At 39.6% G+C, this 113407-nt stretch overlaps 3 protein-coding genes across 28 annotated transcripts; 1 reads left to right on the top strand and 2 right to left on the bottom strand.

Annotated features, from left to right (window-relative positions):
- Nucleotides 1–24704: 24704 nt before the first annotated feature.
- On the top strand, nucleotides 24705–35271 carry si:dkey-125i10.3 (calphotin). 25 transcript variants are annotated; one of them, XM_049476649.1, is made up of 9 exons: nucleotides 27556–28237; nucleotides 28358–28392; nucleotides 28612–28720; nucleotides 28947–29312; nucleotides 30222–30625; nucleotides 30656–30700; nucleotides 30941–32513; nucleotides 33005–33101; nucleotides 34894–35271. In XM_049476649.1, exons 1-9 carry the CDS (start codon nucleotides 28182–28184, stop codon nucleotides 34996–34998), a joined length of 2790 nt encoding a protein of 929 aa, XP_049332606.1. In that variant the 5' UTR covers nucleotides 27556–28181; the 3' UTR covers nucleotides 34999–35271. The 25 variants fall into 25 exon arrangements, with proteins under 25 accessions (XP_049332574.1, XP_049332571.1, XP_049332579.1 ...); XM_049476677.1 differs by lacking the exon at nucleotides 30656–30700 and adding an exon at nucleotides 30896–30925 and having other exon boundaries at nucleotides 27557–28237; nucleotides 30222–30565; nucleotides 31016–32513; XM_049476703.1 differs by lacking the exon at nucleotides 30656–30700 and having other exon boundaries at nucleotides 27558–28237; nucleotides 30222–30520; nucleotides 30551–30565; nucleotides 31046–32513.
- A 7232-nt stretch (nucleotides 35272–42503) lies between these two features.
- plp1b (proteolipid protein 1b) lies at nucleotides 42504–67050 on the bottom strand. Of its 2 annotated transcripts, none has more exons than XM_007235844.4 (7): nucleotides 66924–67050; nucleotides 60651–60837; nucleotides 59346–59502; nucleotides 57473–57650; nucleotides 57317–57390; nucleotides 46179–46244; nucleotides 42504–45827 (listed from the first exon to the last, which is right to left on the bottom strand). In XM_007235844.4, exons 1-7 carry the CDS (start codon nucleotides 66949–66951, stop codon nucleotides 45753–45755), a joined length of 765 nt encoding a protein of 254 aa, XP_007235906.1. In that variant the 5' UTR covers nucleotides 66952–67050; the 3' UTR covers nucleotides 42504–45752. The 2 variants fall into 2 exon arrangements, with proteins under 2 accessions (XP_007235906.1, XP_007235905.1); XM_007235843.4 differs by lacking the exon at nucleotides 66924–67050 and adding an exon at nucleotides 61561–62048.
- Nucleotides 67051–71443: 4393 nt separating this feature from the next.
- Nucleotides 71444–112864, bottom strand: nlgn3b (neuroligin 3b). The gene is made up of 8 exons (XM_007235842.4): nucleotides 112388–112864; nucleotides 91164–91941; nucleotides 89121–89156; nucleotides 87882–88037; nucleotides 84209–84394; nucleotides 81324–81448; nucleotides 79815–80482; nucleotides 71444–76525 (listed from the first exon to the last, which is right to left on the bottom strand). The coding sequence occupies exons 2-8, from the start codon at nucleotides 91630–91632 to the stop codon at nucleotides 75655–75657; spliced, it is 2511 nt and encodes an 836-aa protein (XP_007235904.1). The 5' UTR covers nucleotides 91633–91941; nucleotides 112388–112864; the 3' UTR covers nucleotides 71444–75654.
- Between the last annotated feature and the right edge of the window lie 543 nt (nucleotides 112865–113407).

Here is a 113407-nt window from a genome sequence, read left to right on the forward strand (position 1 = left end):
CACTGTGTCACAGACATGATGCAGTTACTGCAAGCAAAGGATTTGCAACTAAATAATAAATCTTATTCACTTTAATTTACTTTAAGTTTCAATATTTTTCCTCACAAGAAAAATGGGTGGGTTCAGCCAGAAGGTAGGCTACTATCTTTTGAACTGTGTATCAGATCCAGTTATAAATACTCGGATATAAAAACTGAAATGTTCATCTTTTATTTTATATTCATCCTTTAATGTCAAACCCAAATGTTTTTAGTCTACAGCAGAAATAAAGGGATTGGCCTCACTGTTCCAATACTTTTGGAGGGGACTGTACTATACAGTATATATATATATGGATATAGTATTTATGTATGTATAATATAGGTATGTGTAGTATAGATATGTTGTGTGGATATAGTATATATGTGTAGTACACTGTAGGTATGGTGTAATACAGATGGGTACGGATACACAGTAGTATGTGTGTGTCTGTGTGTGATATACTGTTGGTATGTGTAGTAGAGTGAGTGTAAAATCCAGTGTGTGTATGTGTGTGTGTATATGTTGTACTGCACAACTGGCACATAGCTGTAATATTTTCTCTATAATCCCATTGTTTTATACCACATGAAAACACACACACACACTTACAAACACTAAAGTGAAGATGTGACGCAGATCCTGTAGCTCTTGTTTATCTGAGAAAACAAACACTGTTTATTTTGTATCACCTTCCTTAGTTTACCTAAACAGTTTGTCTGTCTATGTGTGTGTGTGTGTGTGTGTGTGTGAGAGAGAGAGAGAGAGAGAGAGAGAGAGAGAGAGAGAGAGAGAGAGAGATCATGTGTCCTAAATTCCTCAGATCAGTGGTAAGTGGTGATAGGAAAGATAATTGAGAATGTTTGGAGAAGCACTTATAAAGCTCTTTGTACAGTGTGGAACAAAACACCCAATTAAAACAACGCTGCTCTGGATTTTGTTTTTAGAGCTTTATTCTGGATATTAATGTTATTAGAGCTTCTGGATAATAATGTTATTAGAGCTTCATTCTGGATATTAATGGTATTAAAGCTTCTGGATATTAATGTTATTAGTGCTTCATTCTGGATATTAATGTTATTAGTGCTTCATTCTAGATAGTAATGGTATTAAAGCTTCTGGATAATAATAATATTAGCACTTCATTCTGGACATTAATGGTATTAAAGCTTCTGGATATTAATGTTATTAGTGCTTCATTCTGGATAATAAGGTTATTATAGCTTCATTCTGGATATTAATGTTATTAGAGCTTCATTCTGGATATTAATGTTATTAGTGCTTCATTCTGGATAATAAGGTTATTAGAGCTTCATTCTGGATATTAATGTTATTAGAGCTTCATTCTGGATATTAATGTTATTAGTGCTTCATTCTGGATAATAAGGTTATTAGAGCTTCATTCTGGATATTAATGTTATTAGAGCTTCATTCTGGATATTAATGTTATTAGTTCTTCTGAATATTAATGTTATTAGAGCTCCTTTATGGATATTAATGTTATTAGAATTTCATTCTGGATATTTTTGTTATTAGTGCTCCATTATGGATATTAATGTTATTACAGCTTAATATTGGATATTAATGTTATTAAAACTTCATTTTAGATAATAATGTTAGAAATTGTACTGGCTGTTGAAGTAATTAAAATTTCATACTTTATTTGGGATATTAATGTTATTAAAGCTTCATTCTGAATGTAAATGTTATTAGAACTTCATCCTGGATAAAACTTTTATTTAATAGTGGGGGGCTTTAATAGTGGGGGGCACCTGACTTTAGACATGGTGTTAACATTTGGAAATATAGTGTATTTCATTGACCCTTTCTTTAGTTTTTATCCTCATTCTTTCATGTGAGAAGACAGACAAGCATTTCATTATTATTTGTGCCATGTATAATTATGTTTGTGACAAATACACTATGAACTTGATTAGAAGGTATGTAATTACTGTGTTTGAGTGTGTAAGAGTGAGAGTGAGTGTGTGTGTGTGTGTGTAAGAAAGAGAGAGAGAGAGAAAGAGAGAGAGTGAAATAGGTGGTGGGTACAGTGTTAGGAAGGGAGTGTGTGATTTCTGAGTTCCTGTGTGTGTTCAAATGTGTGTTTGGGTATTTGAGGGGGCGTCGGCTAAAACATGGGAAACAGAAGAGGGGAAATGTACTGTGTGTGTGTGTGTGTGTGTGTGTGTGTGTGCGCGTTTCCGTGTGCTAGACTGCTCTGAGTGCCCTCTGAACATGTTGATGCAGCCTGGTACAAACTATTTGGGCATATTTGCCATTACATCTATATTTTGCAACAGCCTTTTTTATTTGTGGCTCAAATGATTTCAGTTCAACTGTAGAGGTTTATTTACCCATTTTTTTGACAAAAGGTTTTTAGTAGATATTTTTTGCTCTTTAAGGCTTTAAGGCAGTATTCTTCAGTCCTGGTCCTGGTGCCCCCATACCCAAAACATTTTAGAGCATTCCCTGTTTTATCACACCACTACAGTTCTAATAGGACTTGTTAATGAACTGATTAGTTGAATCAGTTGTGCTGGGAGAAGGGAAAGCCATATTGCAGGGTAGGGGTCACCAGGACGAAAACTAAAGAACCCTGCTTTCAGGGTGACAATGTTGATATATATAAAAGCAAATATAAAAGCAAACTTTAGTTAAAAAATAGCAAAGTGAAATAAATAATTGCTGCTCTCTCTTTTTATTTTCAAAACTGCAGGATGTTAAAGAGAATGAGTGAGAATAAGCATCTGTCAGATTCTCAAACAGCAGAATGCTGTTTTTTTTCCAGGTCAGAGGAGAGGTTGTTGTTTTAATATAAAAACAGGCTTTGAAATTTTATTTAACTGTACATGAGCTTTGAACCATTCAAACTACTGCACAAAGCTGTTTATGCTGATTCTGATTTATGTTTATGTGATTTGTGCTGTTTTGGCGCCACCCTGTGGGAGAACTGCACAAGCAGTAGTTGACCACATGAAACTACACTTATGCAGTGCAACATATTGTAATGTTCAGAAAATGTTTCAGTATAAAGATAGTAATATAGCAAAACCTCTGCCAGGAAAACCTGATTCATTATGATTGTGATTTAATTCAAATGTATTTACAGGTCAATATTTCATCTGGGGTTAAGCTCTGGATCTTCACACAGTCTAAAAATGTGTCTTATTATAAATACGAAATACATTTACTGTTATTTTCAATATAGAGTCATTTCTAGGTTACACATAGAAGCAAAATGATAGAACATTTAAAATGTTTTTAGGTGTATTTTATTGAAGACAGTGTTTCTATAAAAACAGAAATATTTAATATTCATAAGGCCCAAATATAAAGGTCACAAACAGTATGAGGTAGATTTAGTATTAAACTGCAGATTTAATGAATTAATAAATGTGGAGTGATGCTGAAACTGTAATCAGTAGTTTAACGTGGAATTTAATTTCTGATTAGTTCATAATCAAGTTTAGTTGTTAGAGGGTGAAAAAATGAGTGTAAGGAAGTGTAAGAGTCTCTAAAGAGTTTTTAGGGGGCTAAGGAGCTCCACTGGGAGAAGGAGAACGAGGATCATGGGCGTGGTAGTGGGGGGAAAAGTGGACCTGACTACCCAGGGCCCAAGTAGGGAGAGGGGCCCATAAAAATCCTGATTTATTCATTTATTTTTAAGTGGTATTTTTATTATTGAATTGGGCCCTCTAATTAACTATTTATTAATTAATCTATCAAAAATTATTGATAACATCTACTGAGAGAATTAACTTTAGTTACAGTCCTCTCAAGTAAGTTATTATTTTGGTTCAGTGCGTGTGCTATAGCCTATTGTCTACTAACACAGCAGAGCTGAAAGAGAAACAGTGCTGAGACTTAATAAATGATCCACCTAGCAATATTTCTGCTGCATATATCAACATGTAAGTAGCCTACCAATATCTCTGTAGGTGCGAGTACACACTAGTAATATATTAAGCAATAAAGCAATTGATTATTTTTGTCTGGTAAAAAGCCTTAGCATTGCAGTGCAGTGCTTAAAAAGCTATTATCAACGCTCAATAAATTCATGATGTTACCAAAGCCAATTAATAATCATGTTAAATAACTGTGATCTCAATATTAATCAAAAATAATTGTGATCATGATTTTTGCCATATATTTTTGCCAGAGATTGTAGCTTAAAACTTTATTAATGCTTTTTATTTTAGATAAATACCGCTTTTTTGCTCACGTTCTTCATGTACTTGATAGGGGCCCACTGACATTGCGAGTGTACAGGGCCCAGAATTTGCTGCTACGCCCCTGACGAGGATCAGACGTTTCTTAGCTCTCCTCGACTGCACTCAGATGCTGCTGGACTGAGGAGCTCAACTCTCCTCAGCACCATGGACAGCAGGCCAGTCACATGACCTGTCCTGCTTTAAGGCCTTAGAGACCATAGTGAACACCTGATCAACTGACTAGTGGCACTAGCTAACTAGCCTGGCTAGTTAGCTAGTGTGAAAGGTGTATTATGGTAAAGAAATTAATTTTACTTGCAGTGTTTGGTTACGCTGCCCCTTTGTTTCAGCCTATATCATCAAACATCATATCAACTAAATTGCAAATGTTATTTTTAATATTATAGTGATTGGTGTTAACCTGTGTTGCAGAGACTTTCATTAACACCAACAGCTTGGCTGTTGCTAATCATCCCAATGGTCTGTCCATGGAGCGACGTGGCCTCTAGCGCCGCCACAACACTGTTGAACAGGACAGTTCAAATCCAGCCAAACGAGCTCGACCAGAGCCGCCTGTCCTTCCGTTCAAGGGTACATTATACAACTCTCTGCTCACTGATCTCAGCATTCATTGCTGAAAAGAAAAAGTAAAAAAAAAAAAAAAAAAAAAAACTAGAAAGCCTTTTCAGCTTTTCTTATGTCTCTTTTCTTTTGTTTGTGTTCAGACTGTGTGAGAAGTTTTCCCAGGAAGGTTGCTGATGAACTGTATGATGTTTTCACACCCAGGATGAGTATTAAAAAAAGGACTGCAATAGGTTGTAGTTAAAAGAAGTTAAATCAGTTTAAGGGCCATTCCACCAAATGGGTGCCATTTCTTTCCCCAGGAAATTATTACTTTAAAATACATTTGATTATTAATCATATTGTCTTGTACATTGACCTAATTGCAAAAGTAAGATGTGTAATAAAAATCTGTGTAGAGCACAGAAACAATAGCATTTGTTACCTGTCCCCACTCTCTAACTATAAACTTTACCATGAAATATAATTATTAAAATCCTTCAGAGATGCATTGTTGTGTGATTCCAAATCCCATTTGTGCTTTAAAAATATTTTGGTTTATAATAAATCCATAATATTTAAGTTAAAATACACATTTTAGATGCATCCCTGGGTTTCCCTCAGTCCTGTTACCGTAACATTACTCCATCTGAAACATCTGAAACATTCTACAACAGGAAGTTACATCAGTTGGTTCTTCTGAAGATCATGGGAAGATCCACATTAAGTTCCCTTGTTTATTGTTCTGTATATTTGATCTTATTGTAACTATGACTGAGAAGGTCAATCTCAACAGTCATTCCTGTTACCAAAATTGATTCTTAGGTGTTATTTGTTTATTTTTTAAATACACATTTTAGGAACTTTTTCACTAGATTGTGCTCAGTGTCCTCAAGCAATTAGAATACCTGCCATAGCCGAACCGGATAAGAAGAATTAAAACACTTCTGAAGATAAAAAAGAGGGTATTTCAAGATGAACAGATGAGATAGACAAGGAAAGAATAAGTCAGGAGAGGAAGAGCAGGGACTGCAGGGACATGAAGTCTCTAGAGTACTGGGTGGAGTGTAGTAGATAATAGAGATTCAAGATGAGCAGGGAAAGAGACAGAGAAGGTAAAACCCTAATGCAGAACAAATGCACCGAGGATGATGACCTGGGGCGCTGGCAGTGAATTTAATTCTTCATTACTTTATATTTCAGAGTTTTGAGAGTCAACAGGAAGAGCATGTTTCTAAAAATACAGGATAGTAAAACAGCCCACCAATCATTTCTGATCAGTTCATTAAAGCATTCCATAGTTAAGTCCATAGTGAACAGGGCTGCTTTTTTCTATATGGAACAATTATGCCCTTGCAATTAAATAACATGCTGCTACTTTCAAACTATTTGTTTTACTTTAATGTATTAAAATATATTGTTAATGTTTTAAGACACCAATATCATATTACTGCTGATTTAAAAAGGCACAGACCTATACGTAATCGCTCACATAAGCCATCATTTTTTTTATTCCAATACCAGATTTCTACAGGACAGTGAACTACATCCATCTCTCAGGTTATCTGTGTCCACCTGGTTAAGCATTGTTAACTTACTACCGCTGCAACGAGAATATGAAGGCTGTATTAAAATAATACTGTAGTGTCTCACAAAACATTAAAGAAGCCCTGAAGGGTAAGATGAAGAAAAATAATATGCATTCTTAGTCTAAGCTAAGATAAGTCTAAGCTCCACATCTTTTTTTCTGAATGTTTAACCAAAAACTGGTTTTATATACAAATATTTCTGCAATCACTTTTAGCCTTAGAAAAACAACTAACATTTTTGTACTACTAAGGTGCACCAGAAGGATAATGTATGAAAAAATAAATTGGCTAACGCGTAGCATGGTACACAGGTTTGACCAGCAGGTGGCAGAAGTTTTGTTTTTGGGTTTACTCTTCCAGGCACGTAATGATAAAACAAAAATCAGCGGAGCTAAATGCTAAGAATTAGCTTGCTGTACCAGCACTGAACACAATATTTTTTTGGCCCTTCCAGACACCTTGAAAAAAATTGTAAATAAAAAACAGGGGGGCTAAATGCTTAGGAAAAGCTGAATTTATGTGCAACCCATCTCATCTACTTACACTGTGTATAAATCGAATTCATTTTCTTGATTAAAATAATTGAATAAATAAACGAGATCCACTATAACAAATGATTGATATCTTATATTTATATGAAATCGAGTAAAATTTATTTTTATTTTATATTTTTATTTATTTTTATTTTATTTAGCAGTGAACATTCAAACTGAGAACTAGCTCCACACAAAACAGAAATCCACTACAAAATGAGTAATTCCCTGATGTTCCACTGCAGGTATTTTTAAATTAAGATTTGCCTTTGAAATAAATGTTTTGTTTCATGCTCGATCCTTAGCAGCTTCATGGACTGGTAAACCACTGTTTACTAATATAGATTATAATAACATCGTTTTTGTGTAATATTGCGGATCAAAAAGTGGACTTGTTGATCAATGTTTTGCTTATTTTGGCCAATTTTTTTATCCATAAGTTTAAATTTTATAAATCCCCTTCCATGTTTACATGCTACTATAGAATTTAACTGTATATCAATTCCCTAAAATGAAGGAAATCTAGAAGTGCTAAAGATTTTAATCAATTACTAGGAAATGACCCCACTAATGAAGTGACCTAATTATTTTTGTATTATTGCCAGTTTGTAATTGTGTAAAGCATAACACATTGCTGTCTCAAACACTACAGTTTTTAATTTTAAGTGTTCCATTTTTAAGCAGCTTTTTTTTGGTAGGTGCCTTGGAGTAAGACTTAAAGGGTAAATAGCCAAAAATAATTTCCCCACATCTACTGCACAGTTCTTACTTTCCTGTATAATTACTTTTGTCAAACTAGCTCAACAGAAAAAAATGAATTTACTTACACATCAGTTTATTCTGTCACATATTAAATTGATAATGTATTGTTAGTATATTAACAAGTCTTAGCCTGATTAACAAGTCTGTTTATTGTCAAAAGCAAAATGAACAAATGTCAGTAAGAAACAAACATGTAAAATGCCCTTCTATGGGGAATGTTGTATACAAATCTTTTTATATAACATTACATAACTTCAAAAGCCTATTTACATAAAATTGTGTTCAGTATTTAAAAAAAATGCTTAATACATACAGCCTCTTTTTAGTCACTAATAATCCTTCTACACAGCTAGAAAATTTCTAGAAACAAAACATTGGTCTGTGGTGGACAAAATATACAAGTCACACACTTAAATTAAAGAATAGAGCATACACAAGAAAAAATATATTCAGTTAAAACTTTAAGTCTTACACACTTAAATGTTATGTGAATACATGACGATTCAGTTCAAGAAAGAAAAAAAAGTCAGTACTGTTAACGTTACTCCATATTCAGTGTTTGCGTATTCATTAATAAACTAACCTAGAAAACTGATCCATTTTTTAATTTCTCTGGATTCCATTTGCTCCTGCTAAATACTCTGGTAAAAAAAAGTGGTCTAAAGCCTTAGCCTTATAAACATTTTCACACACACAACCCATCAGAAATGCCTGAATTTAGCTTTTACTTAGTTCAAACTTGGACACTAAGCATTCAAAACCATTCACTTACAGCAGCTGGGGGTTGACTCACAAACAGAGTCAACTTCTTCTTCTTCTTGTAAGTAATGGCGGTTCACAATATAGCTTGTATATCGCCACCTACTGCACAGGAGTGTGTGATATGATCATGGTAAATCATGGCGTGGCAAAAAAAAAAAAAAAAAAAAAAGTGAAACAGTCTATATTCTGCTCATCAGGTCTGTGTCATTTAAGTACTTCATAAGGCCTTTAATTCTAATGCTCTGCATTCCCTCTTCCTTCAAGATGTTTCGAAAATTATCATCTCCTCCCTGTTCTCTCCAGTATGCTCTGTGATCAGTGTATTTCCTGCAGTGAAAAAGAATGTGCTCTATATCTTCCTTGACTTGGCATTCAGTGCAAAGCCCATCAGTTTTGCCCAACATATGTAACGAGGCATTTATGCCAGCGTGCCCAAGTCTCAATCTTGTGTATGCAACTTCCTCCCTTCTTCCAAGCCCCACTGATGTTATTCTTTTTCCCCCCCACCTGCTGTTGCACATTAAAGTATTTCCTGCCCTTCGTGTCTGACTCCCATTCATCCTGCCACATCTTCATAACTCCTGTCTGAATATAAGATTTAGCTTCCCCTTTACCTAATGGAACATGGATTTGTACATATTGGTGGCCTAATGCATCCTTGGCAGCTCTATCTGCAATTTCGTTACCCTTGAGGCCCTTATGAGCTGGCACCCAGCACAATTGGGCAATGAGCCCCAGATTACAGAGTCTCGTTTCAATAACCAAGTCATCTCTTACTGCATTTCCAGAGATAAAGCTTTGCAATACTGAGAGTGAATCTGTACATACGACTGATTTAAAAGGCTTGACTTCTTCAATCCATCTCAATGCAGTAATTATAGCAGTTAGTTCTACTGAATATATGGATAGGAAATTATTCAGTCGGTATCCATACGTCCTTTGGAATTCAGGTATATAGATTCCAATGCTACACTGGCCAGTTTGAGGGTTTTTTGAGCCATCTGTAAATATCTGTAGGTACCCATAAAAAACAGAATTCAAATAAGTTTTACAATGTATTGCAAATCCATTATCACTAGGGTGGTCTTCCTTCACTTTCAGAAGCTCTGTGTTAACATCTGGGGCAGGAAGGATCCATGGGGGTACATTACAGGGTTAAATTTAAGGCTTTTTAAACCAAACACGCTAGCAGCCTCTTCAATGATCCATCCAAATCCCTTTCCTTCTTTATAATATTCCCAACAATCTTTGAGCACTGACATGGCTGGGCTGTCAGAGCTACACTGTAGTCTGACCCAGTAGGTCAGTGCCAATTTTGTAAAACGCAGCTGAATAGGAGTTTCCTCTGCCTCCACTTGCAGGGCACTAATAGGGGTTGTCTTAATGGCACCCAGGGCTATTCTCAGGGCCCTTGATTGTACTCTTTCGAGTTTCATGAGGGATGTTTTACAGGCAGTCCCATAAATTATGCAGCCATAATCAATATTTGACCTTATCAAAGCTTTATAAATATTGAGTAAAGATTGTCTATCTGCACCCCAGCAAAGACCAGAGACCATACACATTAGGTTCAAAACCTTTTTGCATTTTGTTTCTACATACTCAATATGTCATTTCCAAGTGAGTTTACTGTCCAGCCAAAGACCCAGGTACTTGAAACCGTCTCCTCTTTTGAGTGACTGGCCATAAAGCAAAATTCCAAAGACGTCTGACACTTTCTTCCTTGTGAAGTAGGTCACTTGGGATTTTTTCCACAGAAAACTTAAAACCCCACTCCATTCCCCACTGTTCTAAAGTATGCAATTCCTTCTGTATCGTTTTAGTGATGTGCGTGATATTATTCCCCCTCCTGCAGATGACAGCATCATCCGCATACAGTAAGCCATTATTCATATTGTTCAGTTTCTCAAAAATATCATTAATCATAATATTGAACAAAATTGGGCTAATCACACTACTGTAAGGGGCCGCCCGCAACGTGGTCTTCCCACCACTAGAGGGAGGCCACGCTCTAAGCCAGGTGGTAATCAGCGTGATTAACAGCAGCTGGTGTCACTACCTTATAAGGGCTTCCTTCCGGTTCCTCGGCGCAGAGTCTTGAGTATTCCCGTCAGAAAGCAAGACCACGCCGGTTTTCCTTACGATCTCTTCAGAGTTGCCAAGTGGCTCTCTATCTTTGACCTCTATGGGAACAGTGTATACTTTGTTAAAAAGTTTAAGGATAATTTCTAAAACATCATCAGGGAGTTGTCTAAACATGGCATAGCAAAGGCCATCACTGCCAGGTGCAGAGTATCCTGTATTCTTTAGGGCCATTTTAAGCTCAATCATACTAAAATCAAGATCTATGCTAGAATGGTATGCCTTTTATGTTACGAAGAGTGTTACTGACCAAAATAAACGCTTTTTAGGAGAGATATAAGTTCTGTGTAAATATTTATAAGACAATAGCTGACAAAATCTGTTTTAATGATTTTAATGAACATCACTGTGTCAGCGCTATTCAGTTTCACCGCAGCGGAGGACGAAGACGTGAATCACTTATCTAACCAGCCTGTACTGATTTCTGCCCCCAATAACCCTTTCAATAACCTCCAATAGCCTTTTATAGTCTTCAGTAGCCTTCAACAGTCTAACCCTGCAGCCGTGGTGTGTGCACTAAACTCCGTAGTTATAAACATTCTGAGGTTAGCAGCGCGCTAACTGACCTGTTTATAATGTAACGTTAATCCGAGCAGTGGCTCCGTGACGCTGCTCTGAACTGCTGCTGTTAGCTGCTTGTGCTGAAAGATGAGCTGTAGAGAGCTGTATTATCCGGTTAGTGGGGTTAAAACCTTTATTTCCTACACAGAAGAACTTTTTTTAAAATTTTTTAAAAACGCTCCAGACTGGCTGAGCTGAACCCTGTAGCCCGTGGCTGGGCTGTAGCTCTGACTCAGTGAAGACAGCGGGGGCTTGTGCTGCTGCTGCAGCTCCCACTAGTGGTTGGATGAGGAACTGCTAAATCTGAGGAAATGCTAAATCTATCACATATTCTTAACAGCTCACAATTTTTGATTTTATATTTATTAAGCCTTATTTCAGTATCAAACGTTTTGATCAAAGTTAATATAACTTGTATTTTATGTCATTTCTATTCACTTGAATAGTTTGGTTCTTGATTGATGGAGTTTTTGGATTTCATAACATGACAAATTAAAAGGATTTATGTTAATAGAGCAACAAGCAAACATTTTTTCCATTTAGAGTTATTTAACATTAAAGAGTAATTACATTCATTTTATATTATATTTGGTTACATTTTATTACATTTATAAGTTACATCTGGCCCTCAGAGGACAGCCAATATGCCAATGTGGCCCTCGGCCAAAATGAGTTTGACACCCCTGCTATAGATGAACAAAAGTCTCTCCAGGATTCTCGTTTCGCTTTTTTAATAACACGTCTAGCTAATGCCTTCTTGTTTTGATAGTCCAGTAAGGTATCAGAGGTTAAAGTGTTACGTAATAGCTTTAAAGCCTTGTTTCGATCTGTTATTGCTTTGGTACATTTATCATCCCACCAAGGGACATTCTTCATATTACGTTTCCCTTCACTCATTGGTATAGACTGTCTTGCTATAAAAAAGAGAAATGAGCTGATACGATCATTCATGTCATTCACACTCTGCTCAGAATCTGGTACATAGTCAGCCAATTCTGTAGACATGTTCTGGAATTCCTCCCATTTAGTCTTCCAAAAAAGCCACTTATGGTGGACATAATTTGGATCGGTCCTGATTTCCACATCCACTTTACACCATATGGGGTAATGATCACTGCCAATAGTAGTTGTTTGGTCAGTGCACCATTGACACCTGTATGCTAATCTTCTGTCCACTAAGGTTAAGTCAATACATGAGGTTTCATTCTTAAGGATATTGAGTCTAATGCCAGAGCCATCATTTACACACACTAGCATTCGGTCCATAATTACTTCTTCAACTGCCATGCCATTCATATCCGTATGTTTACTACCCCACAAACTATTGTGGGCATTAAAATCGCCACACCAGATCTCTGCGTGGTTCCTCTTAGTAATACCATTTAGGAGATTACTTGTTATGGCTTGGCATGGGTTATAATAGTTGATGATGGTATAAGATTCCTTAGACCCATTAAAAATCTCTGTGACAATACATTCATGTTCCCCGTTTACTTTACTACACTTGTATGGAATGCCTTCTTTAATAAAGGTTATGCATCCACCACCTCTTTCATTACTCCTGTCACACCTAATCGCACTGTAGCGCTTAATAACAAATTGCAGATGTGGTTTCAGCCAGGTCTCCTGAATACAAATCACCTCAGGTTTATCTGTTAGTTCATGAATATATCTTTTGAGTTCCTGCCCATTAGCTATTAAGCTTCGTGCGTTCCATTGTAAAATGAAAAACACCATAATCCATTCAAGTACTATCTTGACTCTGTCCATATTTGCGATTTATCATTAGATGGATCTCATCCATTGTAGTGCTAGACCCCAAGAAACCATTGGCAATTTCCACAATTGAACTAATCCTATCACGTTTCCTCTTGATTTTCAAGGTTGTATTCATTACTGTACACAAGAATGCAATAAAGTCATTTTTCTTCACTAATAGTGTGTCTTTTGTTATGTAGGCGTCGCATGCACACTTCCTAGATTCTGACATCGGCCTAGTCAAGTGCTGGCTTCCATTCAATAGCCCCTGCTCAGTCATTTGACTTGCTCTGTTATATTGGTTCCCTGCAGTGTTAGGTCGAGGTAAGGATGTAGGGGCGTTAGTAGCCCTGTCTTGCTGAAACATCTTAAGGGCATTCGCATATAGGGCTGTCCCTAACGATTATTTTTTAAACGATTATTCTAACGATTATTTTTTTCGATTAGTCGACTAATCTATTTATTGAGAAACATATTTAAATAATTATTATTTTAAGTTTTAAAGCAAACGATAAAATACTATATTTATATATAATAACAACAACAGCAACACAAGCCTACTAAACCAAACCCCACACTTATAATCACTTACATGTACAGCACGTTGTTTAGATCTATAACGCTAAAAATGGATAAGCTCCCATACACCACAACCGTGTGTTGTTTTCTGTGACCGCTAGATTTTGTGACCACTGGCAAGTAGTTCTCAGCAGACCGGCGCACTGGCCGATTCGAAACGTGTTCGTTTCTAATGTTTACCCCGACTGGCCAAAACGGTTCAGTTTAGGGCTGAGGGTAAGGTGTAGGTATAGAAAGCTTCCGTTTTGCCAATGAACGCTCATAACCGTGAGCACTGGTCACAAAATTCCGACGGTGACAGAAAACGGTGTGACACCGCAGCGCCGACGGCGCTAGCTAAAATAACTTAAGGCAGCTAGCTTAGCTAAACACCTGAACTTATGAATAATGCTACTGTTTCTGGAAACTGTGAAATGCCATGCACAAATATAAACCAAAAATGTATAATTTCTGCCTGTGGCAGGTTTAAAACCTTTGGTAGACAGCCTTAAGTCTTTTTAAGGACACCCGCGGAGACCCTGATGTAAACGGTAACTTACTGTGTGACCCTGTTGACATAGTGCTCCTGGATGTTTGCGCTTCAAGTGCTCCTTTTGCACATATGGCAGAGGACCACATTGTTGCCCTTTTGCGTGAAATGCTCCCAAACTTTAGATGCCCGCTGGCGTTTTTTTGTAGCTGTTTTCACTACCGCAGTTCTACAGCGGGGGTGTTGTGCCGATTCTGTCCGCGAAGCGGGAGTCAGATTCAGCAGAGAGTCTCTCTCTCTCTCTGTGTCTCTCTCTCTCTCTCTCTCTCTCTCTCTCTCTCTCTCTCTCTCTCTCTCTCTCTCTCTCTCTCGCACGTGAACTCCTCCGCGTTTGACTTGCAGAACTGTGTTTAGCTGTTCTTAAAAATCATTTTAATTAAATAATAGTTCTATGCTTCTATGTTACCGTGTTAATTAACATATTTACGACGCGCCGACGCACGTTATGCAAATCGATGTATTTTCGTAATCGATGACGTCGATTATGTCGACGCGTCGCCCCAGCCCTATTCGCATAAGACATTTTACACATAACCCTGCATTTCTGTACTTCCTTTGCCTCTTTCTGTTTGTCACAGCCACCATACGCAGCACTATGTGGGCCGCCACAATTACAACATTTGAATACATCTGCTTTGCATTGATCATATCCATGGTCACCACCACATTTCGCACACCTTATTTTCAACAGAGTCAACGTTTCCAATCAGCCCAGTTATAGAGGAGTTTCCCGCCTTTAGGAGTGGAATATACCATTACTGAAGTCTGGCCAGGGGGTATTATAGTGTAGCCTTATGTTTCTGCCCTGTTTTTGATAGAAACCTTTATGTGTTTATGCTTCATTGTTAATCATATGCTTCAATTTAAGTACTATTTGGGTTTAAACCCTTGAAGTTCAGTTTTTATGTTTGATAATTTAGTTAATTAAATCTTTTTCAGTTGGATTGGCCTGGAGGGAGGGGCTAAGACTTCATAAAGAGGATGCAATCTAGCGCAAGACATGAGAAACTACCTGCTATGAAGCAATGAAGCAGGTTTGTTTCTGTTTGTTTGAGTCTTAATATTCACACAAACCATCCTGTTGCTCAAAACGTTTGTTGTTTCAGCTGTTTGTGACTTTCTTGGCTGTTTTACAACAGTATTAGCATAGGAATAATCACTGCCTAAGACACAAATAAAAACACTTTAATTTCATTGTGTGATTCATTCATCATGTGGGTAATGGTAATACAGATCTATTAATGTCTAGAAACTTGTGAATATGATTTTTTGAAAATAAACCCAACAGGACATGTTACTGTTAAAACTGTTGCAGTGTTTTCCAAAGATGGGTCCATGATGGTGAATTGTCCCAACACCCATTGGCGTAGGAACCGGGGGGGATGGGTGTTAGAAAATATTAGAAAAAGGTGGATTTGTCCCCCCCCCCCAAAAAATAAAATGGTTTCGCTCAGATCAGCTGTACTATTAATGAGGAGATAGGTGACCGCTGAGTAAATGGGAAATCTCTTAACGCCAATCACGGAGCCGGTTCAGGAATTAGGTTCCGCCTCTCAATAGAAACAGCCAATCAGCTTGCTTGTTTTGTGGCGTGCGCAGGAGAGTGTGGGCGAGAGTGGTGGCCGGGGGGCAGCATCTGATTTTACAGTTTTTCTCCATTGGTTTGGCTCATTTCTTGAAACTGAGATGACATTCTCAAAATAACATGGACAAATTCCCAAACTAACTTGCAGTTTCTCATAACAGAATGGCATTTCTCATTGCTTTCATCACATTTCAAATGCTTTGTACATGTCTCAAGCACTTAGTACATCTTTGCAAATGGTTTTGTACAAGTAGCCTACACTTAACACAATCATCCTACATTTAGTACATTTTCCAAAAGAATGCATCTTGTTGATCTATCTTAATTGGTTAGTTCTCAGTGTAATGGTTGTTCTCTTCAAAACATGTCAGCACAATTTCATCATATAAGTCATCATCTGCAGAATAGTCTGCTCAATTCTCAAAATGAATGAAGAAATTGTAATACAATACAGAACACATATTTTGGAACATTTCATAAATTCATTACAATCAGGTGAGTAGGTAACAGGTGAAAGCAGGTTTTGACGAAAATGAGTGTCCCACATTACTGGTGACCAATCCATCAGTTTGTTGTCTATTATTTTGAATGCTGGCATTGCTCTATATACAGTGGATATAAAAAGTCTACACACCCCTGTTCAAATGCCAGGTTTTTGTGTTGTAAAAAAATTAAAGCAAGACAAATAATTTCATAACTTTTTTCACATTTAATGTGACCTATAACCTGTACAATGCAATTGAAAAACAAACATAAATCTTTACAGCGAAAAAATATAAAACAAAAAACTTAAAATCACCTGGTTAAATACATATAACTAATACTTTGTTGCAACATCTTTTGCATTTATTACAGCACTCAGTCTTTTTGGGTAGGAACCTATCAGCGTGACACATCTTGATGTGGCAAAATTTGCCCACTCTTCTTTGCATAACTGCTCAAAATCTGACAAAATGTGAGGGCATCTTCTGTGCACAGCCCTCTTCAGATTACCCCACAGATGTTCAATGGGATTCAGGTCTGGATTCAGGCTGGGCCATTCCAAAGCCTTAATCTTATACCGCTGAAGCCATTCTTTTGTTGATTTAGATGTGTCCTTTGTGTCATTGTTGTGCTGAAAGATGAAGTTCCTTTTCATCTTCAGTTTTCTACCAGAGGCCGAAGGTTTTTGCCAATACTGACTGGTATTTGGAACTGTTCAAAATTCCGTCCACCCTGAATAAAGCCCCAGTTCCAGCTGAAGAAAAACAGCCCCAAAGTATGATGCTGCCACCACCATGCTTCACTGTAGGTATGCTGTTCTTTTGGTGACGAGCAGTGTTGCTTTTGCGCCTAATATACCTTTTGGAATTATGTCCAAAACGTTTAACCTTGGTTTCATTAAACCATAACACATTTTCCCACATGCGTTTGGTAGATATCAGATGAATTTTTGGAAAATTAAGTAGAGCTTAGATGTTTTCTGGATGTTAGTTTTGCACAGACATATGAAGAAGTCGGCAGATTGTTGTCACATGTACTACACAGCCAGTACTTGCCAGAAATTCTTGCAGCTCCTTCAGTGCTGCTGTCGGCCTCTTGGCAGCCTCCTTGACCAATTTTCCTCTTGTCTTATCATCAATTTTTGTCAAATGTCTTGTTCTTGGTAATGTCTTGTTGTGCCATGTTTTCTCCACTTGATGATGACAGTCTTCAAAGTGTTCCATGGTATATTTAATGACTTTTGTAGCCTTCACTTGACTGATATCTATGAATAATGAGATACCTCTGATGCTCTGGCATCTCTTTGTGGACCATGGCTTGTGCTGAAAGATGTGGCTACAAAAATATCAGGACAAGCCTACTAGAACAGTTAAACTTTATTTGGAGTTGATCAGAGGCACTTTAATTGTTGACAGGTGTGTGCTGACTCCAATTTAAAGTGAGTTTGAAGGTTATTGGTTAAATTTGAACACAGCAACACCCCTAGTTATAAAAGGGTGTGCACACTTATGCAACCTCAATATCTCAGTTGTTTATTTTTACTTCACCTCCCTGAAAGATTTCTGTTTGTTTTTCAATTGCATTGTACAGGTTATAGGTCACATTATAGGTAGAAATTATTTGTCTTATTGTAATTTTTTTTACATCACAAAAACCTACCATTTGAACAGGGGTGTGTAGACTTTTTCTATCCACTGTATACATCTTGGCCTGGTGCTAGTTCTTTGATGCTAGTCCTGTGATTATATAACGATGATATAGTCCTGTGATGATATAATGATTATATAGTCCTGTGGCGATCAGTGTAGAGGATGGCTCAGGCATTCTTCCCACAGTGCATTGCTAAAGAACATATCAGATGCAATGTTGATGGCCAAACAGACTGCAGCGGATGGATGGCCAGGAAGGTGATGGAGAGAGGGGAGTGACACAGAGTAGTCAGAATGTTACTGTATTGCATTTGTGATGCTTGACTATTTTTTTACCTACTGTAATGTATTTTGTTTTGTTTTTGCAGGTTTTTGTAATTTGTATACATAGTATATTTGATACATTTTCCTTCATACATTTTCTTTCTACCTACAGTAATGTGTAAAAATGTACTTGTAAATAAAAATAGTTACAATTTCCTCAGCAGAAAGAGTGCAGTGTGTGTGGTGTGAACATTGTATTCCTTTAGTTAGACCTCTGCCATAAAGACAAAACATCTAAGCATTTTGACTTGCAGTACTTACACAATGCCAAAGGGACAATGCATTTTGGGGGCACTGATGATTTGTGTGAGAAAGGAAATCAGTTTTGACACGTGGGTAAACTGTTTTTGGAGCGATATGAGCAGTGATGAGGATCCATGTAGTTTTGCTGCACCGTCCAGTTTATTTTGACAGATGGACAAAATTAATGAAAATGTGCCAAAGCAATTAAGAAGGATCTATGCCATTTTTATGGTACTGACTATTTATATGGGAGAAAGACTTCATTTTGAAGCAAGAATGAACGTTTTGGGAGACATATGACATTTTGCTGGTTATCTGAAGTGTTGTGAAGAACTGTAAGTCTGTTTGGCCAATTTACCTTTTAGTTATAGGAATGTCATCTCAGTTTCAAGAAATGAGCCAAACCAATTGAGAAAAACTGTAAACCAGGTATGAATATACAGCGATTTTTCTAACAAAAAGGTAATGGTAGGCTAACTATAAACTGCTATGTTTCTGATAGCTGGTTAAAAATGCACTAATCAAAACATACCAACTCTGCGCTTAAAAAAATACAGCCTGTTACAGTCAGCTTAATTTTGGAATTAGCTTAGTTTAAGAAAAACAAAACTATATAATGTTCAGCCTACCCTGTACCTGACTAGCTAATAACTATTTAATTTTCATTTATTTAGATAACTGTCAGCTAGAAGCTGGATGAAGATAATAGCTAGAATGTAGTACAACACTGGGTAATGTTGATAGTTTAAAGCAGTTTCTTAACCCTGATCACTGCCCTTAAAATTGTTTTCCACCAGATCCAACTGATCAGCTAATAAACAGTCCTTTACTGAGTGTACCTGTTAAAATCACTTAGCCCCCTATGGATCATAAATCAATCATTATTTATGTCCAGCAGTGTATTAGACACATCATACCACCAATTACTTTATTATGTGCACTTAAAGCAGAGAAAGCTCTACAATATGCAGAACAGTGGGAGTATGCAATAGAATAGGTAAGAACAGGTTAAGAAACTGATCTAATCTGATTTCTGTTTATTTGTAGTTTACAGTAAGAACACATGTCCTGACATCTAACGTTTATATTAACTTCTGACAAAAATCCCTATGAAACGTCAAGTTACATTCTTTTTCATAAAAGGACACCATCATAAGAAGTGCTTTCAGTAGAAACAATTAAAAGTGTGGGACACAATGCTAGTCAGTTTGGAGAAAATGTAAATATACAACATACAATACATAATTAATAATAATAATAATCAAATCTGTTATATTATTTTAAATATTAGGTGATAACTGATCAGTTTTTGTCATATGTATATAATTCAGACCTTTCACATATATTTTTTTCTAGCAACAGTAAATGTAATGTGGAGTAACATGTTTAGGTTGTAAAATTACCTTTATTTGGATGTAACTAATAATAATTACAGAATACAGAAAAAAGGGTTATTTAGGATTAAAAGTAATTCCGCAAATGAAACTATAGGGTGGGCTTTGGTTCATATTAGCAAATGTGTCCCCCCCCCAATATCAAACCCGCTCCTACGCCCTTGCCAACACCAACCACTTTCTGAACTAGTTAGCCTTTAGGTGTCATTAGAGGTGGCTGATATGGCCCTAAAATAATGTCATGATATTTCAGGGTATTTTTGTGATACTGATATTCTTGGTTATATAACAAAAGACAGATTTAAGAAAGAAATAGTTTTAGGAATATACTACTGCAACATTATTTTTTTATTTGGTAAAAAATACACACTATTTCTAAAAGTATTGTTTCAAGTTGTTTCTAATAGCAAATGTTTTCTCCATTTGTGACAAAATGTCTCTCCCTGTGGTCCACTGGAATCCCAAAGCAATGACTTTGTAACCTTTTCTAGAGTGAACTTTATTTATCTGTTCTTTATATTTTTTTAGATCAGGGCATAATGTGTTGCTTTTGATTTAAATGATCTCAGGTATAATTTAAATTGCAGGCCTGTCAGCAATCAGGCTGGTAGTGAAACTGAACTTAGCTTTCCAAAAAATGTGGGTAATCAAATAATTAATGGGGGAGTTTTTTTTTATTTACACAGGTTATCTTTGTGTAAATGTTTATATTAAAAAAATGTAAGACAAAAAAGCAAAAACTCAAAAGCATTCTTACTGAAATGCTCCAAAACGACATAAGAAAATAGTTCATAGATTTCCCCTGGAAAAAAACACAAATTTGTAATATGAAAATAAGAGTAAGAAAGTTCTGAATAAGATGCTGAAAAAGAGAGAAAGAGGGTGACAGAGCAGGAGAATGTGTGAGAAGGGGAATGTTTCTTTGGATGTTTAGCAGTTTTCTTTGTTACAGATTTATCAGTGTATGAAAAGTTAGATACATCTAAATGTAAATCTTTTTGTTTAAATATTACTGCCCTCTGGTGGATGTTCAACAGAATCAGATGTTATGCTGAGCATTCTGAATAGCTTTATTGATAAATTGTCCTAAATGCTGGAATTATTGGCTGTGTCTGAAATAGAAGATAGGTTGTCTTTATCCATTGCTTACTGTGCTGCCTTATAAGAGCTACCTGTTTCATAAGTAAATACTTAAAAAAAATTTTGGTTGAGCTTGTCAGAGGAAGTGTTACATATGTGCTCTTTAGATATCTATCTATATAAGCTCAGTAAATGCACTTTTTACTATTCGTTTCATTATCTAAATGTTTTTAAAGAAAATCATGATACTGCAATTATTCAAAGTGTAGTGCAAAACGTTTTAATCTTTGCCACAGGCAATAGAAATTTGACACAAACGACATATCTTGTCAGTGAAAACTGCTTCAGGTTTAGTGGTCAGTTAAGGCCAAAATACAAGTCCTTTTCTACTGCCTTTAGGAGTCCGTTCAGCAGAGATTATAGATACAAAATGTTTTTGACAAGTGCACCTCCTTTCATAAAGCCACCTGATTTAAACTACCATATTTTTCGGACTATAAGGCGCACTTAAAAACTTTTAATTTTCACAAAAATTGACAGTGCGTCTTATAATACGGTGCGCCTTTTGTATGGATTTTACTCGTCAGGTTGTAAGGAGCAGTAAACACACACTCCGTGCAGCGTTATAGAGAGTTTCAGTGCTATACAGAGTCCAGAGCCGTGCAGCTCCGAGGCTGGAGCAGCAAATAGCATTAGCTAGCTTATTCACTGTTCAGAGATCAGTATTATCTAAATTTTACCCGTCAGGTGTAAGGAGCAGTAAACACACACTCCGTGCAGAGCCGTGCCGCTCCGTGGCTGGAGCAGCAATAAATAGCATTAGCTAGATGCTAACCGCTTAGCTAGCTAGCTTTTTCACTGTTCAGAGATCAGTATTTTCTAAATTTAGCACTTTTAATACTGCTGGAGCAGTATTATTAGAGTTAGATGCTAATCGCTAAGCGTTCACCGTTCAGAGGTGAGTTATCGGCCTGTAAGTCTGTGCTGCTTTGCCTGGCTAGCATTAGCTAGATGCTAAGCGCTAACTCTCTCAGAGGTGAGTTTTATCAGCCTGTAATCTGCTTGTTTACCGTGTTAAAACAAGCTACGGGGGACGAATCGCTAGCTAATATCTCACTGTCTTACCAGAACACGCAGGATTACTCAGTGTAACGCTGTCGTTTAAGTTTGGGTTAACTTTACTAGTTTAGGTGACTAGCTAGCGTGCTAGCGGATAGCTATGCTAACGCTGGTGCAGCAAGCCTTAGTGGACATCTGGAAATCTAAGCTTACTGTAAATAAACTGAAGCACGTTACTCACCCAAATAAACAGTTTTCAGGAGAGGAATCTGTGTAGATTAATATCCAGCACTCGTTTGACTTTGAAAGAGCTATATTTTGTATACTGAGACGCTCCACCGGCAAGCGACCACCCCCGGTGGGGGAAGGGAAACATGGCGCCACCCCTGTTCACTTTAATATAGGCACCCTTTCTAGTGTCACTTAACGCGCCTTATAATGCGATGCGCCCTATGTATGGAAAAATAGCAGAAAATAGGCGTTCTTTGATAGTGCGTCTTATAATATGGTGCGCCTTATAGTCCGAAAAATACGGTAACCAGGACTGGATGTCCCAAAAGTATCGTATTGCAAAGATGATTCTTAAATGGTTATAAAGAGAACATCCCACTCACACTGCTAGTTTAGATGATCTTGACACTGAGATGTGTTTAGGAAACTAGGCCCAGTTCATGTCTAGGTGCAGCAGCTTGGTGTATTTGAGAAGAGAAATCAACTAACTTTATTAAACTCAGTGAAGTCAAAGGACTATACTGTGCAGCAGACTATTCCTGTCTCACTGCTTCTGCATGTAATTTCTACCTGCAACCGTAAGACTGTACAACTCTGGATTTTAATATAAAATATATTCATCCATCCATATACCATCACCTGTACCATAATTCGCACCGGACACTTTTACCACAGTTGCTTTATCAGACATCCCACCTCATATATCTACTAAGAATAATAGTCAAATCAACTTTCTCTCTCATTCTTTGTCACTTTTGCGAGATCTCTCTCTCTCTCTAACTTGCTCAGACCCCTCTAAAAAGATTTTCAGTACATTGTATATAATTTGCTGGCATCAAGGAGTCCCTATTAAAGTAGACTCATGTAGACTCATTGAACTTCTATGAAAGGTGGGATTCTATATTACTATATTACAGACTTCAACTGCATCTACCTTATTTGTGTCTGTCTTTAGATATCTTATAGTTTCTCTGTTTTATATTGTATATATTATATCCTAATATGAATGCATAAAATTTCTATTGGATTATATTTTGTATTTTATTTTATTTGTTACATACTTGTATATGTGTGTATCTGTATGTAAGGTGCTGGAACCATATTAGAGAGCTAGATTTCCAGTGCTGGTGAACTCTTTAAAGAATCCATGAGGGAATAAAACAGATGTGTACTAAATTATTATTCAGATTGTGATTATATATGTATTCATACAAATTATTCCAAGCTTCTCATGTACAACACAGTAAGATTTCCAAAAGACAAGTTGTAAAATGTTTTGCAGCCTTTTTTGGAGCACATGAACGCTTTTTTGAGACAAAGTACATGCTTTTGCAAAAGTCAATGACCCCATGCGATTGCATTTAAGCAGCCTAAACAAAACAAACTACAAGGCAAAGGAAACCAACTCATTCACAAAATTCGCAAAATGTTCTGAAATTCTGACATTGTTTTTAGTAGGACTGTAGCACATGGGCAGTTCAAAGAAGAGATAAATGTTAAGATTGATATCAGTAAAACAAAAGAAGTGATTTTATCGACAGAGCATTTATGTGCTTCATAAGTTTTTCTTTTCACTTGAGTTAGTGGCTTTAAATAGACAAGTAACAGAAAGTAATTAGATCCTTTAGATAACATTACTATTATATTTTTAACTGGCAATTAGTAACAGAATACATTTTTAAAGTAAACCCTGCATGTTGTTCATGTGTGTATAATATGTTTTGTTTTGCATTTCTTACTATTTAAAATGCAACAGAGAGAGAAAGAGAAATTCAAGAGTTTCTGCTCTGTCATTTTAATTTTCCACTCTATGATGACACAAACACAAAAGCATTCCACACAGGTCAATACTGGAAATACACAGATGTACTGATGTGTGTGTGTGTGTGCGTGTGTGTCCGTGTGCATGCACACATGCTCTGATTATTTATGTCAGTCATAGGCACTTAGTCATGTGTAAAGCTTTAGGAATGGGACAAAGTGAACTACTGTAATGTTAAAATGTTAAAAATGTTACACACATCTCTCTGTCTCTCTCTCTCTCTCTCTCTCTCTCTCTCTCTCTCTCTCTCTCTCTCTCTCTCTCACACACACACACACACACCTGCTTCAATATAGCTCTGATGGCCCCTAACAAGTATCTAAGAAAAACTATTTAAAACCACTCATGCTATCTTTTAATAAAACCAGGTGGATAATCTGATCAAATATGCAAAAATAAATAATATAAATAATAATTTTGCTTCTCTCTGTCCAGTGATGTGCCCCCTCTCAAAGTTTGGCAAAAAGTGGGGGAAGCATTTGTATGATCGTTTGAGCTTAGACCCAGTCTCTAATCAGAAAACACCTGGAATCATTTACATATCTGTCTAAGGCAAAACTGCATCCTAGATTGCATATTTTTTGTCAGTGAGTGGAATATGTTTCAATGCATTATGTGTATTAGACATAGTTATCAAATAGCTGAGCATGTAAATGCTTTCTTATAAAGAAAAAAAGTGCAGTTGTGTGCGGCAATAGTTCAGGGCCAGAGGATGCTGAAAAAAAGAACATTCATAAACATAGAACAGGCATATTTTCTGTGTGGGTATGTGTGGGAGTGGATATGCAGGTTCAGTGGTGTGTGTGTGTGTGTGTGTGTGTGTGTGTAAGAGAGGAAGGAATGAACTGATCAGACTGGCTTATCTCTTTCTGATAGTGCTTCCTCACTTTCACATAAACACGTACAGCAGACATCACAGCACAGACACTCTCACAGGTAAGACTCTCTCTTACTCTGACACACAGCTGCTCACACACACACACTCACACAGTAGTACACTACACAGAAGCATAGTGTGTATCTTAGTGTATCTCTAATCTGTGTGTGAAGGCTGGGGGTAGTGTAGAGGTTTGATTAGCTTAATGCAGATTGTGAGTGTGTGTGAGAAAAGGACGAGTGTATGAACATGAAATATGTTTCCAGATGTTGGTAACCTGAACATTTAAAAAAAAAAATGTTGCAATATTTCTTTGCTCTGCGTTTTTTGGTTTATTTTTAATGTACTGCATAATTTGAACACTGATCAGTATAAACCCTGCATGTTGTTCATGTGTGTATAATATGTTTTGTTTTGCATTTCTTACTATTTAAAATGCAACAGAGAGAGAAAGAGAAATTCAAGAGTTTCTGCTCTGTCATTTTAATTTTCCACTCTATGATGACACAAACACAAAAGCATTCAGTGAGTGGAATATGTTTCAATGCATTATGTGTATTAGACATAGTTATCAAATAGCTGAGCATGTAAATGCTTTATTATAAAGAAAAAAAGTGCAGTTGTGTGCGGCAATAGTTCAGGGCCAGAGGATGCTGAAAAAAAGAACATTCATAAACATAGAACAGGCATATTTTCTGTGTGGGTATGTGTGGGAGTGGATATGCAGGTTCAGTGGTGTGTGTGTGTGTGTGTGTAAGAGAGGAAGGAATGAACTGATCAGACTGGCTTATCTCTTTCTGATAGTGCTTCCTCACTTTCACATAAACACGTACAGCAGACATCACAGCACAGACACTCTCACAGGTAAGACTCTCTCTTACTCTGACACACAGCTGCTCACACACACACACTCACACAGTAGTACACTACACAGAAGCATAGTGTGTATCTTAGTGTATCTCTAATCTGTGTGTGAAGGCTGGGGGTAGTGTAGAGGTTTGATTAGCTTAATGCAGATTGTGAGTGTGTGTGAGAAAAGGACGAGTGTATGAACATGAAATATGTTTCCAGATGTTGGTAACCTGAACATTTAAAAAAAAAATGTTGCAATATTTCTTTGCTCTGCGTTTTTTGGTTTATTTTTAGTGTACTGCATAATTTGAACACTGAAACTGTCTCAAACTCTGTAAAAAAAAATCTTGATGAAGGGATCAATAGAAATTCTACCAGATGACCTGAAATAATATCTTGTAACATTGGCTTCCATTGAAATTAAGAAGGTTTTAACTCTCTTGTAAAGTTACTGTGTATTGGAGGTATATATTTAATGTATAATGAGCAGGAAATCAAAATGCAAAATCACAGTGGTCTTGTGCAAGTTTCATTTCCAGTTCTGACTGGCAGAAATCTTGCAGTTTGGTGTTTTCCGACTTAAAAAACCTGATCCAGCTCATAATATTTAGGGTGTTTAATCAGCATGTCACCAAAAGACGTCAGAAGAGGGCTGGTATAGTTTTTATAATGTGCCATGGATTCCAATTGAGAGTTTGTATAGTGTTCCTCAAATCTTATAGCATCTTAATGGAGTCTCATTGAATGTTCTTTATGAAGTGTCACTGAATCCTCATAGAGTCTGACAGTCATTAATGAGCTATAGTTTCTAACAGAGTGTTCTGGTTCTAGTTTTCTACAGGTTTAACTGTGCATTTGTGTGTATGTGTGTTTGTGTGAGTTAGTGTGTGTTGGCTAGAGTACTTGAATTCTGACCGTTTGTTGACTGACCTGCTGTTCATTCACCGACTGCAGCCTGATCACACACACTGATTAGACAACCATCTGACACACACACACACACACACACACACACACACACACACACACACACACACACACACACACATATACACATACACATACACATGCGCAAACTCTCTGGGGGGGTTGCAAAGAATGCAGCAGTGCTGGTTGTTGGTTAGGTGCTGTAGAGTGGAATGCAGTCAAATTTCCTAAAGGCCACATTCTCTCATTCCTCTCATTCTTTCATTTCTCTCCCTGTTATTCTTTCATTATATCTTCACATCATTCTTTTGTTCTGTCATTTTTATCAGGTCATCTTTTGCATGCTTTAACAATCACTTCACTATTCTCTTGTGTGACCAAGTTTTACTTTCTTTAATTTCATCATTCTCTTGTTTTGCCATTCTCATGTCCTATCATTCTCTTGTCCTGTCATTCTTGTGTTCTGTCATTCTTGTGTTCTGACATTTTCTTTTTCTCTTATTTTTTCAACAATTAATTCTCTCATTTGTTTCCTCTTCCTATTACTCTTTTGTTTTCAGGGGAAGGTGAGGGAGGGGTGTGGTTTAATAAGGGTATAGCAGGTTTGATGTGGGTGTGGTTTTATATGGGTATGTAAAATAGGGATGTGGTTTGGTTGGTCCAGGTAGTTTATTAGGGGTAGGTGAGGTAGGGTGTGATTTAATAGAAGTGGGTGAGGTAGGAGTGTGGCTTGCTGGTGTAGGTGTGGTATTACAGGGGTAGGTGAGGTAAATGTGTAGTTTATTAGGGGTTGGTGAGGTAAAGGTGTGTTTTAATTGTGGTAGGTTAGGTAGGGTATGGTTTGTTAAGGGTACATGGGGTAGGGAGTTGTTTGGTAGGAGAAGGTTAGGTTTGATGTGATATGGTTATACAGGGGGGTAGGTGAGGTAAGAGTGTGGTTTGATTGGGTGCGTGAGGTAGGGCTGTGTTTTAATATGGGTAGGCAAGGTTGACGGAGTGGGGTAGGGTTGGGTCGACCGAGATTTCCCACCATTTTCCTCAGGCCGGGTTGGGTTGGGCTTAAGAAAATAATCTGTGACATTGCCTGTTTTTAATGCTATTTTTATTTTATATAAAGCTATGGCGTGATAATCACAATATGTAATATTTTAATATGTATTAAAAGTAACTTTTTAAAAAGTTGCACAAGTATGCAGTGCACACTCCACTTGTCTGTATTACACACTTGACTTGCAGCGCTGTACAATGCAGTGCATAGCCTTCTTACTGTTTTTTGTGGTGTTTTTGCACATATAGACTATAATCTCAATATATAAAATTGGTTTGTTTACAAATTATTTTCTATTTTTAAACCATGTTGAATTATATTAGATTAGAGGAAAGTCATTTAGGCATCATTTTTGTAGCCTAATTTACCTAGGTTTTGGTCTGTAGATAATTGTTTGCATTGTTCATGTTTTAATCTTGCTGAGATCTGTTCTTAATAAACATTTTTTTTATAATAATAGGTCTATGCTTCTTCAGTGTTGCAATGTTAATTAATATCATTCTGAACAGATTTCGATCATTTAAACAGCCTGAAATTTTTAAAAAAAAAAAGCTAAGTTTTAACGCTCTACAATTCGATTTTAATTCGGGCTTGGGCTCAAAATGGCAGTGTACGGGGCGGGGCGGACTCCGGCTGAACATGCACGGCTGTGGATGAGGTAGGGGTGTGGTTTGAAAGATGTGGGGCCCTCTATGCCTCTCAGTCTTGACTCTGTCTCTATCATTCTCTCTTTTATTATTTTAATCTCAGTCTTGATTTGTTTTTCTCACCCTCACAGGTTACAACTTCAGAGAACCCACAGCATGTCGAGTGGTATGTTCACTGCCATGTTACACACACAAAAAAACCTCAGTAGACCAGAACTTGATAACTTACTTAAAATATAAATGAAACCTGAAAAACATCTACAGTCTATGGAAAACACAACTTAACAAAAAATATAAAGTAAACAAATGAACAGAACAAAGTATTCTAGGTCCTGAAATTTGTTACAGGTGAAGAAGTACAAAAGTGTGCGTTTCTGTGTTTCAGGTGTGAACAGGAAGGCGGTTCTCCGCACCACCAAAGTTAGAACAGCACTGAAGAAGGATGGCAGCTGGATCCGCCGGAGTACTGACCAAGAAGACCCCCCTCCACCACTGTAATTGCAAAAAAAGCTCACATGATATCATCTAACAGTATATACAGTCATACAGCCCAACATAATCTTATGTAATGACATCATGACATCGATTAATGTAATGATTCTAGTTTAACATTTACATTTCCTCCAATTTCTCTTGCTGCCTTTATTTGTATTTTCTTTTATTAATTCATACATCTCTCTCTCTCTCTCTCTCTCTTTCACTCTTTCACTCTCTTTCCAGTAAGCCTGTAGTTTTGGCTAAGCCTCTTTCACCCACAGTGAAGTCCAGCACCACGTCCACCCCAGAGACACTACAAATCCCTGCCCCTCAGACTTCCTCCCCTTTAAGCCCCGCCCCACAGACCACTTCGACTTTAAGCCCCGCCTCACAGACTACTTCCCCTTCAAGCCCCACCCCACAGACCACTTCCCCATCAAACGCTGCCCCTCAGATAATTTCCCCCTCAAACTCCTCCCCTCAGATGACTTCCCCTCCAAACGCCACCCCTCAGACAAGTCCCACCTCTGGTGCCAGCCCCAATCCTCCTACAGAAGCAAAAGGCAGGGTGGGTGGCTCATACGTGCTTTCTGCAATGAGGAAGTTTGAGTAAGTATTAAATGCACACAGGCATTTAGAGGGAAAGTTACATTGTGTTTTGTATTAGCATGTCACATAAACATTAGCACAAATAAATGCAAGCATATCTCCTATACATTTAAATGAAACTAGAAGACATTTGAGGAGATAAGATTGGTGACAGTCCAAATTCTGTGTTTGTTGGTACCGTTATTTTAGAATTTCCGTCAGTAAAGAAGCAAACATGTCTTGATCAGCTATAGCTCGAAAACATACTTTCTGTTAACTTGGTGCATGCATGATGGCTGCACTATGTATTCTGCACCCGTTTGGTGCATTGGTTGATGTAAAGTTTGAAGAATGGCATCCTACATTTGTTTGGTGTGTTCTTGCTGTCATGGCAAAAGGAAGCCTCTAGTGGAAGCCTCCAGTAACACATGTAGCACATAGGCAACTAGGTAAACAGATATATTCACAAATGCAAATGCATGACCAAACAACAAGTATAGTCTAGTCTAGGCTAATTCAAACATGTTGATTATATTTTTTTAACCTAGTATTAAGTATCCTTACATCAACAATTCCCTGAAGTTACCATCAAAATAAGGCCTCCTATATTCTGCAGTGTCTTTTTTGCATCTTCAGACAGTTATGTTTGGTTTGTTTATTTGTTCAGTTTTTTTTCACATAGATGCTATTCTGAATAATATATTGTGGGCATTTATTAATTATTTTCTCATTGTTATTTAAAGATAATATTAGAGCAATTTGTTTGCCCCATCATAGGCTCAGGGCCCAGATTCCTTATTCTAGCTTCCTATGAGTTCTCATTGCATGTAATTTTGTAAATTAACCCTAATAACTGATGTATGTGTATAAAGCCAAAATGCAAAACTGATAATGCTAGTAAACTTTACACTGTGTTTGTGTGCATCACAGATCTGACCCCAATACCACTGCTGCACCTGCAGAGCCAAAGAAAGCACCTGTAAAAAAAGCTATTGTAGAATCACCTGTGCCACAGACACCTGCAGCAGAGACACCTGTGGCAAAGGCACCTGCAGCAGAAACCCCTGTGGCAAAGCCACCTGCAGCAGAAACCCCTGTGGCAAAGCCACCTGCAGCAGAAACTTCTGCAGCAAAGCCACCTGCAGCTGAAACCCCTGTGGTAATAGCACCTGCAGCAGAGACACCTGTGGCAAAGGCACCTCCAGCGGAAACCCCTGTGGTAAAAGCACCTGCAGCGGAAACCCCTGTGGTAAAAGCACCTGCAGTAGAAACACCTGTGGCAAAGGCACCTGCAGTGGAAACACCTGTGGTAAAAGCACCTGCAGCAGAAACCCCTGTGGTAAAAGCACCTGCAGCAGAGACACCTGTGGTAAAAGCACCTGCAGCAGAGACACCTGTGGCAAAGGCACCTGCAGTGGAAACCCCTTTGGTAAAAGCACCTGCAGCAGAGACACCTGTGGCAAAGGCAACTCCAGCGGAAACCCCTGTGGTAAAAGCACCTGCAGTAGAGACACCTGCACCAAAGGCACCTGCAGCAGAGACACCTGTGGCAAAGGCACCTGCAGCAGAAACACCTGTGGCAAAGGCACCTGCAGCAGAGACACCTGTGGCAAAGGCACCTGCAGCGGAGACCCCTGTGGTAAAGGCACCTACAGCAGAAACCCCTGTGGTAAAAGCACCTGCAGTAGAAACCCTAGTGGTAAAAGCACCTGCACCAGAGACACCTGTGGCAAAGGCACCTGCAGCAGAGACACCTGTGGCAAAGGCACCTGCAGCGGAGACCCCTGTGGTAAAGGCACCTACAGCAGAAACCCCTGTGGTAAAAGCACCTGCAGTAGAAACCCTAGTGGTAAAGGCACCTACAGCAGAAACCCCTGTGGTAAAAGCACCTGCAGTAGAAACCCTAGTGGTAAAAGCACCTGCACCAGAGACACCTGTGGCAAAGGCACCTGCAGCAGAGACACCTGTGGCAAAGGCACCTGCAGCGGAGACCCCTGTGGTAAAGGCACCTACAGCAGAAACCCCTGTGGTAAAAGCACCTGCAGTAGAAACCCTAGTGGTAAAAGCACCTGCACCAGAGACACCTGTGGTAAAAGCACCTGCAGCGGAGACCCCTGTGGTAAAAGCACCTGCAGCAAAACCCCCTGTGGTAAAAGCACCTGCAGCAGAGACACCTGTGGCAAAGGCACCTGCAGCAGAGACCTCTGTGGCAAAGGTACCTGCAGTAGAAACACCTGTGGCAAAGGCACCTGCAGCAGAAACCTCTGTGGCAAAGGCACCTCCAACAGAAACCCCTGTGGCAAAGGCACCTCCAACAGAAACCCCTGTGGCAAAGGCACCAGTAGCAGAAACCCCTGTGGCAAAGGCACCTACAGCAGAAACCCCTGTGGCAAAGGCACCAGTAGCAGAAACCCCTGTGGCAAAGGCACCAGTAGCAGAACCCCCTGTGGCAAAGGCACCAGTAGCAGAAACCCCTGTGGCAAAGGCACCTGCAGCAGAAACACCTGTAACAAAGGCACCTGCAGCAGAGGCACCTGTGGCAAAGGCACCAGCAGCAGAAACACCTGTGGCAAAGGTGCCTGCAGCAGAAACCCCTGTGGCAAAGGTACCGGAAGTAAAAACACCTGCAGTAGGAACACCTTTGGTAAAGGCACCTGAAATAAAAACACCCACTGCTGAACCCCCTGTGGCAAAGGCACCTGCAACAGAAACTCCTGTGGCAAAGGCACCTGAAGTGAAAACACCTTTAGTTGAAACACCTGTGGCAAAGAAACTAGTAGTGGAAACACCAGTGATAAAAGCACCTGTTGCACAAACACCTCTTGCAAAGGTACCTGAAGTGAAAATCACTCCACCAGAAATACCTGCTGTGAAAGAACCTAAAGTAGATCCTCCTGTTTCAAAGACGTCTATAACAGAACTATCTAAGGAGAAAGTACCTGTAGCAGGAATAACTGTGGCAAAGTCGCCTGATGTTCAACCACCTGCCACAGAAGTACCTGCAGCAAAGCCATCTATAGTAGAAACCCCTGTGGCAAAGGCACCTGAAGTTAAAGCCCCTGTTATAGAAACACCAGCCAAGACACCTGAAGTAAAACAACCTGAAGTAACACCTGTTGTTGAAAAGGGTAAACCTGTAGTTGTAGCATTTTCACAGCCTGACACAAAACCTGCTGCTGCTGTGGAAAGTCCAGCAGAGGGCTCCAGCAAAACACAAACCTTGTGAGTATATTTTATTTAGTATTCTAAAATAAATGTATACTATAAATTCAGTAGTATGTCCTATGATTTTGAAAACTGTATTAGAAATTATTCAGTATTTACAATAAAATGTTTAATAATTTAAAGGTATTCGAAGAACTATGAGAGAACTATGAATGATGAAAATATATATAATATTATTTTTTAATTAATCTACTGTATATCACTAATTAATCGTTCTATATTGTTCAATTAATGATATACAACAAGTTATCCAGTATCTAAGTCGGTATCTAACTCAGTATCCACTATATTATTATATCTACTATGAGGTTTTCAGCATCTACTGTGAGTTGTTTTGTATCTTTTATTAATTGTTCAGAATCTGCTACAGGTCTTTCAGTATTTACTGTAAAAAACTGTGAGAGAATTAAAAAAAATGAATAAGACCTTATTCAGACGTTATATTCTAATATTCTAATACCCCCATCCCTGACCCTCTTTCTCTCTAGTGCTGAGCTGTGCTCATTCTGTAACAAGCCTGTGGATGGAAATGTGAAAATCTCTTTGAACATTCCTCCGATCTGCTGCCACCCAGAATGCTTTAAGGTACCTCCTCTAATAAACAAGCTCCTGTCTTTCTGTTCTTTTCTGTTTATTTGATGGGTTGAATCTCCTAAATCCATAGACAGTTTACTAATTAGCAAGCTTTGCAGAGCTGACCCTGTAAAACATAAAATACAAACGATACAGACAAGCTAATTACACAGTCAGTGGTGTAGTAGTGTTGGAAATGGTGGGTTTACTGACACCTTTAGGGGGCCAACATCCTCCATTGTGACAACCATTTAGTAAAATCATGCAGTAACCACTGAAGATAGGATAACAAGCATCTAGCAAGACACAAGCAACTACCACTGATACAATAGCAACCATCTAGTAACATACCTATGCTAATCAAACACAAACATTTCTTTACTTTTATCAGTAGTGGTGCAAAACAGAACCATTTTAAAGAGGTATACAAGTGGGTTTTCTTTAAAGAACCATTATACCAGGAAAATGTTTGCTTGAGTTGTCATGGTCTGTGCATAACAAACTAGTAATGTCTTAATAATTTCCCCCAATACTGTGTTTGTATAAATAGTTTGGTTTCAAATTAAGTTTAGATAGTAGTAAAAGTAAAATCACTTTCATTTTTGTAAAGTGTTTATATAATAAGACATTCTGGACTGATTTATTCAGTTTAGTAATGACGTTTCCTAAATAGCAGTTTATATTGTGTGTTTTATGTATTTTAATCCAGTCTGACTGACCTACCAAATCATTCAGTTCCTTTAAGACACTTTAAGACAAGTCACTTAATGTCTTAATGTCTTTTAATGGCACTTTAAGGGCACCAAATGTCACTCTGAACACTATGGTTAAGATAAAGACTCAAAACTGAATTAGATTTGTTTAGGTAAAAAAAAAAGTCCATACCTGATCCATTAAAATATGCCTGGATCAGCGCTGATCCCATGCCAGTCCACAGAATCCGGACATCCCTATAAAAATCCCTTAAGGAATCCTTTTTTTTTTTTTTTTTTTTTTTAAGTTTAGCAACCACCTGGAAAATCTTAGCATCCATGAAACCACTTCCAAAAAAATACATAGTTCGGCAGCACCTAAGCAACCACCAGGGACACCATAGGAACCACCTGGAATAGTTAATGTTTTTTTTTTTTACATTTTATTTTGACTTGGAATATGACAACAAAACGCTATTATTATATAGAATTACATAGAATATACATAAAATGCTCTATAAATTATAAATTATGAGAGGTTTATATAAAAACACTGGCTTTACTAAGGAATCGTTGATGAACCTGTTTAACCAACTTTTACTGTACACCTGCATACATGTATAAACTCCAGTCCACACAGATCAATGTGTATGTGTGGTGGCTAACAAATTGAGAAATAAATGAAATAAATAATTAAACAAACAAACAAACAAAGAGAAAACAGAGAGACAGGAAGCAATGAATTATTCAGAACCCCATGTAGCACATCGACCAGATCAATAATGCTGATTAATAAGGGTCTGATCAGAGCTGTGCTGCAGTGAAGTTGTTCTAGTTTACATGACGTGTGTGTGTGTGTGTGTGTGTGTGTGTGTGTGCGCACGCGTGCTTCATGCTAATTCAGTTTAGCGCAGTCTAATTACAGCACCATTCATTGGCACTTTAACCTGTGTGTAGTGTAGGGCTAATTACTAGCATGGTTATAATCTGTGTCACCACAGTCTAAGTGTGAGTGTGTGTGTGTGTGTTGGGGGAGAGGGAGAGTAAATTAACTGTTGTATATTTATGTATGTATATATAATGTGTGTGTGTGTGTGTGTGTATTGGGACAGTGTGGTACGTGCGGTAAGCCGCTGGGTGACCTGCTCTTCTCCATGTTCCACCATGAGGGGAAGATTTACTGCAATGCCTGTTTCGAAGCCGTCATGCACTTCTGATAATTCGCTCCACAACAACCGATGCATCACACCCAGCAGCCCATGGCCACCTCGGAACTATCATGGCAAACTCACAAGCCACTTAAACCAAACCTATTAACAAGCACATTCAAACTGGCCAATCAGCATTGAGCACTATGCATTGAGTCTTGTCTTTTTTATTCTAACAATAATAATATAATCTGTAAATGACATTAAACATGTTTTATCTTCTGTGTGTAACCTGATTAACATTGTCCTAAAGAGCGACAATAAAATGTCCACTGAACTGCATGTGTGTGTGTTTGTGCACATGATTTTGGCTTGGCCTTTATCAGAACCCAAACTACAGTTTTATTATAGAAACATCATTTCAAAACACCAGAGGGTACCAAAGGAAGTCTTCAGTGAAAAAAACAATGATTTAAGTATCTATATTTATTATAATCATGACCGGGCAGGAAGCAGACACATGCAGACAAAAGTTAGAGGCTTTTTACAAAGGACAAATCCAAAAGAGTTAGCAATAACAGTCCCGGTCAGCAAGGGTAAGCAAAAAAGGCAACATAAAGGAAAAACAGGAAAGGAAAACAGACGAGAATGAGAAAACCAGGATGCAGAAATACTGCAGGGCTATGCAAAAACAAAAAATTATTTTTGATACACTGAATTTATAATGCATTTGTTGCCCATAAAACTTAAACACCTTAGCTAATGGTTGTGTATTGCACAGATTCCTTAACAAATCTAAAAGTAAACTGGAGCCATATCAAACTAGCCAGCTAGCTAGCGTTTAGTAACTAACAGAGCTATGATGTGTACATAACCTGCTTCCAGATATCTGAATAACTTTAGCTTACCTTACCTGAATCTCTTAGTGGTGAGACACATGCCAAGGCAGCAAGGTAATCACCTTTGTTTACTGTGTTGAAAACCCATATGTTAGCTAGCTTGCTAATTAGTTAGTGACTGTAATACCCTAACTACAGTCCTCCTTGCAGACTTCATCTGTCCAGGCAAATGACGTAGGCACAGCATCCTTCTTTAACTTTCTTATTCCAATCAGTGTATTAAAGAAACACTATTATAAAATTATATTACTTTCATAAAGTGTTCTGAACTTAATTTACTGTCCATGTTAATCTGTTATATCAAATCAAACATAAAATATAAGTCAACATGACTGTTAAATACAGACCAAGCTACCCATGGTTAACATCAATGGAAGGTTTGATCTTTATATGATTTCTTTTCTTTTTGAAAAAATACATTTGGGAACACAGTAGTGAGGAGGTATTGCTCGTACCCAGCGGTCCAAAGCTACCTCCGCCCCTACAGCCTCGTTTTGGTAGACGACGGTGACATAGGCGAATAAAGCATATTCATTGAGACAGTCTGAGACAGTGGGGGAGTCAAGTAAGTGTCTGATGGGTTCTGGGTAATATAGTTTTTGTTAGAAAGTCTTTTGGGAAACAGGTGTGGGCAAGACAGGAGGAGTGGAAATTGCAAGTATGACAAGTAAAAAAAACAGGGTGTTTCTTCACATATTAAACATGCTAATTTTAAGCACGGGTTTCTATAAAATCTGCTTTTTTTAGCCTCTGATTTTGCCCACTCGCCATTCCCCAGTCCTATTTCCACACCATGAGTTGCCAGGTATGGAACTCAACAGCGGACAAGCAAAGCGTACTGCAGCCTTAGCTTGCTTCAGAAATAATAAGGTTTTGCGATGCATTGTGGGTGTTTGGTAGTGAACTATATAAGGAATAAAATGTACAGCTGAGATTTGGAACAGCACTACAACACGGCTGACACACCGTATAGTGCACTATTTCTGTAACATGGTGCGATTCTGAACGCAGCTTCAGTGTTGATTGGTTGGCATTACTGCTACTGTGTGTTGATTGGTTGGCATTACTGTTGCTGAGTTATTTTTGTTTGGTTAGCATTACTAAGTGCTAAGTGCTGATTTGTTGTCATTATTTGGCATTACTACTACTGAGTTATTTTTAGCTATTTTGTACTGATTGGCTGGTGAATTGGGTACTGATTGGTTGTAATATAATTTCATAACTGGATGTCATGTCGTTCTGTATAAGCTTAATTTAAAATGAGAAAATTGATTAAAAAAGTATTGTTTTTTTTAATCAATTCGAGCTGGAAAGTTTTATCGAAGATCTTCACTCATCTGTGACATTTTCCACTCTTTCTTGAGTGCCCTCTAGTGTTCAATCCAGCCAGAAGAAAAGTGTTACCATTTTACAATTGTAATTGTAATATATATTGTGGCGTGGAAGAGGAAGGAAGACCCGTGAGACTCATGACGAATGCTCATAAGCTCTTTTATTAAACAGGCTTGCCACTCACTTACAATCTTTAACAAGACTAGGAGAGCTAAACCAACCTATCAAATAAGCTACCCACAGAACCCAGTGACTAAACTCGCTACTCACTTACTTTACAGTGAGTGCCCTAAACAGCACCCATCTGCATGGCCCCTCCCCATACCCTAGGTTACGGGGGAGGTACCAGCTACGTAGGCTGGAGCAACACAGCACAACAAAACACATAAGGCCCCACACACAAAAGAACAGAAACATGCCTACAGGCAGCCACACACACAACCCAGAGCCGCCACATAGCCCCCCTCCCAAGGGTCAGCCGTCCCGGCTACCCCACCAACCCAACACAAACCCCGTGTACAACAGAACATTTTTTTTTTTTTTTTACATTCAGTCGCAAACAAAGTCATCAAGGCGAGCGGGCGGCCTCCGTGCCCGCGGCAGCCTGGAGGGGCCGGGCACGGCACCGCCTGCCAGAGTTCAGATCAGGCATGGGTGCAAGGCCGGCAGGTTCCGCACCGCAGTCCTCAGCGTCCAACAGTCTCGGCCTATAGGGGGCCAGCCTATCACGGTGCACAATCATAGTGCGTCTGCCCCACCGGATCTTATACACCACCTCCCCCAGCCTGGACAGCACCAAGCACGGACCCACCCAGGCCGACTGGAGCTTCGGGCACAGTCCCTTCTTCCACTGAGGGTTATATAGCCAAACCCTCGCCCCCACCGCCAACGGGTCCCCAAAGCAGCGCGTGTCGTACGCACGCTTCTGCTTCTGCCCGGCAGCAGACTGGTTGGAGCGCGCTAGATGGTGTGCTAATTCCAGCGAAGACATAAGGTCCGAGACAAAAGTGGGCGTGTCCGAAGCGCACCCGCCCCCGTCAGGAGGCGCCCCAAAAGCCAGGGAGACCGGCGTCCTCAGTTCATGCCCGAACATAAGCAGAGCCGGCGTGAATCCCGTCGTCTCCTGCACTGCGACAGGCCAGCAGCACTACCGGCAGGTGCCTGTCCCAGTCACGCTGGTTCTTGTCCGACACCATGGCCAACTGCGCCACCAGCGTGCGGTTAAAACGTTCCACCAGTCCGTCACTCTGCGGATGAAGGGGCGTCGTCCTGGTCTTATGGATTCCCAGGATGCGGCAGACCTCCGCCATGACCTCCGACTCGAAATTTCTCCCCTGGTCACTGTGCAGTTCTTCCGGAACCCCGAATCTGCAAAAGAACTCCAGCACCAGGATATCCGCAGTAGTGACCGCCCCTTGGTCCGGCACCGCGTAGGCCTCTGGCCACTTCGTGAAATAGTCCATCGCCACCAGAACAAAGCGATTTCCAGAATCCGTCACCGGAAAGGGGCCCAGCACGTCCACCCGCTCCATTGGGCTGCCGCACTGTTAAGGGTGAAGTGGGGCGCGGGGCGCCCTCGAGGGGCCCTTTTTGGAAGCGCACACGTCACAGCAGTGCACGAAGAGTTCCACGTCGGTTCTACACCCAGGCCAATAGAAGCGTTGCCTCAGGCGCTTCAGAGTCTTGGTGACACCAAAGTGCCCAGCCCCAGGTGACCCATGAACTCCTCGTAGGACCGATCCCCTAAGCGCCCGCGGTACCACCACCTGAAAAACGCGCCGCCCGTTCGCCGGATCCTCCCAGGTATGGCACAGCACGCCGTCGGACAAACTAAAACTAGCCCAGTTGGAGCGCAACGCCTTAGCAATCGGGCCCAGCGGCACCACTTCCCCCATGACTGTGTGACGTTCGCACTGAGCGCGTGTACTGCCCACGATAATTCGCGATCCGCTCATTGCGCATCGCGGAGCTGCTCTACGGACACCTGAGCCACCCCGACAGCGCCAGTAACATCCCCGGAGATTGCAGCGCAGCGTGCAGTCTCAGCTGATTTCTCCTCAGCACGAGCACAATGTTTGCAGTCGGCGGCCGTGTGCGACAAAGCATCCGCGTTACTGTGACCACGACCCGGGCGGTGCACAACCTCAAAACGAAACTCTTGGAGTCTAGATAACCAGCGCGCGAGTTGGCCCTCGGGCTCGCGGAAACGCATGAGCCACTGTAGCGAGGCGTGGTCAGTGCGCAGCAGAAAGGGCACCCCATACACGTATGCTCGGAAATGTTTAAGGCTTTCGACCACCGCGAGCAGTTCCCGGCGCGTTACGCAATTGTTGCGCTCCGCCTTGTCGCATTAGTATCCACAATGAAACTCTCAGACACCTTCGGATACGCTAGAATCGGAGCATTGCACAGGCGGCTTTTTAGCTCCTCGAATGCCCGCTCCGCCTCGTCAGACCAGCGGAATTTCACACTAGGCTTAGTCAGAGCATGAAGCGGCGCTGCCACGTCCGCGAACCCCCTAATAAACCGCCTGTAATACGAGGCGAGCCCCATGAAGCTGCGAACCATTTTAGCGTCTCGCGGCGTGGGCCAGTCACGGACCGCCTCCGTCTTTTTGGGATCGGTTTCCACGCCAGCACCGCTCACTACGTGGCCCAGGAAGCTCACGTGCTGCCTTAGCAGATTACACTTTGCCGGATTGAGCTTCAGGTTAGCCGCCTGAATCGCGCCGAGCACCATTTCAAGGTGAGACAGTGCGGAGTCGAAGTCGGTTCCGTGCGCCAAGACATCATCCAAATAAACGACGCAGCACGACCGCGGAACCCCGCATAAAACACGCTCCATAAGACGCTCAAAAGTAGCCGGCGAGTTACACAATCCGAACGGAAGCACCGTGAAATGCCATAGGGCTGAGCCGAGCGAGAAAGCGGTTTTCTCCCTATCCCCCGCCGCGAGGGGCACCTGCCAATATCCGCTCCTCAGGTCTAACGAGCTGAACCAGGCTGAGCCAGACAGCTGGTCCAGCGTATCGTCAATCCTGGGGAGTCAAGCTTCGTGACAGCCTTAAGTCGCCGATAATCCACGCAAAAGCGCCAATTTCCATCCTTCTTTTTTGCAAGGACCACTGGGGCCGACCACGGGCTGCTCGAAGGCTCAATAATGCCCGTACTCGCCATCTCGCGGACTAACTGCTCCGCCGCTACGCGCTTTGCTAACGCCAGACGGTGCGGCCTCAGTCTGATGGGCTGGGCGTCACCCGTGTTCATTGAATGAACCGCAAGGCTAGTTTTAGTACACTCGCGCTCAGACACAGCGAAACTCGTGCGAAAACGGCCGATCAGTTCGCGCAAACGGAGTTGTTGGGGACCAGATAAACCCACACAACTGTGCTCCAGCATCTCCTCTATCGGATCTACACTCAACCCCACATCCAGCAGACCCTCTACCGTATCACACACCGAATCACACACATTCCCTCCCACCAGTTCACTTACCCCTAACTCGTCGCGTATCTCTACGGGGAGTCCAGTCACCAGCACCGAGCCCCGTGCACAGCACGTTGATGCGTCCTACCCAGAACTGTTGTTGAAAGGGCCCCTTGCCGACATCAATCGTCAACTCCGTTAATCCTAGGAGACCTATAGGATCCCCGGTGACTGAAGAGAGAGCGATGCGCTGGCTGTTGTCAGTCACAAACTCGGCCGCTACCTCCGTCGCTAGCTCGGGCTGTATCAGTGAGACTGACGAGCCCGTGTCCACCAGCGCGTTCTCCGTCAATCCATTCAATGTGCATTTCAGGAAATAGCCGCTGAGTCCGGCAGTTCCGGAATCAGATCCCGAGGGTAAGCATAGCGTTCCTGGGGCCACCGTAACCCTCACTGGGTGGTCCCTGCTCCGTTTCCCGGCCGGCTGCAGTGCGCTCGCTTGTGGCCACGCCCCCCGCAGCGGCAGCACTCCAGTTGGGCATCAGACCGGCTCCGACCGCACCTCTGCGAATCACGGGCAACCGGCGACGCCCCCCACGGTCCAGGATGGCTTGAGAGGATGAGTTCGGACCGCTCCGCCACCTCTACCGCGGACTCTAGGGTCTGCGGGTCGGCCAGCCTCACGTGTTTGCGCAGCTCGCTCGGCTCGAGGGCGCGCAGAAAGTGATCCAACGCGAGCCTCCTCTGGCCCGCTCGCGGAAACGTCGGGTAAGCTTGGCGGGTTAGCAGGGCCATCTCCGATGCCAGCACGCCCAGTGTCTCTCCCTGCTGTCGGCGTCTGTCCGCCACTAGCATTTTGGCGGCCGCCTCCGACGGTTGGCGGCTGAAACGTGTTCTCAGCGCCCACGTCAGTTCAGGCAGCTCGCAGCGGCACTCGGCGGGGAGCTCGATCAGTACCCTCAGCGCGTCGCCCCGCAGCGCCAGGCAGAGGTTGGCTGCCGTCTCGGCGTCCGTCCAGCCTGCACCGCCCGCCACGATCTCAAGCTGAGCTTCGAAGGCTGTCCAGTCAGCGCTGCTGTCGTAGGGGGTAAGGCGGGGTTGAGCCGTCAAGCCGCCATCATCGCGCCGTGCGTTCCGCGAGTCGGCGCCGCTGTCCTTGCGCCATCTGCTCCGTGAGCCAGTGCCGCCGTCCTCGCGCCATCCGCTCTGGGAGTCAGCGCCGCCGTCCTCGCGCCATCCGCTCTGGGAGCCAGCGCCGCCGTGCTCGCGTCGTCCTCTCCCCGGCCACGACCTCCGAACAGCCCGCTGGCGCCGTCAGGTCCTAGTCCACTCCGCTGGAGAGCCTTGCCTCTAGTCCGTTGGTCCGCTGTCTTCCTCCTCAGCCGTTCGATTTCCCCTGCCAGCAGCTCAATATCTTCCAGCAGGGTCACTTCTGACACCATATGTGGCGTGGAAGAGGAAGGAAGACCCGTGAGACTCATGACGAATGCTCATAAGCTCTTTTATTAAACAGGCTTGCCACTCACTTACAATCTTTAACAAGACTAGGAGAGCTAAACTAACCTATCAAATAAGCTACCCACAGAACCCAGTGACTAAACTCGCTACTCACTTACTTTACGGTGAGTGCCCTAAACAGCACCCATCTGCATGGCCCCTCCCCATACCCTAGGTTACGGGGGAGGTACCAGCTACGTAGGCTGGAGCAACACAGCACAACAAAACACATAAGGCCCCACACACAGAAGAACAGAAACATGCCTACAGGCAGCCACACACACAACCCAGAGCCGCCACAATATATATATATATATATATATATATATATATATATATATATATATATATATATATATATATATAGAGATAGATAGATAGATAGATAGATGTAAATAAACCTTAAATGAATGAAATAAAATAATGATCAATGAAGTTTTATTTAGGAAATTAAAGTTTAATACAGGTAATTATAGACAGGCCAGGCCAGCACAAATGCAGCACAACACAAATGCTTATACATTCGAAACACATAATTATGGCACGTGTTACACCATTTATTAAAATGTATATTTATTTATTTTAATGTGTAGAACAGGAAGGAGTTAATGTTTTTTTGTAGCACCATTGTTGAAGAGAATCTCCAAACAGCCAGAACTGATCAGTCATGGTTTGTTACACACACACACACACACACACACACACACACACACACACACACACACACACACACACACACACACACACACACACACACAGGTACAGGTGTCTGTATGTACCTCGGGCTAATACTCAGTAACAAACTGACTCTTTGACACAGTGTAACCTACAGTTTATTTAAAGCTTAATACATTTACCTCAGATCAGCCATATTAAAGCATCAGCAGCACTCTGCACCACAGACTCTCCCAACAGACGCTCTGCAGGAGAACACCTGCTAATGAAGCTACATGCAGCAATGTGTGTGTCAGCGTGTGTCTCAGTGAGAGTGTGTGTGAGTTTGAGTTTAAGAGACTGAGAGAAAATAATGAATAGAGCCCCAGAAAGAAATATGAAGAGAGAAACAGAAAAGGGAGAAACAATATGTAATAGGGAGACAGAGAAAAAAACAACAGAGGGAAAGAGAGAAAAAAAAGAGAGAGAACAAAATAGTACAGAAGGAAAGAGAAAGAAAAAAAAGAGAGCGAGCAGAGGAAAAGTGAAAGAAGGAGAGCAAAAACAATACAGATGGAGGGTGAGAACAGAGGGACAGAGAAGGAACGCAGAAGAAGCAAGATATGGAACAGAGGGAGAGAGAAAAAATACATAAGGAGAAAAAAAACAGAAAATACAGAAGTAAAGAGAAAAGGAGCGTTAAATAGAATAGAGAGAAAAAGGGAAAAGAAAAAGGGATGAGAGAAAGTAAAAAACCAAAAGAGAAAAAAAACGATGTAGATAAAAAGAGAGGGACACAGAGATATAAAAAGAAAGTACAGAGAGGTGTGTTTGTCAGTAGTGTGTTACTCAGCGCTTCAGAGGATGGAATGATAATGAAAGGACGAATGGAGGAGAAAATCACTGATGAAATGATGAAGAGGTAACAGAAGATCAGCTCCACCCCCAAACACTCCCCCCTCTTACACATAGCCACAAACAGACACACACACACATACCCTCAGTGTGAGTCCTCAACACATTCTTCATCTATTACATTACTCAGTCCTCAAACTGTGCTTTTCTTCTCTTTTATGCCTATATTTGTTTATTTATCTGTTCATTTATGTACATAAATATGTGCTTATGTTTACCAATGAGATCTGATTAAAGCTCTACATCATTCAGTAAATGCGTGGCTGTGTCGCTGCTGGATGTGTATAAGTCTAAGTGCTACTGGTGTATCAGTCATGCTGAGGATCAAAGCAAATATAAAAACAAAACAACACTGTAATCTTAAAAATAAGGCAGTCAAAAAGGGTTCTAAATGCTTTGACCTAGAACAAGGACACCAGGATTGGTGCAAGGGTTCTGCTGATCTACCATGCACAATTAAGCTCCACCTTAACACACCTGGTCTAGGTTATAAAGGCCCTCAGTTCTCCAATAGGTACATTTTCCAGGACCAAGATAATGCACTTATGTCATTAGAGAACCCTGAGGAGCCCTCAACCCTAAATGTTCATCAAGCTCACAGATCATAAATGTTTCTCATTCAAATAAACCTTCCATACTCCTTTATGTTTTTTTTTTTTAAGATGATGATGTGAATGCGTATGGGTGTGGCCATAATTAACTCCAGTATCTCCAGCATCTATAAGGTAACATCAATGTTCCCAGTACTGTGAGTGAAATAAATGGACAAAAGGGGTTTCAAAATTACAATTTTAGATTTTTTTAATGCAACACTTTAAATTTAAAAATGAAAAAATACATTAATATTAAAAAAAATATTGTAAGGTGCATTTCTATATCTGCAAGAATCCTTTAAATATGTTTAATATATCATTTTAATCAGGAAAATTAATTTTACCACCCATGTAACCACATTGTACAGGTTATTTCAACAGTATAAACTAGTCTTTAGACTTGGATCTCTTTACAGACTTCTTCTCTGTGATCAAAGTTATAATAATTTTATTAATAAATATTTATTCAGTGCTTTTCCTGGGGTCGAACCAACTGACATTTTTATTTGACTTAAATTAAATCATTTTTTAATTAGTTAAAATCTGCTGACCTTGACTTTGTACTGTGAAGGTCACTTAGGCTGTGTCTGAAATGTAAGAAATACTTTCTACTCAGAGACGACTTTAAGGCAGGAAGGAGTCCAGTGAGCTTCCTCTAGTTTCAGAAACAACCTTAGAGTCTTCTTTCTAATGCAATATTTTGCTCATACTTTCTTAATAGCATGTCAGAATAAAAGTCCTTTTTTGTCAGCTTCAATATTTTTAAAATCTTTCTGACACTTATTATAGATTTCGAACACCAAATCATGCCAATTTCTTTTTTATTACAATTTTGCATCACTAAATGTTCTTATGTTATTTAGCACATGTAGTCAGGGCATAGCACAACTAACTGCCTGACATAAATTTCAATGTTGACACATTTAAACTGTATTTAACATTAAAGAATCAATGTAAAATAATATATTATTTATCACATTTTACTTGTATTTATTTAACTGTATTTGTTGTTAAAAATATTAAAATAAATGCTAATTACATTCCTGATCCGAATGCTTCTGTGACTGTTCTACAGTCCTAGATGATGTTCTTTGATGCTGTTATTTATGTATTAGCCTTTTAGTAGTAAATTCTGGCAATTTGGTGAAATACGTAAATACGTAAACGTTACGCTTTTGCTTTGCGGCCTGTGTTTGTGTTTCTAACGCTGATTCACTCTGTTTAGTAGGTGCTAATCCCTTTCAAATTACACGGCTGTTATGCTTGTTTCCTGGGGGTCATGTGTTTGTTTGTTTGTTTGTTTGTGCGTGTGTAAGTGTGTGTGTGTGAGTGGGGTGTGTGAGCGGGTGTGTCTTCCAGACGGAGGGCTTCATGAGACTCTTCAGCGATTTCCCCACAGGCCTGGTCGTTGTGACAACGCAACAGCAAGCACAGCAGCGCGCATCAGAGAAGAGACGTGTTGCCTGGCAACACTGCGCCTGGCAACGCTGCACCTAGCAACACTGCGCCTAGCAACGGATCCCCTTCCTGCCCAGAAACCTCAGGACAGCATAGTTGTAGGTGGCCGGCACGATATAGAGGACCTGGAGAGACAGAGACAGAGAGGAGAGAGAGAGACAGAGACAGAGACAGAGAGGAGAGAGAGAGAGAGAGAGAGAGAGAGAGAGAGAGAGAGAGAGAGAGAGAGAGAGAGAGAGAGAGAGAGAGAGAAAAGACAGAGAAAAAAGAAGAAAGGAAAATAGATAGATGACAGAGCCACCAATAGAGCAGGGGGAAAGAGACACAAAAGAGAAAAGTGTGTGAAAGCAGGGAAAAGAAAAAAAAGATAGATGAGTGTGGGTTTGCATTAAAATGAAGAGTACAGGTTAGAGTGGCAGAGGGAAAAAAGAAAACTAAAAAGAGAGAGATAGAGAGAGAAAAAGACATTCACTTACCAGGGAGAGAAGTGTGATTCCTGCACCAGCAAAGGCAGTAATGTAGTAGTCATATGTCACATAGAACTGAAGAGAGAGAGAAAGAGAATGCATTAATGCTAAGGGAAACTGCAGCAACTGCTTTTTAAATCCCACTCATGTGCAGTGTACATGACAACACAGCAGAAGATGAATTAGATAACATTTATTAAAACTTAACAAAGCAAATGTGACAGGCAGAGCTGTTACTGGGCTCTGGGTTAACCATTTTGGGCTTGGATGGCCACCGTAGTGGAGGAGCAGCGGCTCCCCCTCCCCTCTGTGTTGTGCTAGAAATGCTAGTTAGCTCAGTATAAAAGCATGGATAGCATGCTGCTGTGTTGAGCTCGTGGTTTCCTTTGTTGCTGGGTCGTGTTACTGCAGGACTTGCTGCTGGGTGGTTTCCTAAGGTACGTGTCTTTTGTGCAGTGGGGTTTTTGTTGATTTTGATCCACTCTAAAATAACACAAACGCCTTGATATACAGGGGTGGCCTGCCGGAAAACGGGTGTGAATGCGGTTAGCGGTTAGCCGTTAGCATCAGCCGGCTCTGAGCATCGTCGCATAAAACTGCAGCTTGGTGTGGATTCGGAGCTGTATTGGATGTAAGGTAGGCATTTGGGGTGCAGCAATGCTTATCTAGGTGGGGTTTTAACCATATTATGGCTGATATTTATGGTAAATGCCTCTTTAGGTGTATGCTCTGGCGTGCCGGAAAACGGGTGTGAACGCGGTTAGCGGTTAGCCGTTAGCATCAGCTAACTCTGGGCATCGTCGCATAAAACTGCAGCTTGGTGTGGATGTGGAGCTGTATTGGATGCAAGGTAGGCATTTGGGGTGCAGCAACGCTTATCTAGGTGGGGTTTTAACCATATGGCTGATATTTATGGTAAATGCCTCTTATTTAGGTGTATGCTCTGGCGTGCCGGAAAACAGGTGTGTTTTGACCGGAACAACGGTAGGAGTTTTATTTAGTATTTTCCGGTTGGAGGGAATTTTAGGCTTTGTTTAAATATATTTGGGATTTCATTTGTAGATTGGAGCAGGAACCCTGGATGTATTCTAGCCCAAGCAAGTGATAATTCAAGCCTACAGGTATTGTTTGCTTGATAGTTATAGAGCTAACTCTCCCAAGCTATCTGTCTAGTGCAATTATTTTAATTAATGTGTTTTTATTAGGTGTTCAGCTGAAGTGTCGCCATCGGAGAAGGCTGAGGTGGCACCAAGCCGAGCAGTCCCTAGTCTTCTGCTGTTTTGCCTATGCTGTTTTGTTGGGGTTGAATTAATTTAAGATTTATTCATTTATTTTGTTCTTTTTATTTCCGGGTGTTTATTATTTGTATTAAAAAGACTGTTTTGTTTTCTTTTCTTTTTTTTCCTTTTTTTGTTTCTGTTGGAAATTGATTTTGTTATTTGTATTTTTGTTAACTTGACCCCACCTTGTGTCAATGGTGGCAGACCTCTTTGGGCCCTCCTATAGGAAGCTGGCTGTTTATTTGTTAGTGATACTGGCCGTAAACTAAATGGAAAATTAATAAGTATAACATTTATTGTTACTAATCTGTTTCTCTTTCTTGTAGAACAACTTGGTGCACGTGGTGTCCCCCTTGGGCCGACTGGTTACCTCCTCCTTGGGAAATCTTTCCTTTTGCACTTGGTTTGCTGTGTTGGACTCACCCTTGGTTTGAGGTGTTGCGACGTGTGTGGGTGTGTGTGAGTACTCTGTGTGTGCTTGCAGAGGTTGTATTTCTCCTTGGGAGGGAGGGCCCGGGCACAAGAATTGTCCAGCACCAGTTAGCTACAGAAAGATGATAATGCTATGTTAAGACTCTAAACAGCCAGTATCTCTAATATCCTTTTTTTTTAAGCGCATTTTGTCCCAAGGCTCAGTGTATACTTTTAAAGTAGTTTTTTAGAAAAAAACTTTAATTGCTTAATAAAGTGTTCTTATGTATTTCATGTATCTACTATTCCGAACTTGAATAAGTAAAGATTTTATGCTGAACCTCATCTCACGTCTCCTGAGTATCTCTGAATGCACCTGTGTGCTTTGGGTATTATTTATATTTATTTCCTGGGGTGAAACTCCCCAGGTGGCGTAGTCTACCTTCATTGAATCATAAGGGTCACATTTGTGGCGTAGTCGGCAGGATCGTGAGAATTTGAGACGTGTTTTGAGGTTCAGATTTTGGTAATAGTGATATAATTGTGTGTTTTAGTATTAAAGGCAAAACAGCAGTTGGCGTGTTGGTCCCCAAATTTTAGTTGGGTGCTCACAGGGAACAGTTTAATTTACCCCTTTTGTTTTCTCTTTTTCTTATTTCCCTTTTATCATGGCCAACGAGCTCCAGGAAATGAGAGACCTGGTGAGACAGCTCCAGGCAGATAATGAGCGTCTTTTACAAGAGCGTGTATCTCAGCCCCAACCAGGCCCTAGTGGTATTGATGGACATCCAGAGGCTGTGAGTTATCGGGCCCCAGTGGACAGGCTCTTGTACATCCCCCGTGAGCGTAAATGCCCAGTGTTCAGAGGTAGGTCTGGGATAAGTATAGAGGAGTGGAGAGAAGAAGTAGAAGCTAGCATCCGGGCACGCCACTTGGCACCCCTTGACCAGGCTTATTTTATGATGGATCATTTGGATGGGGAAGCTAAGGACGAAATACGGTATAGACCTAGAATGCAAAGGGAGGATCCACAGAAAATTTTGTCTATTCTTCAAGAGTTATATGGTTGTTCGAAGTCATATGTTGCTTTGCAGGAGAACTTTTTTTGTCGTAAACAACTTGAAGGAGAGTCATTACAGGAGTACTCACATGCTCTGTTAGCACTTATGGATAAAATAAAGCAGTGTGCCTCACATGTAGTGCCTAATGCTGATGTCTTGGTTCGTGATCAATTTGTAGAGAATGTTCAAGATCCTGCTCTCCGCAGGGAACTGAAGCAGTTGATCCGCCAGACACCAGAGTTGTCCATGTTACAGGTGCGTGCAGCAGCGATTCAATGGGAGCGTGAGAGTAGGCCAGATGATCCCGGTCGAGGTAGGAGTTATTCTGTCCCCTCTGTGTGTGCTATGCACATGTCTAGGGAGCCATATGCAGCTCAATCTTCTGTGGGTAATTCTACATCTCTAGAGATGACAGAACTCAGGGCGATGTTACTTAAACAACAAGAGCAGATTAATCAGCTAACACAGAGCATTGCTAAATTTCATGCTTCACCTCAGACTTTTGGTCCAAGTCGGTCTAACATAATTTGTAGACGGTGCCAAAAACCCGGACACTATGCGAGGGATTGTGAAAATGAAAGGGTCCCTGTACGTCCAGTAGCAGCTGCCCCTCATAGTCGAATGGGTGCTAACACTCAGCCGTCGGAAAACTAGCTCCCACCATTGTGCAGAGCCACGCATTGGACGGGGACAGTATTGGCTCTACCCATAAGAGTTTTGTGAATCCGTCAACTGTTTCATTGTTAGTTGGCCAGTGCCCAAAGGTAGCTATTCGGTTGGGGGGAGTGGTGGTTAATTGCCTGCTTGATACTGGGTCTATGGTTTCGACTATAGCGGAAAGTTTCTTCCGTCAACACATTCAGGGTGACTTGCAATCTTGCCGGTGGCTGCAGCTCCGTGCTGCTAATGGGTTGGCTATACCTTATGTGGGCTATGTTGAACTAACGGTAGAGCTACTTGGCAAGTCGATTCCGAATCGTGGCTGGTTGGTAGTTAAGGACCTTCCGGGGCAAAGTACCTCCACTGTAGTTCCAGGCGTGCTGGGGATGAATGTAATTAGAGAGTGTTATCGGGAGCTGTTTGGCCAACATGGCCCTGCGTTGTTTGATCTTCCTCCAGTGGTACATGCGTCACCACCCTGGCAGCAAGCCCTGCAGTACTGTCACCAGGGTTTAGACGAGCCTTCTAGCTTAACAGGGGTTGCTAAAGTTAGGGGTGGGAGACCTATTCGGATACCTGCTGGTACATTTAAAATGATTGCGGCTACGTGTTCTAGCCAGCTCAGTGAGCATGCTAATGGGGTGCTAATTGAACCTTCTGACACAGTGGGTGTTTTGCCTGACGGACTGTTGGTTGCTGTTTCACTAGTCAAGGTGGTTCGAGGGACTGTATATGTGCCAGTGGTAAATGTGGGTTGTGTTAGTGTTGCTTTACCTCCACATTGTCCCTTAGGAGTATTGACCAGCGTGCAGGTTGTGAGTCTGCCTGATGGAGTTACAGAAGAGGTGAGTCAGCCTTCGGTGGTTGCCCGGGTTCAGACCCAGGTAGCCCAGCCCAGTTCAGTTTTGGAGCAGATTGGGGCATTAGATCTGTCTGTTCTGTCCCAAGTAGACCAAGAGAAGGTTCGGTCCCTGCTTTATAAACATTCTGCTGTATTCTCATCATTTGAGGGAGATATTGGGTGTACAAACTTAATTTCTCATGACATCCCTTTGTTAGATGATGTACCGGTAAGACAGAGGTACAGGCGTATTCCCCCCTCAGACTATGATGCGGTTAAAGCTCATATTCATCAACTCCTGGAGAACCAGGTAATTCAGGAAAGCTGTAGCCCATATGCCTCACCCATTGTTCTGGTGAAAAAGAAAGATGGCACCCTTCGTATGTGCGTCGATTACCGTCAGCTTAATGCCAAGACTAGAAAGGATGCATTCCCACTCCCTAGGATAGAGGAGACCTTGGATGCACTGTCAGGGGCCCAGTGGTTTTCAACAATGGACCTGGCTAGCGGGTACAATCAGATTCCAGTTACAGAGAGTGACCGCCCAAAGACTGCTTTTTGTACTCCCTTCGGTCTATTCCATTTTACTCGTATGCCTTTTGGGTTATGTAACGCCCCTAGTACCTTTCAAAGGCTCATGGAGAGGATGTTTGGGGATCAAAATTGCCAATCATTATTGTTGTACCTTGATGACATCATTGTGTTTTCTTCTGACTTAGATCAGCACTTGAGCCGCTTGGAGTTGGTGCTGAATCGACTAGGACAAGCTGGGCTAAAGGCTAAGTTGGAGAAGTGCTGTTTCTTTCGTCGCCAGGTTCGTTATTTGGGTCATCTTGTATCTGACAAGGGGGTATCCACAGACCCAGAGAAGGTATCTGCTGTCTCTAATTGGCCTCGTCCAACCATAGTTTCTGAGCTACGGTCATTCCTTGGCTTTGCTAGTTACTATCGTCGTTTTATCGAAGGGTTTGCGAAGTTGGCTGCTCCGTTGCATCAGTTGGTAGCTGAGGCAGGTGGGACAAAGGCTCGCAAAGGCCGTGGGCCCCCATTATTAGAATTATGGTCAGAACAGTGTGAAACCAGTTTTCAGGCACTTAAGCATAGGCTTGTGGATGCACCTACACTTGCTTTTGCTAACTTTGCTCTCCCATTTATTTTAGAGGTTGATGCTAGTCACCAAGGCTTGGGAGCTGTACTTTCCCAGGAGCAGGATGGTCGGGTGCGTCCTGTTGCTTACGCAAGCCGTAGTCTCAACCCTAATGAGAAGTTGTATAGCTCCATGAAGCTGGAGTTTCTGGGTTTGAAGTGGGCTATGACAGAAAAATTCCGGGAGTATCTGTGGGGCCAGGAGTGTATTGTCTGGACAGACAACAACCCCTTGAGCCATTTAAGTACCGCTAAATTGGGTGCTACTGAGCAGCGCTGGGTTTCCCAGTTGTCGGCATTCCATTACACCGTCCGCTATCGGTCGGGCCGCACAAATAAAAATGCTGATTCCCTATCACGACAGAGAATGTGCGTTCCCGAAGATTTGCACAATTCTGCTATGGGGGGTGTGACTTTGCCTCTTATTTTGCAGCAGCAAGCCAGGGAAGGCGCCCCTGTACCACCGGTAGCTCAGTGTTCCATCTCTGCTTTTCCTTCCCATAATCATGACGAATTGAGGGCTCTACAGGAAGCTGACCCAGGCATTCAAGGTTTTATTTCTTTCTGGCAGGCAGGCAGACTCCCGGGGCGAAGTGTGAGGGTAGACCTACCCATTCGGACCCAAGGGTTCTTGCGCCAATGGGATAGAATTGTGGTGCATAAGGGGCTACTATACCGTAGAATTCTGAAGCCAGATGGGGGGGAGGAAGTATTGCAGTTATTGCTTCCAGAGTGTTTGCAGGAGGAAGTTTTGCGGCAACTGCATGACCATCACGGCCATCAGGGTATAGAGCGTACCATAGCATTGATAAGGGAACGGTGTTATTGGCCTGGGATGACTAACGATATTGAGCAGTGGTGTCAGCAATGTGTGAGGTGTACCCTGGCTAAACCCCCTCAGCCACGCTTGCGTGCCCCTATGGGGCATCTTTTGGCCTCAAGACCTAATGAGGTAGTGGCTATAGACTTTTCTTTTCTAGAGCCTGCTAGAGATGGCACGGAACAAGTTCTGGTAATAACTGACGTGTTCTCTAAATTCACTCAGGTAATCCCTACTCGAGATCAAAGGGCTTCTACAGTGGCCAAGGCACTAGTTCAGCATTGGTTTTATCGATATGGTGTCCCGGCACGGTTACATTCAGACTGTGGTGCAAGCTTCGAGAGTTCCCTGGTTCGCCAGCTTTGTGACTTGTATGGCATCCAGAAAACACGGACCACCCCATACCACCCTCAAGGTAACGGCCAGTGCGAGAGATTTAATCGAACCATGCATAACCTGCTGCGTACATTGTCTCAGGAACAGAAGAACCATTGGCCAGACTACCTGCCCCAGTTGGTCTTTAATTATAATTCTTCCATCCATCAGTCGACAGGGGAATCGCCACACTTTCTGCTGTTTGGGCAGGAACCTCAACTCCCAGTAGATTTTTTGTTGGGTAGGGTTCAGGAGACTGAGGGCAGAACCGTTTGTGACTGGGTCCAGGAACATCAGCGGCGTCTCCAGGTTGCTTTTAAAGGGGCAAGGGAGAGGTTACAGGTGGCAGCACAACGGCGAAAGGAGCGGCATGATCAGGGTTCTTTAGCTGATCCGTTGCAGATAGGCCAGCTGGTTTACCTTCGTGATCATTCAGTGCGTGGACGCAAGAAAATCCAGGATGCCTGGAGCGCTGTTGTCCACAAGGTGTTAAAGGTACCTGAACCGGGGGGTGTAGTGTACTCTGTGGCTCCAGTGCGAGATTTAGAGCAAGTTCGGCAGGTACACAGGGTAATGATGAAGCTAGTCCCACAAAAGTTGTCAGTAGCGACCCCTCCAGCAGAATGTCCAAGTTTAGAACAGGGGGTAGAACAGAGGGAGGACGAGTTGGGGCGATGGTTGGTCTTGGGGGTTCCTGAAGCCCCACCTCAGGGGTCCTTACCTGTGGCTGCTCCGGAGGTGATCAGTCCTGAGGACACTCATGCCCCCATAAGCACTGAACCAAGTTCTGTTCCGGATGTTGATACTGGGGATAGGGATTTAGTTAGTCTTCGGCGTACAACTAGAGTGACTGCAGGCCGGCATAGAAACCCTCATCGTCTGCCAACACCCATGGTGAGAGTAGCTGATGACCCTGCACCATTGGTATCCGGTTCAAGCAGTATGGCTATAGCGTATTTTAGACCTTGGGACTAGTAAACAGTATTCTGTCGACGGGACGCCGACACAAAATGTGGTGGTATATGTGACAGGCAGAGCTGTTACTGGGCTCTGGGTTAACCATTTTGGGCTTGGATGGCCACCGTAGTGGAGGAGCAGCGGCTCCCCCTCCCCTCTGTGTTGTGCTAGAAATGCTAGTTAGCTCAGTATAAAAGCATGGATAGCATGCTGCTGTGTTGAGCTCGTGGTTTCCTTTGTTGCTGGGTCGTGTTACTGCAGGACTTGCTGCTGGGTGGTTTCCTAAGGTACGTGTCTTTTGTGCAGTGGGGTTTTTGTTGATTTTGATCCACTCTAAAATAACACAAACGCCTTGATATACAGGGGTGGCCTGCCGGAAAACGGGTGTGAATGCGGTTAGCGGTTAGCCGTTAGCATCAGCCGGCTCTGAGCATCGTCGCATAAAACTGCAGCTTGGTGTGGATTCGGAGCTGTATTGGATGTAAGGTAGGCATTTGGGGTGCAGCAATGCTTATCTAGGTGGGGTTTTAACCATATTATGGCTGATATTTATGGTAAATGCCTCTTTAGGTGTATGCTCTGGCGTGCCGGAAAACGGGTGTGAACGCGGTTAGCGGTTAGCCGTTAGCATCAGCTAACTCTGGGCATCGTCGCATAAAACTGCAGCTTGGTGTGGATGTGGAGCTGTATTGGATGCAAGGTAGGCATTTGGGGTGCAGCAACGCTTATCTAGGTGGGGTTTTAACCATATGGCTGATATTTATGGTAAATGCCTCTTATTTAGGTGTATGCTCTGGCGTGCCGGAAAACAGGTGTGTTTTGACCGGAACAACGGTAGGAGTTTTATTTAGTATTTTCCGGTTGGAGGGAATTTTAGGCTTTGTTTAAATATATTTGGGATTTCATTTGTAGATTGGAGCAGGAACCCTGGATGTATTCTAGCCCAAGCAAGTGATAATTCAAGCCTACAGGTATTGTTTGCTTGATAGTTATAGAGCTAACTCTCCCAAGCTATCTGTCTAGTGCAATTATTTTAATTAATGTGTTTTTATTAGGTGTTCAGCTGAAGTGTCGCCATCGGAGAAGGCTGAGGTGGCACCAAGCCGAGCAGTCCCTAGTCTTCTGCTGTTTTGCCTATGCTGTTTTGTTGGGGTTGAATTAATTTAAGATTTATTCATTTATTTTGTTCTTTTTATTTCCGGGTGTTTATTATTTGTATTAAAAAGACTGTTTTGTTTTCTTTTCTTTTTTTTCCTTTTTTTGTTTCTGTTGGAAATTGATTTTGTTATTTGTATTTTTGTTAACTTGACCCCACCTTGTGTCAATGGTGGCAGACCTCTTTGGGCCCTCCTATAGGAAGCTGGCTGTTTATTTGTTAGTGATACTGGCCGTAAACTAAATGGAAAATTAATAAGTATAACATTTATTGTTACTAATCTGTTTCTCTTTCTTGTAGAACAACTTGGTGCACGTGGTGTCCCCCTTGGGCCGACTGGTTACCTCCTCCTTGGGAAATCTTTCCTTTTGCACTTGGTTTGCTGTGTTGGACTCACCCTTGGTTTGAGGTGTTGCGACGTGTGTGGGTGTGTGTGAGTACTCTGTGTGTGCTTGCAGAGGTTGTATTTCTCCTTGGGAGGGAGGGCCCGGGCACAAGAATTGTCCAGCACCAGTTAGCTACAGAAAGATGATAATGCTATGTTAAGACTCTAAACAGCCAGTATCTCTAATATCCTTTTTTTTTAAGCGCATTTTGTCCCAAGGCTCAGTGTATACTTTTAAAGTAGTTTTTTAGAAAAAAACTTTAATTGCTTAATAAAGTGTTCTTATGTATTTCATGTATCTACTATTCCGAACTTGAATAAGTAAAGATTTTATGCTGAACCTCATCTCACGTCTCCTGAGTATCTCTGAATGCACCTGTGTGCTTTGGGTATTATTTATATTTATTTCCTGGGGTGAAACTCCCCAGGTGGCGTAGTCTACCTTCATTGAATCATAAGGGTCACACAAAGTATCTGTGTTCATTACAGGATCATTGGAGACTGGCATCTGAGTTTAAATTTCCAAACTCTCTCATCCACATAAAAGAGTATGTGACTTGAACGACTGTTGCTTCAAATGCCTGTTCTCAATATGAAAAGCATAGAAGTCCAGAAAATTGTCCACCCTTAGCTAGATGCTAGCTAGTGTCACATGGAATTCCTAGTACAAAACTGCCAGAAATGAGCATTAACTTAGCAGTTTATGTAGCAGCTGTAATAATTGTGACTTCTACTGACCACATTCCACAAGAAAAATCTGAACTTCTTTTATTTTAAAACAGGCTTGTGCCTGCTGAACAAAAACAGCCTAGGCAGCTCAAGCTGGTTAATTTGTTTGACCAGCTAAGCTATTAGGACCAGTATAGGCTATGTTTTGTGGTTTAGCTGCTCTACAAGCATGACATGATGATGTTGGTTGCCCGGTATGACCAACATCACCTAGCTGGTCAATCAGCATAACCAAAAAGACCAAGCAGGTTGACCAGCATACCTAAGCTGATTGATCAGCATGACAACCATGAACAAGCATGAGCAGAACTCATATTTGCAAAATACACTATGCTGGTCAAAAGCTGGTTAACTAGCTAATTTATCAGCATAAAATCTGTTTTTTTTTTTTTTTTTTTTTCAAAAAAGTGGCAAAAAAATCTGAATACTGTGTTTAATTTGCAGGGAGCTGCTATCAATGTGCAGGTGAATCCTGAGAGTTGTAGGACAGGTGGGATATCTGTGTAGGTACATATCTAACAGTTTCTGCTGCATCATGGTATTTAACAAAACAGCCAAATGTAAAATATAGAATATAAGAATATGTAGCCCAGATTATTCTGATCAATCTTTAATTAATCTTAAAAAACCTAGACCCTAAAAATTACCCTAAGGATTAAGCACAATTTCTGGACATCAGTGCTAAGAAAGTGTTATATTAACCATGTTTACCTTCATGAGTAAATATAAAAATGCTAAATACAAGAGAATATTTTAACTATGTTAGTTTTTTTATCATTAATATGTAATTTGTGGGATGTATACTTCTGCCACTTCTAGATGTGTAATGACCTAGGTGGCAGTTCATGCTCATGTTAAGGACTGCAAGCTGCAACCAAAACAGTGAGAGCCAATCAGAGCAGGGCATATCAATATACCAGCTTGATCATACTGGTAATCATGCTGGTCTAACAGTTTGGTCAGACTGGTCATCATGCTGGTCTAACAGCTTGGTCATGCTGGCCATGGTAGTCTACCTATTTGGTCATACTGGTTATGCAGGTCCACCAGCTATGGCGTGCTGTTTTTTATTATACTGGTTACGCTGTCTACCAGCTTGGTTTTGTTTCAGCTGGAATATACAGAATAACTCAGTATCTTTCCTTTTGATTCTTAGTTACATTTAAGAGTCAGCACTTTTTGACTTGGAACTAAATATTTTAAACATTTAAAATACAAATACAGAGCTTCCATTACCTCTGCAGGAATAAAAAATAGTATCTGTTTTTCCAATCAAAGGTCAAGCACTATGTGTGTGTGTGTGTGTGTGTGTGTGTGTGGCTGTACCTCTGGAGTTTTGCAGATGTTGGCCATGGTCATTCCACACACTTTGCCTGGCATGGCATTCCAGGGAAGAAGTCCTGCACAAACACAAACACACTCATGAGCCTAAATCTCAACACAAGACTGCAGCTACAGCGTGCGTACCACGGGCAATAGTACCGAACTGGCGAGCGTCCATGCAGACCCAGGCGTGCTGGTTCAGACTGGTGGTCGTCTCAGACAGGATGTTGACAGTGTGGCATGTTGATGCCATGTTGGACAGGAAGTAGACAGGGATCCCAGCGAAGGCAAAAACAACCAGCCAGATCACAGCTAACACGTACGTCACAATGATTAACTGCAGAATAAACATACAGGACACGGCATCACACCAGAGGTCATACAAGGTCGCTTCATCCACACTTTAGATTAATATATAATAATAGTTTCTATGAAAAGAGAGACTGTAACACACATATATAGTATATATCAAAATATACTTTTGGTCAATACAGTAAAAATCTAATATGCAATAGTGTTATGCCCTTTTTTGCTTAGCATAAATGCTGTGAACCGATGGTAGTATTCTGTAATTAACGTCAGTCAGTAACAGATGATGTAAATACTATATATGTCTAAGAACCATATAACCAATTTTTGATAGTTTAATATACCTTTAATTACCAAAAAAATACAAAGTATTTGTAGGAGACAGTCACACATGCCAGATTATTACTATCAGGAGATCCTACCCTAATCAAATATGTCTAAATAGTTATTTGACCAAATTTTGATCAAGTTTACCTAGAAAGCCCAATTAAAATAAAAAACTGGATTTGTTTGATTATTTGTAAGTTATTTTTCTTTTCATTATACAATCTGGTCTAGGAACTCTTATTATGAAGTCTACAATAGTGGATTAGCAACAATCCTAACCGCTGAACTGGTTGAATTGCTGTTTTTATTAATATTATTAATACAATTTTATTATTTTTTTATAATAGTTAAAGACCCTGTATTGGCACTGGTTAGATAGGGTATGCAGTGTAATACAATATGTACAGGGTTCATCAAAAGTCACAGGACTCCCTTTAATTTCAGTAACAAAAGGAAACAAAGCGAAAGTTAAAATGACATCTGAATACCCAGCAAGTAATGGGTGAGGGATCTTTTAGGCTATATCATAGACAAAGTCTAATTGATATGCTCTGGCATGATCTTAAACAGGTCGAGTATGCTTAAAATATTTCAAAGAACCTCCACAGAGATGTAAAAGACTCACTTCCAGTTATCTGAAAAGTTTGATTGCATTTGAACGAAGTTATTCGATTTTGGGCCAAATATTTTTTACACAGGGCTATATTAATTTGAATGTATTCTTTCCCTTATTAAATGAAATTATCCTTTAAAATGATTTTTATATTTGCTCATGTTATCTTTTGTAACTTAAGTTATCTGTATGATTTAGTATGATTTAAAAAAGAGCAAAAACAAAACAAATCTGTATAGAGGTGAATATTTTTTCACAGCACTGTATTTGACCTCTGTTGTCAACAGGGAAACAGAAGTAAATTAATGTTGTTTTCAGCCAAAACCATGTCGTACATATGAGTTCCAAAGTTGTAAGTACAACAGTCCAAGGAAGCTTTGAAGGCAGCATTTGTCTGGAACATGGACGCCATTTTGAAAGCCACATATTTCATTTTTTTGGTAAAGAAGGGTGTCCTGCCACCTCACTCTGTATATTATATCTGTGGTATATTATATCAGTCACGTTCAGTTATGAAGCTCAGAACACTGGCGTGTAGCATGTAGCAGGCTCAGTGTGTCAGAAAAGTGGGTTAGTTACAATGCTAGCAAACAGCCAGTTTAGCTAGCAGGTTTAACCCATAATGCTAACAGACATCATTCATCATTCATGGTTATTGAAGCATTTTCTACTACAGTATATATATTGATATTGAATTATTGCCTACACTTAGCTAAGTTATATTCACATTTGGTACATTCACTCACAAGACCCTACAGACGAAACACACACACACACACTCACGGTAAGGCTGAGGCAGCGGCTGCACTGAGTGCTACGAAACTCTCCGAAGGTCTGCTTTACAGCACTGGTGGTGTAGAAACCCTCGGCCAGCAGCAGGATCCCAAACAGGCAGAAGAAGGAAGCCAGGCCATAGATTACATACTGGAAGTATTTAATACTGCACACACACATGCAGAGAAATAAAAAGAGAGAGAGAGAGAGAGAGAGAGAGAGAGAGAGAGAGAGAGAGAGAGAGAGATTAGAATGTGTTCAAATCAACCCCAAACTGAACAATCCCTGGAAATTTAATATTCAATAGCAATAACACAGGTTCAGGTTTCTGGAAAAAGGATTATGCCTAGCCTTTGATAAAACTGCTGTGTCAGTAGTGAATTTGTAAATAGCATGGGGAATTGGCTACAACTGTGTACATGGGGGTCCAACATACTCATACCTAAAGAATAGTATCATTGTACCACTATAGTGCCCTTAATATAATCATATTATATATCAAATGAAAAGCCTAAATAGAAAAAAAGACATTTAAACGCAACAACTTAATTTATAAATTATTATGTTCAAGAAACCTGCATTTTTACTGTCACTGCTCATTACTAGACCTTTGGTTTTTTAAATTTAAATACATTAATTTAATCACAATTATTCTATTAAGAACCATTATATCCCAAAAATCCATTTAAATGCATTAGTATTTTATTTGCCTGGTTAAAGGGCTCATACCCATCATTTTTCCTACATTTCATTACTAGACCATTACTAGACCCTTGCTTTTTTATTTAAATGTATCTACATTAATTTAATTACAGTAATTCTAATTATTGTACCATTACATGCAAAAATCCATTTAAATGCATAAGTACTTTATTTGTCTCGTTAAAGGGGCCCATATCCATAATTTTCCTTTGATTTAATTATTATTATTAATTATGAATTTGTGTTTACATAACTATTTCAAACTCTTTAAATTCTCTTAGAATTAAACATTCTGTATCTGATACTGAGCCTTTAAGGTTAATACAAGTTCTGAGTGGTTGGCTGCCCTGAATTCTGCCTTATTCAAAAAGCAAGCAGTCTAAGCTAAAACACTCCTAATAATTGCAACTACTAGTGGGCGGGGCTAAACTGTGGTAGGCTGAATGAGCAGAAACATGTAAATGATCTGGTTATAGTGACATCAGAGAAATAGATTGTTAAAAACCTATTTTATACATAAACTCTATTTAGCTACATAGTACAAAACCTTTACTATAAAAGTCTAGGCTTTTCTACCTAGAGGGTATTGGTGTGTACTGGCAACACACTTACAAGTCTGCCAGCACCACGTAGTCCTGCAGCGAGCGAGCGAAGTGCATCTGGACGAGCGTGTCGGTGTGCGTGAGTGCCTGGTGCCCGCCGGCACAGAACAGAGCCACGCCCGCATAGCACAGCAGCGTGGCAGCCAGGCTGGCGTACGGGATGGCGCCAAGGCACCGCACACAGCAGTCATAGCAACCTGTGGGCGAGTAACAGATGAACACACACACTGCACACAATGCACACACTATACACACACACATCTGAAAAACACTAGCACACAGAAATATAGCGGCTACGTGCTATATACAAAATTTACCACACACACACACACAGTGTATGAATGTAGTAGCTAAATGCTACATTACATTTAAGCTACGTTTACAGCCCAATTTAGCTCAGTAAGCTAGCTAGCTTACATATGCTAATGAATACAACAGTATTATTGGAACACAATGCAACAACGCTTAAACAACCTGAAGCATAGTCATATAGCTTCATACACACGCACATGCAAACACTAATCACTAATATCACTAATCGATAACAAACATGGCTTATTCTGCGCATTGCAAACAAACTAACAATATTTTTTTCACAAAGTTTTACAGCTACAATTTTCTGTATAGAAAATTCACTGAATCTGTTAGTACATAAGAGCAAAGCGTCCAGATCAGCAGGAGCCAAGCCAATAATAGCCTATTGTGCCACAGCGCAGCCAATCAAAACTTTTCGCTCCATAAAAACACACATCATCCAGAATCACTAAAACCACACTCCAAAATGAAACCAAAATGCCAGAACTCAGAAAGACTCCAAATCCCACAATGTTGAGCAGCAGAAGTGTGTGTGTGAGTAGGTCAGTGTGTAAGCGCCGGTGCTGATGATGCTGATGTTAAGCTAGGAGAAGCAGATGCTGCACCTAGGGCTTTACACAGCCACGGCTGCTTCACTGGAAACATCTGTGACAATGTCGGGGTCCAAGCACCAAGGAAACTTCAAGAGTCAGCTCAGGTGCTCCACGCACAGAGGGGTTCTAGAGCGGTGTCGACCCACTGTCTGAAAGAGACAGATCGATTTTTGACCAAAGTAAATCTAGACGAAGTGTGTTTCAGGATGCAGGAACTCTAGGAAAAAGAGGAAGGAACAAGTCAGACCCCTCAAAAAACGTCTGTAGAAAAGATGCGCCTTCCGGGTAAGGCACGTTTTAGTTTTACTCAAAACCTTCTGTAAAAAGAGAAAATGTCAGTCTGAAAAAAGTTCTAGAAAAGCGAAATTTTCACAAGCGCCGTTCTTAAAAATGCTGACGCAGAAAACGTGAAACCATCCGAGAGTCTTAAGGTGCTCGTCCACCTCGAGGAGGGGAAAAAAACACTCTTCACATCTGAAATCTCGCCCACTCACTCATCACTCAGCTCTACACCTCCCTCTCCAACCCTTCTTCCCTCCCTCCCTCCCCCTCTTCTGGATGGGCTGAGTGTGTGTAAGTGGGCCTTTTTGCGGTCAGTAAAAAGCCTCAGTGTATGATCTACAATGGCTTTTGTTTTAGCAGCAGAGACAAAGGCCGGCAGTGTCATTCACAAACAAAACCACTAAGAACACCACTACACCACACACTCACAGAGACATGCACACACACACAGTTAGGTCACTGCTTCAGGGCAGCTCACACTGGCACCAGCAGGTCAGGCGAGGTGGGGGTCAAAATGGGTTCAAGGTCATAGCAGGACTGACCACAATGGGGTGACTAATGGAGTCACTGTAGCTCTTTCTCTCTCACACCAAGAGGAAATTGTTGGAATTTAATAAAATTTTATATGTGTGAATGTAGTAATTATATAAGTGACAACTCCTAGCTTGCATAATCTGGCATCCCAGCTGATTGATGATAAATCTAATGATCAGACAGGCTAAAGAAAATGTTGCAATCTGACAAAGACAGAGATTGGGCAAATATAGTTGTGCTGAAAAGATAGTAGGAAGTCCTGCTATGAGAGGCAACACATGTGAACACCAGCATGGCCTGCACATATCACTGAACTGTTAGTGTCTTTTGCAACACTACAAGGGGTGACTGACTATCATATGCAGTGCGTCCCCTGATCATCACACCAGCTGTTGGGACAGTGTGTCGCTCCACAGCAAAGGCATGATTGAAGCTCTCACCACAAGGCCTCCATCCACTAACCCGACTGCCTTCAAATCCTAAACATAACCTGGATTTTCCACTAAAGTCAATACAGTCACAGTCACTCACTGCAAACAAAGGCAGCCATTGCTGGTTGCCAGATGTTTATGGCAATTCTTTAAAATAACCATCCCACATCTGTCAGTCCAATGATGTGCCCTCTCATGTGCCCTCTCAAACTGGTCAAAATGGCTTTGATTGGATCATAGAGGCATGTCTAACAGTGAAGGCTCTCTCACAAAAAGCTACACTACCCAAAACCAGCCTCTCAGTAACCCCTAAGGGCAGCGGAGGACCCATTTTTATGCCCTTTTGTGTCAAAACTCATTATCCAATCAAACCACACCTGTAATCATTTACAATCATTAACACTTAACCTGAGCTGTAAATGTGACCTGTTTATTTTAAGCATTAACTTTGCTTGAGTTAATAATCTGTCTTATTTAGTTATAAAATCAGTATAAAACTGATGTCAGCAGTAATACAGCAGTAACAATTAATATCCTGTAAAAATATTTGTAATAAATAACAAAATCTATAACATTAAAATAGACCCAAATAAACATACAGTTGCAAGAAAAAGTATGTGAACCCTTTGGGATTACTTGTATTTCTGCCTAAATTGGTTATTAAATGCGTTCTGATCTTAATCTAAGTCACAACAATAGACAAACACAGTCTGCTTAAACTAATACCACACCAAAAAATATAAGTTTGCATGGTTTTATTGAACACAACATGTTAACATTCACAGTGTAGGGTGGAAAAAGTATGTAAACCCCTGACTTTTCTAAGAGCTATTTGGAGCCAGAAGTCAGCCAACCTGAAGTCCAATCAATGTGATGAGATTGGATGTGTTGGTTAAAGCTGCCCTGCCCTATAAAAAACACACACCTGTGTTGAGTTTGCTGTTCTTAAAAAGCATTGCTTGATGTAAATCATGCCTCACGCAAAAGAGCTCTTGTTGACTTGCATGTAATAATAATAAGACGTAAATCAACAACCGAATGACATTCACAGAAGAAATTCTGAAGAGCCCTGACCTCAACCCAACTGAGATGTTGTGACATGACATCAAGAGAGCGATTCATACCAGAAATCCCAAGAATAAGCTGAACTGAAACAGTTTAGTGAAGAGGAATGATCCAAAATTTCTCCTGACTGTTGTGCAGGTCTGATCTGCAACTACAGGAAAGGTTTGGTTGAGGTTTTTGCTGCCAAAGGAGGGTCAAACAGTTATTAAATCCAAAGGTTCACATATTTTTCCACCCTATACTGTAAATGTTGACATGTTGTGTTCAATAAAACCATGAAAACATAATGTCTTGTGTAGTATTAGTTTAAGCAGAGTGTGTTTATCTATTGTTGTTATATAGATGAAGATCAGAACACATTTAATTACATATTTATGCAGAAATCTAAGCAATCCCAAAGGATTCACATACTTTTTCGTGCAACTGTAAGTCTGTGAGTGTTTACTGTAAAACTCTATATAACATTAGAATAAACCCAAATAAACATAAAGTCAGTGATCAGTGAGTGTTTACCTGTAATTAACTCTATATAACATTAGAATAAACCCAAATAAACATAAAGTCAGTGATCAGAGTGTTCTGTAAATGTCAGTAAATGTATTAATATGTTGATTAAACATATTAATACTGCCTACATTACTGCCTACATTAAGAACTGCCTACATTAACTAGACATTAGATAGAAAGTGGGTACCCTTGTCACTGAGGATAAGTAAGATAACACACACATTAACTAGTTTGTAAAAAAAATTATATATATATATATAAAAAAGCACATTTACTGTTATTTATTGATTTATCTTACTCTCAATTTTCCTATTTCTATTTTATTTATTTATTCATTTTTTTCTGTCCTCTGTTTTCTCCCAATCTATCTATATAGTTTTTTTATCTTTCTCTCTCTCTCTCTCTCTCTCTCTCTCTCTCTTTCTCTCTGTGTCTAAAATGTTACCTCTACTTCATAAAATTTATATGACCTGATCTGAAAAGGCTCTTACACACGCACGTACACACACACACACACACACACACACACACACGCTGAGAAAAACACTTTAACTGAATAAAGAACTCCATCTCTTTCTTAGAGAAAATGGATCCACAGTGTACATGTAGCAGTCTTTCTCTCTCTCTCTCTCTCTGTGTGTGTTTTTGTTGGATGCAGAATGAAACAGCTACAGGAGTGTGAACAGAATGTTCCATATTGTAAGAAAAATAATGCTTCATGTGTGAATAAAACATCTGTAGAACAACATTATTTACATTTCATACAAAAACGGATGATTTAAAAAAAAATAGTTTTGCTGTAAATTGTATTAAACAACTTTCTATGGAACACATTGTTTTGAAGATTTCTCTATAACAAATTTTAGTTTTTTATTAAAACATTTTGTCGTATCTTGTAATTAGGGCTGCAACTAACAATATTTTGGCAGTCAACTAATCTGGCGATTATTTTTTCGATTAGTCGATTAGTCAGCGATTATTTCTGTCATGCCCTAAATATCTGTTTGTTGTGGGTAAGGCGGCTTTTCCTAGCTTTCTCTGACTTCCCTTCACATCGATAGAAACAACTGAACAAGGGATATAAAGGCCCTTCAAATGTGGAAAGAGCTGATATTTAATGAGGAAATGTGTAATCTGTTGTGCTTGGGCACTTTTAGAGATGCAGGCCAAGTTGAGTGTCCTCAGTACTTTGTGTAGTGCTACTAATTAACAAATAGTCGACAATGAACATTTGTAGTAGAAAAAATTGTTCATGGTATCGACTAATCGTTGTAGCCCTAATTGTAATATGTCTATTTTATGTCATATTTTTGTGATAGAACAGAATAGGATTTCTGTACAACATAATGTTCTATATTAGAGATATATCTATTTCTATATAGCAAAATCTTTTACATTTTAAGATTTTTTATGTGTCTTATTTTTTTACAGAACACAAATCAGATATGATTGATATGGACAATTTTTTTTTTTATATCAGAACAAGTTTATGGAATTATGTTTTATGATATCTGATCAGAGAATGTTTTTATTATTAGCTGTTTTCCAAAAAAAACACAAAAAAATGCAATGAAAATGTGGGATCAATTTTTGAGAGAATGGAATTTTATAAAACAAATTGTTGTAAATTAAAAATATTTCACTAAATACAATGGTCATTATTTGAAGATTTCTGTGTAAGAGAAAGTTCTATATTAGAAAGTTGTTTTGGCTTTTCTGTCAGTATGTTGCTATAGAACCTGTAAATGTATATTAGAGGATTTCTGTAGAACAGAAAGTTTTTAAAGTGGCTGTGTTTCAGAATGTTCTATATAAGAAGAGTTCAGGAGAGCTGAGTTATCGTTATCAGATCAGTTTTATATAAAAGAAGTCACAAAACTGTAAACCCGCTCACCCTCCTCAGATTAATAATTCACGCTCACCAAACTCACATTTCTCACATTCCACCATCATTACACTCGACTCTACTGTACAAATCTATGCAAATCTATGCAAATATTATGTAAATACACCGTACACAGCTGCTACTTGAGATGAGGGGAAAAAGGAAGAGCGAGAGAAGGAGCGAGTGAGCGAGAGAAGGAGAAATGATCGAAAGACCCCAAATGACCCTGAGCTGGAGCTTCTGAGGTGAACCGCACACTCACACATACGTGCACACACTCACACAAACACACACTCATACAAAGACACGAGAAGCTGTGAGGACCTGGAGCAGCAGGTGCATTTATTGCAACAGCTGAACCAATCAAGAGCTAATTAGCAGTAACACTGAATAATTCCTGCACAACCCACTCACCACAACACACCTGTCTATACACACATCCTCACACATCCTTACACACCTGAGTGCCCAATTCAACCTATCAAACACTCCTGAATGAACAGATTTGAACTCCAACTCACAAGTCACCCAGCAGTCTATTGAGCTCTAACAGCACACGCAACACATGCATAATCACACTGCATCATTACCATCATAACTATCATCATCACTCCTGCCACTCACATCAACGCAAGGATAATGTATGTGTTTATGCATTCAGATCAACTTACCCATGTGTGTACGTGCGCGTGATCGCATGTGTGTGTGTGTATGTGGAGCTGGGTTTTGGTCCGAGGGTTTTTCTGCTCGGCTGCCTCTGATGTGGTGATAAAGTTACTCTCACACTTCTCTTTTAACGTTCTCACTCGCGCTTTTGTTTCCAAAACAATAAACAGACCCGCCGTCCACACACTCACACACTCGCGCGCACACACGCCAAACACACACGGTCACTCATTCCACTGGGGCAGATCTTAAAGACACAGCATCTTCCTACATTTCAGGCCTTGGTTGTTTTTGTTTGGTTTTATTTGTCCATTTTAGGATTAAACCCTTAAAAGTTTACTCACTTAAAAGTTATCTCATAACCTGTAAACCCCTTGAAACAGGGGTCGGCAATTAAAAAGTTTGGCCGCGGGCCAGATATTTTCCAGGCCATTGCGTGGGATGGAGTGTTACAGACTAGTGGCTCTCCAACCCACAGGGTTGTTGAACCCGATTGCAGAACAGTTGATCTGAATGCAGGTAAACCCAAGAGGAAAGGAAAAAATGAAAATAAATAAACACACCACTCCTCACGCAGAATCGAACCTGGGTCATTAGGGTCACGGTCCAATACACTACTGCTGCCCCGGTTAGTGAATTGGGACACGGCCAGGAAAAAATGCCCTCATAAGGAGATCGGGAGGAAAAACGCGAACGGGCAGAAACTGAAGTCATGCCAAGCACGACAGGAGAGGAATGTAAACACAAGCTCGCCAGAGAAGCATTATATTATTGTTTTTTTTTTTCATTTTTGTTTATTATAGTTCAAATCACCCTTATATTTCCTGTGTCCCCTAAACCCATGTCCTATACACTATTTTCTCTTACCCATAACCATTTCAAGAAGAAATGTGGTGTGTAATGGATTTGGGTTGTAGTGAATCACAATAGCATTGTCCCTGCAAAAAAAAAAATCGCTATTTCCACACCATTAACAAGCTTAACTTAGCTCACACTTAACTGGTAGATATCTGAGGGCCTTGACATTTAAAACGAGGTCTTGAGAACTTTGAAAGTGCACAGGTAGTTTATTAAAAAACACTGTTTATAAACACAGCACCTTTTAAATACTTACCTGGCTGTCGCTATCTTGAAATTAAAAAACAAAAAGTCGACAGACGAGCACAAATGTATAGGTAAGATAGAGGACTACAGACTGCAAAATATTATATATTATATTATATATTATATTTTGCAGACTGCAAAATATAATATGAATATTATAGAGATGCATTTCCACAGACTTGATTTTGCAATCTGTCCCCTATCCTACCTATTTGTTTGTCAGGCAACATATTATGAATTAATTCCAAATAGTTTCAAATGGTGTTAAAATAGTTATTCCTTACCCTGTTCCTGGTATCCATATTCCTTTGAACCCCAGACCCTACTCTATTTCCGGTACATTTATCCACATAATCCACGTAAGGTTTAGGTTTAGGCAGTTAAGGGACCGTATGAAACACTTAAAGGAGAACTCCCGTGTAAAATTGACAACCCTGTTTACAAATTGTAGTGTAGCCTAATCTCTGGGCACCTCCATCTTAAAGTAAAGTCATGATCAGTACAGTGATGGCGAAGATTAGCCTGGAGATTAGGCTACACTATGGATTGTAAACAATGGTTTTTAATAAGCTTTCTGTGCACTTTTAAAGTTATTAATGCCTCATTTTAAATGTCAGGGCTCTCTGGAATCTAACAATGAGGTGTGGAGCTACTTAGAGCCTGGATAACGGTGAAAAAAGGTATTTATCTGCAGGGGCAAGTGGATGCCCCAAAGTGACTGTTGTAAAGAGTGCTGTGCAAAAAGCACAAAATTACTGGATCTCGGAAAGCTGCAGGAGAGCAGAGGTGGGCTATTCAACTAAGGTTAGTATTATTTTTTATCATGATTTACTACACCCAATTTTACACTAGAGTTCTCCTTTAAGGGATTACTTAAGGGAAACGCAATATATAAGGGAACATTTAAAGGGTTAAGATGATTTACAAGAAAGCTTCTTAATAAAGCATTTTTTCGGCAACACACTTATCTTTAAGGAATATTTCTTTAATCACTGTTCCCTTTCTATTTTATCCTTTACCACATACTCTGTATGCTTATTATGCTCTATTCTATTGGTACTTTAACCCCTGATCAATACAGTTTATTTTCTTTATCTCCTTATCATTACATCATTCCTTTTATCAATGTACCCAATACATTAGGAGGTGGTTTCCCAGCGTAGTCATACACAATATTTTCCTTTCAATTAAAATTTTATATTTAAAAGGCTGTGTTGTCTAAGACTAGGCTTAATCCTTGTTCTATCTATCCTTTAACTGATTAGTCAAACACTATATTGCTGTTATGCCCTGTTAATACCCCTTTTTTTTACCTTTTTACTCAATTCTCTTTATTCTTTAAGCTCATTTGCTGTATCATTTGACTATATATCGCCTCAGACCAATGGAAAAGAAGCATATTTTTATAGATTTTTATAGATTTTTAGTATACTACATGATTGGATGCAGAAACCATACCCGTGACACTGTGTGAAACTTTCTTGATAAATGGACCAATAGAATTTTTTTTAAATGACTTGAAATAAACAATTCATATTGACTTCCTTTAAAAGTTAAGAAGTTGCTGTTTTGTAAAAAAAAAAAATTATTGGACAGCAATGATATGCTTCTTCTTTTGTCCTCTACAATCTACACCCTGTTTCCATAATCTTCTACCCACTATAATCTATTCCCTTTAATATGTATTCCCATACCCTACTCCCTTTATCATCCCTTTTCCCTCAAATTTATTCCTTATTCCCTTTATCATTTAACTCATATATCCTTTTACAGTTATCCTCCAACCCTCCCTGTGTGCTATTTCCTTTTCTCTATATTCTCTATGTTCCCGACTCTCTTCATTATCTAACTCCTATACCCTATTCCCTTTATTCTCCTCACTGTATCGGTTCTGGTGAGGGTATGAATCGGGCCACACAGGCTGAGAAGCTCCAGCTGAAGGTATTTTAAAGTCTCTTTGCTCTGACCCCAAGACAAAAACACTAAATAATGAAAAAGGTGTGCTGCTCCAGACCATGAGAGTGCTGGTAGCAAAGTTAAAATAAATAAATCATACTTCACCTACGAATGTCCACTCAGTAGCCGAGCTAGTGATTTTTTGTGTAGCCCCATGACTACTCAAAGAACTGTCTGGATTCCCTAAATGGTTGGTTGCTTGGTTCTCTCTGATGGAGGTATTACATAAAGAGTCTTTTCTACAAATGGCTCTATAGAGCATCACTTCATTTAACCCTTTTGTGTTGAGAGTGTAGGAAATTCCACTTCTAGTGAAAGTGAGAGCTGTCCTGTTACGAGTGTAAGTGTATGTGTAAGGTTAGTAAAACTATGTTAAGGGTAGTGTTGTAATACTTGAGTCTGGTCTTGGTTTTGATCTAATTTGGTCTTGACTCAGGCTGACATGGACTTTGTCAAGCTTTTTGTCAAGACCAGCCAAGTGTAAAACGTGTCTGAGGTAAAGTTAATTAGAAAAACATGTTTTTTATTGTTATTGAACATATTGTTATTGGACCATGGTAAGACGATGACAAAATGTAAGATTTCATTTGAGAAAACAAAATATGGCTTCTTTACAGGTGAAGGCCATGTTTTGAACAAAGCCTAAAAGATGTCATCTTCCCTTTTGTTTTATTTTCCTTTCATTTGAAATAAAAGTGTGTCCTTCAAGTTTTGACTCACCCTGTTCATAAGTATATATTTTTTTATATAAATGCACAATAATGTATTTAATTTACAAAAATTTTGACTTGGATTCACTAGAACACGTTCCCAGATTAATTCCCAGTGATTAAGGGAATCCTGAACTACAGTGCATTTTGCATTTTTCATTGTAAGGGAAATATAAATGAAGACTTGGCTTAAAACCTTGGAAAATCTTGGAAACGTCCGCTATACCTCCCGATCTTGGTCTTGGTCTTGGACTACACATCATCTTGAAGGGAGATTTCCTATTGAAAACAAAAATGAGTCAAAGACTATGATCATTATTTATAACACATTTTAGATATTTTCTATTACCTACCAGAATGTACCATTTACAGAAACACACACACACACATACACACACTGCAGCAGGAATCTGCAGGACCACTGCTGCAGTGTGTGTGTGTGCGTGTGTGTATGAGATGAGATGTGGAGTGAGATTGAAACAAGGGCACATTGAGCACAAACTAGCACAGCTTGGAGAGGGAGGGGAAAAGACACACAAACACAAACACACACACCACACACACAGAAGCCTCACAGCCACAAACAATAGTGGCAGTGTGTGCGGCCTGTAGTAAACATTTTATGGTTTCGCTAAAAAACATCTCCATCTTCACCTACTCAGACAAAAATAACTCTCCCTCTCACACACACACACTCGCGCACACACACACACACACACACACTCAGTGAAAGAACGAGAAAGAGACAGCAGCAGTAAGCAAACTGAATATTTACTGCAAATCTGAGGATAGACATGTGTACAGCGTATAAAAGGGGACGAGAGAGGGGGATAAAAGCTTATATATATATAGAGAGAGATAGAGAGAATAAAGGAAAAAAGAAAATGTATAATGGAAGAACATGGGAGAGAATAAATAGAAAGGAAGAGAAAAAGTAGAAAGACAAATTAACAAAAGAAAAAAGAGCTGAGAAAAGCAAGGGAGAGGGGGAATAAAGAGAAAAGAAGAAGAGACAAAGTTAGAGAAAGAGAGGTTTCAGATCTAAGAAGTTTAAAGGACAGAATAAAAAGAGAGAGAGAGAAGTGTTATAAAGCAGTAAGTATTTACACACAAAGATAGATAGATAGATAGATAGATAGATAGATAGATAGATAGATAGATAGATAGATAGATAGATAGATAGATAGATAGATAGATAGATAGATAGATAGAGAGAGAGACTGGAACAATTGTTCTGCTGGTTATGAGAAAAGTTGTTTTTATAGAAATTTGGCACAAACGTTAGCGTTCGCCTTGGGTCAGTATTCAAGGGGGAGGTTAGCGCTGGGCTAACTAGCGGCGCAGCTGGATGACATCACTACTGGCATAGCCTACCCTGCGGTCAGCTGTTACTATGGTAACACTCTCCGAGCTCATCGTGCCTGTGATTGGCACCGGCAGTTAGCGATTTCGCACTGTCCCAGTTAGCACACAGTCACACACACACACACACACACACACACACACATTCGCTGCTATAGAAGCCCTATAATCTTCGTATATTCACACATTCATATTTCATTAGAAACAATAGAGCAATTTGTCCCATTTAGCAAAAGCCAGCAAATGGCGAACTACTTAAGAACGTCGTAAACATACAGAAATAGCGACGATAATCCGAAAACACAGAACGTAAACGTACCAAATCAATCAGACGCAGAAACACAGAGCATCTAAAACTGATCAGAACCCAGAACCCATCAGACAGATCAGAATAAAGAGATATATCTGCCAATAGTATGAAGACATTCAGTCTATTCCCATCAGACAGAGGAGAAATAAATCACCTGTTTTTTGTTTCTGGCTGCAGTTTGAGAAGTTTTGAGTAAAAATTCCTTTTAATAAAACTTGACATTTATAGAAAAAAAATAATTTTATGTTTTAGATACATTAAGTCATAACTTTAAGGAGAAAGTCATTATGGTCAAAATCTTTAATAAAATAAGTATTTTTTTGAGATACTGGGCCATATTCATTAAGAGAAAACAGTGAGAAAACAAATTCTATAATATAGATTTAAGGATTAGCAGATTTTGTAAAGTTGCTGTGAGATTTGGACTAATGCTCTTTCACCTCAATTGCACATTGCCTTTAGTAATGTATACTGTCAAATTATTTCACAACATTAAGCCACAGAAGCAAAAATTATTAACCCACACATTTTAAAGCTGACTCTGATCAGTTTGATTTGAGAATCATGATAAACAAAACAGCTGCAGCAGAGAAGGCCTCGACTCTCTTGACAAGGAAATCAGATCATTCATAGAAAACTTTCTGATTAGGATGTAAATACGATTTATATCTGTCTGACTAAAATAAAGAAATAAAAGAAATGCAGAAATAAAACACAGGTGAGAGGTTGGTGAGTTGTTTCTCCTGCACCTGGTGGGAATGAGCTTCTGTATAAAACTCCCTCAGCGAAATTCTACCGAGAGATTCTGTGAAGATTAATCTAAACTGCTGTTCTTCGTAATAAAAGCCCTCGAGCTGAAGATGAATCTATTAGTCCTCCTTGCGGAGAAACGAAGCGAATAAATGAAAAATACAAATGAAAACAATCTTAACATCAATCCATTTTGTTTTGTCCTCTAACAGCTTTCCAGGCTGTGAAAATAAGCAGAGCGTTAACAAGATTAGTGATAATAACGCCTCCAAACCAAAGCGGCCTGTACAGAGTTAATAGATCTAATACAGAGACTGTACAGACATAGTTATTACTCATTATTACACATGTTATTACTGTCTTATTACAACAGACATGACAGATGGTTTGTGGCACAGTGGAGAAAGTTCTGGAGCCTCAGTTTTTTTTTCTGATTGTCTATAAAGGTTTGAAAAGTGAGTTTTATGCCAGACCACTCCATATAGTCCAGCCGCAGCACCGCAGTACAGTACAGTCTTCCACTCCGCTCGACAACATGGCACAGTCCGGACACAATCCCTTCACAATCCAGTATGTGTGTATGAACAGTGTGTAAAGAGCATCACAGTCTGATGAACAGAAGAAAAGGAAATTGGCACGTGATTGGACAAAAAAGTGCCCTGCTTAAATTAGCACAAAATAATCCGTAATCCACTCCGCTCCTCTTCCCCAAGCTCTGCCCACAACTGTGTTTCTCCTTAGTTACTGTAGTGAGATGATTTACAGTGAGGATTGTGGAAAGGTGAATTGTTCATTACTGTTTTTTTCCAATAAACTATTGACTGGTTCAAAACTGGTTTAAAGTATAGGTAGTTTTATTGTGGTTGATGTTCTGAGGTGTTAAATGCAGAGAACTGTGACCCATCACTCTCTACTAAACACCATTATTCTCCAACCACACACTCTTTCTCCAACCAAACATCCCGATTCTCAAATAAACAGCCTCATTTTCCAATAACAGCATCATCCTTCAACCAACACCATCATTCTCCAACTAAACACCATAATTCTCCGACTAAAATCATCAATCATCAATCAACAATCATCACCATTCTTAATCAAACATCATTATTCTCTATTCAAGCATTACCATTCTTCACTAAACACCATCATTTTTTTGGCATATATAATCATTCTTCACCAATCATCACCATTCTCCTATAAACATAAAATAAAATTCCTCACCAAACATCACTGTTCTCCAAAAAAAAACATCATTCGTCACTAAACACCATCATTCTTCACCCAACGCCACCATTCTCCAACCACTCATCACCATTCTTAATCAAACACCATTATTCTCTATCCAAACATCACCATTCTCCACTAAACACCATACATCATTCTGCACCAAACCCCACCAGCAGTCTCCATCAAACACCATCATTCTTTATTAAACACCATCATTCTGCATACATTCTATCAACCACCAATATTGTACATTAAACGTGTTATTTCTCTATCAAAGACCACCATTCTCCAACCAAACCTCATCATGCAGCACCAAACACAAGAAGACACATTCTCTAAACAAACCATGCTCCACCCAAACACTACCTTTCTCCTCCAAAACACCACCAGTCTTTAACAGTCACCATCACTGTCCAACCAAAACCAACCATTCTCTAACTAAACGCCATCATTCAATCTCCACAGGTACAAGCAACCTGTGATGATGTGTTGGAGAATGCATAGTTGGTTCTTCAGGTTTTAGAAATACTAAAGAACTGACAACAGACCATCTGCGTGATTACACTTACGTATTTTAGTTTTAATTTGCTGATTTTAACTGAATTATTATGATTTAAACTAATTGTAAGTGCTGTAAACCTATCAAGTGCTCACTTGGAGCTGTCACTAAAGAAATCCTTGTACTTCAGACTTAACTTTAATCAAAGTGCGCTCTTTATACATTATCAACTGTTAGAAAAAGTCATTTTAGAGAACTGTACCATGAGTAGCTAAAGAATAAGATTTAGAAAATGGAGTAAATATGCCCTATGAAAGTTTTATAGCAGTATCCCCTAAGTATCTGCAATTTGGCAATTAGTTTATTTAGCTTGTTTGAAGTTGGCTCAGTTTCATCACACCCATGCACTCGCTCTGTAAATCTTGTAAACAAGAGAGTGAGGGGCTTCACGCTGTCAGGTGACACCATCTGCTGTCCGTCTGTTAAGGTAAAACTGGCAAAATTACAACAGTGCCCTGTGGGGAGCAGGGATTGGCACAAGTCAGTTAATAGTTATGTAAGTGTCTGGGTGATGTGTGTGTGTGTGTGTGTGTGTGTGTGTGTGAAAATGCACATTAACACTGGAGGTCTATGGGGATTTGCTGGATTCCTGTACTTTGTTCTACCAGTGCTAAAATCTGCTGAAGTCTGTGTTGCTGTGTGAACAGATTTGAACTGGTTTGAACTGGTCAAACTGTAGCTGTAAATGCTGGTTATGCTTATATATGTTAAAACTGTCTGAAACTGGCTGGTTTGGACCAGTGGTAAGTGCTGTGTTATACTCTGGTTGTCGAGTGTGAGTGGGGAAGGCCGGTGTTGTTGTATCCGTGTGTGAAGGTGTTGTAGGGGTGCATGCTTGGATACCCCATCAGGGAACTGGGTGACATTGTGATGGTGTTGGGCGTCATTGTGACGCTGTTGGGCGTCATGGCGACACTATTAGGCGTCATGGTGGAGGCGGAGTTGGGGGTCATGAGCGGGATGTCGTCGGGGGAGCGGCGCAGGGTCAGGGTGTAATCTCTTGGAGACGAGGCCGGAGTCAAGCGCAGCGGGTCGCAAAGAGACCCCTCCTCCTTCTCACACCCGCCAAGGGAAGTGGGTGTGTAGTTGAGGTCGTTGGGTGGGGCCTGGCGCTGGGTGGCAGGCTGTGGGGGCGTGTCCTGGCGACTGCGCTTGTCCTTGCGGTAGTAGAGCGCAGCGAAAGCTAGCACGTTGAGGAACAGCAGCGAAGCTCCCACGGCGATTGTCACGCTAAGCTCGGTGGAGTAATCCCGCGGGTTCGCGATGACCAGCGGGCCGCTGCGGGCCGTGGACTGAGGCGGTGGTCGTTTGCCGGGCGTTCGAGCCTTGCCACCCCCTCCTGGCCGAGGCGTGGAGCTGCGGGTGCTGTGTGTGGTCTGAGCCGGGGGGACGCGGGTGGTGGTGGAGGTGTAGTGGAACATGTCATGCAGGTTGTACAGGTGGGGTACCAGGTGCTTCCAGAAGGCCACCTTGGTGGCGCGATAGTGGTCGCGGACGCGGGGCTTCAGGCCGATGTGCAGGTACAGCTGATCGTGAGGGCTGTACTTCGACCAGGAAACTTCCTCAAAGCGGTTTGCCTTTGTGTGGATGAACTTTGTGTCCTGAGGAACAGGCTTGTTTGGGTCTCTGAAAGAAGAGAGAGAGATTTTTTTATAGAAGTAGAAATGCCTCATATCATTACATTTCTCCCATGTATCTTCAACTTAAGAGCATAGATCTGGCCAAAAAAAAAAAAAAAAGCCGACCCAACCCAACCCGTACCATAAGCTGTCATCAAGAGCCCAAACCCGATTTAAATCTGACATTTTTATAACATTCTAACGCATATGACTGTTTTTAAGATCACAGTGTGATTTGTTGCTTTGCTATACTGTGATTGTCACGCCACTAAATATACATTTAAAAAATAGCATTAAAAAAAGAAAGGCCTACATCACAGACAGCTTATTCTGAATTTTAGCCTTATTCTGAATTTAGCCTTATTCAGATTTTTTGCCTTATTCAGATTTTTTGCCTTATTCAGATTTTATGCCTTATTCAGATTTTTTGCCTTATTCTGATTTTAGCCTTATTCTGAATTTTAGCCTTATTCTAAATTTAGCCTTATTCTGGTTCTTGGCATTATATTGAATTTTATCCATATTCTGAATTTTAGACTTATTTTGATTTTAGTCTTATTCTGAATTTTAGCCTTCTTCTGATTGTTTGCCTTATTCTGATTTTAGGCTTATTCTGATTTTTGGCCTTATTCTGAATTTTAGCCTTTTTCTGAATCTTAGCCTTATTCTGAATTTTGGCCTTATTCAAAATTTTGGCCTTATTCTGATTTTAGCCTTCTTCTGATTGTTTGCCTTATTCTGATTTTAGGCTTATTCTGATTTTTGGCCTTATTCTGTATTTTTGGCCTTTTTCTTAATCTTAGCCTTATTCTGAATTTTGGCCTTATTCAAAATTTTGGCCTTATTCTGATTTTAGCTTTATTCTGAATTTTATCCTTTTTCTGATTTTTACCTTACTCTGATCTTTAGCCTTATTCTGAATTTTAGCTTTATTGGCATGATATTGCTGTATTGTTTCTAATTCTGATTCTCTCTATGATTGTAACTCTCAGTCTGTTTCAAACTGTCAGTCTGATTCTAATTTTCAGTCTGATTCTCACTCTGATTCTGATTAAGCATTTAAATGGACTTGTCATAGTTATAAGAACACTGCCTTTATCAAAAACAGTCTAGGGAAGAGCATATTTGTGTCCAATCTGTTGGGTGTGTGTGTCAGTCTGTGTTAGACTCCATCTGGATGTCTTCCCTGCTGTCACAGTTTCTCAGTCTTTCCTAGAGGGCGCTGTTTCACATTCCAGTCAGCAGCTGTAACTCCTGCATTTCCTCTCTCTGTCTCTCCCTCTCTCCTACTGTGACCTACTTCAGGATTCTTTTTCAGGCCATTTCCACGCTATGCACCTGCTGTCCACACCAGCAGAGCACACCAGCAGAGCACCAGATGAAACTTTACATGCTGAGGATGATGCTGGACTCATACTGCATCACTTTGGACTATTTGCAGCCATTAACACAAAAACTGCACTTGCAATTAAATTGAATCATTATTAGTCATTATGGTTCTCTTTTTGGAATTTTTCAAAAATTCCCAAACCATAATTCAGGTTGCCACCAGTATATTGGTGGAGAATATTTCCTCCAAGAAATATTCACCACATCTTTTCAAACTGCTGCTAACACAAAACCAGTTCAGCTCACCATGCTTAGAGGAGAACACTAACTTCTAAATCTGTGACAGTAGCCAACAGACCTACAACCTAATCAGCATCAAGGCCAATTTATACTACTGCGTTGAACCTACGCCATAGCCTACCTATCGCCAGGTACCCTACGCTAAAACCCACAGCTGCGATTGGTCCGCCTGGCCTCACGTTCCCGCCCACACATTCCCGCCTTCGCGGGTTTAAATTGCAAAGGGACACAGAGCAGAACCACTAATACGTGCCCGCAAAAGTAGGTAAACGTGCATTAGCTGCGTAGCACAGTCTCGCTGGAGACGCTACCGCACAGTTTCGACGCAGAAGTAAAAACTGGCCTTCAAATTGAGTTATACATAAGCAGTTATCCTCTCTGGGACTCCTAACCACAGATTTCTGTTGCATCCCTGCGACCTCCCAATAACATCCAATGCTTATATGGCTGCATTACTCAGCTGAGCCACATTTATTGTGCATCATAAAGCATGTTGTCCATGTTGTCATTTTATTTTATTTGTTATTTTGTTAGCTCCTGGAGGATTTTACCATCAGCTTCAGCGTGAGCTATGGGCAAGGCAAACTCCTTAGAAAGGATATTACTCAGACAATAAAAGTCACTTTGATTCCGAATCAGTTCTGACTCTGCATGGAAACTACTAGGTTCTGTTTACTCAGCTTGCAGGTTCTGAGGCTGGTAACTCTGATAAACTTTTCCTGTGCAACAGAGGAAGCTCTTGGTCTCCCTTTCCTAGGGTGATCCTGATATGAGCCAGTTCCATCATAAAGTTTTGTGATGGTCTTTGTTACAGCACTAAAGGATACTTTCAAAGTTCTTGAAAATTTTTAATTGAATAACCTATTTTTGCTACTCACTGTATACCAACTCTACCTCTTCACAACACAACTGATGCTCTCAAACTCAATAAGAAGACAGGAAATTCAAGTCATCCAAGTAAGAGGTGGCTACTTAGAAGAATCTAATATATACGGCTCAAAACACATTGTGACTGTTTTTTTAAGCTTTGTCAAATAGAAAATTACACTAAAATACATTTTAAATGGACCCTTCTCTATTGCTTCATTTCCCTCAGTTTTTCAGAGTTTTTATTTTTTTTGAGTAACCGAGGGCTATGAAGGATACTTCAATCTGACTGTTGGCTGCACTTTTCAGATGTTTGGAACAGCCTTCTGTGTTACAGTCGCAAATGAGAAATGCAAGAATACAACCCGTCATCACAGCTATACTGTTGGGTGGGTTAAAGCAGGGAAACCACTAACATGGGTGTCCCCAGGACGAGGGCTTGAGAAACACAGATTTACTTAATTGTTTATTGTTCAATAGTATATCTGTATTACCACATTTAGGATTACTTTTTCTTATTATATAGTTCAGGATTTTTCAGTGCTGGTCCTGAAGGCCCTCCAAATCTATTGCCCCCCCCCCCCCCCCCCAAAAAAAAAAAAAACCTGACTCATACAATAAATTAAATAGCAAATCTTTCAGAATGACAGTGGTTATGTTAAAGCAGGGAAATCACTAAAATGTGCAGGGTACAGTGCCTCCAGTACCAGGATTAGAAACACTGGTTTAGTTAGCTGATTTGTATTTTCTGATACTGTTAACAGTTTATTGTTTATTGTCCATTAGTAGCTTTGTCTTACCCAGTTTTGGCAAAGTTGGTCCAGTAAGTCATCACAACAGCGCTGAGCATGATGTCATTGCGTGAGAAGTTGCAGGGGAAAAGCTCAGTTGGTCCAATCAGTGGAATTCCAAACACGTAGGGGATTTCATCTCCGTGGGCGGAGTCAGCCCAGGCCGGCTTCATGGGGCTCTGGCAGTGGTGGTAGAATGCGTAGAAGAACGTTGGGGATCCATAGCGGGCGTGCAGGTCTGCAGTCACCATCGCAGGCTCCACCCACTGGTGGTCAGTGAACATGGCCACCAGCGTCTTGCGGCGGGTCTCAGGGTTATCCCGGTCTGCCCAGTCCGTGTACATGAACTTTATCGTCTCCCTCAGTGTGTCCTTCCCCTCTGGGTAACCATAGAGACCATCCACAAAATCCGACACGGCGAAATCAAAATCCGATCCGGATACCCCACCCTCCTCAGGTTCCACAACACCTTCAACAAAGCGGAGTCCCTCCCCCTGGTTGACGCCCAGCATGATGTCGTAGTTGAGGAACTCGCCCTGCTCCATCAGCACCTCTGGGTCATCTGGAATAAGGTCGCCATCAATGACAGGGCCAAAGGCGATGTGGAAGCGCGCGGGCTGGATATCCTGCTCCACCAGCTCCCTGTAGCTGCGCTTCTGCATGCACAGCACCAGGTCCTGCAGATAAACATACATTAAACTTATCTTATAACTCTCCAATACAGCGCAGTGTTTTACCTGCTCTTGTACAGTGCCATGTGTGTGGGGGGGGGATTATGCTAATGCAAATACATTATTTGTAAAATGATGCTAATGCTAACATTAACAATTATTTCCATTTTTAAGTCCATTCCTGTCACCTAAAAATCTCATTATTTGAAGATAGTATGTCATTATTATGAGATAATAAATCAGTGAGATATGAAGTCCTTATTATGAAATATTATGTCATTAATATGAAATATTATGTCATTAATATGAAATATTATGTCATTATGATCAAATATGACACATGATAATATATTTGATAAAAAGCCATTATTAAGAGATTTTAAGTAACTATTATGAGGCAATAAATCATTACTATGAGACGCAAAGTCATTATTTTTATAAAGTGATCATCTGGCAAGAGTGTGCTTCTATAGAATGGAATATAATTGTGATTAAGGCTGCAGAATATATCATTTCATCATCATCATCACTATGTATGTATGTGCAATAGAGACATTGCAGGACATGCAATTATTAGTGCAATGTTAAATTATTTTTTTAATGATTTTTGCTACTCGGTACAAAGAAAAAATACACTGTTCATATTTCAACATCTACTAGATATCTACAGGTGGACAAATTGTATCTGTTTAATATAATTTTTATTACACCAATTATTACATCAACAAAAAACATTGCAATGTATTTTTCTTCCACGATTTTCTTTCGTGCAGCCCTAACTGTGACTGTGATAAATACTGAAATAACGACAGTGACATGCTGTTTTCAGAGATGTGGGGAAACCTACATGTGTATCCAGCACATTGCAGCCCACGCGCTCGGCCAGCAGACGGGTGTACTTCACCGGCTGGTAGTTTACTGACCAGCTGGACAAAGCAGATCCACTCTGGATGATCGCTCGGTGGAACAGACCTACATAGAGAAAGAGAGAGAGAGAGAGAGAGAGAAAGAAATAGAGAGAGTAAGAGAGAGAAAGAAATAGAGAGAGTAAGAGAGAGAAAGGGAGAGTGAGAGAGAAGCAGAAGAATTATCTAAAAAAAAGGTACAACATCCATAATGTTCTTATAAAAACTAATGAACAGAATGTAGTTCTAATACAAGTAAATAAATGACAGAGTGTAAATGAGTGAGAGAGTGAATTAGTGAGTAAAACAGTAAGTAAATGAGTGAGAGAGTGAGTTAGTAAGTAAAAAAGGGAATAAATGAGTGAGAGTGAGTAAAAAAGGGAGTACATAAGTAAGAGAGCGAGTCAGCGTGTAAAAAAGGGAATAGATGAGTGAGAGTGAATCAGTGAGTAAAAAAGTGAGTAAATGAGTGAGAGTGAAACAGTGATTAAAAAAGTGAGTAAATGAGTGAGAGTGAGTCAGTGAGTAAAAAAGTGAGTAAATGAGTGAGAGTGAAACAGTGAGCAAAAAAGTGAGTAAATGAATGAGAGAGTGGGTAAAAAAGTGAGTGCATGAGTGATAGAGTAAGTAAAAAAAATAGTGAATGAGTGAGAGAGTGTTCTATGACGTTTGACCAGTGTAAGTGATTGTATGTGTGGGTGCGTGAGTGAGTGAATGGAATAAGTCATGCAATAAGTGAATGAGGAAGTGGTTGAGTGAGGGAGTAAGTGAGAGAGTGTAAGACGGAGTGCATAAAGGAGTGAGGGAATAAGGGAGTGACTGAGAGTGAGGTAGTGTTAAAGTGAGGAAGTTGAGTGTGTTAGTTACATGATTTACATCATAAAATAACACTAATTACTAATATGAAAAGTAAATCCACTTAATCTTTTGAACTGTGAGTGTGTGTGTGGGAGCTGAGCAGTACAGGGATTTCATCCTAAATCTGAAATATCACCCCAATTACACACACACACCTCATAAAGTTGAGCACACACCATACACTACACACACAATTCAGACAGTAAGAAGAGCTAAGTGGGTCAGTAAGCAGGACACTGAACACACACACACATGCACACACCTATAGACATACTGTATATCTACATAAAGATATAGGTTTGCACATACACATATAGAAAGAGTAAAGAGAGAACAGTAGAGAAGAAAAGAAGAGAGGAAAGAAGAGGAGAAGAGATAGGAAATTAGAATATAGGCAAATATTAAAGAGAAAAAGGATAGATGAGAAGACAGGTGAGGAAAAGGCAGGAAAGGAGAAAAAAGAATAAGAAAAGAAAAGAGAAGAGCAGTGAGGCAGTAGAGTTGGTTACCATGGTTTTTAGCATATATTACCATGGTAACATAGAAAGTGCTAGGTCTGACCATGGTCATTGGTACCGTAGTGTTTCTCTACCCAGACTGTTCATATGACGCATGTAATTTTATTTAACTCTGTTGTATCAGTATATGACTGCATTATATCATTATGGACCAATACTTCAGAAAGATTAATAATTGACAAGAAAAGCACCCAGGGTTGCTGTGAAACTGGGTATGTCTCAGACAGACATTTAAATGAGTGCAGGTGGGGTCTGACTAAACATTTGGTTTTGCCACAAGAAGAAGTATAAGTTCTTCCCCCGCTTCCCTATGAAAAGCCTCTCATAGACTGCGTTTTGGTGAAAAGGCTTTCATAGACTGCTTTTGGGTAGTGTTCCTCTTGGCGAGAGATCGCTGACTGCTAAATACGGTAATATAAATGAAGTTATACACTTATATAGTGCCTTCCTAGAAACCTAAGCAGCTTTTCAATTATATTTTAGACAGAACCACAAAACCACTTATTGAAACACACACCAGTGAGAAGTGACAGCCAATCGCACACAACGTACTCTTAACCGGAACAACTCTCCACAATTGTCCACCAGACACTGAGGAGCTGACCCAGGAAAGAGTGCCAATCCATATCTGGGCATAGTTATATATCCAATTTATCTAATCTTCATGTTTTTGAAAAATTGTCAATGCACCTTATGTATTTTTGCACTGAAGTGCAGAATTATAGTTTAGTTCTATAGTCTTCCTGCACTGAGACTCCTAACCGTTGCCGTTCAGAGGTAAGTATATCGGACTGTAGCCAGCTACTAACCACCGGATAGCACTGCTGAAGTAGCATTAGCATTACCTGCTAACCGTACTAAGCGCTAGTTAGCTCTTTGTCGTTCATAGGTGAGTATATCGGACTGTAATCTGCATGTTCACCTTGTTAAACCAAGTTACGTGGGATGAACCGCTAGCTTATATCACCCTGGGTTTCTGGAACACTCAGGGCTCCTTAGTTTAGCGCAGTCTGGCTAGCCTTAGTGGAAATTTGGAAATCTACGTTTACTGTAGATAAACAAAAAGGCTTTAATCACCAATAATACCATTTTTCAGGAGAGAAATCTGTGTAGATTAACATCAAACATTCATTTAACTTTAACAATAATGCGCCTTATAATTCACTGTGCCTTGTGTATGAAAATATACCAGAGAATAAATGTTTATTGATAGTGCACCTTATAATCTGGTGCACCTTATAGTGCAAAAAACGGTAATCATTGTGTGGTGTTTATATTTTTTCTCATATTTGGGAATTCTGTGTTTATAAAACTTATGAGGCTTATATGGTTTATGGTGATTCCGGGATATGGAATGTGATATTTAGGGCATTGTGAGAAGAGAATTGTATAGTCTATAGCAATTCTGGGAATTTGAGAGGGTTGCATTTGAGAATCTGAAGTGCTCTTACCCTCTGAGTGGTGGGAGAGAGTGAGCAGACTGACACATGATGCTCCAATTCCTGATCCAAAAACCGTGACGCGACCTGGATCTCCTCCGAAATACCCAATATTTTTACTGATCCAGCGCAGAGCCTGGATCTGATCCAGCAGCCCGTAATTTCCTTTAGCAGCTTGATCACCGGTACTCAAGAAGCCTAGGACAGCAACACACACACATATTTAGTGTACATTATTTGTTCAAATTCAGATTTTTTGTTAATTAAAGAAAATAGTGCATTTAGGATGTTCAAAATCAAGATAAAAGAAGAAGCATCTTTTCCAAATACACAAGCTACTGTTATTTGGGAGATGGGGCAGTAGTTTGCCAGCTGTTAGCACTTGCCTTGATTAGTCCACCAATGCAAAGCCCACACAAAGCACAGCTGTGCACATGTCCAAGACAGCCAAACAGTAATAATTTCCAATTACCTGTATTTCCAATAGAAGCCATAAGAGACTGATACCTTATCAATCACTAAAAAGCACAGGATATTTCCTATACAAAAATAATCTATAATCTATGAAAATCACTACAAATGATTACATACATTCACTACAAAAAAATTCCAAAGCTAAAATAAAAAGTGTTTTTGCTTTCTGAAATTTTTAAATATTAGTTTTTGAACAGCAAACATAATATAAAAAAATGCATTAATATATGGTCATTGGTAATGGTCTGTGATCTGTATTTTCTAATGCAATATTTACATTTAAAATATTTTTTAAATATTATTTTTCCTTCAATATTTAAAAATTGTATGTACTTTCTGTCTCTATAAGATATACAATTATTTTAAATGATTTTGTTTTGTGACATTTTTATCATTTGTATGTGTCCCTTATGTGTCCTTTATTTGTTTGTTACACAAACCTTTTTTTCTATAAATAATGAACTGTTGCTTTAAATTACATAACAACATGGAAGCTCATCGTCTGTGCCTTTTTTTAGCCTGGACATGTTCTTATTCTCATGTTCTTGTACTATGTTGATTTACTGCTTTTACATATTAAGCTGGGTCTGTCTTGGTTAACCCAACTATAAAGTAAAAAGGTTTTTTTTTTCAAATGTTTGTTCTTCATGGATTTTTTTAAATCCCACCTGTTTTGTAGAGTGACTCATATAATCACTTTCCTTTGACTTGAAAACAATATTTTCCAAAAAGAGGATGAGAGGATTATCTGTTGCTTTGTATGATGCAACTCCCTTCTTCTTCAGCTTTTTAGAAAAGAGTGTGTGTGAAACAGAGTGCATGTGTGTGTTTCTCTGATCATAACCTCAGCACTCATTAAATGTTGAATAAAAGCTTGCTGTCATTTGTTTGTGTGTGTGTCTGTCCTAATGTGGGTATGTGTGAGTGTATGTCTGAATGCTGGAGGCTGAGTGGGTGGAGCTAAATTGCGGTAGACTAAATGGGCGGAGCTAAACTGCTAAGTTTTAAATAAGGAGCTAAACTCTTGTAGACTGCTAAATGGGTGGAGTTAAACTGCTAAATTACTAAACAGGTGGAACCAACATAATAAATCTGTGGCGCTACAATAATGTAGGCTCAGTGAGAGGAGCTAAACAGGTGTAGTTTAAATGATTGGTGTAAAATTGCTAAATAGGTGGGGAAAAATGTTAAATGGATGGAGCAAAAATAATGTAGATTTAACAGATGAGCCAGTGAAGCAAGCTGGAAATTTGGGTATACTGTATGTAAATGTATTGGACTGTATTTTGACACACTAAAATAACAAGCATAATAGAAACTATACATCAAATGTAATGGTAAAGCAAACCTTAACAGCAAGCAGCATAAACTGAAGTGTAAAATGTGAATATACAACGTATTTTAGTCTGTTACAGCAGAGATCTGTCACTACTGTACTGCACTGTTTCTGCTCTTATGTCTCTCTCAGGGACTTAGCTGCACATGGAAGCCTGTATAACGAAGTTATAAAGCATTTATAAACCACTCTTACAGCTTCTGGGCTTTTTATGACAGCACATATGTTTCATCTGACAAGAGACATCTTGTCTGAGGTTTAGAACTCTCAAGCTCCAGAGTGACATGAACAGCTTATTAATCTTTTATACAGAATTTTCTAAATGATTTAGAGCACATACATACATATACTGTATATTTGTGGCCAAAAATATTGGACATACATCTTTTATTTAAAAAATAAATAAATAAAAACATGGGGTAGGGGGTGGGTTGAAGTTCAATTCAGGGTTATACACATAATTCTTGCTCAATTGTCACTTGGCAAGTTAGACCATGGCCAGGTGCTTTTGATTACCATTAAAAAGATACTGACGTACAGCTGCGAAACGTGTACTGACTAAACTCTGAGAGTCCACATGTAAGCTGCACAGAAATATTTGGATTTAAAACATTACTAGATATTATATCTATGAAGCTATCAACGGCTTTTATACACAGGGCCAAGGCCAGGACACTGAAAAATATAGGAATGTCTTTGAAAGGGAGAAGCTGCTTCTTGTGCATAAGTGAACTTTCACAACTGTTGTAGATTTATAACAAGAATATTCTTTTAGATGTGCATATTGATTGATATGTCAGGATGGGTCAGGGACGGGGGTGGAAATCACGGGTGGTGGGTTAAAAAGAAAAACAATATATATATATATATATATATATATATATTTTTTTTTTTACAAAAAAAAAAACTCCTGCCAGAAATCTGATTGAATATTTGACCACTGTTCTTTGTAGAATTGGTTAAATTAAATCTATTAGTAGCTTTATGAAGCATTATATTTTTTTGTTTTATGACATTTAGCAATGCACAGTCTACATATTTAAAACAAAAGTGTAACAAACAAAGAGGAACTACATATGTCAGAAAAAAATATTTAAAAGTTGTGGACAAGAATGCAAGTGCATGTTTGAGAAATTGCACTAACATATACTAACACAGCAGCATATCATTATTTTCTTTTATTTTAAAAAGGGGTTAGTGTGTCAATACTTTGTGTACTAACCTGCCAAAACTGTATCATTAAGATTAGTATAGAGGATATACCCTATAGTATATAAGTGTGCACCACACAACTGGGATGAAGCCTTGGTCTTCTACCATACCTTAAACAAAACCAAGCGCCAAAACTACCCAAATAACTGCTCCAAGCAACATTCCTGACTTGTAAATCTACAATAATTTTTCTCAGATCTGCTCTACTCTCTGTGTCATTATTGAGCATTGTTTACTCTGTGTTTTTTTTTAGGCTTTACTCTTTGCCTGTTTTTTCAACTCTGATTTGTGCCTTGTGATTTTGCTATTAAAGATTGTCTGTATTTGCCTCCCATTACCTGGTGTTGTATATGTGTTGATGCTTTTATGCGACTGTTAAAAGGTGTTTTGAATCTTTCTGCACTTTTGACCCTGTGATGATTCAAATAAACAACTAGAAATTCAATGTTGTAAACAAATGTATGTCCATTATAAGTAAGTGTTTTTTTGTAAAATGTGAATTTCCAAAATATTACGTATTAAGGAATGTTTTAATTATTATACTACAAATTTAAAAAACCTCTTCACCATGCAAATAACATATACAGTATATTTTCAGAAAGTAATATTGTTCTGTGAATAAAATAAATATTTTTCTTTTAAACAAATAATATGTGTATGTACCCAGTATTCCCACTCTGTAGTTAAGTGTGATGACGATGACATTGCCGTAGCTGGCGAGGACGCTGCCATCCATGATATTTCCAGTTCCCTCCATGTAAGATCCACCATGAATAAACAGCATCACTGGCCGGGGGTCCTCACGGGCCTCACGCAGTCCTGAAACACAAACACACAAACAAAAACTTCATCTGAATGCTTCTTCAGATTTATTTTAACCACAACAAATATAAACATAAAAATGGCAAAAAGAAGTAAAACTATACTGCAAACATGAAGATAAAGCTAGATAAATAAAGGTAAATTATACTATTAACATCTCATTAAACCTAGATTTATGATAAAGTAACACTTAATTACACAGAAATGTGTAATCTAATTTTGTGTATTAATTACCTTACACTCAATCACTGTAAATATAATCAAATATTGTGTAATAATAATAGGAAACTAAATCACACTGTAAACATATAAGCAAAATCTGGTGTAATGATAATGTAGAGTTAATTTCAAAGCATACATGAACATTTTCTCTAAGATTAACGTGAAGTTAAACTACACTGTAAACATGTAAGCATGTAATCAAATCTGGCATAATAATGCAAAGCACTGTAAACGCATCAAATGTAGTGCAATGATAATGCATAAATATTGCCTTTCACAAATGACCTCACTGTATAATCAGGGTCCACACTAGCAGCAGAAATTGAATTATAAAAACCTCTTGAATTTGAAATTTGAACGTGAAGAGCGTTTTCTAAGAGCTCTCTTTAAGTTATGCGGTTTAAGTAGCCAGGAAGCAGGAAGGCATATCTGGCTACATGCTAATGAAGTCTTATAAACCCAGAATAAATAGCAGTTTAATAAAAATCCAGATTAGCGCAGATGTCAAGATAATGATGTTAATGCTGTTTAGTGCTCTGAGTGAACGAATGCTGAATGGCTGTGTGTGTTGATCCTGAATTGAGTCTGTAAATGTTAGAGCTTCATACAGCATTCTGAATTAGTGTGTGTGTGTGTGTGTTTGCATTTGTGTATGCGTGTGTGTAAAAGGCTAAAGGCAGATAGCGGCATGTTTACACACTCGCTCTGATTCCTTCCAGCTGACGCAAGGCTGCAGAAACCACAGCGTCAATCCCCTTTACCAATTACAGATCGATGAAAGGATCATGAATAAATATTTAACAAGAAAGTTATTAAAAATGAATAAAAAGAAATACGAGTGATGAAAACAGGAAATACCGTCATCGTCCGATTCCCCTCCCGCTTTCTTAGTGCCTGCAGAGAGTCAGAAAGAGTGAGAAAGATTTTAAAACATGAGGCTGTATTTGAGGATAAGATCTGCTGTCTTAGAGCTGTATAAGCAGGTTTTTATGCATGCAGATTACATGTAGATATATTACAATCCCCCTCTCCAGTCTCCACCAACAAATGTGTTCTTCCATAGCAACAGTTGTGAGGTTGGAGGTTTGCAATTGCAAATTCATTGCAAAGTGAGCAAAGAAATTTATTATATCCAAGGTAGGTGGACAAGGTAGAGCATAATGTCATAGGGCAAGAGGGTGGGGCTTATGCATTTTATCTAAGGAACGTGGCCAAGACGGGGTGGAGTTTATGGATTCAAGAGAGTGGAGTTTATGCACAGGTTACATTCATCTAAAAGAAAGTGGAGGGGCAGAGCTTATGCATCTTGTGATTCAACCTAAAGAAACTGGACAAGGAGGGTGTAGGGTGTGCATTTTAGTGCAGTATATCACAGGACAAGAGGGTAGTACTTATACAATGAATGCATTTATCTAAAGAAACTGCAAAATAGGGGCAGAGCTCACAGACCTTGTGCATTCTACTAAGTAAAGTTGGCAAGGAGGGCAGAGCTTATGCATTTTAGTGCAACATATCTCCTAGAGCATTTTGTCTAGAGAAAGTGGGCAAGAAGGGAAGAGCTTAGGCATCTAGTGTATTTTATCTAAGGAAAGTATGCAAGAACGGTTTATGCATTCATTTAGTATTACATATCAAAGAGCAAGAAGGGCAAAGCCTATGCAGCTTGGGCATTTAAGTAACACTGACAAGAAGGGAGGAGCATATGCATCTAGCGCCTTCTATCTGAGTAAACATGGTATTGCTTATCTATCTGGGTACATCCAATCAAATTTAAATAGTAGTTTATGTAGTTTAGATGTTTGCGTATCTTAGCTGTGTGCACATATGTACACTGATATGATACATCACAATAAGGATATGGAATGTATTGACACTGCATGTTCTCACAGAGTTCTAACTGTTAATTAACTCAAACTTGTTAACATGTCTGAAAAAACATCAGTTCTGTTCTTATTTACATCATTGTATAACAATGATTTGAAACAGAGATTGTGATTGGTTCTGCTGCTGAGTTTTAATGCATGTTGCCCCACCTTCAAATAAAATTAGGGTTCTGGTTAGTTCTGCTGCTAAGTTTAACTGTGTGTTGTCCTGTCTCCCAACTAAAATAAAGATGCTGACTCAGGCCCAATCCCATTTCACCCCTTAGCCCTACTCCTTAACCCTACCCCTTGTTTTCGAAAGTAACCCTTCCCCATTAAACAGAGTTACAAGGGGAAGGGGCTAAATCCTCCACCCTAAGAATTGGGACAACCCTTCAAGCATCCGACATGTCATAAGGAGCTCGAAAGTTCAGTAACCTAGCAGCTGGTTAACTAGTTAAAAAAGGGGGAGACGGTGCAGAAATTAATTATTATTGTGCATTTCTTAATTTCTCTGTGAATTAGCTTTCATTATATTTTTCCGTTCCGCCTTAAATGCTGCAACCCCTGCCGTCTGTTTGCACCATTTAAGGTGGAACAGGAAAGTTAGCTAGCTAGCTACTAAGACAAACTACTAGCGATCTTTTAAATGCTTGTCATGAAAAATTTGGCCATAAAATATTGAAACTACACATTAAACTATGGTAATATAGTGCTAATAGTCACTTTCAACAAGGAAAATAATTATATTTGTGGGTTTCTTACCAGTGATTCTCATACCCCGTCATTTGAAGTGTGCAAAATCCCTGTTTAAAGGGCTACCAAAGCCCCATTACTTCCCCCGACCCCTCCAGCCTAACAAGAATCGGGGTAAGTGGTAGGGCCAAGGGGTGAAATGGGATTGGGCCCGATTCTGCTGTTGACTTTGACTGTCTGTTGTACCGGCCCACAACCGAAAAAGATATTATGATTGGTTCTGCTACTGACTTTGACTGCCTCTTGTATCGACTCTCTGCCTGCAGAATGTGTGTGTACTGACCACTCTGTGTTGGGACGTAGATGTTGAGGTATAGGCAGTCCTCGCTCTGCTCCTGCAGATACGTTGCCACCGTGTCCAGGTTGTACGTGGCCCAGATGGGCATCATGATATCCGGCACAGCATTCCGGACAGTCTGCGGACAGACAGGTGAAAACCGTGTAGCATTCCGTACCCCAGACCAGGCAGAAGGGGCATCTGGGGGCATGAAGCGCTTCTCCCCTACTGGGGGGGCTGCGTATGGCACACCTAGATACTGATCCACTGGGCCCAGTCCTTCTGCCGCCACAGCGACCCGCATCCCTCGCAGGCGTCCCAGAGCCGTGTTCACCGTGGGCTGGTAGCTCAACGCCGCTGCCATCGAGATGCACCATGGCAGCCACACCCAGCACAGCCCACTCAGGGCAAAAGTCAGAGGTCGCCAGAGTCGTTGTGTGTATGCCGGGTGATCTCTCATCCGTGTGTGCCACATGGTCTCTTTCACCTCACACACACTCACACACCTCACACTTAGGTAAGTGTGACTAGATTCACACACTCATGTGCATGTTCACCATTTACAGTCTTTACAAATTACAGCCTAACTAACTTTCTCTTTAACTCATACACACACACAGGCTCTTTCACCACCTTGCACACACATACACACACACTCAATTGGATGTGAACCTCTGACTCTCAGCCAGGTGGTTTCTGTATGGATGATGCCATTGGTCAGGGAATCTGCAGGTAAATCTTGGCTGCCCCTCACAGCATGAGTTCCTTTACACTTGGTGTACACCTAAGCACAAACACACAAACAAACATAACCGTTAATAGTAATAGTAATCAGTACTAATGTCCCTTATTCAAAGCTCAAACAGGTTGCCAGATTGATTGAGTGGCATGTGACTACGAGTCTTACTCTGTAGCTGATCAGTGAATATTTATATCTGGTTGCAATGTCCAAAATGCCTGTCCCTGCAAAGCTATTGGTGGTGAAAAAATTATCTTATCTCACAGAAGCTCAGTGATTACTTGTTCAGCACAAAAATAGCCAGCTTGCCCATTTACACCTGCCAACCTGGGGTGTGGAAATGGGACTGGGGGAATAGTGGTAGGCAGGTTTGGAGGCTACAATCCACACAGATTACCATATACTCTAAAAAACAGAGGTACGATAGGAGTACTTTTTTGTACTCAAAGGTACACTCTTCATTATTGTACCCTCAAAGGTACACTATTGGTCTTTACAGGGTCAGATTTCTTCCCTCTAAAGTACAAAGTCATTCCTAACAGCAAAAAGTACACATTTGTACCATTTAACCTGCCAAAAAGTACATTCAGTATTCTGTACCACTGTACTAACAAACAATATATATCTTATTTGCACATTTTTTCATTTGAAAGCCAGGCAATTTTGGATCATGAAGTTCTTGACACATATTCAGTTGATGATAATGTTTATAATCTTTATAATCTTTACTGGCACAAAAATCATGGGTACAAAAAAGGACTTTCACTGAAAGGTACTTTTTTGTACCTCAATGTAAGGTACAGCCCCAGCGACAAGCTTTGTACCCTTTTAAGTACAAATCTGTACTTACATTTCTTAGTGTGTGATGTATTGCACAGTTCAAATAAGAAAATATTGTCTGAAACTCAGCAAGTTTCCTTAATATCGAATAATACATCCTAATCATGTTATGAGTTACTACAGAAAAAATAATCTGTAGTGGTCCTTTAATATTTGGGAGTGCAACCATCTTTAATCAGTAAATCTGATTATATATTTTTTTCCTCTGAATTTTTTTACTTGTAAAAATGTACACACATGCTTATACACAGTAGGTTACATGTGCCTATATAAGCTCTAAAAAACACTGTAAAAATATACAGTAACTTGCTGTCAGCAACTAGCTAGTACACTAGTAATACTGTGATACAAATGACAGTATTATACAGGTACTGTGATTAAATATACAGCATGCATACGGTAAATGTATTACAGCAACTTACTTAGCAAGTTACTGTACATTTGAGTGTTCTTATATACATACATTTAATCTTAAATTACAGGAATTGATGCCGTCAGAGAATTTTTATTAAAGAGGATCATACCCACCACTTAAGAATTGGCCACTAGTGAGTCCAAAATGATTGGTTCATATGGAGCAACTGAGCAAAATATAATATAATCATAAATGTTTATTAATTAACTAATTAACTAAAAATACTAATTTGCTCAACATGGAACAATACTAAATGTTTCAGTGCTCTGACAGTTACTTCAGCATCAGCTTACCAACCAGTTAACTCACAGTACCAGTAATTTACTGCTTAAAACCTGTTTACTGAAGAAACGCTAAAACATACAGGCAAGTTTTCTTTGCTTTTAATCAAAATATTTTATTATATTTTTATTTGTTTATTTTTAATTAGAGTTTTTAGCCGTTTAGATTCATTCACCCCCATTTATTCTGGACTCACTCGCGGGCTCCCTCTAGCGGTTCAGGGTTATTCTGATATAATAGCGGAGACAGTAGTGGGTAGTCTCTTCACAAACCGGCTCTGGTTTTAACCACAGTGCTGAATGAACGCTGGTTTAAGGTTACAACTTTGGTACTCACAATTAATTGAAAATTAATTAGTAGAAAATCTAATTTTAAACCAGAACAGCAAATCATATGACCTCTACATCATACTCTAGGTCCACCGCTGGGTGAAATGAGCTAGTCACAGCTGTTTAAATTAGACCGCGGTCACGCCATCTGCACTTAGAAAACGCTCGGTCGCGCTATCCACACAGAAAACTGGAGTGCGCGTCTAAACCGTGTTTTACTGTAGCAGCGTGCACAGCGCACCCGGAGGAGCGGAGACTGGCGCTTCTCGTGCAGAGACTTAAAATGGAACAGAAACGAGTTTTACACCTAAATAAACATGATTTAACGAGATCTAATCCACAAATATACACCAGAAAGACCACTGCTTATCTGTAGAACAGTGTAACGTTTTGAAAAGGTTTGGAGTGTTATTAAATAAGCAAATCAAATTGTTATAAAATCACAGCCCTAAATTCTTAAAGATCTTATTCTCATGTATCCCAGATATATGTTTGAAGTGATATTACTGTATCATTTTTGAGTAATTGAATACCAAAACTATCTATTCGGTTTTGTATAAAAGGGATTTTGGAGTGCTATAAAACCAAAAAAATCTAATTCTTCTTAAATCAGAACATGAAATCCTTAAATAATACCTTCCATACTATTAATGTCATGCATGTATACTGATTGTACAGTATCATTTTGGAGTAAATGAATACCAAACTTAGGAAAAATGTATATTCGGTTGTGCATAAACCAGATTTCGGAGTCCTATAAAACATGCAAATCAAATTGTTATCCAATGAAACCAAGAAAGTCTTGACAATCACATTGCATACTATTAATGACATGAGTAACAAATGATATTACTGTATCATTCTGGAGTAATTGAAGACCAAACTTAGGAAAAATGTCTATTCGGTTGTGCATAGACCACATTTCAGAGTCCTATAAAACCAGCAAATCAAATTGTTATCCAATGGCACTAACAAAGTCTTGAAGAACACATGCTATACCATTAATGACATGAGTAACAAGTGATATTACTGTATAATTTTGGAATAATTGAATACCAAACTGAGGAAAAATGTCTATTCGGTTGTGCATAAACCAGATTTCAGAGTCCTATAGAACCAGTAAATCAAATTGTTATCCGATGCCACTAATAAGGTCTTGAAAAACACATTCCATAGTATTAATGTTATGGGTATCAAGTCATATTACTGTATCATTTTGGAATAATTGAATACCAAACATAGGAAAAATGTCTATTCGTTTGTGCATAAACCAAATCCTATAAAACCAGCAAATCAAATTGTTGTCTAATAAAACCAAAACAGTCTTGAAGAAAATATTCCAATCTACCAAGAACATTAGTCACAAGTGATATTACTGTGTCATTTTTGAGTAATTGGATAGCAAATTTAGAAAAAAAATGCCTGTTCAGTTGAGCATAAACCAGATTTTGGAGTCCTATAAACCATCAAATCAAATTGTTATCCAATGGAACCAAGTCCTTCTTGATAAACACATTCCATACTAGTTTTATAGGACCCCGAAATCTGGTTTATTCACAACCGAATAGACATTTGGTATCCAATTAATCCAAAATTATACAGTAATATCACTTGTTAAATATTAAAAAAATATTTAACACGCGAAAAATGTCTATTCGGTTGTGCATAAACCAGATTTTAAGGTCCCATAAAACCAGCAAATTAAATTGTTATCCAATGCCACCAAGACATTCTTGAAAATCACATTCCATACTATCATTGACATGAGTAACAAATGATATTACTGTATCATTCTGGAGTAATTGAATACCAAACTTAGGAAAAATGTCTATTCGATTGTGCATAATTTTTTAGAGTCCTAAAAAAACAGTAAATCAAATTGCTATCAAATGCCACCAAGACAGCCTTAAAGAACACATTCCATACTAGTAAGGACATGAATAACAAAGGATATTACTGTATCATTTTGGAGTAATTGGATACCAAGCTTAGGAAAAATGTCTATTTTCTTTTGCATAAACCAGATTTTAAGGTCCTATAAAACCTGCAAATCAAATTGTTATCCAATGCTACCAAGGCTACCTTAAGAAACACATTCCTTACTATTAATGACGTGAGTAACAAAGGATATTACTGTATCAATTTGGATTAATTGGATACCAAATTTAGGAATAAATGTCTATTCGGTTGTGCAAAAACCTGATTTCGGAGACCTACAAAACCAGCAAATCAAATTGTTATCCAATGCCACCAAGACTGTCTTGAAGAACACATGTCATACTATTAATGACATGAGTGAAAAGTCATATTACTGTATTATTTTGGAGTAATAGAATACCAAACTTAGGAAAAATGTCTATTCAGTTGTGATAAACCACATTTTGGAGTCCTATAAAACCAGCAAATCCAATTGTTATCCAATGCAACTAATAACGTCTTGAAAACCACATTCTATACTATTATTGACATGAGTATCAAGTGATATTACTTTATCATTTTGCAGTAATTGAATACCAAACTTAGAAAAAATGTTTATTCGATTGTGCATAAACCAGATTTCTGAGTCCTAGAAAACCAGCAAATCAAATTGTTATCCAATGGCACTAACAAAGGCTTGGAAAACACATTCTATACTATTAATAACATATGTATCAAGTGATTTTACTGTACCATTTTGGAGTAATTAAATATCAAACATACGAAAAATGTTAATTCACTTTTGCATAAACCAGATTTCAGAGTCCTATAAAACCAGCAAGTCAAATTGTTATCCAATGCCACTGAGACAGCCTTAAAGAAGACATTCCATACTATGCATGACATGAGTATCAAGTGATTTTACTGTATAATTTTGGAGTAATTGGATACCAAACTTGGAAAAAATGTCTATTCGGTTGTGCATAAACCACATTTCAGAGTCCTATAAAACCAGCAAATCAAATTGTTATCCAATGTGACTGAGACACTCTTGAAGAACACATTACATACTATTAGTGACGTGAGTAACAAAGGATATTACTGTATCATTTTGGAGTAATTGGATACCAAACTTAGGAAAAAAATCTATTTGGTTGTGCATAAACTAGATTTGGGAGTCCTATAAAACCAGCAAATCAAATTGTTATCCAATGCCACTGAGATAGCCTTAAAGAAGACATTTCATACTATGCATGACATGAGTAACAAAGAATATTATTGTTTCATTTTGGAGTAATTGGATACCAAACCTAGGAAAAATGTATATTCGGTTGTTCATAAACCAGATTTCGGAGTCCTATAAAACCAGCAAATCAAATTGTTATCCAATGCGACTAAGACACTCTTGAAGAACACATTACATACTATTAGTGACGTGAGTAACAAAGGATGTTACTGTATCATTTTGGAGTAATTGGATACCAAACTTAGGAAAAATTTATATTTGGTTGTGCATAAACTAGATTTGGGAGTCCTATAAAACCAGCAAATCAAATTGTTATCCAATGCCACTGAGACAGCCTTAAATAACACATTCCATGTTATTAGTGACATGAGTAACAATGAATATTACTGTATCATTTTGGAGTAATTGGATACCAAACATAGAAAAAAATTCTATTTGGTTGTGCATAAACCAGATTTGGGAGTCCCATAAAACCAGCAAATCAAATTGTTATTCAATGCCTTTGAGACAGTCTTGAAGAACACATTCTATACTATTATTGACATGAGTATCAAGTGATATTACTGTATCATTTTGGATTAATTGGATACCAAACTTAGAATAAATGTCTATTCGGTTGTGCATAAACCAGATTTTAAGGTCCCATAAAACCAGCAAATCAAATTTTTATCCAATTCCACTGAGACAGTCTTGCAGAACACATTCCATACTATTATTGACATGAGTAACAAGTGATATTACTGTATAATTTTGGATTAATTGGATACCAAATGTCTATTCTATATGACACAGTAATATCACTTGTGACTAATGTTCTTGGTAGATTGGAATATTTTCTTCAAGACTGTTTTGGTTTTATTAGACAACAATTTGATTTGCTGGTTTTATAGGATCTGGTTTATGCACAAACGAATAGACATTTTTCCTATGTTCGGTATTCAATTATTCCAAAATTAAACAGTTATATCACTTGTTACTCATGTCACTAATGGTATGGAATGTGTTCTTCAAGACTTTGTTAGTGCCATTGGATAACAATTTGATTTGCTGGTTTTATAGGACTCTGAAATGTGGTTTATGCACAACCGAATAGACATTTTTTCCAAGTTTGGTATCCAATTACTCCAAAATGATACAGTAAAATCACTTGATACTCATGTCAATAATAGTATAGCATGTGTTCTTCAAGACTTTGTTAGTGCCATTGGATAACAATTTGATTTGCTGGTTTTATGGGACTCCGAAATCTGGTTTATGCACAACCGAATAGACATTTTTCCAAGTTTGGTATCCAATTATTTCCAAATGATACAGTAAAATCACTTGATACTCATGTCAATAATAGTATAGAATGTGTTCTTCAAGACTGTCTCAAAGGCATTGGATAACAATTTGATTTGCTGGTTTTATAGGACTCTGAAATCAGGTTTTTGCACAATCGAATAAACATTTTTCCTAAGTTTGGTATCCAATTACTCCAAAATGATACAGTAATATCACTTGTTACTCAAGTCATTCATAGTATAGAACGTGTTTTTCAAGACTTTATTAGTGGCATTGGATAACAATTTAATTTGCTGGTTTTATAGGACTCTGAAATGTGGTTTATGCAAAAGTGAATCAACATTTTTCGTATGTTTGATATTTAATTACTCCAAAATGGTACAGTAAAATCACTTGTTACTTACCATGATTCTTGACCACGGAACTGGCTTGCATAGTAAGCTAGTGAATGTCTCTGAGCTAGCTGAACCTCTGGGATCTAAATACTGAAGCACTCTTCTGGGATACTATGCTGCACCAGTGCTCTCAAGGGCAAAATTGCTCCCTTAAAGAAGCTGCAGCTTTGTACATTGTGGCAGGACAACAATGAGCTCCAACAGGAGATGATGTTCTGAATGTTCATTGGTCAACTGACCTCCACTGATGCTGTGAGAACCAAGATGCTGCAAAAGATGGTGGGCGTTAACAGAGCCCTGGATGCAAGTTTTAAAGTAGACAGAGTAAACTACAGGGTTTCCTGCTAAAAAAGGACAGATCAGCCAAAATCTGAAAGGCCAAACCCTTACGGTCAGGGCCGATTTGGGAGAAGACAATGGAAGAGGGGGTGTTGGAGCCGGTCTGGTCAGTTTGCCCCATCTTCCCTCCTTCTCTTGACATTTTTGCAAGAGCAGAAGAGACAGGATTGATTGGAGAGGGGACAGATGATCAGGAGGAAGGGACAGAGATTTAAAAGATAGATTTGATGATCTCTTCAATGGTGATAATGAGGATTAAAATTATTAGTACTACACTATACTAATACTTTATTTTTAGTACATTGTTGGATTTTATCATCAATTAGTTCTGCAGCTTATTACATTTTTCATCCTGGTACCTGTCAGGATCTAAAAGTAGACTTTTCATAATGTGAATATAATGTATAATGTAAAAAACATACAGACGACCATAATATTTTCTGCTATTTTTTTGTCCAAGAATTAAGTCAAAATGTGTCAAAAACTTCAAAATAACCATTCTATGGAATTCATTGGCCCAGAATTTTATGGAAAAGTGTGCTCATTTGTCTTTATAGGTTTTAACTGAAGGATCTATGCCAATTTTTACATATTTTTTTAGGTTTGGATTTGGGATAGGTGTAGTAAAGGGTTAAAAATAAGCCCCACAGGACATTTTTTGTCCTGTTACCTGTCAGAATCTTAAAGTAGACACTTCAAGGATTAAGAAAAATCTCAAGATGTTTTTATCCAGTGCAGAGGATTTTAGTATAATGTGAAAACATACATGCGACCTTAACATTTTCTGCTAATTTTTAAAATCTCTTTGTCCCAGAATTAAGTCAAAATGTGTCAAAAACTTAAAAATAATCATTTTATTGAATTCCTTGGCCCAGAATTGTATGGAAAAGTGTGCTCATTTATCTGTATAGGTTTTTAACTGAAGGAGCTATGCCAATTTCTTGATTATTTTTCAGGTTCGGCATTGGGATAGATGTAGTAAAAAGTTAAAAATAAGCCCCACAGGACATTTTTTTGTCCTGTTACCTGTCAAAATCTCAAAGAAGACACTTTAAGGATTAAGAAAAATCTCAGGATGTTTTTATTTAGTGCGCTGGAATTTAGTATAATGTGAAAACATACAGGCAAATTAACATTTTCTGCTAATTTTTGATATTTTTGTCCCAGAATTAAGTCAAAATTTGTAAAAAAACTTAAAAATAACCATTCCGTTAAATTCCTTGGTCCAGAATTGTATGGAAAAGTGTGCTCATTTGTCTGTATAGGATGTTAACTTAAAGAGCTATGCCAAATAATTAATATTGTTTCAGGTTCGAAATTGGGATAGGTGTAGTAAAGGGTTAAAAATAAATATCATGGGACATTATTTCATCCTGTTACCTGTCAGAATCTTAAAATAGACACTTTAAAGATTAAGAAAAAACAGGTGGCGAAAAAAAATCCACTTTGTGCTTGTGGACCCCTCTTTCCATCTAGACTATATCCTATGCTGGTCTAGCGCCTTAGCTCGCTCTTTACGAACATAGGGTATATTTTCCTGGATGAGCAGCTGTTTTTTTGCAGTGAGGTTCCATGTTATAGCATGAACCTGGGAAAAATGTTACAGCTACATTTTTTGAATACAAAATATTCTGCTTCATAAATGAAAGTGTCCAAAAGCCCAGCAATTAACAGAGGCTGATGTCATCCAGGTAGGCATGGTGGAGAAGGAATGATTAAATAATTGAATGAATGATGAATTTGTTTTGTGTTTAAGGTGTGTGTGTGTGGGTGTTAATTTTAAATTAGATTTTTGCAAATGTAATGTGCTACCAAATGAATAATTAATTTATCTTTAAAACGATGAATAGTTATCATTGATATTCATCTAATGTTAATGTTTAATATTAAGAACAACTCAACAGATAATATAATAACTGTTACCAGACAAATTATTAGGATGATGACAAGTGAAGACAGGCTTATTTGGGGTATAAAACATTAAATACCCATGATGCACAAATTAAGACTATATATATGTATAGATCTACACTGTTAAGCATTAACTTGGAGAGCAGGTTAAAATAACTTCAAGTCTCAACATAAACTCCAAATCCATCTTACTGGAGCTCCACTGACACAGGTTTGGTGCATAGACCTCAGTCTAAGCAAGGGACTGGTGTTGGAGTGACAGAAAGATCGAATCTAATCTGTTCTGTGGTGTTGAGCTGAGTCATTACCCTGCCATGCTAGCATAATGAGCTCCTGTGTACTGTCCTTACCATGGTTCACCATTTACAACTGCTGCTGAATTGATTATTAAGGCTTAACATTTTTGGGGGAAGAACTGGAACCCCTCTTTTTATAGGTTATTAATGCTGTAATAGAAAATCATTTTACTGTCAAGTCACCAAAGCAGGGTAGTGGGGATGGAGTGGAGATAAAAATGCAGGATTTAGGGGCATCTGCAATATGCATGTTTAAAATGATGGCATTTCTGTGACTAAACATGATAACACACATACACTTTTTATTTTATTTTTTTGTCCAGGTTTTTTCACCCTTGGTGCGTTTCATTTGGGCAGGTGTGAATACAGCAATTGCACTAGGAAGCACACTAGGTGCACATTCATCTTGTATATTGCTCAGAAAATGACTACAGCTTTTAACTGTTTCAAACAAAAGCAAATAAACAGTTGGCTTGAAATCCCCCCAAACTGAATTTTGAGCCTATAAACTATACTGACTTATATTCTTGTTTATTGAATATTTAGCTCCTCAAAATCAGTATTGATATTAGTAATAGTTCTTCAGACTTGTAAAAAAAAAAACAGAACACTAGCATGACTGCTCTTCATGCTAGGATCAGTCCTACAGTCTTTACTCATGTGGAAAATGACTTTGAGGTTAGAAGGAAAAGACAGATTGCCCCAGTTCATTTTATTTTTGCTTGAGCTCCATTCCTCTCCACATGTTTCTGCTCAGATGGTTCAGACCTGAATGAGTTTGGCAGCTTGCCGTTGCTGAACTGACGGCTGTGTCATCCATAAATAACGCAACACAAATTCTACAGCTGACACGTCTCTACACTGCTGTAAAATTAATGAGCGAAATGAAGTTAAAGTGATGATTGCCCTTCATATACTTTATTAAAAATTTAGTACAGAAGCTGGAAAGCCTCTATGAGACTGAACTGATAAGCCAGCTGTGAAAATGCTGAAAGCCAGCTCTGGCATCAGTGCTTGCTGCACTACAGTGGTTTCCGTGTTTGTACTGGCTTATCAGTTCAGTTCCATAGAGTGTGCACTAGCACTAGCAATGATGCTAATACTGCATTAGTAGTGAAACTAGCACACTTGTTCAACACCTGTATTGTAATGTATACGCTCAGTCTCATTATAAGTATAAGCCCTACATTTTAGCATATTTATTGTGGTTTATTTGTGTGCTTTATTAGTATACCTTTTAAGTATACATTAATAGTGATGCTAGTGGTGTGTTTCAGTATTTACAAGTTCAGTTTTACAGACAGTTTTTAGGCAGTGATACAACTGCAGTTTTTCTCAGTGACAGTTATACAAATCAGCGACTAGAAAAGCATGAACACAATGTCTCTAAAAAGTAAATCCACCACAGGTCTAGCGCCCCCACAGGTGCTGGCTGTTGTAGCATGACTCTACATGCTCAAGCATATTTGACTCAAGCATATTTGGTTTCCCCCAAAAATTAAAAACGTTTATTTGAATAAAGTGCTAACGTTTACTTACAGTAAGCTTAGATTTCCAGTATTTTAAAAAGAGGTTAGCAGCAGTGTTAGCCGTAGTCAGCAGCGGTTAGCGCCAGTAAATGCCACCCGGCAGCGCTACACTGAGAAACCCTGAGTGTTCCAGTAACCCAGAGCGCTATCAGCTAGTGATTCGTCCCACGTAACTTTTTTTAACACTGTAAACACGCAGGCTATAGTCTGATATACTCACCTGTGAACGGCAAAAGAGCTAGCACTACAGTTAATAGCTAATGCTAGTACTGCTCCAGCCTTGGAGCTGGAGAAACTTCACTGAAACTCCTTTGTAACGCTGTACTTCACCGAAGTGGCTTTACTGCTCCTTACAACCAAATCGTAAACTTTATACATAAGGTGCATCGGAATATAAGCTGCACTGTTAATTTTTGGGAAAATTAAGGGATATTAAGTGCGTCTTTTATTGTGAAAAATGCATTGTATTTATATTTGTTTTACAGTAAGTGTAATACAGTTCTAGTAGCCATCTTATAGTACAAAGGTTGTAAGAGAATGTTATCCTAGAGACATTTAATCGGTGTTCATTTTCTTCTTCTAGAGATGTTCTTTGGTAGTTTAGGTATCACCTTCATGGTGGAAACAAGGTTGAAGGGTTGTGTTAAGACAAGTTTGTTGCAGTTATCATCATGCTAGCTGGTGGAGCATGGTCCTTTAGCTACATTAGCCTTGTAGCTCCCAATTGGAATAAGCTTTAACAAGCTTTAACACTTTAGCAGTACGGATGTGGAGCAGGAGGCTGAGCATGTGTTTGTTGTGAGTGTGTGTGTGTGTGTGTGTGTGTGTGTGTGTGTGTGTGTGTGTGTGTGTTGTTCACATATTTAAATTGTAAGTGTAATTAGCCTGAGGGAAAGTAAAGAAACTGCCTGCAGAGAAAACACTCTAGAGCAGCCCACAACAGCTTAACTTCAGAGCAGATTTGCCTACAAGAAAGCCACCAAGCTATATTCCATAATCTGACAGTTCGCTGTTTCTGGCTATATGATCACATTTTTTATTTTATTTTATTTCTAATTTCCCCCTATTTTCTCCGAATTTAACTGGTCATTGTCCTACCCATTTGGCTGCCAGCCAGCCTATATCCCCTATCACTAGTGATGCCTTAACACAAGGAGGGTAAAGACTAACACATGCCTCTTCCAGCACATGTACAGCCAATTTTTTCAAACTGCTGCTGATGTAGCATTACAGAGTAGTCAGCATGATCAGAGAAAAGCGCAGCAACTCGATTCCTATCCATCAGCTCACAAACGCCTTGTGCTGATCGACATCACCCTTTGGAGTGATGTTGGGAGAGAGCGCCATCTACCCACTCAGAGAGAGTAAGGCGATTTGTGCTTCTTCAGGGCTCCGGCAGCTAATGGCAAGCTGCATGACCGAGATTCGAACCAGGGATCTCCCAATCATAGTGGCAGTGATTAGGACCACCCAAAGCCCTGTGTGCTCACATTTATGTTGACCAACACAGTATTAAAAGAAGATACTCTACATCATGACCATTATTATAGCCTTGATCATGGGAGCTTGTTAAGAGTTAATTTACAGTATATATTACAGCATATGTCCAAATGTTTGTGGACACCTCTTATAATATTTGCATCCATATTTTTACATAGTGTTGGACCCCTTACTGACACAGATGCTAGTCAGTTTGTCTAGCCCCTGTAAAGAAGAAACTTCAAGATCCTTCCCTATACAGTAGAGGCATTAACTCCCACAAAAGCAAGATAAACCCTTAAATTTGAACAAAACAAAGAATGAGCAGGTGTCCTAATACTGTCCATATATTGAATTTGACTGGAAAATAAGCCCTACTCCAGAGGTTTTTCTACCGCTGAGTTGGCCAAACTTACGGTTCACTTATTCTGAGGACTGTGCTACTTATTACTACTGATGCATATAAAAAAAGTTTAAATTATTATTCTGTTATGCTGTAAAGATTACAGTTTGCTCTACACTCACTGTTCACACACACACACACACACATGAGCACTAAAAAGAGGTGTATGTTTATTTTGCTGTTGAGTTAAAACAACAACAGACATTTTGTAAAGATATATATATTCTTCTAGAATAGTATAAAGAAAGTTTAACCAATTTCACTTTAAATCCCTGTTTCCACTAGAATAACTTATATATGTACCATATATGTACTATCATGTACCACAAGCCCTGGTCGCACTGCTTAAGAGAGAAAGAGAGAAATAGCAGAAGAATTTTTCTGATAATTCTTTTTTGATTTTGTGGTCTGTAAAATAATAAACTAAAAGGAGATTTTTAGTTCTGTTTTGGCCACAGAGGCTATTAAGTGTACTTATTGGTCTTGTTAAATGAGCATATATTAGTGTATTAATATAGTTGCATATTTTAAAGATTGCTATGGTCCTACAACTTAGTTTAGCCACTGTGAATGACTGTGTGTTTCTTGTGTCCTCTTATAAAAAACAGAATATGGTCAACTTTGCTCCCCCAGCACCACAATGGTCTAATCAGGATCATTGTGCAGCATATAATGTTTTTTTGCTGTCTGCAGTCTATTTTTATTTTTACCAAATATAAGTGAATAAAATATTTTTATAACATGTAAGAGTAATTTCTCAGTTACTGCTTTGAAGATAAAACTTATGTTTTTGTCTTTGTCAAAACCATAGACTGTGTATAGCTGGACAGAGCATCGTCTCTCAAAAGTGAAGCCACCACAGGTCGGGCGCCCCCTGCTGTTTGGTTTCAGAAAGCTGTGTAACCCCACCCATCCCATAGGTTTCAATGGCAAAACAGACAACTTTCAATCACGTTTTTTTATAATATACTGTAATTCTACCTCCATTATTTAAATGCAACAGCTAGTGTAACCTCTGTTTATATTGTCAATTTTTTATATCCCCACTAAATTCGTTTTTTAAAACGTTATTCAGCTCTATCCAAAAAAGGTGTGGTTATTGTAAAAGGGCTGGTTATGGGCGGGACCAATAACAGACCGTCAGCTCTGCTCCGCTCCGCTCTGCAGTCTGTGACCGCGAGGCAGCCCTCAGGGGCGGGTTTAGTTAAATGAGTAGGCTGTCTCTCCACAGTATTTTTCCCTCCTCTGGTCTCTACTGCGCAGACTCAGGTATCAGGATCGCCAACATGGCGGAAGATTTTGGCTTCATTTTCATTGAATGAATGGGAACAGCTACACGGCGTCCATATTTTTTACAGTCTCTGGTCAAAACAAACAGAAACACAGCAGAAGTGCCAACTCGCACCGGAACATAGAGGCAGGAGATCAGATCTATATCTACTAAAGATCTACATTATTATATCATTATTAAAGTAGTAAAAAATCAGAAACAAATGAGAAAAGTGGTTTAGGGGTTTGTTGGGGTGGCTGTGTGTGTATGTATAGAGAGTAATAGGATTGTGTTTATGCTGAGGCATCAGAATCTGTAGGACAGAATCTGTAGGACAGAGAGTCACAACACACACACTGGAGTATCTGTATATGTGTGTAGGGTGTGAATGAGGAGGAACAGGGTGAAGGAGGTTTGTGTGTGTGTGTGTGTGTGTGTGTGAGACTTCCCTTTAAAGGTTATGAGCAGAGAAAAAGGTGACAGAACCAGTTCCCTGCATCTTCTAAATCATTTTGCACAAGGACAGTCACTGGTGTAGCATGATGTACCCAGACAGTAAATTAAACCCATGTCTACCATGAGGAAGGTATGGCTGTTACCTCGTTCTAGTTATCCTAAATTAAAATCTTTGGAGTGCTTGGCTCACAAAAATGTGCACTTTTAAATTTAATGGCTCCAATCTGTACCATAGTGTTTGTACCTACATATTCAGCCTTCAGCAATTTAGCCCCACTCATTCCGTTTACAGCAGGTCTGCAATGCACATAGAGTTTACAGCAGTTTAGTCCCACCCATTCAGCCTACAGCAGTTTAGCCCCACCCATTTTACCTATAGCAGTTTAGCCCCATCCCTACAGTCTACAGCAGTGTAGTTCCACCCAATTGGAATACAACATATTTGTTCCAGCGATTTATACATTCATTTTAAAGCAGATTTGCCTCACCTTCTCAGCCTACATCAGTTTAGACATGCACATTCAGCCTACAGCAGTTTGCCAGTTCCTATTCTATTAACATAACTTTTAGCCAGCACATTTAGCCTTCACCAGATTAGCCTCATTAAATTTACAGCAGTTTAGCCATGCCCATTTCAATTACAGGCCTCCACCTATTCCATCTGCAACAGTTAAATTCCACCCACTCAGTCTCCAGCAATTTATCAGCTCTTATTCAGTTTACAGCATTTTAGCCCCACTCATTTACACAGCCATGTTCCAACATAGCTTTCTTTTTGTTAAGACATGTAATAAGTTCAGGGTTCGTACAGTCATAAAAAGCCTGGAAAAGTCATGGAATTTGAAAATAGCAATTTCCAGGCCTGGATATGTTTTGGAAAAATAAAAATACTCAGAAAGTCATGGAAATTTGGTCTACAATCTTTGTGATTCAGTTTATCGATGGAGAAAATGTATTTTGAGCTAACACATTGTCAGCTCAGAGTTAATTCAGTAATTTAAGCCTACACAATGGAGCTCTCAGAACCTGACACACATATTATTTTTTAAGATTGTGTGTCAACATTTTATCTGATTTATTTTAGACCTATTGTAATCAATTTTGATGATAGTTTTAGTTGATTTTTGGTTTTATTGTCCATGTCTGCACTGATAATTAAAAAATCATATGGTCATTATTCCTTAAAGGCATGGAAAAGTTCAGAAACAAAATCATGGAAATATATTAGTAAGTGTATGAACCCTGTAAGGTTTTGGGCTGAATTGTTCCTTTAGCTGTCCTGCTATTTCAGTGTATAATGTGTTACATTGATGCGTTCTGTGTGTTCTGTGTGCTGCTGAGGTTTAGTGCTGTTTAAGCTCTTTCTGATTGGGTGCTTTAACTAGACCACGGTAGACAGCGAGGTTAAAGCAAGAGCCAGTGGACTGAGCACACACCACAGACCATATGAACACACACATATTGATTCCAGATGACAGGTTCAGTAGAATGAGGTTTTGTGGTTGACTGTAGAAGCAGAAACGATCTTGTGTGTGTGTGTGTGTGTGTGTGTGTGTGTGTAAGAGAGAGAGAGAGAGAGAGAGAGAGTGTGTTATGGGTATGCTTAAAGGGAGACTACCAATTTTACAAAATTCACAGCATAATGAAATAGTTAAGATGTGAACACAGCTCAGTTATAGAGAAACCTACAGAGTTAGAATTGTTCACAGTTGTGTGAATGTACGTAGATGACAAAAGCATACTCTTTAAATGTATATGGGTGTACGTAAAAAAAGAATTTCAATGCACATCAGAATGGATGATCTCACAGCTTCAGCTTCAGCTCATGAACAGGTGACCTGACATTTTCATTATCGTTATGTAATAAAACTCATTCAGAACGTCACAAAGATCCCAAAAACAACATTCAAAGAACTGCCTTTGCTGAGGTCAGTGGTAATGACTCAACCACTAGAAAATGCTTGGTGAGAATAGGATCCATAGCAGAACAGAATAGCAGACCCCATTTTAAAATACTTGTCTTAATTAAACAAAAAGCCGACATGGACCCTCTTACCCAACATTGCTTTTCAAATTGATGAAGGTAGAGTGATCTAAGGATATGGATGCTTTGCTACCATTAGAGACTGATGAATTCATGAACACAATGCCAGACACCTCTTGTAATAAATGCAACCAGCTACTAAGTTGCACCCATTATTGATACAGATAAACAGATGCACATGAACACACAGCTTGTCTGATCCCTATAGGTAATATTTGCCAATAGAAAAGGACTCTCGACCTGTTGGCACCATGCCTAATGTTAGGTGTGGTCTAGTAGGGTATAAAGCTCACAGTGTTTAGCTGTGTAGCAGTGGAACTGTGTTCTCTAGAATGACGGGGCTCCATTCAATCCTTTTGGAATGTGTTGGGAAGTTGGAGATGAGATGAAGTAGTGCTCATCTAAGATCCTGACCTTACTAACACTCTTGTCACTGACTGCAATCAAATCCTCACATAAATTCACATAAAGTCTTACAGCTTCTGGAATGAAGCTGTTTCTCAGTCTGCTTGTTTTACACTTGATGCTCCGCAGCCTCCTGTGTGAGGGGAGCAGGACAAAAAGTGAGTGTGCAGGGTGAGTGGAATCCTTCATGATGCAGTAGAGTACTAACCTAACTCCTATTGAAATGCAGTGACAGAATTTTAAACCTGCAGTTTTTGCTCAAAGGCCTACAAAGTTCTTAAGTAGTAATATTTGAGCAGTAGTTGAAATGAAATGGGCTGTTTAAGTGTTTAAAAAGTTCTCTATTATGGTTCCATTTATGCATGGTCCAGGTTTGGTTCAAAGGTGCCCTAGAATGAAAAATATGAAAGGAAAACATGCTATGGGGGCTATTATATTGGTAACAAAGCTCATTGGAAAATCATGCTTGAAGATATTTATTGAGCAATTCTGTTTTAATGTGATAAACCAGCAATTACTCTGTACTGAGTGTATCCCGCTGTCCATGGTGCTGATCTGTCCGGTTCTGAAGCACCACTTCTTGCTACATTAGCTATGAAGCTCCAGTGCAAACTGGTGGGTTATGAGCTTCTATTACCTAGTAACAACTTTAACTCTCTAGGTCCAGTGCTAATTAATTGGGTCTAAGCTTACATTAGGTACATCGATCTTGTGGTTTCAGTTCTGATTGTAAGCATTAGACTCTTATGTTTAGTAGAAATTGATGGGATATAAGTTTTCAAAGGTTTTAGCTACGTTAGCCTTATAGCTTATTTTCTAATTGTGGATAGGTTCCCATTTGTTAGCTAGATTAGCCAATTAGCCTTGTAGATCCAGTACTAATTGGTGGTGTAAATCTATCACTTTAATTCTGACTTTCGTTTTTTTGATACCTGACCCTACCTGTTGTGTCATTTTACTCAGAATACACTTCTGAGAAGATGGAGAGAAGAAGAGACCCCATAAGGTATGTGTACTACTAGTCTCAGTCCATCAGCTGGTTTGTTCTGTTCTGTACTGCATTAGAGAAGATACTATAGACAGTTCTGGAAGATCTACAGTAATATCAGTGCACTGGTGAGCCCTGAGTAATCATTACAACTGACCTCTTACATCATTCGCAATGTGCTTCAGTTCCAACATCCTGCAGCTTTCAAGGCTGCTTCAATATTTCATAGTTTAACCTTGAAGTTCCACACACTCACTCCCACACTCACTTTCAGTCTCTCTCTTTCCCCTTCAGCTTTAATCTGACTCTTCAAACAAAGCTAAAAGTTAAACGTGGGCGTAACTTTGTATGAATAGACTATTCAATGTGTGTGCCAATTTACACTATATACATATAATGTGTAATATACTTTTACACTATATCTATACATTATACACTGCAACACTTGCACAATTTATCATAATGCCAATACACTGCCCTACTCTACACCTTTATGCTACATCCATACACTATTCGAAACAACTATAGCCATACACCCATAAACTATACTGCTGTACTATAAACTTTTCAATGTATAAATTATTATTTACACATTATCTTATGTTATGTCCATGCAATACCGTATATCCTCTTACACTTTACACCACAATCGTATGCTATAGCCATACACCATACACTAAAACTATATCTATACTTTATGAATCACAATCTTTATCTCTATACACTTAGTAAATAGAGATATAGTAATAGTTACTAATAATCTCTGTGCATTTTACAGTACAGACAATATAATACAATCTATACAATCTATACATCACAGGCAATACTGTTAAATGTACACAACAGAATTACTTTTACAGTACACACTACATTTGTACAGGATGCACTGAATTTGAATGTTCAAATTATTGTATTCTCGTAAAAAAAGTTGAAAAAGCAACATATCAGAATGTTAGTGTAAAGTAAGCTATATCATGCTCAGTTACTATTAATTTGTAGCGATGTAGTGCAGACAGCGTAATGCAAACAGAGACTAAAGTAAGACATCTAACTAACACTCATGTATACTCCACACGCACACACTTAGAAGTCAACAGGCAGTTCTCAGCTTTCAGTATGTGCCCACTGACAGCCGCCGCCGCTGCTGCTGGTGTGTGTGTGTGTGTGTGTGTGGAGCTGAGAGGTGTATGTAAGTTCAGGTAAATGGGGTGAAGTTGTCACCAGTGATGACTGACGGCTCACTACAGGAACAGAGGACACACACCGGGTCACACAGAGCTGAAGTCCCCCTTTAATGTGTGTGTGAAGGTCCACATTCAGAAGGGGGAAGTGTGTGTGTGTGTGTGTAAATGTGTGTGACGGTGGATCGAGAGACTACAGTACGAGTCGTGAATACCAATGTGCTCGTGTTTCCTCCTCCGTAGCGCAGTGGCGGATGATAAACTATGCGGAGGAGAATCCGCGCAGGCGCACACACACACACACACTCACACACACAGCTTCTCTTGCAAATACTGAGGCTACACAAATAAAAAAAAATACATTCAAGGGTCAATCGTTAATGCTCGCGCACACACACATCTGCCACACACATTCATACATATTCACACATTCAGTCGTGAGCACATCAAACACACCAAACCAACAGATGGCTACATCACCATGACAACTCGGAGGAACGCGGGGCTTCTTCTCTGTAACGGTTTGCCTCTGTAACGCTGTGTGTGTGTATGTGTGTGTGTGTGTGTTTATGCACAACAGGTGAGCGGCTCATTTTCAGTATAGGGTGCTCACTCGCTCTCTCTCTCTTCCTCTCTCTATTTTCCTCTCTTTCTCTCCCTCTGTCTTCCCCTCTCCCCCTTTCTTTCGTATTGTTGAATGTGCTGTATCTCTTGGCCTGTCTGCCATCAGCATAATTCCCCCAACTGCCAGTTCTGACACACACACACACACACACACACACACAGGAAATAAAGGGTGTTCATGAGACACCCCCAATATTCATATTTCTCTTTCCATTTCTTCACTCTCTCTCTTTCTCTCTCTCTCACTCTGTTTGCATCTCCACTCCCTTCATCTTTCCATTTTTTATCTTCTTAATATCTCTCTCTCTCTTCATATTTCTCTCATTCTTCCCATATCTCTCTATCTCTCCATATTTCTTTCACTCTCCCCATATCTCTATTTCTCCATATTTTTCTCACTCTCCCCATCTCACTGTTTCTACACTCCCTCTTTCTTTCCATCTCTCTATCTCTCCATATTTCTCACTCGCCCAATCTCTCTGTCTCTATCTGTCTCTCCATCCCTCTCCATCTCTCAGTCTCTCTGTCTCTCCATCCCTCTCCATCTCTCAGTCTCTCTCCATCTCTTTCTGCCTCTCTATCTCTCCATATTTCTCTCTCACTCTACACGTCTCTCTCTTCATTTCTCTCTCCATTTCTCTCTTTCTCTCCATCTCTGTCTCTCTCTCTCTTTTTCTCTCTCTCTCTCTCCATCTTTTTCTCTCTGTAATGGAGATTTGCTGTAAAAGCCCTAAATCGCAGAAGCGCGTGCAATATGATCATTAGCGCGCGTTATTAACCCTCGTTATTAAGGCATTAATAAACGCGCGTGCTCGTGTGCAGATGGGTGTAAAAATAACGGCCATAATTTGGGCTCACCTGCCGAATCCGACATCCGGTGTGTCGCGCGCTCGGTCTCGCGCCTATGCGTGTCCTGAATCTTTAATCTCATCCTGCTGCTGATCAGATCCACCGCCTCGCGCCGCCTCGCCTCCGCGCGTTTTCCCCGGTTTTTTTATCTTCTTATTTTATAATTAAGACCCCCGATCTCCCCAGCTCAATTTTTGAGCGCGGGAGCGCGCAGCGCGGTCGCGGACGCAAGGTCAGGAGCGCCCACCGCCGCGCGCGCGCGTTACCAGGCAACCAGGAGGACACGGTGCTCACAGGCACGCGCCGAATAACGAGCAAAAAAATCTATAGAAAAAAAGGATTATGCAAAAAAAGAGAGCGGGAAACGCACCCCGTGCTTTTTTCTCTAAAGATAAAAAAACACATTAAACAGAATCAATAAAAACATAATCCAGTGAAGCCCCATTCACTCCCGCTTTATTCTTCCCCAGCCGTATTCTGACAGACCACGCCCCCTGTGCGGCGAATGGATACTATCCTGCCCCTGCTACGGACTGTATTAGCCAATCATAACTAGAGCATCCTATTACTCAATCATAACAAGAGTCCAGATACTATTAGCCAGTCATGACAGAGGGCAGTAAGCCATTAGCCAATCATAACAAAAGTCAGGATACTATTAACCAATCAAAACAAGAGGCAGGAGACTGTTAGCCAGCAGGAGGCATTATGCCATTAGACAATTATAAAAAGGGGCAGGATACCATTACCCAATCATAACAGAAGGTCAGATGCTGCTACCCAGTCAAAGCAAGAGGCAGGATATAAAAGGAGACATTATGCAATTATGCATCAGTGATAATGCTCCTAGCCAATTAGAGGAGATGGAATATTAGATATTAACCAAAAATAATAATTTCCCATATATGTATTATGTACAGTAGTATAAAAAGTTTGGGCACCCCTGATATTTTTTATGATTTTCCTTTATAAATCATTGGCTGTTCAGATCAGCAATTTCAGCTAAATATATCAGATGAACACAGTGAT

The sequence above is a fragment of the Astyanax mexicanus genome, chromosome 1 (assembly GCF_023375975.1).
Source record: "Astyanax mexicanus isolate ESR-SI-001 chromosome 1, AstMex3_surface, whole genome shotgun sequence".
Taxonomy (NCBI): Eukaryota; Metazoa; Chordata; class Actinopteri; order Characiformes; family Acestrorhamphidae; genus Astyanax; species Astyanax mexicanus.

Coding starts and splice junctions, on each gene's coding strand:
- si:dkey-125i10.3 (XM_049476607.1), top strand. CDS start 28,182: ATGGCAGTGTACGGGGCGGGGCGGACTCCGGCTGAACATGCACGGCTG. Junction 28,238..28,357: donor CATGCACGGCTGTGGATGAG/GTAGGGGTGTGG, acceptor TCACCCTCACAG/GTTACAACTTCAGAGAACCC. Junction 29,313..30,221: donor TCTGCAATGAGGAAGTTTGA/GTAAGTATTAAA, acceptor TGTGCATCACAG/ATCTGACCCCAATACCACTG.
- nlgn3b (XM_007235842.4), bottom strand. CDS start 91,632: ATGTGGCACACACGGATGAGAGATCACCCGGCATACACACAACGACTC. Junction 81,449..84,208: donor TCTCTCCCACCACTCAGAGG/GTAAGAGCACTT, acceptor TTCTCTATGTAG/GTCTGTTCCACCGAGCGATC. Junction 80,483..81,323: donor GCAATGTGCTGGATACACAT/GTAGGTTTCCCC, acceptor GTTTATCTGCAG/GACCTGGTGCTGTGCATGCA.
- plp1b (XM_007235843.4), bottom strand. CDS start 61,600: ATGTTTCCAGTGAAGCAGCCGTGGCTGTGTAAAGCCCTAG. Junction 57,391..57,472: donor CATGGACGCTCGCCAGTTCG/GTACTATTGCCC, acceptor GTGTTTGTGCAG/GACTTCTTCCCTGGAATGCC. Junction 46,245..57,316: donor ACATCTGCAAAACTCCAGAG/GTACAGCCACAC, acceptor CTCTCTCTTCAG/TTCTATGTGACATATGACTA.